The following is a 122,549-nucleotide window of genomic DNA, read 5'->3' as shown; positions in this document are numbered from 1 at the left end:
CAGGAACAAATAGAAAGCAGATCCTCTCCCGTCGCTGGCACTTCCATCATCCCCTCTCTCCCACCCTGCAGACACCCCGCCCCCGGTCTCAGGGCATGGCAGAAAATGAGGGACCCCACTGCTATGCACCCTCCCACCGAGCAGAAGGTGGAAATCAACCGAGGAGGGGGGCAGAACGCCCCGCAAGAGGCAGCCTAACAGGAAATCACCTTTGCTCCCCATCCCTCAAACGTGCCTTTGTTCTCAACCCCTCCTTTACACCCAGCCAAGACAGATGAAAGTGGAAAGGAACCCCCCCTTACTCATCTCTCCGAGGGCTTTCCTGCTCCCTCATTTGGCTTGGAGGAAGAGGTGCAAAGAATTCTAAGTCAGGGTCAGCCCTACCAGTGGGCCCAGTGCTTAATAATAGCTAAGGTGGGTTTCCTCTATGGCTGTGGTACAAAAACTGCAAGCCCCCATCGTTCTCACTCCTCTGAGTTTCCAGGGTCATTTGTATAAGTGTACACTGGGAGAAATTATGCAATCGTTCTCCAAATCGTTTTCGATTCAAATTACTTTATGCCCCACTCATGGTTACAGGTTTGCGGGCAGGTGCCAGGTTTGCACCTCTGCATGCCCCAAAGCACCAGTTTGAATCCAGTCCTAAAAGGTAAATCTCCTGCAAGTTGAGCTTGACTTCTGATGTCTTCATGGACACATCCATGATGTTGTTTTCTTGGTAACAATAACGTGGGTTACCACTGGTTTCATTTGGGGTGTTTTTCAGACTTCACAGTATACAATCCTGAGATTTCCTGGTGTCTCCCATCCAAAAACCAACCAGGCTTGACTCTGCTTGGGTTTTTTCAAGATCAGCCAAGGTTAGCTAAGTACTATCAGCTAGGGGGGATTAATTTGGAGCTGTCATTTAAATTACCCATAATAGTCAATACAGCACTGAGGGAAATTTGGGGGTGGGGGTGGGAAGAGGACAGGATGTCTGTGTCTGGGATGTAGTCTCATTTTATTTTATTTTGGGGTGTGAAATTAGCCTCAGGTGATCTTCATGTTTTCTGCACTGTTTTCTAGCAGATTTGGGCAGTCTGTGGCCCTTCATTATGGGCATAGTCATTGGTGAGGCATTCTGGGAGTTGTCGTTCAGCAAACATTGCAGATGCCAGTGTTTTATATCAAGCAATGGCTAGATGCTACCTGCTGAGATTCAAGTTGCATTAAGCATTTAATGAGCATTTTGCAAAATGCAAAAGAAACAAGGACAGGTTTACAAGTCCATCAGACATTTGCTCAGTTGGAAACAGCCATGGCAAAGCAAATGGTGTTGATCATGGTTTTGTAATACTGGAAAAATTGTCCCTGATAAGGTTACTTAAAGGAGGTGTAGCTTGATTATCATGAACTGCCAATGAAGACATGGGTGCTCCTGTTCTAACACAGCTTGGGATCGCAGGATGGTTTTGATTTTAGTTTATTTTTGGGTCAGTAGCTTTTAAAAGAGCACATCTTATTTGCACTGTAAATATTGTGGGGCAATTTTCACAGATTTCTGATAAGGGGAGGAGCCACCACTTAGAAGCTCCTTTGGGTGCAGCAGAGGATTCTGTGAAGGAGACACACACCTTACAAGAGTAATAAAACCAGACAATATATTGGAAAATATAAAACAATACTGTATACTGATGCAATAAAGCAGTCCAGCATTGATAGCTCCTCAATAAATCCTCGGGGGGGGGGGGAAGAGTCTTTGCAACTTTCTAAAAGTCACTGGGGGTAGAAGGGGAGGGGAACCCCTACAGAGAAGACCCAGCTGGGCTTCTTTTTGTCACTGCTACATGTTGCATCAGCTGAAATTTCTGGAGGATTTTCAAGGGCAGCCCCAATCAGATTCTTAACTCATCATATGCAGGCTCAGCCTAGCATTTCCCTTTGGGCAAATAGCAGTATTCCTCTTTCTATAGCTTACTTGTTAATGCAAGAATGTCTCTACCACACAGTATTTTTGCTCCCACTTATTTGATTCAGTGCCTATGTAAAAAATGTACTCTGCATTTTGGAAATGCAAAATGCATGCCCTCCTCTTTTAAATCCTAATATACAGTATGCTGATAATCTATTATTTGTATTTCTGACTCATAGAAGCTTGAAAAAACTCCTTGCAATATTTATAATATATATTTTAAGAAAGAAAGAAAAATAAGTTTTACCACTCTACATCTAAAATAATGATATTTGGCAATCAGTCCCTAAATATAAATGGCAAACAAGCAGGCACATAATGAAAAATATTCAAAGAGTCAGATATTTGAATATTCTCTCCAATATTCTATATAATCTAGAATATCCTGGAAATTACAATGAGAGTGCAATAAATACAGAGATAAGTCAAGCTATATTAATTTTATTTCCCAGCAAAGATGGCAGGTGGTTATTCCACTTCTAAATAAATCTAAGTTAAAGTGCTGTCTGTCATGTTCACCGTTTCAATGTCTTTGATACATCGTAACGTTTCGCATGTCATTAGCAGGATGCGTGTTTCATCTTTCTCGGGAGGATGGGAGTACTTATCTTTTGGCTTTGCTTTGGAATGTATTTGCATTATCTACTGCGCTCAAGGTTACTTTCCCAGGCTAGCAACTCTGACGATTGCTAGCACCTGTGCCGGGCGGGGCTGTTACGAGGGAGGCGGGATACGTTTGCACCAAGGGTTTAAGTTTGTATTTGGCGCGCTTTTGCTCATTCTCAGCTTTCTCTGTATTTGCCTTTAGTTCCTTAATAAATCAGCTTGCATATAGCAGCCTCTTGTGAGTCTGAGTATTTGGGCTAGGGCAATCATTACATAAAGCTGAGAATCTAAGATCCCAACTCCGCTGGCCCCTGTCCAGGAAAAGACAAGTTGTCTAACCCTGTGAGGGAGAGTGCCAGCGATGACCGAACCCGACATCGTGATGATGGAAGAAGGGGAACCGGACTCGACCGTGAGGCGGCCCGACCAACCGTCCCAGGGGGGGGAGCTGTCAGCCATCCTAGAAGAGGCGAGCTCCGAGTCGGAGGGTGAAGCCGGGGGTCTGAAAACCACCCCGGAGACTACCGTAAATTCTCCGGGCGAGCTGGTCACCTGGGATGAGACCCAAGGGGATGTCACAGTGGCGGGGGGCCCATCCTGGAGGCAGAGATACCCATTATCCCCCACCGTGGTGCAGGTGCAGCCGACGGAGGGCTCCCCCACCCCGGATCGTATCCGAGTACTGGAGTCAAAAATGGACTCGTTAGAAACTATACTGAAGCAGCTGAGCCTAGATGTGACCTCGTGGAGAGAAACCCGGGAAGGATCAAGCCAGCGGCATTCAACCCCTTCGTCCCATGGGCGGTCCCCGGAGCAGCGACGGCCGGCGCGGAGGCGCGAGGGGGACCAGTCGGTCCAGATGGAAACAGCAGCATCGCCGGTGCGGCCGCCCCCGGGCCCCGCGCCGCCGCGAGCCCGGGAGGTACCAACCCCTGCAGCCCCGGTGGCGGGGCGCAGCCCGGCGGGGGGCGGGATGAGAGACTTCCCTGTCAAGTTTGATGGGGACCCAACCAAACTCTCATTTTTCCTGACGAATGCTAAAGCCTACATGGAGGAATGGGGGTCGCTTTTTCAATCGGAAAAGGCAAAGATCATCACCATTGCCACCAAACTGAAAGGGAGGGTGGCAGACTGGTATGTCCAGATGTGCCAGTCGGAAGCGCCTGAACTGGAGAAATTCGATGAGTTCCTCTGGGCATTGAGACAACACTTCGAGGATCCCTTGGCGAAAGAGAGGGCAAAGCGAGCTCTGAAGGAACTTAAGCAGGGGTCAAGATCCGTGGCTGATTATGCACTGGAGTTTAAAGCGCTTGCTGGGAAGGTGAATGACTGGTCCCAAGCCACCATTATCGAGCTATTCAAGGATGGCCTGAATACAGAGGTGCTGCGCTGGTCCTTGGGGAGGGACGACCCATATATGCTGTACGAATGGATCCAGCTGGCGGGGAGGGCTGAACATGCCCATGAGATCTTCGCCCATCGAAAGACCGCCAAATCGGGGCGGGAGGTGAAGCCCAGCCGCCCATCGAGCACCGGGGGGAGACCAGGACAACGACCCTGGGATGAGGAGCGAGAGAAGCGGTATGCAAAAGGCCTGTGCCTGAGATGTGGTAAAGAGGGGCATCGAGTGGCGGCGTGCCCGAAGGCAAAGGGAGAGGAACGGCTCGGCAAGCCGCCGACGAAGTCCCCTGCCCTGCCGAGGAAGCAGAAAGCCGCGGTGGCTGAAACCGAGGGAGACGATGCGATGTTCTACGAGGATGAGGGTGAGCCGGAAATCCTGCAGCCGGCGGGAAACGCCAGCCACCTGCTTTAAAGGGCGCCGCAGGGCAGGTGGTGGAAGAAGGGCGCGAGCCTTCATCGGTGAGTGGCAGTTACCGCATTCTCACGGTGAAGTTGAAGTTGGGCTCTCAATCCAAGACTGTAGAAGTATGGGCCATGATTGATTCGGGGTGTTCCCGGTGTCTAATGCACCCCGATGTGGTAGCGGCTTTGGAGCTACCTACTTTCCCTTTACAGCGACCCATCGCCTTTACACAGCTGGATGGGTCCATGGCAGGGGGCAAACCGGTCACCCATTTCACAGGGCGGGTAGCCTTGCAGCTGGGCAGCCATCGGGAAGGTTTGTCTTTTGTCGTGGCTCCAGTAGGGGGTCCCTTGGTGGTGTTGGGGGTGCCTTGGTTGGTGCAGCAAAATCCCCAAATAAACTGGGTTTACCGGACTATCACGTTTAGGGATGGGTTCTACCAAGCGACTGAGGGGAAGGGTGCCCCAGAGGAGATGGTGGGGGTTGCGGCAGCTGCGACTCCGCATTGCCCGGCCCCTCCTCTGGAAGGCTTGCCGGCAGAGTACAGGATGTTTGCTGATGTGTTTGGCGAAAAGGAAGCCGACCAATTGCCCCCCCATAGAAAGACGGACTGTGCCATTGAACTGGTGCCCAACACCCAATTGCCCAAGCCAAAGATTTATTCCATGACACAAAAGGAACTGACTCTGTTGAGAGACTTTGTGGACAAAAATTTGGCGCGCGGATTCATCGAGCCGGCGAATTCACCGGTGGGGGCGCCGGTTCTCTTTCGCCCAAAAAAGGATGGGACATTGAGACTTTGTACCGATTTCCGCGGATTAAATGCCGTCTCAATTTCCAATAAATATCCCTTGCCATTGATCAAGGACATGTTGTCACATCTGGCTAAGGGAAAGATCTTCTCTAAACTTGATTTAAGAGAAGCCTACTATCGTGTACGAATCAAGGAGGGCGATGAGTGGAAAACTGCCTTCATTTGCCCGTTGGGAGCCTTCCAGTATAAGGTGTTACCTTTTGGTTTGGCTGGGGCCCCTGGGGTATTTATGCAATTGATCAATGAAGTACTGCATGAACATCTGTTTAAAGGGGTATTGGTGTATTTGGATGATGTATTGATTTATACTGAAACCATGGAAGAGCATGTTTCTCTGGTAAAAAGAGTGCTGAGTAAACTCAGATCAGCAGAATTGTATGCCAAACTGTCTAAATGTGCATTTCACCAGACACAAATTGACTATTTGGGGTATAGAATTTCAGATAAAGGCATAGAAATGGACCCTGCCAAGGTGCAGGCTATCATGGACTGGGAAAGCCCCCACACCCTCAGGCAACTTCAAAGTTTCCTGGGGTTCAGCAACTACTACAGATTATTCATAAGGGGATTCGCTGAAATTGCCTTGCCACTAACCGAACTGCTCCGAACCAAGGGTGTGGGAGATACTCGGAGAGTAAAGAATCCAGGGGCGCTGTTGCGCTGGACGCCTGCTTGTCAAACGGCGTTTGAGCGGCTTAAAGCAGCTTTTATCAAAGAGCCCATTTTGCAACATCCTGATCCCTCAAAACCTTTTGTGGTGCAGGCGGATGCCTCCAATTATTCCATTGGGGCATTGTTGATGCAACAAGACGGGACAGGATGCCTCAAGCCATGTGCCTACTTGTCCCGCAAGTTCTCTGAGACTGAGCGACGTTGGCATGTATGGGAAAAAGAGGCATTTGCAGTAAAAGCCGCGTTAGAAGCCTGGCGGCATCTGTTAGAGGGGGCGAATCATCCCTTTGAAGTGTGGACCGATCATAAAAACTTGGAGGCTCTTAGTACCCCTCGAAAACTGAGCCCCAAACAGGTCCGTTGGGCTCAATTTTTTAATCGGTTCAATTTTCAATTGAAGTTTATTCCGGGGAAAAGGAATTTCCTGGCTGATGCGTTGTCAAGGCAACCTCAGGACTCTGGGGCAGCGCCAGAAGTGGTTAGCACCCTGTGGACAGTGCCCCAATTGGGTATGCAGGCTGTGACGCGTAGCCAAACACGCGCGCAGCAGCCGCCCGCTGCGGACGCCGCCCAGCCGAGCGCTTTGTCAATTCCTTCCCAGTTGCAACAAAAGTTTCTAAAAGAACTGAAAACTGATACTTGGTTGCTTGCAAATAAAAACAATGTTACTTTTGACCGAGGCTTCGCTTGGAAATCTAACCGCCTCTACGTCCCTGAAAGCCTCAGAAAAGAGGTGTTACTACGTTCACACGATGACAAACTGGCAGGTCACTTCGGGTTTGTAAAAACCTTGCACCTTGTTAGGAGGCAGTTCTGGTGGCCCACATTACGTAAGGATGTCAAAGACTATATTGCCTCCTGCACTGTTTGTGCGATGTCTAAACGCAAGGTGGGGAAGCCCCAAGGACTGCTGCAGCCAGTGGCTGCCCCTTCTTGCCCCTGGGATGAAATCTCCATGGACTTTATTGTTGAATTACCACCCAGTCAACGCAAAACTGTCATTTGGGTGGTTAAAGACTATTTCTCAAAACAAGCCCACTTCATCCCTTGCGTGTCCATTCCGTTGGCACGTCAATTGGCCCGCCTGTTTCTGGTACACGTGTACAGGCTACACGGATGTCCCTCCCGCTTAATTTCGGACAGGGGCACACAATTTACCTCACAATTTTGGCGGGCGTTCCTCAAATTGTTAGGAACGAAGCAAGCCCTGTCCACGGCTTGGCACCCCCAGACGGACGGGGCCACAGAGGCTTTAAATTCTACTCTGGAGCAGTACCTTCGAGCTTTTGTGAATTACCAGCAGGACAATTGGGTAGACCTCCTCCCTTTTGCCGAAGTGGCTTACAACAATGCAGTGCATCAAAGCACCGGCCAAACCCCATTTCGGGTGGCCCAAGGCAAAGACTTTGTACCTATCCCTGATCTACCGCGGCCTGCAGGCGGATCGGCCACTCTGGGTGATTGGGCGTCGCAACTGGCAGACTCCTGGCCAATGATTCAAAAGGCACTAGCTGAGGCACAATTGGATTACAAACAGTATGCTGATCGGAATTTCAAGTAGGGGACTCGGTTTACCTTTCCACCAAGTTCATAAAGTCCTCACAACCTTCAAAGAAACTGGCCCCTAAATTTGTGGGTCCTTTCCCAATTACCGTTCAAATTAACCCTGTGACTTTTAAACTTGACTTGCCTCATAACCTCAAGCGCTTACACCCTGTTTTTCATTGCAGTTTGCTCAAACCGACTATTCCTTCTGACCGCTGGCATCGCCAACCTCCACCTCCAACCCCCATCATGATTGACGGTCAGCAACACTTTGAAGTTAAAGAAATTTTGGATTCTAGACGCCTTCGCAATATTCTGCAATATTTAGTTCGTTGGAAACATTTCCCTCATCCGGAGTGGGTCGCTGCATCAGATGTGGCTTCTCCTGTCCTGGTTGCCTGTTTCCACTCTGCTTATCCCGCTAAGCCGGGTCCCTAAGGATATTTTTGGGGGGGCAGTATGTCATGTTCGCCGTTTCAATGTCTTTGATGCATCATAACGTTTCGCATGTCATTAATTGGATGCGTGTTTTCATCTCTCTGGGGAGGATGGGAACAGTTATCTTTTGGCTTTGCTTTGGAATGTATTTGTCTTATCTACTGCGCTCAAGGTTACTTTCCCAGGCTAGCAACTCTGACGATTGCTAGCACCTGTGCCGGGCGGGGCTGTTACGAGGGAGGCGGGATACGTTTGCACCAAGGGTTTAAGTTTGTATTTGGCGCGCTTTTGCTCATTCTCAGCTTTCTCTGTATTTGCCTTTAGTTCCTTAATAAATCAGATTTCATATAGCAGCCTCTTGTGAGTCTGAGTATTTGGGCTAGGGCAATCATTACACTGTCCCAGATACTGCAGACTTCAGAGAGAGAATGATGAAATATGCAATGAGATGTTAGAAATAGGACAGAGTAAGTATCTTCAGCAAGTACTACGAGTTCCCCAAGGACTCTAGAGCGGGTTGGCTCTCAGTTAAAGCAAAGATACAAATGTAATTATGGAAATTTCATAAATATATGTAATGATACCCTAGTAGGAAAATTTAAAATGGCATCATGTGTAATTTGTTACAGGTGCAATCTTTGTCTGATGTAACTTGAGACCTACACACACACACACACACAAACTCCCAAGGCCAAGAAGAAGGTCAAGTTGGAGATTATATGCAGCTGTTGTCACCTTCTTATTTCAATGGTACTTTCTCTTTTAAAGGTACAACTAAGATCTGGGTATCACAAAGATCTGACATTTGTTCCCTTGCATACTGCCTTCCTGTAGTTACTGTAGTTACTGTCTACTGTATTGTGATGGTTGGAACAAATGGGATTTTGTTTCCCAATTATATCCTCCATTTGATATTTGAATCAAATGGAGGATATAATTCATTAGACCTTTTATATGACGGGCCAAGAACAACATTTCTGGAAGATTTTTTGTTTCTATTAACAACCTGTTCCAATTAAAAAAAAAAATCTGGACCTGTGCCTCTGTATGTACTGGAAGAAAATTCCAAATGAAATAAATTGGTTATCAAAATCCCACCAGGATAGCCAATGTTATGAATTAACTGCATTGGTAAAATAAATTGTATTTCATTTTTTATTTTTATTTCCCTGGAACTTCTGCAAAAGAAATAGCATCCTGAAGGTCTCCTTGAACATTGTCAAGGGTCAGTGGTTAATCAAATAAAGTTTTTCATAGTGCTACAGCAAGATGGATCCCAACATCTTTATGCTACTTGTTGCCATTGTGTACTCAATTACTTAGGAAGACAATATACTGAATTCAACATGGTGGTCTTTTAAATAGGCTTAAGTTACAGGAAGATCAAACTTCCTGAGCAGATGGACAATGGAACCAATTATCAAGAGCAGCAGTGGCCTGGGACTTTTGTACAGAGGCCACCTGATCAGGATGCCCTCACTCTGAATCTTTTATGTTAAGCAGACTTGTAGATTAGATGACCTATAAGATCCCCATTTAGTCTATAAAGTTCACAGATTGCTCTAAGTTACAATTGGTCAACTTCACATACCATACGATTAGATATTGCTTTATTTACAAGCCAGAATGACTGGGTTTACATAATGTGGTAAGCAAAGCATAATCAAATTATGATGCAAAGTGAGGTGAGACCCTGTAATGGGCAGTAGGAATAACCTTGAGGAACAGGAAGAAGAGCCACAATCAAGACAACGTTTGGATGAAAGAAATTTGAGTCCAAGGCAGAAATGTAATTTGAGAAAGCATCTCAGATTTGACCCTCCCTAGTTCTTATAAAGATAAAGGGAGGGAGGGGGGAGGCGCATCCAGACTTCCAGGATTCTGTTGCTGTAACCCAGTAATAAAAGTAGTATTAGCATTCATGACTTTGGTTTCCTGGTCTGAGCTGACAGACCCCAACCTATGACTTTCTTTGATATTAGTAGCTGTAAAGGGACTCTAGCAGGACAATTTGAGGATACAAATGTGCTAGCCTCTTGCCCTGAGCACAGTTAAAAGTCCTTTAACTGGATCGTCTACAAAGCCCCATCTTTAAATTATTACCAAAATGAAATAATATTCTAGTAAAAATGTCAAAGCATTATGAAAATCTTTTTCTGCCAACCAGATGATCCTGCTGGGCAACCATTCAGGGGAGAAGTAAGTGTGGTTCCTCACAGTTCTATTGGCTATACTTTGGGGTAAGCCCAAGACCGCATTTGATTCTTGACCCATGGATTGCTTTCATCCATAACATAAAATCATACAGTTCAGGACATGTCAAGGGGTTTACATATGAACTTATCAATGTGGGGGCTGCAGGTACAGTGGCTCTAAGTACACTAATGAATGTATGGTCAGGAATTGTAGGGATCACCTGTCTGCAAGTTATAGTAATTGCCTCCAGTTTACAGCTACAGGTAACCCTCACTTAATGACCACTTGTTTAGTGACAGTTCAGACTTATGACAGTGCTGAAAAAACCAACTTACAACTGGTGCTCACACAACCATCGCAGCGTCCCTGGGGTCATGTGATCACAATTTGGGCACTTCGCAACCGGTTTGCATTTATGACCACTGCAGCATCCTGTGGTCACGTGATCACCATTTTTGACCTTTCTGGCCAGTTTATGGCAAGCAAAATCAATGGGGAACCATGTGATTTGCTTAATGACCACACAATTCACTTAATGACCATGGTGATTTGCTTAATGACTGCCGCAAAAAAGGTCATAAAATCGGGTTGGATTCGCTTAATGACTACTTTGCTTAGCAACCGAAATTCTGGTCTCAATTGCGGTTGTTAAGTGAGGGCTACCTGTATCACTTTCCAAAGTCCACCCTTTTATCCTACATCTCACCTTATCAAGCCTCTTCTCCAAGACAACCTTTGCCTAGTAGGGTATGCATTGACCTATCTCTTTATCTCAAAATCCAGTTCTCAGCTGGAAATTGTTTAGCAAGGAGGTTAATTCAGTTCTTACAGCTATCATACTTATCATTCATCCGACAGGGGCATCTATCTTTCTGTAGACTTAAGGGTGTTTATGACTAAATTTAAAATCCCTGGACAATATCTGACTTGTCAGTAGGATGGGTAGAGAAATAGGAAAGAACGTGGAAAAAGTGAAAGGAGAAGGGTATAGATTTGGGGGAAGATTCAGCCTCAGATATTGCCAAGTGAAAGAGTATCAGGCGTACCAAGCAGGAAAATGTTGGCTACATCATCCCTGCCTACCAAACTGTTCCCTTTATGGCGCAGAATAGATGAAGGACTGCATTCTTACTCTGCTGCTTTTATGTACATAAAAGGGTTAAGGCTGGACTAACCAAAGGCCACTCACTCCCTTTGGGACTGTCTATGCTAATGATCCACAGTGCTTGTTTCCAGGGGCTCTGGGAAGTTCTGTGTCCTTGTAATATATAGATAATGTAAATGTTTGCCTGTTGTTCATGTCTCTCTCCCCCTGCTTTTTGCCTGTCTTTTATCCTGTTTTTGCCAGACACATTTTTTTTATGCTTGCTGGTGTTTAATAAAGAAATAGCAAGCTATATTTTTGCTAGCAGAACTGAGTGGCACACGCATTTGCTCCGATGTAGATATACAGTAGTGCTTAAAAGCATGTGAGCCCTTTTGAATTTTCAATATTTCTGCATAAATATGACCTAAAACATAATCTGTTCTCTACACAAGTCCTAAAACTAGATCAAGAGGACCCAGTTAACCAAATGAGTCAAAAACATTATACTTGTTCATATAGTGATTGAGGAAAATGATCCAACAGTGTTCTATAGGGATGGACTGGGAGTGGGCTGGATGCAAACCAAACAAAATTACCCAAAGTAATTTTCCAACAAAAAGGTTATGGGCCAAGCCCTGGGTGCCCAGAACTAAACTCTGAGCACCCAGGGCATCCCAAAGTGTCCCAGTCGAAATCAATCAATCAATCAATCCTAATTTATTTCCAAGGGCTTGGTCAAGCATACAGATGAATCACCACTCAGAACCCACAAACTATAGATAGGCATTAGGCCTTAATTAGGAAGTACTATTTGAAAAATTGGACCTCTCAGACATTTTGGAGAAGTCACTTCCAGAGGAAGTTCAAGCCAGGATACTTTGGATGAAAAAATGGGATAGGTTACTTAAGTTTGAAATAAGTCTAAGGTTGAACTGTAAGTGGTTTCAAAACTGTGCTCCAGGAAAGAAGATCTGAGACAAGCTAAGACAGACATATGCGCACTCAGGAATCAGCAGTATTACTTTAATGTTAGAAAACTCATGAACCTGAAATTATCAATGAATGAATGTTTAATAGGACCTGTGTCCGTATTCAGCAGACAGTAAAACAAAATAGTGTGAACCCAGTGTCGGGTTTCGGCATAAGCTAAACAAGCTGTAGCTTAGGGCCTCACAGAATGTCAGAATATTAGTTTTCTGATTTTCAAAACGTGGTCATTATTACTTACATTAATAAAAATGATCCTGATTACTTATTTTGTCAGCATTTTGTATGTATATCAATGTATCTTACAATTATTAAAAAAATTACATGTAAGTATTGTTTCCAGGGTATACTGTATTATAATCTATGAGAGCGATCAAGCCAGCCAAATGATAAATACATAATCAGTAAATGCATTCATTTGAAAATAATTTGCATTTTCCACTTTAAATACCTTGCTATTAAATAATTAAAAGGTATATATATGTTTTCAATTTTTTTTGTGGCAACCTTTTGGTGTGTACCTTAGTGGGGCCTTTTGGTTTAACTTTTTAACAAGAGGCCTCCAAGCTTTCTATAGTTTAGTAAGAGCCTCACCAAGTCTAAATCCAGCACTGTGTGAACCAGAAAACTGTAACTAGATAATAGAGTTAATCAAACATCATGATGAAATCTCTGTCAAGAATGTAACTGCCAAACTGGAGGCATACCAGCATGATGGTGGTGGTGGTGGTGGTGGTGGTGATGATGATATTACAATGCAACTGAAAGAAGTTCTTTAAAAAGGATAAAAGGGAGAAATGTAGTCTGACATTACTGTAATAAAAGAGGAGATATTAAAAGGGAATGCAGACTTTACAGAGCTCAGAGCCATACAACAGAGAAAGATAATGAGATCAAAGCTCCTAAAAGAAGAGTCAACCATGCACAGGGATTGCAAAAAAAAAAAGTGCATACAAACTGCTTTTATGCTTGCAAATACATGCTTGCTTGAAACTGGACATAATCCTGAATTTGCAAAACATTTTTCTGGATAGTGGTACATTAAGTTGATATATCTGTAACCAAGATGTGTTTATAAGCCTTGATGGATTTTTTTTAATATATATATCTAATTTGTCCCCGCCCATCTCCTCTCGTCAGGGGACTCTGGGCGGTTTACAGTAATCAATTAAAACAACAATCATAAAAGTCCACAATATAAAATTACGATAATAAATAATATAAATAAGAGTAAAAAATAAAAAAGTCCAAGTGGCAAAAGAATCTAAAGCAGTCCAAGTGTGGGAGGAGTGGTCTATAGCAGCCATCCCCATGTAGATCTATTTCCCTCTCCACCCCAAGCGAGGCGGCAGAACCAGGTCTTCAGACTCCTCCGAAAGGCCAGGAGCAATGGGGCCAATCTCACCTCTGGGGGCAGCATGTTCCACAGGGCGGGAACTACTACAGAGAAGGCCCGCTTCCTGGACCCCGCCAAACAAAGTTGTCTTAGAGATGGGGTCCACAGCATGCCCTTTCTGCATGATTGGGTGGGACGGGCTGATGGAACGGGGAAGAAGCGGTCCCTCAGGTAACCTGGCCCCTTGCCATGTAGGGCTTTAAAGGTGATAACCAACACCTTGAATTGGACCCAGAAGCAAACTGGTACCCAGTGCAGCTCGCGCAGCAGCAGTGTTACATGTGCCCTTCTCGGGGCACCAAAAACAGCTCGCACAGCTGCATTCTGGACCAGCTGAAGCTTCCGGATACTCTTCAAGGGTAGCCCCATTTAGAGTGCATTGCAACAGTCTATATGAGAGACAGCAAGGGTATGAGTGACTGTTCGAAGGGCCTCCCGATCCAGGAAAGGGCATAACTGGTGCACAGCACACAGCTGCGCAAAGGCTCACCTGGCCACGACTGCCACCTGCTCTTCGAGCAGGAGCCGTGAGTCCAGGAGGACCCCCAGATTACGCACCGGGTCTGTCTGGGGCAGTGCAACCCCATCCAGAACCAGAGGTGATAATGTCCCAGATACGGAAGAACCATTAACCCACAGCCACTCCATCTTACCAGGGTTCAGTTGAAGCCTGTTGTTCCCCATCCAGACCCCCACAGCCCCCAGGCACTGAGAGAGGGCAGTCACAGCATCACTTACCTCACCTGGGATGGAGATGTATGATTGGGTATCATCACCATATTGATGATACTTCATCCTGTGGTGACAGATGATCTCACCCAGCGGTTTCATGTAGATGTTGAAAAGGAGCAGAGAGAGTACTGAACCCTGCGGCACACCACAAAGAAGGGGCCGAGGGTTGGATCTCTCGCTCCCTATCACCACCGACTGGGACCGGCCCTGGAGGAAGGAGGTGAACCAGCGCAAGACCACGCTGCCCACCCCCAACTCCCTGAGCTGCCCCAAAAGGATACCGTGGTCGATGGTATCAAAAGCTGCTGAGAGATCAAGGAGAGCAAGGATGGATGCACTGCCACCATCCCGCTCCCACCAGAGGTCATCCATAAGTGCAACCAATGCCATTTCTGTCTCATAACCGGGCCTGAAACCTGACTGAAAGGGGTCCAGATAATCCAGATTTTATCAAGGAAAAGATAAATTAGCAAATGGAACGGCAGTATATGTATGTGGAAAATACAGTATTAGACTGAAATTCCTGATGAATCATAGTGGATTCCAGGAATCCTTTAAGAATCATGTAATGTGCCTTAATTAGATGCAATTTAAAACCATAATGAAAACAGGCATCTTTCAAGAACTGTTTAATGTACCTGAATGAGATGCAAATTACATGTCAATATTATGCAATGCGGTTGTAAAATTGACCTTAAAAATTAACTTTGCACTGTTACAAAATACCACAAAGTAATGTTAATGGGAAAGCACAATGAAGCTAATTGGTAGGCACTTATGGAACCCGAGGAGCAAAACGCATTCATAATAATCCTGGAAAATGGTATAGACGATTTGATCACAGCAATGGGACTTTCATTAAGAAAATAAAGGATAAGGACAATTGAATTGCCCTTGCAAGAAACAAAGGGAATCAAAATATGATCGTTGTTTAAAGGGAAAAAAAATACGGTATGAAACAGTTTTCCTAGGCTTGAATTCAAAACAGCCAGCCAGTCACTGGAACTTATTTTTCCAGACGTTTGTGGCCCTATGCCAATCAAGACAAAAGGTGGGAAAACCTACTTTTTAACTTTCATAGCCCATCGCTCAAAGGATACTTAAACTTACAATATCTCTTAACCTTACTGGTTAAGTGAAGACTTTGAGAAATTAAAACTGTACTGGACTTACATAGAAAAGAAGTTCAACAGAAAAATAAAGAGATTAAGGTCTGATAATGAGATAGATTGTATCTGGGAATTTGAACAATAAAGCATAAAACATGAAAAAACATTAACTTATAGGCTTGAACAAAAAAAGGTTGCACTAAGAATCAAACCTGCTAAGTTTGATAAGGATCTTCTGGTTGATGCAAATAGACAGTATCTGAAAAGCAGCACTTAACACAGCTACTTATCTGGAAAACCATCCACCCACAAAAGGTGCAGATAAAACCCCATGTGACTTATGGAATGGGAGCAAACCCTATCTTTCACATCTAAAGTTATTTGGGTGCAAAACCTATGCATATATCCCTAAAGAAAAAAAAAAGGAATAAATTACACTGCAGAACCCAGTTAGGAATAATGCTGAGCTGTCTGATAGGAACAAAAGGCCACAGTGTTTTGCTTATTTTTATGAAGAGAGCCCCAGGTGAACTGCAGTGTTTAAACACTAGCTTAGTTTTACCAGTAGCACCTGGATCTATCTAGGATGTTCACAAAGGGAAGCAGCAAATAAGAAAATTGGACAGTCAGAATGGCTTCCTGAAAATGAGTCTGAGGAATCTGAAGTATCACCAGATTCAGAAGGGGCTGCTGACATACAATCAGACCTGGGCCCAGGATTAGAATTAAGAAGGTCTCAAAGATCTAAGGAATCCCTCCTGAGAGAATGGGCTGCACAACTAGAGCAACAGATGTTCTTGATTCCAGCTGATGGAAAGGACAGGGACTGCCAACAACCAGGGCACAGAAATGGAGGGCAGCTGCATGGGAAAGGGATCCTTGCATAAAAGTAAAACATGGATTCTAACAGAAGTTTCAAAGGGCAAGAAAGCCATAAGGCTGTGGGTTTTCAAAACAAAGCCTGATGTTCATGGAAATGTGCAACACCATAAAGTAGGTTAGCAGCAAAGGGCAGTGTACAAACATATGGTCATGATTATGAAGATGATTTTGTCACTAGTACCTGAGTCAAACTGCATAGTTTCCAAGAACAAGCCAAGTTGTTTTCCCACCTGGGATGAAAACCACAAGTGAAATAACTAAACCATCTGCTCTTTTCATGATCCCAGACTGTCCAGTGCAGAGCCAGTCCTGTTGGAGTGATAAAAACAAGCAGCTGTAATTCAGGAGTCTGATCTTTCCTAATGATGTAGCCCATTGTTGTTTCACTATGATAAAGATTACTTGAGCTGGATGAAGATAACTTGACAGACAGCTCATCTTTCTACGTAGATTACATCTTTAAAATTTACTCTAGAGTTTGCACCTACCTCAACTACGTATCCCCAATCTTTTTTTTTTTAAGTAAGTAAATAACTCTCTAAATTGTTGTTAAACAGTTCTGTTTGCCAGCCTCTGGTGTATACTTAACTCATCTGTTTATCCTAGCCCCACAGTATGTGCTTTCTACTAGCTTTGCAAAGTCAACATGACTTAAGGACAGCGTCAATGTGTGTTCTAACACCTCACATTTTCTAAACAAGCTTCATCTTACCTTAATTATCAGCAGCTAGCACAACAAAGTCATTAATTCAACTTTAGCTTCATGTCCACACCAGCAAAAGCCATTTTGTAAATGGTGAAAATGAATCAAATATGGAACTCAAAATATACCAAAGCAATCATGTGAATTTTATGTGTGTAGAATTTTAGAGAATATTCAAGTGCACAGTATTCCCAGTAATGTAATTCTTTGGAATCTGTTTCTCCCTTTTATTTACACTCATATTGAAGGGCCAAACACTGTTGTTGAAAATGTATGCACTTTGTTAGTGTTTTAAGTGGTGGTTTGGCTCAATGCATACTTCCATCTGTGAATGTATAAATATCCTGAAAAAAAGAACTAAGAAAAAATGGTTTTCTTCATCTGGTAAGATACAAGGTTATTGTTGCTGAGCAGAATCTCCAGAAGACAGCACCTGAAGAGACTTTGTCTGCAAGCTACCACATTTCTATTTTACCTGAGGATTTTTATCAGGATTGTACTATTAGCAATAGCAGATAGAAGATTTCTTCCTGCTTCCTATGAATAATGTTAACATATAGACCATGAAACATGGATTCCAGCTGAACTCAAATTTCAGATTTAATTTTAGGACATCAAAATAGTGATTCAGGACTCTTGTCTATTTCAATGGTTTAATAAATAGTTTGGGGCAACAACCCTACACAAAAGTCAGTGCCTAGTGCAGGAACATGCAACGTGAAGCCCTCCAGATCTTCTTGACTGTAGTCATCACTATCTATGCTGACCAGGGTTGATGGAAATTAAAATCCCACATGTTGCCAATCCCTGCAGAGATGGCAGCCTGACCTCTTCAAAGCCATTATCATTCAGGCGGGTACAGAAGGGAAGTCAGTTGGGTGCTGCTTTGTTCTAGGATGTTGAAATTGACCTTTCAATTTGGACTATAAGAAAGAGAGCTGTTAGCTAATATGAAGTAACATGATTTTTTTGAAATAACAATAAATGATTTTATCACTGTATTCAGTAGGAAACAATGGATATAACAGCTAACCTTTAGTAGGTTTTAGTATGTAAAACTTTATAGGAAGGGTTTTTCAACTTGCAAATGATTTGGAAAATGCCCTTCACTACCTCCTTCTTTCAGTTGGGTTAACAAATAGGATCACTTCACATAATACTGCCCACAGATAAAAAAGTTGTACATATATTTATGCTAGGTTTACAAGTCACACAAAGCCATGGTTTCACTTAAGCACTGTTTTATTAAATTAGCTAAGTTCACATAACACATTAAAATTAAAAAAACCTACATGCTTATGTGTTGGGTGAACCAGGCCTATGTGGAACAGGTATTTACCTGCATCAGTTGTTCCTAAACAGACTGTGCACATGGGTTGGAAAGTCAAAAAGTTATTTAAAATAGTTTTTAAGCTTACACCAGAATATACTGTCTATGGCGGAAAGACAACTGCATCGTAATGCAGTAAAGATAAGACATAGTCCACAGAAAATCTATCAGCACTGGACCTTTTCTGATAGAAATTTAAAACCTCAGCAAAAAGAAAGGACAGAGAGAAAGGAGAAAAAAAGATCATTGCCAACAACAGATCCAGCTGTTGCAGTGACTGTAGCCTTCAGATGTTGCTTCAGATGAAAAGCAACATCTGAAGCCTACAGTCACTGCAACAGCTGGATCTGTGAATCTCAACAGGATTAGAAAGTAGAATATAATGGAACTTAAACCAAATTTTAAAACCTCAGGATAAGTTTAGTAACAGTAATAACTGTCACAGGGACAAGACTCATGTATGAATGGTCCTATGCAGAAGAACTAAAAGTGGTTTTTTTTTTGGTGGCATTCAGAGATACTCCGAAAGAAGTACGGTGAACTAATGACAAAGAGTGGCATAAGCAACTGTTGGACTCTATTATGATTACTATTCCAAGTGTTGGAAAGTAATTGAAAAGTACCTAACCAAAAGTCAGTGAAGCGGGGAATAAGCCTTTTGCTTCCTTTAGTTACAATAAGGAAAATGGGCAACAGCCTGCAAAGTTAGGTGTTTTAATACATTAAAAAATTAGAAATCTAAAGTACTCTTCAATCAACTGGGCTGAGATCATAGCTATTAGAGATGACAGTAGTGTAAAGGAAATGCAACCTGTATTGCTCGCTCTTCTGCAGTTGTTAGATACTAGTATATTCTGTACAAAAAAGAACTACTAGTGAGTCAAACATTAAGCACATTTCTTGATGCAGGTACATTAAAACTGTGCCAGTTAAATCTAGCTTAGCATAAAAGAGGAGTCACCAGCACATCATTCAGTGTAGTGTTTATTGTATGTAATGGAAGATACACTTGAATTTCAAAAATTTAAAACATATAAAAAGTGGTTAAGGGCTAACATTTTATCAACATTTGATAATGCATAAGAATGTTTATTATACAGGAGGGTACAATGTAGTGTTAATGCCAACGGGGCACCATGGACATTAGTCTTAAAAAATTTCACTATGTAGGCTTTATACAAACAAAATCACTTTTTGCCATTTCAGATTTCATGGAGAAGATTAAGGATAAGCAGTCCTGTAACTTTTTTTTCTAAAATATTAGATAGCATCTGTCATTAATCTGAGTGAATGTTTCAAAAAATAAAGTAAAAATGCTGTAGTTCACAGAAATGCACATCCAGATCTTTTTCTGATAAGAACAATAGGTACAAGTTGTAATTCTCCCTATATGAAATAATTTACACACAGATGAAAACTAGGAACACTAAAATAACCACTAAATAGAGTTCTTCATGGAGATAAACAAGCCATTATGATTTCTGCATGATCAAATATGAAAAAACGTAACTTCAGTATTTCTCTTTTGAACAGAATTGAGACTCTAAAAAAGAAAAGAAAAAAAAAAGGAATAATTTCAGCAAATGTGCAACCTAAAATCAGCCAAGCTTATATTGCAATACAACCATATTAAGAAACCACTGGTCAGAAATACAACTGCATTGGGAAAAAGTTTAGAATCCACAAAACTCTGCCAGGCCATAAAATAAAACAGCTCCACAGTTTACAAGTAAAACTGAGGCAACATAGAGGCGTGCTTAATTGGTCTCCAGATAAGTATATATTCAGGCAGAGGATGTGACACTTTGCTTGTAGACAGCATGGTACGCATTCCGTAGCAATACGTAGGGAAAGCAGGACTCCAGAAGATCCATCGTCAGGAAGGGAGACTCCTGCACAATCTAAGGCAACAGAGGAAATCAGTCAGAATCTAGACAAAGTGTAGAATCCACGATGCCGGCAAACTTCATCTTCCTATATTTATGTACCTCCCTAAATGAGTGCACACACCAACACACATTATTGTACGCCGCCCAGAGTCACTTCCTGTGAGATGGGCCGCTATATAAATTTGACTAATAAACACACACACACACACACACACACACACATTCAACCGAGGCTCCAATAAAAATGGCATGTTTGGGGCAATCCCTACAGTGAGGAGATTCAAACTGTTGCAAGGGAGACTGCTGGGCTAGCCCAGTCTGTAAAGTCTGTAAGCCAGATAGTTAATTTGCCTGCTCCACTTGGATGCATTAAAAACTACTCTCATTCATAGGGTTGAATGCCCAAAATATCTATTATGATTCTCTGTACAACTGTGGGACTCTAGAGTGTGGCAATAATAATGTCACATGGCTAGCAGACTGACCAATAGGAGAGAATCCCAATGGCTAAACTACTGCAGTTACTTCAGATGCACACTTGTAATTCTTCCTAAGTCATCTCCTTGTCTTCTCCTTATATTTTCAGAGTGAGCTGAATGAGTATGATATCAGAACTGTAAAGTTGCTTTCATGAATGCCCTTGATAATGACCTATGTACTGCTGAGAAAATTCAAATGGGAAACTGCTGGTAGGAAGTGAGAGACAACAAAGAAGAGAAGGCAAAGAGACTAAAATATTGTGGGCTCCAGCTGTCCTGAACTAACACTCGCAAAATCTGCAGCCAGTGCGTATCCAACGTAATTTGAGAGAACTAGGGTGAAGAAGGCTGGAGTAGATACCGTTTAAAGAAGTTAAGTTTGTTGAGCAATTATTTCTTTGTGATCCACATCAGCATCTCTCTGCTCACCTGCGTTACAGCCTTTAGGAACAATACCTAGGATGAAAGCTTACCATGTCAAGAAGTAAGTAAACAGATTCTCTGTTCCTTGTAGTGGTTTTGTCCGTCTCCTGGCCAATTTTTAGTAGACTGGAGGAGGCAAGCTATAAGGATGCACACATATAAACCGGTTACATTAGTTTATATGTGTGCACATAAACAAATTACATTTTCTATTTCAAAGGCATAGCTACTTCATTTTCATTTCAGGACATGCTCAATGACTCATACAAATACTATGCAAGATTAATGGTAATTTGCAATGTTCCCTGTGCAGCAAACCTAGGGAATATAGAGTAATGCAGAATAATGAAATGAATGGGACAAACGGCACAGAGTTTCATTTGAGTATTCGAGTCCCTGGAATAGATCAATTCTAATGAAAGACAATAAGCAAAACAAAACATGGACATTCATGTGAGTTCACATTCACTATAGCATCATTATTATATAGGAACCCCCCCCCCCACAATAATATTATCTAGGTTGAAAACCAGCATTTAAAGTGTAGATTAATCATAGTATAGCTGAAAACTTTGCAAAAGAAAGATTAATTTCTGGAGCAGGTTAGTTTGGAAAAAATAATTGTACATACAGCCAAAAATTCTTTGAGACGATCTTCAATGCTTCCCTTGTGAATGGTAAATAAGGCTGCAGCGATCTGATTGATTGCTTTCGCCAGGCAATGGATATTGTTGCAGTGACCTAAACAAAAACACATTTGTATTAGTTCATTCATTATTTCATTTACATACACACAATTCAGTACTACTTCCAGACAGTGCTCACTATTGTTTTTTCATTCTATCAATACTTCCACCACAGCTTAATGTTCTCTAATCAGTGACTCTCTAAAAACCGAGTATGATTGAAGCAAGATTTCTTCTTTCAAACCTACCACTGTGAGATAAAATTGACTTGTTATTCCACACCAAAATCGAAGCACCAAAACTATAAATTGAAAGCAATTATTTCAGCTCAACATTTAATAGCAGAATTCCCACAAATATTACCTTCAATGGCAGGACTGTATTGAGACATCACATTGCTAGCCAAAGTTGGTAAGGAGACAGCCACAAAGACCATCAAAAGGCAAGCAATTTTATATTCTTCCTCTGGACTAATATTTTCTGAAAATAAATTCAAATCAAGACAGTAATTATCAGGGGGGTCAAGAAAAGGAGAAAAAAATCCAAGATTAATCACGGAAGATCTCCATGAAAATCTCCATTTAAAAAAAAACCCAGATGGACTCCATGCAATGAGATATATGAGTGGACTTCTGATTTCATTTTCTTCCCCCTGTGAACCTCCTCCTCCAAATCTGCCTTTGGGTACTGTGGAATGCTACAACAGGGAGAGGGAAGCTGCTCCATCCGCAGTTCATTCTCCCCATTGTGGCACCCTACAGTCCCCCAAATCTGCTGATTTTGTCTACTGGCAAATAGATAGAACGAGATAACTATGAAGAAGGTTGTCCTAAAAGATATACAACACACAACTGTGCTCAGTCACTCAAGACTCAACTTAGGAGAAATAAGCACAGCATAGTTAAATTAAAATCTCTGCTCATGTAACAGTTTGACATTTGGCCCACTGAACTTTCACCTAAGTATTGCTGCTACTTGGTTTGACTTAAGGAGTACTGGGCACTTTCAGCTACTAGATGTTGTGCAAGTTGTGGCATAATAAGAGTTTTTCATATCCACTTTCAATTTATTTAAGTAAATAAGCATATTTCCTGGTCATGTACTGCAGTACATTCATAAAGTAATTTAACAATCAAACAAAATGATGGAATTGAGATGGGCAGCTACTGTGTATAAAGCGAATGAATGAATGAATTCTCTAAAACAATATTCAGAACAAGCACTTCATACCTTTATCAAAAGTAGCCTAAAGGTATAGTATTTGGAGAATTCTTTGTCAAACCTTGCAGGGATGGGCTTGTTATTTAAGATAACAGCTTTGAAAGCTTTCAGAATATTTTGGCATCCAAGCAGGATGATACAGAAGCCATTTGATATTATGGATGCTAATAAACATTTGCTGCCCCTACCAAATATAAGATTTCATGTTTCTTTTGACATGTTGGAGAGTCAGTCACATGAAAATATTTATAGGAGCACCTCTAGCTGTTTGAACTTAAGAACTATGAGAAACAGGGTATCAAAAATTTTAGTTAAGGACTAAGAATGTAATCATTGTCAAATACAATCCATGTCATTTTTAGACTGGAGAGCCTCAATTTTATATTACATGAAGTGTCGTCCAAAATTCACACATGCATGCCACTCAGTGTGAATAAATACTATTCTTTCATATAAAAATAGATCCTAAAAAAAACATCAAGAAAAGAAAACATCAAGTAAAAAGAATTGCCATGCCATTCATGATTTTAAAAAAGGATGCTCGAATGGAGAGAAGCGAAGCACATATAGCTTGTTAAAAAAAGAGATGAAACTATTGAGAATTAGAAACCTCTGTTGAATCCCAAGTAAAATGTTTCTAAGGACTCCCATTCATTTCAACTTGGTTCAAATGAAAACACATGAAGGCTTGTGTCTTAGAGGCCAAATTAAATACATTTAATCACAGAACAAGAGTTTAACTAGCATTCAGCCTCCTCCTCCTCCAGCTGCATGCATTTAGGGGAAAATATCATTTATATCAGTTTTTCACTATTTCAATTCTCTGCTCTAAATAAGGCAGGGACAGAAGCAGACAAACAGGTAATAGCAACAATATTGCAATATTTTATCCTGCAAATAGAAGTTGGTTTAAAAAACCCCACCCTTGTGTATTTTAAAATAAAGGGAGATGAAGTCAACAAGGGTTGATTTCACAACAGTAAATGGCTGAATGTGCAAGCATGACACAACATCCACTATCCATGTGATTTATATCTTGCCTGATTTTTGAGAAGAAAGAGCAACAACAAGGGCAGGATCTATCTCACACGGGAGCCCTGCAGCTGATGAGAGCTCATATACGTTCATGGCAACCTGAAAAACAAAACATTATTGTAGAATGAACAATGTCAGCAGGATCTGTGAAATTTGGCAGGAAGGACGTTCTCTTTAAGTAGCTGCATTGTGAAAAAGGTTAAAAACAGAGACAGAGAAAAGTGGAAAGGTTTTTGGTAATATCACAGCTAGGATATACTGACAAATTCAGTCAGCACCACCACACAGGAATTCCAAGCCACTCTCCAATTGCACAGATCTAACTAGGTTCATGCATAATTTGCACTGTTAATGCTGTCTTACCACATCTAGCAAGATTTGATTCTAGACACCCCCTGTAAATCAAATCTGGTTTTATTTCAAAGTAGAAGGCTATCGTTTTAGAGAACGAATGCTTGTTATCTGGAAAACAACATTTCAAAATGTCTTTCAAATTTCTCCCTCTGCAGTGCTGTTGGTCACATATCTAGGGGCTCCAGGATAGGGTCCTGGTCCCAGAAACAATCCTTCTCCAGTGCTGGTCAGAAAAAAACAGCTGCCAGTGACTACTGAGCTGCAGGCTGTTCCCATCATATATTTGCATCCATCCCTCAAAGCCCCTCAGACCAAAATGACTTTAAAATATCCATTTATTTAAGGAATATTTTAACAAGTAAAAATTAGAAGCTCTCGCTAACTGTAAAAGTTATAACGAATGGCTATTCTCTTTCCTCTTTTCTAATCAGTCTAAGCTTCCCTCTAATTCTCTTCCCCAACGATCCAGTCTCACCACTGATGACAATTGTTCCCCAGTCTTTCCCGTTGCAACACTTAACACTTTTGATTAATATAAATAGCTTCTTCACAACATGTGTTGAAGATGACAAATTCTGGAATTGTAAATGATCACAGAAGCATGATAAAATATGATTCTTTTTATCATGTTAATCAAAAACACTTGGAAGTTCCACAGCTGAGCTAAAGCAGGCTGCCATATTAAATATTACTTTTATGGTTCAATACATATTCTTTATTAGAATTAAATCATCCATTACTCTCAGGAGAAAGTTATTACCTTCATATCAGTCTCTCTTGGAATGTGATCCTTAAAGTCTTCAATTGAACTTACAAGGAAAGGAATGTGATAGGATAAGACCTAAGATAAGGGAACATGGAAAAAAAATAATTTCCTTCAATGTATCTTCTCTCCCTTTTGATAGCATTTTATGATCTTGATTTATGCATGTCAGCTACTTTATGGCTATTGAGATGATAATGCCAAAGTTTTACAGAGAACCAGAAAAACATTAACTAAGAGACTACTTCTTACATCCCAAACCAACTACAGGTAGTCCTCATTTAGAAACCACAATTGGGACCAGCAACTCAGTCATTAAGCGATGCAGTTGCTAAGTGAAATGACTGTGCTTACAATCTTATTTCAGCTTTCCTTTGCTTTACAGACCTGCAAAGGTCATAAATGCAAGGATTGGTCGCAAAGTTACTTTTTCATCACCGTTGTAACTGCAAATGGTCACTAAACAAGGCAATAGCTAAACAAGGACTACCTGTACAGTAAATTGCCCATGAACCGTTATGACTGTAAAAATCCAGCAAAAGAGGTGTTTTGAAATATGTTGTAGCAGCTATCTCTGCACATGTTTGCGCAGACAGCTGGGAGCAGTTCCCAAAGCATAATAAATAATAGTCATAATAGTCATAATAAAGCAGCCTCATTAGCCTGGAAAAAGATATGGCTGCATTAACAATTCAAAAGGAAAGACTTTGTATTTGCTCTCATGTTTTCCAAAGATTTGCACAGCTCTATTATACAGTTGTAATCAAAATTATTCAACCCCCATTGCAAATCAGGTTGATTGTCAAAATGTACAGACTTTCAGCTGTTTGCAATGAACAAATCAAACAAAAGCAATTGAAATAGTTCAACACAACGAATGCTTCAAGTGGTGTCCCCAGAGTCAACTGAAAATGCAACTTATAATGACTTCTCCAGTCTCAAAATTATTCAATCCCTTCATGGCAAGCATCTTCAGTACTTAGTAGAGCACCCTTTTGCTGTTATGACCTGGTGCAAATGAGATGCATAGCCAGACACCAGCTTCTGGCAGCATTCCTGAGGAATCTTAGCCCATCCCTCATGAGCAATGGCCTCCAGTTCAGTAATATTCTTGGGTTTGCATGTAGCAACTGCCTTCTTCAAATCCCAGCAGAGATTTTCTATGGGGTTCAAGTCAGGTGGCTGTGATGGCCACCGTAGAATCTTCCAGGACTTCTGCATCCAAGCCTTAGTGGAATTTGAGGTGTGCTTGGGATCATTGTCCTGTTGGAAAGTCCAATGATGCCCAAGCGTCAGCTTCCTTACAGACGGCATGACGTTATCTCCTAGAATTTCCTGATACTTCAATGAATCCATCTTGCCATCCACATGCTGCAGGTTTCCAGTGCCAGAGGATGCAAAGCAGACCCAGAGCATCACTGAGCCATCACCATGCTTAACTGTAGGCAGAGCGTTCTTTTCAGTGTATGCTTCATTCTTCTTCCTTCAGACATACCGCTGATCCATCGGGCCGAAAAGTTCCAGTTTTGTTTCATCGCTCCACAGAACAGAATCCCAAAACTTCTGTGGCTTATCTATATGATTTTGAGCATACTGGAGCCGACTTTTCTTGTGCTTTTGGGTCAGTAGTGGTATACGTCTTGGAGTTCTGGCATGGAAACCTTCTGTGTTTAGTACATGCTTTACTGTGCTCAGTGAAACTTCAGTGCCTGTTGCTGCCAAGTCTTGCTGCAGGTCTTTTGCAGTCACTCGAGGGTTTCTCTCAACCTGCCTTCTCAGAAATCTGGCTGCAGCCATTGACAGCTTCCTTTTTCTGCCCCGTCCAGGTAGTGTAACCACTGTTCCTTGAACTTTGAACTTGCGAACTATGCTTCCAACGGTGTCTCTAGGAACATTCAGTTCCTTTGCTATCTTTCTGTATCCTGTTCCTTGCTTGTGAAGGGTGATGATCTCCTCTCTTACCTTTTTGGACCATTCTTTTGACTCAGCCATACTGTATTTCTAACATGCAGTCAAATGTGACACTCAACAAACCCCTGGCCAGGTCAGGTATTTCATGCGTTCCAGCTCAAGCACACCTGGTGCAACTAATGAAGCCCTCGGTTAGTTGCATCAGGTGTGTTTGAGACAACACCTGTTTTGCATACTGTATGTGTGCTGTTTTAACGGATTCTATTCAGGGGGTTGAATAATTTTGAGACTGGAGAAGTCATTATAAATTGCATTTTCAGTTGACTTTGGGGACACCACTTGAAGCATTCGTTGTGTTGAGCTATTTCAATTGCTTTTGTTTGATTTGTTCATTGCAAACAGCTGAAAGTCTGTACATTTTGACAATCAATCTGATTTGCAATGGGGGTTGAATAATTTCAATTACAACTGTATAACACTGAAAATGTGATTCTTACAGCATTCTCATTTGGCTTCATTTACAATTATTAGCACTTAATCACATTTACTTTTGAAACATATTTCACTCAACTTACATGTACTTGAGTTTACCAGAACAGTTATAGTGCCTAACACAGTACTTACATCTCTAAGCGCTTCTTGTGCAAGTGATCGGAATGATAAAATAACACCAATAATAGTCATCCTCTTCAAAACACTGTCAACAGCTGAAAAAAAAATGTAAATGTAAACAGAAGAGCAATTTTTCACCAACATAGGGTCATAATTAGGGTTTGGGTTTTTTTTGTCCTTGCTAAGTTCTGTAGCAGGTGGACCATGGCACAAACTGATCAGCCAGAAGGAAAACATCTGCATTTTAAAATCTCACGAACAATTCCATCAAAAAAACCCACTCCCGCCACAGTCCAAATTTCTGGATGAAGGCCTTCGCCATAAGCTGTCAGTGGAATTGAACTAGTAAAGACAGACAGATAACCAAGACAAAGTCCCATAAAGAGGGGAATACAACCAAGGTGAACCTCATTCAAGATACAGTTTCCAAATGTTGCTTATAAACTTTGCCCATGAGCAGGATGCCCTCTAAAGTTTTCAAACTCTGGGTTGAATCAACATCAATCTATATCCAGAGTCATTTGGGCCTTATTTAACATTGCTACCTTAAAGCAGGTATGAAAGTAAATAAGGAATAGGTGACTATCAGAGAAAATATGGGAAATATATTTGCATTTGCTGTTCTTCAGTAATTGAGGAGCACCATTTCTCACAGGTGAAACCTCCAAATTGTTTTCAAAGGTGGTCTATCATAGAGCACAAATACAAGGTTATTCATGCATAAGTTGTTGTCACTAGATTATTCTTATAATGGAAGGACCACAGCTAAAGAATCATCTTGAGCTGATAGTCAGTGCAGGCACTTGGGACTTCTGGGGGACAATACTATTTGCAGAAATACCTCCCTATCTCTTCACCATACCTGCTTCTAGAAGCATGTCTGTCTTGTCAGTATTTAGTTCATTTACTGTTGCTCATCAACTAATACTGTATTTATACATTGATCAGGCCCTTGAAGACTGATTCAGAGACAGTTGCATATCACCTGCTTATTGATTATCCCTTGCTTCAAATATTCACATTATTTCACCCAGCCTTTTACATGAACGTTAAAGAACATGGAGGACAATAGGGATCTCTGCAGTACCTCACAGCTAAACCAAACAAACCGTGCTCAATACTACTGTCTCATCATTAGTGACACCAATTCCTATATAACAAGCAGTTCTAGAAAAATAATGTAATCAATGGTATTAAAAAAAAAATCAAGACATCTAAGAGAATCAACAGGGCTGAACTTCTGCCTTCTCTTCTAATAAGGATCATCCACCAGAGCAGACAAAGCAGTTTCAGAGCTGAAACTGGGCCTGTATCAGATACGAATCTAGAAAATATATTTCACCCAAGCATATCAAAGTTGAAGGCCATCTTCCACTCGACCATCTTATCCGACAGGGCAGTATTTTCTACTAGGCAGTAGTAGTCCAAAACCCAGAGATCCAGGCAAGGACTTTTGAGAAGGGGGTATGCCACTTCCTCTTTCAGGACCAAAAGAACAACTTTTTCGGTAAAAAGGAAAAGTCTGCAGGATCCCCAGCTAGCCATCTCCAGCTAGCTTTAATTAGCTAAGATGATCAAGGGTCTAAAGCACAAATAGTGGAACAGACTCCATATTCTGTTTAAAACTCTTGAGTTGCAAAAAATGAAAGCAATCCCATATAATTTAGCAACACAATGGCATAAATACTTTAGCTCATATTGCAGCTTTCTCCAACCTGGTTCTCACCAGATGCTGGCTAGGAATTCTGACTGAAGGGTAATAAACTAGGAAGATTAAATTAAGTCATGTGAAATGCAAATCAGATCTAAGATTGAATGAACGGGAAAGAATGAAAAAAATGAATGCTCTTTTTCTAGAAGCCTGTTTGGAACTCACTTTGATACCCTTTTAGTGTCAAAAACTCTTTAAAATTCTTACAAGCTTTTAACTTTTTTGTCTTTATAGTATTTTGTGAGTTTAATTTATCTAATGGATTAAATAGGTTGTTATATCTGCATTTCAGCCATGTATGAAAATTCATAAGCTCATTAAATTATGAAAATCCTATTATTTCTAATGAGTGTAACTTGTTAATTTTAGTGGTTATTTGAAAGTGCTGATATATTTTAGCCGCTTATTTTTTGTCACTTTTATTATAGAGCTCATAAACATGATGAATATTTATATCTTTTATTGACTAGAATACTTACATGACAATCTTTTGAAGAGAGCTGCCATCTGATCTGGTTTATCAAAACTGGTCCTCATTTGTGTTAGTACTTCAACATTCTCAACCACAAGTTTCTAAGACGAAGCAAGATCTCAGGTCAGGCACAGATCTGAGTACAGTAATAAGTGCATGCTTTAGAAAATTTCAGTGTGGCAAGCAGGAAACAGCTCATGAAATCCAGATCTTCCTACTATCTGACCAGAAGAACTATGTCATTATACTATTTTAGCCTGACTACACAGCAAACAGAGAGCTTATATTTAATAATAAAAAGCTCTGTCTACTTCATAAAGCATTTATTGTTCTAATCATCTCACGAAGCTTGGCCAAAGCTGGTTTGGAATAACTGGAACGCATTCCTCAATCTGGACTATGATGGTCTAAAAAGGAAGTAGAGCAGAGCAAAAAGCAAAGCAGAGCAGAATGCAGGCCAAAGCAAAATAAAGCAAATTATAAATAATATTCTCTGCACAATATGCAAAGAAAACTATATAGGAAGTTAGCAGAACAAAATATCCAATACATTCCATAATTGGTCCACATCAACATCACTTTTACAGATTTTCCTTGTGGAAAATCATTTACCTTCTGAGTTTGGTCTAGATAGATCTTCAAAACATTGCCTTATATCCTTCCATCTTCTATTTTGGCAGGATTTTTACGGTGAATTTTTGAGACTAATTTACAAGATACAGGCAATTTGCATTCAAGGAATTAAAGCTGAAGCTCTAAGGCTTTTAGCGTACCACTCAGCAGTATACCAGACCTCAAGGATCAATTTTCCTGAGACCTTACTGGATTTACTTAAACTAGGGACAGACAACTTCAGAGCAGTCACATGTTTTGGATTTCAACTTCCATCAAGCAGCCAAGGCAGGGAGTTGTGGTTCAGACTATCAAGAGGGCATTCAGAAACTGCAGCTGGTCCAGAATGCAGTGGGGTACAGGGAAATTTGGGCCCTTTATGCTACGCCCATGTGACTCTCGGCATGGGGCCAGGATACTTGCAGTCATTTCTGCTCAGCCCACCAAAACAGGCAGCACTGCATGCTCCAGGTCCCTTCCATTAAGAAATGTCATTTTGTGGGGACTAGGAGTCATGCCTTCTCTGTCATGGCACCTGCCCTATGGAACAGCGCCCCCCGCCCCCCCAGATCAGGATGGCCCTGACCTTTCTGGCCTTTCATAAGCATTAAAGGTCGGGATGCTTCTCCAGGCACTGGGCCAGGATTTGTAGTTTGGTCTGTATGTGTCATGAGTACTGATGGCGAGCAGGAGGGGGCCCCTATCCAGGGGGGAAAACGCATGCGTAGTACTGAGGAGCTGAGCAGCCATTCAAAGAGACACAGATCAGACTCGCCTTGACTTTTGGGATTTATCTGCCTGGGTTTTCTCACACTGCTTCGGTTTGTTAGGATTTTCTGTCTAACGTAGCAGTAATAAAACACTAGAGACCTACTCCTCGTCTCAGCGTGGTTCCTGGCTGTTAGGACAGTATGGCTTAATATTGGGTACTTAGGTCTGAGCATATGTATTATCATCATAAATGTAGGTTTCTATTTGCTGCATTATGTTCTGTTGACTTTATTTCTCCAAGAGCTGCCCAGAGTCACTACCATGAGATATGTGGCTATATAAATTGTGTAAATAGATAAACAGGACATATGGCAGCCACAACACTGACATATGGAATCAGGTATAAAGATCAGTACTGCTGATGATTAAACGAACAGGCTTGTGCACTTGAAGAAAACTGCCAACATTTTCCTAAAGTGGAAAGAGTTTGCCATTCAGATGAAATGCAGGGGAAAATCCTGATGAATGAAGACAAAAGGTTGTGCTAATTTAAATCATTTTAGAGATACCTTATTTTAACACAAATTTGGCTGTTAAATTATAAAAACAGTGACAACGTAAGAATAGTGAAAGCTACCTTGAGTTCAGCAACCTGTGAGGAAATATGCCACATAAGACTTTCACTCAAGAACTTCATGCCGTATGGACCCAGGAGTTCTGACAGGGCTCTCATTTCTAAGGAAGAAAAATCATATCCGTTCGCTTACAGCTAAATCGCACTGCCTTAGCATAATGCACACAAAATACATTATTACTCTATTCTGTTAGCACAAGTTGGCATCTGAGATCCGTGCTGCATCTCAAAGAGCCGCAGTAGAAAATAATTTGCAATCTATTTATTGCAGTGTAAAAACGAAGCAGATAAATAGGAACTCCCCTCACTACAGGACGAGCTTAGCCTCAGCTTCTATGTTTCAGCCCCTCTGCTCCTTGGCTCCCTTTGACCCGCCACATGTTTGAAAGGTACTTTTAACCTTCAGGAGCAGCTTCTGAAGATTTAGGACAGCCCCACCGTGTGAGCAGAATTCTCTTTGTTCCTCTCTGGGTTCAACTCTGTAGTTTTGCTCTCTGACTTCCCACTGTGGTATTTACATTTAAGGATGTTACTTGACAGAATTACTTGGCAGAAAATTTTCAGCTTTTACAAACAAGTTAAATTGTTTCAGAAAACTTACCTGAGATATCTGAATATTCTTCTGCATTAAATGTCAGCTCATTTTCAGTAGGCAAGTTCACAAATGCCTTCATCGCAGGGAAATAGGCTATATGGCCATTACTGACTTGCCTTAGCAAAGTTTCCAGATACCTTAACAAAATGAAATTTATTTTCATAGTAGAATTTATACCATATCAACTTTGGTAAGGTTAATATGAATTTTTGTCCTTGCTAATTCACATAAAACAACCTAATGTATTAAATGCCAGTCTTCAGAGCAGATAATATTCAGTTAAAACCAATCTGCAATTTCCTTCAGAGGAAACTAAAACACTCTACTTCATGAAATCCAGTTTTCAGTTGATATACAAGTTAATGTTGCTGGTACAGCCTCTGAAGCCCCAGAAGCTTTGAGTGTATTGGAGATGACCTTTATTGAGATTAAACTGACAATTTATTATTACCCTTTTTTTTAAAAAATGGACAAGAGCCAGTTTGGTCTAGTGGTTAAGGTGCTGGGCTAGAAACCAGGAGTCTGTGAGTTCTAGTCCCCCCTTAGGCATGAAAGCCGGCTGGGTGACCCTGGGCCAGTTGCTCCCTCTCAGCCCAACTCAGCTCACAGGGTTCCTGTTGTGGGGAAAATAGGAAGGAGGAGGAGTATTAGGTATGTTCGCCACCTTGAGTTATTTATAAAAATAATAAAGGCGGGATAGAAAATAAATAAATATACAAGAGATTTGGAACAGACAATTGGAATAGCCTATGCCTTCAGGCTTTAAGGAATGTTAGATACATTTCTTATCATCTAAAAATTTGTCTACAGCAAAAAAAGCCACACAAAAACCAAAAAAACCCACTTTTTAGGAACTACTGGATCCCTCAGAGATTATTTTAAAAAGATTGGCTTTCATCCTTTCTATGCTGGAGATGTTATGAGTGTTCACTTGTCATTCCTTATTGGTTAGGTATTATTACCATGGTGAACTAAGTTCTTGGAAGGCAGTCGGGGGTTAAAAATGTTGATGTTTTATTATGCTATATCCCAAAAATCTGGAGTCTTTTAATCTATGAAGAATTTAGGATATACTGAACCTGGATTATTGGGGAATAAAAGGTGATCATGTATTCCTGAAGAACGCTTGTGTCCTTTGAGGCATAAAAGTTGGCTTGACAAAATCTGTCAGCTCTACCTTTGAATTTGCTTTGAACCGAATCAGAAGCAAGACCAGACACTATGATTCTATTCGATCTAGGTTTAATTCATTGTTTAAAAATTGAATCTTAATGTTGACATTGAAGGAGATTATATAATTTTAATAGCTTGAAAGTTTTTTCTTCATTTTTTAAGGAATATTCATTTAGGACGATATAATTTGGGTAGGTGGGGTTTTTAGTTACTACTTTGGTTTAATTGTTTTATTTTAAAAGCACCCCCACCCCCACCCCAGTGTGTTGTCTGAGTTTTTCTTTCTTCTTAGGTAGGTTAGGTGCTTTTTCTTCTCCTTTTTGTCTCACTATACAGTTCCTTTTTAGTATACTCTTTCAAAGCATGTAGTTTCTAATTCAACGGTAACGTAGTTCATACAGTTACACTAATACTTAGTTTAAAAACTACGTTTTTAAAGAGAAGTTAATTGTAATGTTTTTAAATTGTGTGTGTGCATATATAGTCTCTGAGATACACAGTTCAGTTTCAAGCCGCATACTGAAACAGGGCACATTGTTCTCTTTCACTTGGGCACTCATTCTCAAACTTTTATTTTTTAAGTCTGAAAGCTTGTCTTACAAAACACACAGGGAAAACAAAGCTGAAGACTGTAAGAGTCATTCAAATTCTTACCAATTTGTGTATAGACTGGTGATGGTTGGCTCCCCATGACTATCTAAATGCTGGGTTTGCTGAAGAAGGACATTATTAAATACTCTTGTGATGTCAATCTGTACATAGTTTTCTATTGACTGGAGCACTGTCATGTAAGCTCTGACACTCGTTAAGAGTTCTGAAGGTTTTGCAATTTCTTGTGTTGCCTGATTATACATTGTCATTCCAACAATTGACCTTTGTGAAAATAAAAGAAGTTATTAGCACAGTAGTATCATGAAGCTATTGGTCTATTTCCTAATAAATGCAGATACTGAATAATCTAAATAAAAAGTTTTCAACAAACAAAAACCTGGCTTTAAACTACTATAACACAGTTATTTCTATCATCTGAACAGTCCGCTGTCTGCCTGGGTTTCTAGTGCCACTGATTACTTAGCGCATGTTTGCATTAAAATGTTCATCAGGCTAGAATCTGAGGCCTCTGCAACTCACAAGCACATTTTAGCCAAGTGTTAGAAACTGGATTAAAGAACAAGTCTTCTCACTGGTCCCAGTTTAGAATGACAACTGGAGGACAATCCCAAAAAAAACCTGGCATCTAATAGCTGCTATCCATCTGACCCAAGGAACAATTAAAAATACTTAAATAAGCATGATTTAAATAAAATAGTTGTGAATGGTTTTTTTAACCCTTTATTTTTCCTTGGATTTTTTTTTTTGGTCTTGAGATACAGGGGTTTATTACTTTCTTTATTAAAGCAGCTGGAACAAGAGATACTATAAACTGCCACCTAACAAATAAACATCTTCCATTCATGGATTTTGCATGTACATGATCTGGAACTCTTTGTAAAATGAGATGGATACTTTAAATCCACTGTTCAAATTGAAGGATTAAAAATAACACATATCAGTGGTTATTAAAACTTGTTGAATATTACTTCCTGATGCATCTTGACATCTTGAGAAGTGGAGATCTATCAAAGTAACACCCATATTTGAAAGGAAATGGCAGAAAAGACCCCTTTTTACCAGTTTTCTGTTACTTGCAAACAAGAATTGTGCTTTAAAGTAAACTTTAGTCTGCTAGACAAAACATTTAGAAGTTCTATGGAGGATGTGTAGTTTGGTTTTGTTTAACAGCTGACTAAATTTTAGTGTGAGATCCAATCCCTAATTAGCATATAATTATAAGCCAGGAATCTGTGAAACTCAATTCTGGTTTACTTTTCTCGTATAAGTGAAACTAAATTCTGGCTTACTTTTTTCCCAGCCACACAGAAGAACAACAAGAGAAAATGGATTACTCACACACAAGGGCATTACTCAACGGCATCCTCCTGCTCTTCCATTAATGCTATACTAGCTGAACTGTCTATGTATCACAGCGACTTATATCAAGCTCCCATACAAAGATGTTGAAGTATGCCTTAATCTATCTGACCTAAGTGGGCTGGCAGGATTAATCAAAAACAACGGACTCTCTCATATGCAAGACCAATAGGGGTGCCTGCTGCAAAATGTCAATTGACTTGGATCTTTCTATGATTCAGTGATTCTACTTGTTTTGATATTAAAAACTGATCTATCCCATTATCTAAACTTAAATATTTGTCATGAATATCTTATTGGTATGATAATTTACCTTGATAATACTTTAATTCCTATCAAGTAACAAAACACAATATAGTTGCATGACTGAAAATAAGCAGCAATAAAGTTGGCCAGTGCCTAAATGGACCATACACACCAATGACTCCAAAGAAGTATTGCTCATCATAGCCAAAGGTAAAGATCTAAAATTGTACATTGGACTTACTTGGTAAAACGAATTTCCAAGTGAGAAGTTAAGTACTCCCTTGGGGTAAAGGTGTGCTCCCATACGATCATGTTTGGAACATAATTGATAGAAAAGCAGAGTTCAGAAAGTGCTGTGTGCAATTTGTCCAGGCTTGAGTAGGTGAAAAAGAAACGAAAAAAGAATATGCAAGTCACATATGAAAGGATAAAACTATATAAAGACCATCCACCCAATTAAAAAAAAAAGATATAAAGATGAGGGAGGACATATATGCTATCTGAATACAATTATATAATTCTTTATGCAAAGAATGGTAGCACAGGGCATAAAAAAGATACAATTCTTTTGTTCTACCTTGTGATGAATGGCAAGCAGCAGAAGGTTACAAAACAGAAATAGGTGTCTGTTGTGCAGACCTGCTATTGATCAGAGTAGCCATCCACTGTACATGAGTTCACCTTAAGCAAATCTGAGTATCCTTGGGAATTTTTTTGTGTACCATTTTGCCTTGCATGGCACCAGTGTCACTGAGGTTGAGAAAGAACAGGGATATGATTGTTCGTCTTAAAAGAGGTGGATGGAGAGCAATCACATGGGCTGATCTTGTCCTTTCTCAGCCCGCCTTTGTTGAAAGGAGATGTCTCCACTACAACCATGGTAAAATGAAATACTGCAGACCAACACACTGTTGCCTGCATTTCATCAACTTAGGAGGACATGAAGCATACTGATATGCACACAGATTGAAGAATGCTATTACTATTACCTTATACAAAGGGAAAAGCAACAAAGGTGAATGCAAAAGCTACAGGGGGATTAGTCTGTTATGTATGCCAAGGAAGATACTTAAGTAGGGTTCTCATTGATAAGGTTCAAGAGGTGAAAAGCAAATTTGGAAAGTACAGTTAGGTTTAGCTGGGTGGGGAGTATGCAGGCCAATTGTTGCTCTTCAGCAGTAATTGAAGAAAAATATGAGAAACAATGATTACTGTATGTTTGTTGATTCAGAGAAAGCATTTGATAAAGTGAATAGGACTGAATTATGGAATGTTTTCTGATAATATGGAATTGAAGGTTGGTTGATGAATGTGATAAGAGTAGTATTTGATGGAGGAAAAACATGACTGGGAATGGAATGCTTAGTAAACGATTCAACACTAAACAGGGAGAAAGACAAAGATGTGAAAGGTTCCCTGATTGTTGAAGTTTTAGGTGTGTTGGTTGGCATCATGAATGTGTACATACTTCTGTAAATATACAATAAAGTCCTTTGGCTGAAAACCTGAATGATGTAGCAAATGGTAGGCAGATTGTATGATGTAGCTAAAAGTATGGATCTGAAAATTAAACTATCAAATTAAGGTACCAAACACCAAGATGTGTGATAAATGAATATGGATTTAATATAAATGTACATGATCAGGACAAAAAAGAGTATACTGTGATGGTTTCGTCATACATGAAGGAAGAGTGACTGGCTCAAGAGGAAATGGGTAGCCTAACCTTGCCTCTACTCCAAGAAAGTTGTGGTTGATGCAGTTGATGATATCCTCAAAAAGGAAGACATGAATAGGGCATGAAATCATATGTGGATGTGGTAGAAATAAGGATGGTTTGCAAGGATAGAAAGATATGGATAGGTATAGTGAATAGTATTGTTGCAAACTATGTTTAGCTATATTTCTTTTCCTTTTTCTTATCTTGTGTCTTTAACTAGTTTCTTTTATTATTTCTCACTCCTTTTTTGCCCTTTGCACCTATCCTGAAAGGAACAGCATGATGTTTATGTATATAAAAGACAGAAGAGAAGTTAAGACAAATATCTGTTAAATATAAATTATTTCAAAATTACTCACTTGGTCACTACCAGCCTATTTTTTCTCATGCTTTCTACTCCTGGTTTTTCTCTTTCTGGTTCTCCTTTCTTACCCGTCTGTTTCTTTGACTTTTTGTTCACTGCTTGGCTAATGGTTTTGGCACAATGTTTTGGCAGTAACTTAAAAAAGGAGGAGGAAAAAAAATTCAAAACAGACTACAATTTACAAACAATAAATTTCACTTGGAATACTATACTTTGTACCTTCAGTACAATTTTGTCTTTGAAAATTTGGGTAACACTGTTCATTTCCAGAATCTTACACACTTGCAAATTATTTAGTAATGACAAAATTTAATTTAAGATCAAAAAGTAATTGCACTCTAATTTCTATTTATTCCAATTATAATATTATGAAAGGTTATGCTGGTCTATGATCGAAATAAAGATTTATTATGAATGGGACTTTATTAGAAATTTAAAGAAAATATGTAATGAGATCTAAATTGCTAAGATTGTCTGTCCATCCATCCATCCACCCCATCCATCCATCCATCCAATTTATATGCCCCCCATTCCAAGTCACTTTGGGCAGCTAACAAGGGTTAAAAGAATACAATATGGAAAAATGATAAAATAAAATATAATATAGTAAAACGTACTACACTGGGGACCAGGCACACACCCTTCATTATTCCAGCAGGTTTATATAACCTCTTGGCCAGCATCAGAACCTGGGCTTCAGGGCCTTCTTAAAAGTTGGCAGGGATGGGGCCAAGTGAGTTTTGGGGGTGGTATTGTTCCATAGGGCAGGTGCTGTGACCAAGAAGACGCACCTCCTGGATCCCAGAAGGTAGCTCTGTTTAATTAATGATTAATGGGACCTAGAGCAGGACAACCCTTTCAGCTCTTGTAGGATGGGCAGAGTTAATTGGAGATAGATGGTCTCACAAACATCCAAGCCTTCTCCCTCTCTCTTTCCTTTTATGTACATGACATTTCATACAGAATGAAAAAAACAGGTTTGTGCCCAAAGGTTTTTCAATATGAATAGGTACAAGGACAACTGTGGAAGACAAGGGATACAGGCAGGAATAAACAAAGGAAGAATGTATAATTATTTCAAAGGACCTAATTTCATTTAGTTACAGCACAAAAAAACAAGGTTTAACTCTCACCTGGTCACTCAGGGTACACTGCTCTGTACAAATATCTGTGATAAGATTCCGGGCCTGTTTAGCCATTTCGTCCAAAAACATGTTACACAAGGAGAGGCTGCGATCACCAATATGGTGTCTCTATCAAGATAAATTCAGTTTTCAATTCATCCCTACTCTTTAAAAATGAGACCATTAATTGCTACTGAAGCTTGCTTGCACTAAGCTAATTTAAACAGAGAACTATGTAAATACCAAAGAACTCATCTATTTTAGCTAGAAAGAACTAGATGCAAGGCTTAGTCATTGAAAATAGCGTTTAAAATTTATTTGGGCTAACACCGCTGCAACTGAGTGTAATCCTTTATAGTTTAGTCACTGAAAGCATTCAGTTCACAGACACTCAGCAACAGGATATAAACCGAGTGAATAAACAAATATCTTGACTATACATTTATTTATTAATTTAATAAATTTATTCACCGCCCATCTCTCCCCCATGGGCTAGACCTCCCTTCAACAGAATCAACATTAAAGAGATTAAACATTAAAGAGATGACATGTATCCTTACTATACCTAACTAGCCCCCCTCCCTCCAGTCTTATCTGACCGAATAATTTTATAGCAAGTTGTGTTTTTAAAAAATCCTTAAATTAGAAGGAATGAAACTAATCAGCTCAGGCCACTGCTAAGAACTATCCGTCTCCTCTGAAATCTTGCTGAGTTGGGGAAGAGGCTGAGCTGGGGTAGAGCCTTACTCTCTGACATATTACCTCTAAACCAAATGTGCCCTTTTCCTTCAATACTGCCACAAGCTAAGCCAGGCTGATCTCACAGGGACCATGCTCTTCTACCAGAACCTGTCTTTGCATCATTCAACAGCTTACGCCCCACGTATTTTAAGTTTCCTCTGCGCAAAGAGTCATTCATGGCAACGGAAGGTATAAATGTTTTAATAAACCACTAAGCACATTTAAACACTGATTTAAATTTTAGTGTGTTTATCTACGTGTGTGCATGAGTGATTTCATAATCAGCCATCTCTAATTTTTATTTCTCGAGAATGGAGGGATTTCTAATACAACAGGCACAATTTTGAGCTGTGTTAAAGCACATGCATTGTAGTTACAAAATAGGCACTCTAATCTAGTGTATAACAATAGTACCATCCTCCAGCTTCTCTTTCTACTTATGCAAGTGTTACTTTAAGTCACAGTATTACCTCTTCTGGGCACAGTTCATGGGTACAGCTCATAAAGTGAGTGCAAAGCAGCGGGAATGCGACTGAGTATCTGGACTGGGAGGGCAATTCCAAGCATTGCTGAAACATCTTCTCAAAAGCACGACTGTAAAAACTGTTCAGAATCATTGGTCACATTTTCATTTTACTTGGAGAAAATGGTTAGAAATCAATAAGCAGCATACAAGATGCAACTGAGTGCACACTGCGTTTAACATGCCAGAAATTGTATATGCTACTTATGTAATACCTGAAGCTTTCTAAGGACTGAAACACAATATAACATATGAGAGCTTCATAACAAATTATTCTAGTAAAAACCAGAGGAATAAATAAAACTAGAGCAATAATAAATTAAAATAGAATCCAGTTCAAAAGTTATCCGAAGTGAACAAGTCACCACTGCCCACTTGAAAGGAAAAATAAAAGAGCAAACCAATCTTTTAAAAATTCAACCCAGACCCAACTGCAGAAAAAAATGTTTATGAGTGGATTCTGAATATACAGTAAAACATAAAAGCAAAATAATGAAATGCATACCAGTGTCACATTGCCTGTTTGGTCAGGAAACATTTCTCATGATAATTGCTGTATCTATCATATATGGTTTTCTAGTTTTCTTTGAAATAGTACATTTTTGGACCAAAGATCATATGAATATACATGATTAAAACCTAAAACATACTTACTGAAGGATTTTTTAAAAAATTCTGAAACATTTTGTTGCTGCGAACTAGAGCGTATTATGGTGTTTGTTCAGTAACAGCTAGCAAAATTGGCACATCCCAACTAAAAAGGCAAAACAGTATGGATAGAGTTTTTCTCATCCATTTCTTCATTTTTTCCCCAATCAGAATCCATTTTCATTAGTTTGCAATTTTGTCTGTATACTGGAGTTTGCACTTTTGAGATATGCAAGAATGTACTAAAGGGAGCCTTCTGATTCCTCAGTCTGAATCAATCAGACAGCCTGGACAGGTGGCCCATCTTTCAGATAAGCTGGCCCCAAACAGTCCATGACTGTGAAGGTCAACAGCAGCACTACATTTAATATCAATAGGGACACCTGGATCATTTTTTTCTGTTGCTAACAGCCAGGGTGGTGTAGTGGTGAGGGCCCCAGTCCAGAAACTGGGAGTCTGCGAGTTCTAATCCTGGCTTAGGCACAAAGCCAGCTGGGTGACCTTAGGCCAGTCACTCTCTCTCAGCCCTAGGAAGGAGGCAAGGGCAAGCTGTCAAAAATGCTGCCAAGAAAACTGCAAAGGTCAAAATTGACTTGAAGGAGCAATCCTTTCCCTCTGCTGCTGTTGTACTGCACCACCAACTACTAAGCAGATGAATGGCATGCTGGCAGGAACGACCCGACTCCATACCCACAACTAGCCCCCTCTTCGTATTTGGCAGCATGCCCCTTATGGCCTCTACCTAAGATAGATTACTGCGGGCCCCGGTATGCCACTGTCAACAGGTACATAAGCAATAGCATGGCAGAGAGGCTAGTTTAATCACCTAGATTAAACTGATGCGATTTAATAAAATCAGTAGCTGGATTCCCACTCTTCTACAGGTATCAAGGGACTAAAATCCAGATTAAGATGGTTTCTTTCCACTCTCTGAATCAAACTGTAGCTCATAATAGGTACTCACAGCACATTTCTATAACATCTGTTCAAAACTGTCCCATGGAATTCAGTGAGCCTCACACAAGAATAAACTGCAGTCTAGCAGCATGGATGCAATCAAACAGTGTTAACAGCAGCCATTTTACAGCATTTCATGATCTGCACCTTCTCTTTAGTGTTGGAGTGGGGTCAACAAATGCTACAAATATTAATAAAAGTTCAAAACTAAATGAAACGACATACCAAAATATAGAAAGATCTGATGTTTCTACCAACATCTCAACCAAAGAGTCTACCATTTTTGTGTGGAAAATGATTGTGTTCATCATCTTTCCAAGTTCTCTGTGGTCTGCAAGACTGAGTGACGCCTTAGACACACTAGTATAAGCCTGTAAATATATAATACAACAGGGAAAATAAACAATAGGGGGATCCCAGAGTCGTGTTTGAAATGGGGGGTGGAAAAATGTGCCAAATAAATAAATAAATAAAACCCCAGTCTAAGACTTAATTCTTCTGAGAGAATCTGTCACCATTTATATGGAAGCATTTATGTAATTAAACTGAATGAAGGATAAAACGAAGTACACGTTCATTATATTTTGCTTAACTTGGGACAAGTCACTATTATCAATCACCATTTGGAAAATTTCAAAATGCTCCTTAATACCTTTCTGTGTGTAACAACATTGGTCTATTTTTGAAAAGGTAATTACAAATAGATAAATAAATCGAAAAGAGTCATTTGAGAACTAAGGAAGACTATTTTTCTAGTTACTTTTATTTAACAGTTCAGTTTGGAGTTATGAAAACTGCTTGTTTTCCTTACCTGTATAAGAGAGTATTTATTGCTTAAAGATTTCCATAATGCTACCTGAATGGGATCAAAGCCAAATCAGGACAGAATAGCAATGTGCTAATTTGCAATTATTGTAAATGTCACTTGAAATGGTATGATAAAAAATTCTTAGTTTATTTATAGCCAAAAACCTCCTGGGTACAAATGCAGAATTAGAATTTTAAGCATATTTTCTTGTAGTATTTGAAAAAAAAATTCCAACATTATATAAAAGAACTAGCATGTTTTTCCAACTCTTGTTCTTTGAACAACTGAGGGAAACCAGACTTTATACATTATCTCAAAAGCAACGTGCAAGAAAAATGATTGGGTTTATGTTTGACAAAGGGATCTTTTTACAGGGATGCTCTTGGAGTAAAGGTAAAGGTTTCCCTTGACGTAAAGTCCAGTCGTGTCCGACTCTAGGGGGCGGTGCTCAACTCCGTTTCTAAGCCTTAGAGCCGGCGTTGTCCCTAGGGACACTTCCGGGTCATGTGGCCAGCATGACGACTCGGAATGCCGTTACCTTCCCGCCGAAGCGGTACCTATTGATCTACTCACATTTGCATGTTTTTGAACTGCTAGGTGAGCAGGAGCTGGGATTAACAACAGGAGCTCACCCTGCCGCGCAGTCTCGAACTGCCGACCCTCCGATCGACAGCTCAGCGGTTTAACCCGCAGCGCCACCGCTCTTGGAGTACATGCAACAAATTCATCAGGACCAGGCCACACAACCTTCTAAACTGATTTGGCTATACTACTGTTATTACAGATCTCTATTCATATCATCTTATTCTGCATTTCTTCAAACAATCTGGCGTTACTCCGCACTCCTGCTTTAAACAAAGGCCATATCTGAATGACTAATTAGGTTTATTTTATGAAAAAGGTGGCCCTCCAGATTAAGCTGGCTAAGTGTTTCAGAGCTTCTAGAATATTCAATGTAAAAAAAAAAAACAAAAGACATATTTAATAATCCAAGACTGTAGCAGTGGTTTGTAGATGGTTAGAGAAGTGACACTAGATTGCCATGTCACATGAACACAGATGCATGGTTTATATGTGGCTTATTTGATCCAAACAGAAGTGTGTTCTCCTCGGGTACAGCCAGCAAGAGCAATCAAAAATTGGAAGCAGTTCTGCCAATGAACCAGTCTCTGCAGCGCCTTGCCAGAACAGCCAGAATGACTTGTATCTTCACTGCAACCCTCTCACGGAGAATCAATGTTTCATTTAATAGCAGCCTCCTTCCTGATACCAAAGCAGTTTTTGAAAAGCTAATTTGAGCATTGCTTCTAAAGCCCATGCAGGGTATTGGACTACCATGGTGCTCCTTTCCAACATGTCCAATAAGAATCAATGAAATCATATAGAGAAGTTACACCAGCTGATTTAACACTGCACAAATCAATGTAATGCCATTAACAGCAATAAATGTGAGGCGACTACAACAGAGGAAGAGAAAAATAACGTTGTCTTGCTTGTCTGCAAACCAATTCGTGTCTAAGATTAATAAAGGGCTTTTTGTTTTTAAAGGTGTGAGTTATTGCAAAATAAAACATATCCTGTGCTTATGAGATAGGAGACAATTAATTAATCATGGATACATTGATTTGTTTCACACATAAAAGAGGTAGAACAAAGAATGCACACGGCCATTAAATTCTGGGCATATCTCACCTTGACAAACCAAGGCATAATTGTTTGAGTCAGTTCAATGTTATGTATTATATTTTTTTTAATTGTAGGTTTTTGAATATACCTAAAAATCAGCAAGTCAAAAGCATTGGAATGTTTCAGATGTTATCCTTCCTATCACCAGGTTAATTTGCAGAGCCCATATAGGCAATCTTAGGTTTCTTATTTTATGCCCTCTAACTATATGAATTGTACAGTATGTTTTATCCTCATATTATGAATATTTGTGATTATCTTAACCAAGATATAAAGTAAGCAGCTTCTAAAAACTTCTCTACTTAGGTACTATTAGTTCTTCTGTCTGAAAAATTCTAGATCAGGACATTTCACACGTTAACTTGGGTATTATTTTGTTCCAAATAACCGAACACAGCTGTTCATATGACAAATTATTCCATTTACTATCCATGCAAGTGAACAGATAGCAAACATATTTTTTGCTAGCACAGCAGGATGGCAGCTTTAATCATTACAGACAGCAGTTCATTTATTATTATTTAAGTTCATTTATGTTCAGGAAACATAGATTTGAAAATGTGAAAACAAAGACTTAAAATGATTGAACTTGACTGAAAACTGTTAGCCTCTACAGTGGAAAAAACAAAACACAGCATTTAAAATACGTGAAGATAATTCTTACCTGTAATCTAAACCAATCAAGCCTCATTCCTCTGAAGTCAAATACCTCTCCATCTTCAACTACAGCATGGAAGGAGATGAAAAAGCAACTCTGTAACACACTGCTAATGTACTGTGAAGACAATCACCCGATTCTTAACATATTGTACCTAATATCAGCATTTTCCTGATTGTTTTTAGTCCCATGCAAAGCTCGGTAAAATTCTCTAAATGAAAAAGCAGTTCATATTACTAACTGGAATTTGAACGGAGAAAATCTGAGCTTAAGCGAAACCTTTCAGAAACTGCAGATGGTGCTTATCAGACGATTGTCCTGAAACACTGTTGCTCAAAATGTTCAGGGAGTCCTTAGTTGTATCAGTAACTTTCTAGAGAGAGTTCCTGCAAGTATTCTGTGAGAGAACTTCTGAAGCAGGACGTCCGTGCCAGTCTTACCTGCACTGGACATCACACCAACAGTCCATAGGAAGTAAGTAGAAGAGACTCAAGCAAAGGTAACGCCACGTTTGCTTTCAGGACTAGTAATCTTGAACAAGATGAGCTTATATTTGAAAATGAGAAATTGAGAGTTCTCTTTCTGTCAGCGGGCAGTTGCTTTGCAAGTAGCAAAAACACGTGCGGAAAAGAAAGCATGAACTGTTCAAAGACACTGCACTCACTTGGTCAAAGACTGCTATAGGGAACATAAACTTGTATGTATATTTTCATATGTACAATGTTGCTCGGAATGACGTAAGGCAGGAATCGGCAGACCTTCAAGCAGGAACACTTTCACCTAGTGTCATATATGCGACTGAATAACTAAGATATACTAAAGGCCCAAACCCCACATTGTAAATATGGGTCATTTGTAAATACTAAGTTCTTGTCAGATGTGGGTATCTATCCTTTTGCCAATCCCTGGTGCAAGAGAGCAGCTTTTAACGGGGAATGAAGATTATGGAGCTCATCTAAACCATACTCCTTCTAAATCCTTTGATTTCTCTCTCTCATTCTCTCTCTCTCTCACACACACGCACTTACCTTGTTTCACACTCAAGGAGGTCATAGTGTTTACAAAAGAAGACATAATGATGGATTCATCTTCAGGGCACACTGAAAGATTCTAAAAATTAAAATGTATAAAGACAACAAGTTACAACATTGGTTAATTCGGTAATCAATCACTAACAGCAAGTAACCATAAAAGGGAATTCTTCATACACACACACACACACACACACACACACACACACACTCTCTGTATATATTAATGATAAAAAAGGTCTTTTGAAACCTATTTAAGTGTGGACATAGAAAGCGTCTGCCATTCTTTAAAGCAACTACTTCTTTTCCTGGGATTATTCAGCTGCCTGTTACTTTAAACGGATGTAGGTAGGTCATGTTTCAGATTCCCACATGCTCTAAAGCACCTTTTTAAAAGAACAAAATCGAAAGCACTGCATCTGAAGCCCCAATACACATACACATAAACACACACACATTTATTAGGAAGCTTTCCTGCCTGGCTACTTGCATTCCTAGACAGGTATTTGTATAGATAAATACGAAGCGGTGTTGACAGCGTATAAAGTCTGATGCATGCAATTTATGTACAAAAGATAAATGAGTGATGAGAAAGAGAGCACATCATTTTATAGACAGCAATAAAAAAATAAAATCCATCCATAAAATTTCAAATGAATTTTTTTTTTAATATTGCTTCATGGCCATCAAGCTAAAATAATTTAATCCACAAAATACAGTAAGAATGAAGTATATTTTTAACACTCTCCACCCTGATGTCTATATAACATGAGCCTAAGAGGTTATTGGTAAAAGCAGGAAAATTAGAGATTTTAATTATTTTATTTTATTTATTCAATTTCTATAGCCGCCCATCTCAGCAAGTGACTCTGGGTGGCTTACAACGATAAAAACCATAAAACAATTAAACAATTACAATTAAAACGGTTACAATACAAAATAAATATACATGTCTGCCAAGTAAACAATATGCGATGTTAATAGAACCAAGAAACGGGACCATTACCACACTCAGGGCCCCAGGCCCTGGCACATAACCAGGTCTTCATGGCCTTACGAAAGGCCAACAGGGTTGGGGACATCCTGATCTCTGAGGGGAGAATATTCCAGAGGGCAGGCGCTACAGCTGAAAAGGCATGCCTTCTAGTCCCCGCCAACCGACATTCTTTGGCTGACGGGATCCGTAGCATGCCCAATCTACCAGATCGAATTGGACAGGTAGAAACAACTGGGAGAAGGTGGTCTCTTAGGTAACCTGGTCCCAAGCCATGAAGGGCTTTAAAGGTAACAACCAGCACCTTGAATTGCACCTGGAAGCAAACCAATGCAGCTCCCGTAGCAGCAGTGTTATGTGTGTCAAATATCCCACTCCACTTACTACCCGTGCAGCTGCATTCTGCACCAGCTGAAGCTTCCAAATGCTCTTCAAGGCAGCCCCATGTAGAGCACATTGCAGTAATCCAGATGAGAGGTCACGAGGGCATGAGTGACAGTGAGTACGGCCTCCCAATCCAGGAATGGGCGCAACTGGCGCACAACTCGAAGGCGTGCAAAGGCCTTCCTAGCCACGGCTGCCACCTGCTCTTCCAGCAGGAGCCGTGAGTCTACAAGGACCCCCAGATTGCGAACTGGGTCCATCTGGGGCAGAGCAACCCCATCCAGGACCAATGATGGAGAAATCTTGTCACCGGAAGGCCCACAAACCCAAAGCCACTCAGTCTTGCTTGGGTTGAGCTGAAGCCTGTTGCACCCCATCCAGACCCTTACAGCCTCTCAGGCTCTGGGTCAGGACATCCACGGCATCACTCAGGCGGCAAGTGTTTATAGATGTTTGAGAACTTTTACAAGTCAAATGCTGACATCCAGGGATAGACAACCTAACAATTATCATCTGTTGTTTTAGACAACCTATCTTAATCATGCTAGATAGAGTTGAAATGCCTGGAAGCTTATTTACAGAAGAGAACTTACTTGTGAGTCTCAATGAGCCATATAAAATGACTGATTTTTATGAACACCTATTTATACATTTATAAATTGTACAATTACAACCTAATTATCTGCAGGATCATCTTGTCCTTTAGGAAGCTATCCAAACATTAATGCAGAAGAAAGGCCTTTTAAAAATGCCATTGCTGACCAAGGTTCACTTATACAGTACATGGGAGATAGATATTTCCTGTTTAGATGGGCAGTCAAGATGAACCTCTTTTGCCAGGTTTTTGTTAATTAACACGAGTGTTCTTTTTAACATACGCTTTTAACTTTTCATCTATAGTTTGTTTTTCATTTCTGTTACCTACCTTGTAAGCCAGCTAATCAGAAGACAGAAGATAAATCAAATAAAGAAATAAATAATCAAAGCTTACTAAGCTATATTAATAAAGGAGGGGAAAGAGAAACTAAACTAGTGGCTTAGTTTCTCTGCTTTTGCTTCTGCTATTGGGTCTTCAAATGCCCTTTCCTTACTACAGGAACCTCCAACTTCATTATATGCACATACGATTTAAAATATAAGCAGCGCTGGTAACTATTTTCTGTTCTGAACATCCTAATGAATCTTTGATGAAGGACAAAAGTTGAGCTCCATCTAGTGGACACTGGAAAAAGGTCATTTATTGTAATAAAGCAATTTTGTCCTTCCAGACAAAATATGTAGACCTTGAAAAGTTTCTTTGTGATTAGGATATTTTTTTACTACGACTAATATGAAACATAAGCTTTTACACTGCTTTTAAACAGGAATCTTCCCACTAGGTTATAAATGAACACAACAGTATTTAATCTAGCTCTTGTAAACGCCGTCAGATTTCATGGCAAAATCCTCACCACTCACCTGTACAAGTTCATTTAAAACAACTGCATCAAAACCTGATAGATACTGAACATAGTATCTTTGCATCACTGGGCCGTATTTTCGTACATGTGCTCTAAGCTCTTCCATATAGAAAATAAGTTCTGCTATGTGCCTGAAGGAACAGAATAAAACAGGTAGTTGGCAAATGGGAAAAAAAAACAGTGAAGTTGTAGTGGGTGGGAAAAGACCAACCATGTGAAAACCTTGTTTGTTTTTTGCTTTCAACTTCTTAATATTGTTTTGACTGAGACAGAATTCTAAAGAGAAAAGCGTTATACAGGGATATCTCACGAAGAGACTACACAAAAGTCTCTCTTCATGCAAACACTTTATTACTGAAAAAGCTGTGTGTTTGTCCCAGTGAAGCCTACATAGTTAAGAAAAAGTATTAAAAAGTACATTTGAAAGAAGTGGAGAGAGGACAAATGGGAAGGGATGAATCACCCAGCATCATCACTTGTCCTCCAGCTGAATGGGAAGGAAGCTGTAAGGAGCCGGGGAGGGGGACAGCAACCAGTGACGCTGTGGTGGCTTGAGATGTAGGCCCTTTTCCTGTGGCCTTTGGAAACCCCCGCTTGTGATTGTTCAAAACATCAATATCCTGCCACTTTCAGATGTAAAACCCGTGAAAATGGTACTATAAGCCTTAAAAAGCAAAGGGCCCCACCCACGAACATTAAAACCGCTATTTGTGGTGCGGCTCCACCCACTTAGAACCATTCAGCCTCTCAGAATGTTAAAAGCTGCTCCTGACCACTAACAGGCTGCCCACAGGGGAAAGATGAGAGGGGAAGGGTTAAAATATTCCTGCTTTAACAGTTTAACAGAAATGGTTGCCTAAAACAAAACCTCTGTAGCAAATGAGACATTTACTGAACTACTGGCAATCGTTTAAAAATGATGGCATACAGCCAACAGTATTGCAGGGAATACTCCACATATAATGAGTCCTCCCTCTGGAAAGATTCAATTCTACTGGGGAAGGCCACTCCGTCAGTGGATGGGTCCATAAGGTACAGCCTAGTGTAAGGAACAGAGGGGTTTTGGTGCCCTGTTCCAATTCTAAACATCCACAGCAGAGCAGGATTAAGATTGGGGGACATTTTCCTGTCAAAGATATTCTGCGGAACCAGGGCCAATTCATTTAAGGCAGGATTTCCCAAACTGGTCAATATTGACCCTCAAGGGTCGATGGGACTATCCATTACTGTTGTTGTTGTTGTTCTTAGTACCATTACAGTAGTATTTATTAAAATATTTTCATATAATGAATGATTGGGGGTCAATGAACAATCTGAAACTCCATGAAAGGGTCGATGAGCTGAAGAGTTTGGGGACCCCTAATTTAGGGTATTAGAAACTTAGCTTCAATATTTGTTTACTGTTATCAGAGCTGCAACATTTTCAGTATAAATGGGTCAGCAGAAATGCATGTTTGTGAAGTACTATGGTTACAATTAGATGACTTGCAAGTATTTAAAACTGTGATACAAATAAAGGAAGTGAAAGATTTACTGTATATACTTGTGGATAAGCCAAGAATTTTAGGTGCCAAAATGTACCCCAAGAATCGGGTTTGGCTTATCTGCAGATGGGCTTATCCACAGATAAGCCAACCCTCAAATTTTTAACCAAAATACCATGAAAAACGTGGGTCAACTTATCTGAGGGTGGCACATTTTCCATGGTATTTTGGTTAAGAATTTGAGGGTTGGCTTACCAGCGGATGGGCTTATCCGCAAGTGTATACAGTATGCTTCACAAAAAGAAAACGATTTGTGAAGACAGAAATTATATTACAAAATGAGTACACGCATGTACACACAAACAAGCTGTTTCCATGGTCACTATTGGAGAAGCATAGCTTTTTTATCCTGTCACAATTAAGAAACATATATAATTAACTTTATGTGCCCAGTGAAGCTTTTGTTTGTTTCTTGCTGACTCTCATCAAATTTCCAAACAGAACAAACTGGTTTTGTGATCTAATGTAGTTTCAAAGATAGGCTTACAATACAATGATGCATGTGTGAGAATTACAGGCAGTCCTCCCTTTACCACAATTGGGACTGTAATTTCCATTGCTAAGCGAAGCGGTCATTAAGCAAATCTGACCCAATTTTGCAATCTTTTTGCAGTGGTCATTAAGCGAATCACCACAGTCGTTAAGTGAACCAAATGGCCATTAAGTGAATCACATGGTTCCCCATTGATTTTGCTTGCCAGAAGCCAGCTGGGAAGTTAAAAAATGGTGATCACATGACCATGGGACACTGCGAAGTTCATAAATGCGAACTGGATGACAAGTGCCCAAATCGTGATCACATGACCACGGGGACGCTGCAACAGTCCCAAGTGTGAGAACCAGTTGTAAGTCGTTTTTTCCAACACCGTTGTAAGTCTGAACTGTCACTAAACAAATAGTTGTTAAGTGAGGACTACCTGTAATTAATAAAGATGTTTTAAATCTCTTTAGGATATTCAGAACATTTTGGTGAGCTTTTAAGTTGAGGAATATTGGAGCATTCTTCACAATGACCCAACCAGTGTGCATTGGTATTTATACAATGTGGTATTAATACGTTATTCTCAAAAAGGAGCTGAATAATAAAACCAAAGTCTTGGCAGCAGCTGTTTCTCCATCAACATCAACACAACCATTAAATGCCTTTATTAATATGACCTTTTCTATTTGGGTCCCATTACTTTCTTGTCTGTTCACTTTCTGTAGACAAATAAAAGCTTGTGGGGAACTAATTAGTGTCCCTGTCCTATTTCATTTAATTAATACAATGTTGTTTTCCATTTGTATTATTTCTCTTATTTTTAACAACTTCCTATAAATTACTAGTAGTAAATGTTTTAAATTAATGAAACCTAATATTCCTGTTGCTTTTATACACTGCAGTAATGCAGTCCCCTATGAAATGTTGGTACAACACATATTCAAATCAACATGTTACATAAACCTTCCTTTGTAAACCTTAACATACAGCTTTCAGTCAATACACACAACTATGTTTTAATGTAATTTCATTTTTACAGGGGCCCTTCAGCAACTATGATATGGAGAACATTTACTTAATCTATCGAGATAAAAGGCATTCTATGGATCACAGTGTGCAAGTAGTGCCCAGCACCAAGGGGCCAATACATCATGAACTTCAAGGAACAGGTCCCCCACAGCTATTCCAGATATTGCCTTACTTATCTATGAAATCATCCGCGCTTTTCTTAGGCATATTATCTGCGTGTCGAAGCAGCCAAATAATTTCATCACGAGCAAAGGATAATGCCATAAATACAAACAGGGCCTGAAAAGAAAGAGACACGTTCATTAATGTGATTCATTTCTAAAGAAGGTATATACACCAAATCTATGAATTGTCCAAAACGACGAGGCAACAGAACTAGTAATTCTGAAGGAGTACACTTTTTCCTGTAGCGTTATTTATTTACCTTGGGACCCAAGAGTCCTGGCTGATCTGACAGGACAGTGGCTAGCTCTTTTAGCGCAGACCGTAAAAACTTGCGCCTTTCTCTGTGCATTGAACCTCTGTTTGAAAATACAAATTTTATGATTAACATTACCAATAGACTATACTTCAGAAATAAGTCTTAAGTTGTTTGCAGGTCTCTGGCTGGTGATGATTAAAAACCAACTGGTATTTTGCCTTGCTCCTTAAACTAGTAATTTATACAATTTCACAGCCTGATTATTTTTATGTGGCTGAGTCTGATGTCCATAAAACTATTTTTTATATTTTTTATACCGCCATAGCATTCTAGAATTGTTTCACAACACCTACTTTGTAACTCTGCTCTTAAGGAGTTTAACACAAATAGAGTTCCAGAACAGTCAAACTATGAAAGGTAGCACAGAGTGAGCTCCATGATAGAAAACAAAGACTTGGATTCAACAACCTAGCTGAGGAAGCCAGAGGACCACTGTGCTCACCCACGAAGGGACATGTTAATATTCCCCTCCCTTGAAACCAGTTCCACAAAAGTAAATGGATCCCCAGAGCATCTCTGAATTGCGTGGGTGTTGCAGCTAGAAGAAGGGGGAAGGACACAAAAGATCAGAACAGCCCTCACTTTGTGAAACGGGATCTAGATCTGTCTCTTAAATTTACAGGTATAGCTATAAAATGTAGATGAGTATGAATATGTAATTAGTAGCATTCTAAAATAGTTACTTTGTAGTACACTTACGCATGTGATACAGCGGCTTCCTTGCACTCTCTTATGTCATTGATACGCTTGTTATAGCTGCAAGGGTAAATAAAATGTATAAATACAGTGGTGATGTAAATTTGCTGGGATTCTAGTTACAGAAGACAAGGAAATCTTCCTTTACTTAACTTGCTCAAAGACCAAAGGCTTCCTTAACATATTTAGATCCAACAAAAACACAAGATTATAGAAATAGGAAAAGAAAGGTCCTGTATCTTTTTCTTTGCAGAACTGGAAGGCATGCAACAGGAAACACATTTTAAATTATGATTTAATTTTAGATGTTAAGCAGCTCCAAGTTGTGGCTACTATTCCTATTGCTTCTTGTTTCCCATAAAGCTTTTTCTTTTTCTTTTATCAGTGTACTTTACCCCAACAGCCAATTCTTTTTTTGGCTCCTCTAAGGACATTAACCTGCAAATCTCTCTAAGATCCAGTTATTACTTCAAGATATATCCAATCCTTCTGGCATTACAGAAACCCTGTCTTTATTTCTTTATTCTTCTCAATTTCAGAAACAGTTTGTAACTGGGAAAGAAAAGGATGCTCTTTAAAAGTATTGTCCAAAAACCTTCTGGAAGGAGAGGACTAGATGAAGAACCTTCTGGATATGATCAATGAAACATTTATGTACTTTAATAACGACCAAATTAAGTATGCATTAGTAATTTAACATGCAAATTTAGGAATGCTATGAACAGCCTAAATTTAAAGTAAAATCAAATCTATTAATGAATATTGCACCAATCACCTAAGATGTCAATAGATGTAATTCTCCTTGGTACTGAGGGATAAGGCCAACAAATTACTCTGATCTTCCCTTCTAATTTCATGAGAGTGTTGAATCTGTTAATACTACTAAGTAAAATTGACTTGGATATTCCCATTATGGACCCAATTAAACTTAGGTTCCAAAATAACTTTAAAGGCAACCTTAGATTCATTTTGACGAGGCTTGATGAGGATCAAACATAATGAAACATCTGGGTACAGTAAAGCTACAAATGAGTGGGGAGAGGTGGGACATAATGCTGCTGTTCCTATCAATCTCTTAATGCTGAATTATCTGGAATTTCTCCTATTTTGTCATATCTCAATCACCATATAATAAGTGTAATTAAAAAGAAACGATACCCTCTTATGTTTACAAACAAATCTTCAGCAGCTTTATGAATATGAAAAACTTCATCCCGAAAGAGAGCCAAGCAAGAGCTGCTTTGAAGAGCAAGTTTCCAAAGGGTCAAAGCTGTTGCATCACTATTCAGGATTCCATGGCACAAAATAAATCCAACTTTGAAATGAGGGGAAAAAAGTCACAAAGATATAAAATGATTATCAAGAATTAAAGCAGAATACTAAGGTACAAACCCATTACATTCTACCCACAAAAAAAATATAAAATAGATGAGACATACTTTTTATTGCATCTAGTTCATCAATTTTCAACCTCCTTGATCTTAATATACAATTATTTTAACACTCCTGTATAGCTTAAAATAATCACTGTGCAGGTAGTCCTCCTTTAATGACCATTTGAAGTTACAATGGAACTGAAAGAGGGGGACTTATGATGGGTCCTCATAGTTGCGGCTGTCACAGCATCCCCATGGTCACTTGATTGTGATTCAGGTGCTGTGCTGGATTCCAGCGAGGGTGCTGGTTCCCAGGGGGAGAGAGCATTCCAGATGAATAAACGACTTCACAGCCCGGACCAGGCAGCTGGGATGGTTAAGAAGTTCAAGGCAGCCCCTCCTCAGAGCCCTTTTAGGTTATTTCCTTTAGCTTAGTGCAGTAGCCTCAGTTTGGCAAGATTCTGTCTTTAGGGTAGGAATAATAAAGAACTAGAGTTTGGAAAACTGTCTCAGTGCGGTTTCTATCCTCAACTCCCTGACAGGTGCTTGACAACCGGCTCGCAATTATGTTGCAGCATCTTGTGATAACAAAATTGCCATTTGTGACCTTTGCGGATGGCTTCTGACAAGCAAAGTCAACGGGGGAGCCAGCAGGTTGTCACAAATGGCGATCACATGACTGCAGGATGCTGCAACTGCATGGGAATCACCTCATGACGGCAACTGGGACTGCCACAACTGCTGTTCTAAGTTGGTGTGGTCACATGACATTGTGCCTTATGACCACGCCACTTAGCGTTAGAGTTCCTGGTCCCAATTATGATCAGTAAGCAGGATTACCTATACAGAACATACAAAATGACTTTTCACTGTCTGTGCTCCCTAGAGCCATTCCCCCCATGATCTGAATCCCAACAGTACCTGACGATACCCATTTTTTAATGAGACGGAAGGGTAAAAATATATGGTTAGCAACCATATTACCTATAGTTAAACCTAAATTAAAATATAATCAAATTAATTTTTTATCATGGCCTTGCCCACTTTTGGGAGTCTGGCCCTAAGGAAATACCAGATGCTTAAAAAAACAAAAACAAAAAACTGCACACCCTTGATTTAAAAGGAGAAAATTTGGTATGCAATTATATGTTGAAATATAATGTGAAAAAAATTTCCATCTTTACATTAACTCAATTATTTTTTTAAAAAAAGGGGGCATTCTAGTTGTCTCCACTAAAGATCAAATCAAAATGCTATAAATGCAAACAATCTGTATAGTATAATACATTAATACGTGTATTAGAAAAGCCAATTCCTAGCTTTTATATGTACTGCATCAGAAAATGAAGTCCTACCAAAATGACAATGGCTCTTCAGTTGTCCATTCCAAAGATGCTCCAAGAAAGGATTAAAAACCTCCATCACCTGGCCAGCCCGGCAGGATCATCTGGCTCAGAAGTCCTCAGACAAAGCTGTACCATCTCCCCTGCTCACCTGGCAAAGCATTCTACCTCTTACAATAGCTGGCTGAGAGGTTCAGGTGACTCCAGGCATTTCAAAGAGAAAATGCAAGGATAATAAGCACCATTGCTCCCTACTTCCTCTTGCATGGATAAACTGATGATGTCAAGTGACAGGTCTTTTGTGACTTTCCCTTTGTAGGTCCCTGCTATTAGTCGTTGGGCTGAACTCTTGTTTCTTACAAAGGTACCCACAAAATCCCCCTTTGGTTCCCCACTTTTGACATAAAAAAGAATCTTGTCATTTTAAACTCCTATTGATTTCCAGGGAAGACATTTAAGCACACTCTTGACTCTCTTCCCACTAGTATCAGCAGAACTCTTTTGGGTCAAGCCTACAAGAAATGTTAGAAGTTGGAAAAGTTAAGAGTTCATGCACTTGTTAACACTGCTTGACCCTAAAAAAGGAAAGGAATGGGAACCAAACCTTCCATGTATATTCATGCTACACACTGTGCCAACCAGTCTAGTTAACAGGATCAAGTGTGCCTCAGGTTTAAGTCCTCATTGGTCTTGGGCACCTCTTTAACAACTGTCTGCAGATTTTCTATAACTAAGTCCATCAACCAAACCTGCCATGACCAAAATTTGAAACCAAGGAACTACTGGTTTATTTTTATTTTCTATCCTGCCTTTATTATTTTTACAAATAACTCAAGGTGGGGAATATACCTAATACTCCTTCCTCCTCCTATTTTTCCCACAGCAACAACCCTGTGAGGTGAGTTGGGCTGAGAAAGAGGGACTGGCCCAAGGTCACCCAGCCGGCTTTCATGCCTAAGGCGGGACTAGAACTCAGTCTCCTGGTTTCTAGCCTGTTGCCTTAAACCACCAGACCAAACTGGTTGGACTGGGGCTTAAGATGGTGACACATATGTTTTGTTTGCCAGCTCGGTCAGCTTAAAATGTTGAGGGAATCAGGACTCCATCTTTCAATTTCCTTCCATTGCTTCATTTCTGTCACGCTTTATCATTAGTCTTATGTCACCATAAAAATTAACTACTAATAATGATCAGCTAAAACTGATTGTAATCTGGGTATAAAAAGGCTAAAACATTGGCTGAAGATGAAATGTTGTTTAGCAGCATTTTATGCTGCTGTGCCCAAAAATTATGGTTAAAACTATAAATATATTGGGGCAGAGGATAGAATGATACTGAGACATCACAGTAAAGAACATTAATTGCAAGCACATCAGTAAAATTTAAACTTACAAATTATCCACTTTTCCATTGTATCCAGAGAGAGATATTCACATGGCATCTGTTTAGGAAAGCAAATTTTAATCACAAATGAAAACAGCAACCTAGTTAATATACGATTCACTTTCATCTAACATCTATTAACATTATAAAGAAAAGCAGTCTTTCAGGGAAAGATAATGTATAGATATTTCAGGGCTATAAAATGGTTTAAAGTGTATTTTCTAAGCTTATCTGTGTTTTGTTTTATATATTTTGGCTGTTAATAGTTCCTCAGTTCTTTACTGTCCTGTCATGTGTCAGGACAGTTTAGCTATAACTTTGCAAGGCAGTAATGCACATGTCATTATGATCTAATGATTACATACAAACACATTGAAAGTTCTCCTGACTTAGAATTGTGAAGACCTTTAATACTGATTTGAGACGGACTTGCTATTCAATTTGAGCTCCAAGACACATTTCCCAACCTGTATTTAAAGATGAGTTAACTCTTCCTTGTGATGATTCTCATGGGAGCCCCTTGGGAGAATGTAATGACTTAATCATCATAATTTTGCCAACTGTAATAGCCACAGACATAATTCTAATGGATTAGTGCTGTCCAATGAAGCTTAACTAAATATAGTATATATGAACACAATATGTAGCAGGTTACATTTGCAGCCTTCAGCAAAGGATCGTTACCTTGTCGTGGTGCTGGAGCTTGAGCACCTCAATGATGCCATGAGCTAAACCGTGAAGGGCCACCCAAGACAGGAAGGTCATGACAGAGAGGTCAGACTAAATGCGATCCCTCGGGAAGATAATGGCAACCCACCCCAGTATTCTTGCTGTGAAAACTAAATGGATCAGTACAACCAGAGATATGTCGGTATACCATCGGAAGATGAGACCCCCAGGTCGGAAGATGGTCAACATGCTACTGGGGAGGAACAGAGGATGAGTTCAACGAGCCCCAGATGTCATGACGCAGCTAGCTCAAAGCCAAAAGGACGGCCAGCGGCCGACGGTGCTGGTGGTGAACGGCGAATCTGATGTTCTAAGGATCAACACACCATTGGAACCTGGAATGTAAGATCTATGAGCCAGGGCAAATTGGATGTGGTTATTGGTGAGATGTCAAGATTAAAGATAGACATTTTGGGCGTCAGTGAACTGAAATGGACTGGAATGGGCCACTTCACATCAAATGACCACCAGATCTACTACTGTGGACAAGAGGACCACAGAAGAAATGGAGTAGCCTTCATAATTAATCGTAAAGTGGCTAAAGCAGTGCTTGGATACAATCCAAAAAACGATAGAATGATCTCAATTCGAATTCAGGGCAAGCCATCTAACATCACAGTGATCCAAATATACGCCCCAACCACAGATGCTGAAGGAGCTGAAGTAGAGCAGTTCTATGAGGATCTGCAGCACCTACTGGACAACACGCCTAAAAGAGATGTTATTTTCATCACGGGAGACTGGAATGCTAAGGTGGGCAGTCAAATGACACCTGGAATTACAGGTAAGCATGGCCTGGGAGAACAAAACGAAGCAGGACATAGGCTGATAGAATTTTGCCAAGACAGCTCACTCTGCATAACAAACACTCTCTTCCAACAACCTAAAAGACAGCTTTATACGTGGACTTCACCAGATGGACAACACTGAAATCAGATTGACTACATCCTTGGCAGCCAAAGGTGGCGGACATCTATACAGTCGGTAAAAACAAGACCTGGAGCTGACTGTAGGTCCGATCACGAACTTATTGCACAATTTAGGATCAGACTAAAGAGGTTAGGGAAGACCCACAGATCAGCTAGATATGAGCTCACTAATATTCCTAAGGAATATGCAGTGGAGGTGAAGAATCGATTTAAGGGACTGGACTTAGTAGATAGGGTCCCGGAAGAACTATGGACAGAAGTTTGCAACATTGTTCAGGAGGCGGCAACAAAATACATCCCAAAGAAAGAGAAAACCAAGAAGGCAAAATGGCTGTCTGCTGAGACACTAGAAGTAGCCCAAGAAAGAAGGAAAGGAAAAGGCAACAGTGATAGGGGGAGATATGCCCAATTAAATGCAAAATTCCAGAGGTTAGCCAGATCAGATAAGGAATTATTTTTAAACAAGCAATGTGCAGAAGTGGAAGAAGACAGTAGAATAGGAAGGAGAAGAGACCTCTTCCAGAAAATTAGAATCATCGGAGGTAAATTCCAGGCAACAATGGGTATGATCAAAAACAAAGTTGGCAAGGACCTAACAGAAGAAGAAGAGATCAAGAAAAGGTGGCAAGAATATACAGAAGACCTGTATAGGAAGGATAACAATATCGGGGATAGCTTTGACGGTGTGGTCAGTGAGCTAGAGCCAGACATCCTGAAGAGTGAGGTTGAATGGGCCTTAAGAAGCATTGCTAATAACAAGGCAGCAGGAGACGACGGCATCCCAGCTGAACTGTTCAAAATCTTGCAAGATGATGCTGTCAAGGTAATGCATGCTATATGCCAGCAAATTTGGAAAACACAAGAATGGCCATCAGACTGGAAAAAATTAACTTATATCCCCATACCAAAAAAGGGGAACACTAAAGAATGTTCAAACTATCGAACAGTGGCACTCATTTCACATGCCAGTAAGGTAATGCTCAAGATCCTGCAAGGTAGACTTCAGCAATTCATGGAGCGAGAATTGCCAGATGTACAAGCTGGGTTTAGAAAAGGCAGAGGAACTAGGGACCAAATTGCCAATATCCGCTGGATCATGGAAAAAGCCAGGGAGTTTCAGAAAAACATCTATTTCTGTTTTATTGACTGTTCTAAAGCCTTTGACTGTGTGGACCATAACAAATTGTGGCAAGTTCGTAGTGGTATGGGGATACCAAGTCATCTTGTCTGCCTCCTGAAGAATCTGTATAACGACCAAGTAGCAACAGTAAAAACAGACCACAGAACAACGGACTGGTTTAAGATTGGGAAAGGAGTACGGCAGGGCTGTATACTCTCACCCTACCTATTCAACTTGTACGCAGAACACATCATGCGACATGCTGGGCTTGAGGAATCCAAGGCTGGAGTTAAAATCGCTGGAAGAAACATTAACAATCTCAGATATGCAGATGATACCACTTTGATGGCTGAAAGCGAAGAGGAACTGAGGAGCCTTATGAAGAAGGTGAGAGAAGAAAGTGCAAAAGCTGGCTTGCAGCTAAACCTCAAAAAAAACCAAGATTATGGCAACCAGCTTGATTGATAACTGGCAAATAGAGGGAGAAAATGTAGAAGCAGTGAAAGACTTTGTATTCCTAGGTGCAAAGATTACTGCAGATGCTGACTGCAGTCAGGAAATCAGAAGACGCTTAATCCTTGGGAGAAGAGCAATGACAAATCTTGATAAAATAGTTAAGAGCAGAGACATCACACTGACAACAAAGTTAAAGCAATGGTGTTCCCCGTAGTAACATATGGCTGCGAGAGCTGGACCATAAGGAAGGCTGAGAGAAGGAAGATAGATGCTTTGGAACTGTGGTGTTGGAGGAAAATTCTGAGAGTGCCTTGGACTGCAAGAAGATCAAACCAGTCCATCCTCCAGGAAATAAAGCCAGGCTGCTCACTTGAGGGAATGATATTAAAGGCAAAACTGAAATACTTTGGCCACATAATGAGAAGACAGGACACCCTGGAGAAGATGCTGATGCTAGGGAGAGTAGAGGGCAAAAGGAAGAGGGGCCGACCAAGGGCAAGGCGGATGGATGATATTCTAGAGGTGACGGACTTATCCCTGGGGGAGCTGGGGGTGTTGATGACCAACAGGAACCTCTGGCATAGGCTGGTCCATGAAGTCACAAAGAGTCGGAAGCGACTAAACAAATAAACAACAAACATTTGCAGTAATGAAAAAATCAAGCAAGCAATATTTATAGCTTGACAATTTTTATTATTTTGATTCTGTAATTTAATAATTTAGCATCCAGGTCAATTAAATTACAATCCTACGTTTAATGGCGCAAATGTAACCTGACTTGCATTAAGATTAATAAAGAGAACTAGAGATAGAAGCATGTATGAGAAAGTCATCTTAATATGCTGCTTGCCATTATGATAAGGTTGTATAAAATTCACTCATGATGTAAAAATATAATAGGAAAAAAAATCCCCCTCTCATAATACTACAACACAGAGATCCTCCATTAAAATTGAACAGGGGAGGTTCAAAATAAAAATACTTCTTTAGACAGTGACTGGTTAAAATATGGAAAATTCACTGCTTTGGTGATATTAACTAATTTAGAAGGTTTTTAAAAGGGACTGGACAAATCCTTTGAGGGCAAGATTATCCATGGTTACTATTGTTGACAACTACATTCCACCTCCTGAACCAAAGGCAGTAGAAGGGAATTCTCTCTCTAACCTTCCACTTGTAAGCTTTCAGAATGCCTCTGGCTGGCTTCTATACTGCCAGAATGTTGGAACCAACAGGCCTTCCAGCCGGTTCAGTAGAGTGCTTTTTAATTTACATACTGAGAAAAATCCAACAATGAAGGTCTACACAACTTGGCATTACACAAGAGTACTAATAATAATTTGTCTGTGCAGATTTAGCCCCCATCCTACCACCTTACAGTGTTTGGGGCAGCTAAATATTTCTAGATAATAACCAGTCCACTCATACATTAACTAGGTTAATATAAGATACCCATCTAGGCTAAAAGGGCATTGTCTAGTTTGTGATTTAGCATGCCACTATCTCAGCCAGCATTTTAAGCTTTTAAGTTCTACAGAGTTATTTGCCGGGACATAAGATATTATGCAAATACATCAATTAATTTACTTTAATCTACATTTAGGTGTAATGATTGCCTATCCCAACAGACTCAGTCTCACCAGCGGTTTCTGAATAAAAACTGATTTATTGAAAGAATAGTATGCATATACGAAGAAAGCTGAGAATAGGCAAAAGCACGCCAAATACAAACTAAAAACCCTCGCCTCTAACCCGATCCCGCCCCTTACCCCAGCATCGCAACCACTCCCTCCCAAGTGTTGGCAAACGTCACACATCGGCCTGGGAAAGCAACCTTGAATACATGTCATAACCCAAACACACATTCCTTCAGAGCAGCACAGAGATAACAGCCTGGCAGGGCTGAAATTCCCCACCCCGCGGATGATAGACACGGATCAGAAACATGACATGCGAAACGTTACGATGTATGCAAACCATTGGAACGATGAACATGACATTAGGCCTTGTGCAACATCCTTCTCCCCAATATTAGATTAGATGCATCCCCTTTGACCTTCTGGAAGTCCCTCAAGATCTGGTTATGTCACCAGGCCTGGGGCTCCCAGGGAACCCGAGACATGCTTAGATGGCTCCATTGTTGAGTTCTCTCTTGCCTGGGGTTTGTATATTTTTTTAAATCATATTTATCTTTTAATATTGATTTTTGTATTTCTTTATACTGATTGTTTATGTATGTTTTGTTTTTACTGAATTGTTGTAAGCCACCCAGAGTCGCTTTTCTGTGAGATAGGCAGCTATTCAAATTAGATAGATAGATAGATAGATAGATAGATAGATAGATAGATAGATAGAATGAATGAATGAATGAATGAATGAATGAATGAATGAATGAACAAACAAACTCAGAAAGCAAGGTGGATTCAGAGGATAACAGGACTGGTGGATGAGTTTTTTCCACTCCTCCCCACCCATCACTAGAGCTGCCCCTTCCCTGCCCTTGTTCCATGATGAGTGATATGGGCTATGGCATGAGGAGGAACTAAAGAGGGAATTGATTTATGGCTTCAAGGCATAACAACAGTTCAATCAAGCAGTGACATACTGTGTCTGACTGAGCAGGATTAAGCATTGTGCTGGGAGCACTGATGAGGCTCAAGAGCTGGGCATTTCTCCACTGATCAGCTGAAAGGTTTCGACGAGGATAGACCATCTGAAGGGAGATTAGGGCATCTGAAAGAGCCTAGAACACAAATTAATAATAAATCAAGATACATGTTTTAAAAATTGATAATTAACAAGTAACATTTGAATCTAGTATCACAGTACTTTCAAGCATTCAATGTCATCCAAATTCATTGCAGAACTTGAACACTGACTCCAACCTGCATGCAACAAAATAGCACCTACACATAAAATACACCCTGCTGTTCCACAGATCTGACAAGCCAAGCCTGTATCACAACAGCTCTGATGGGATGCAGTAAAGTCACATTACATCTATAGCTAAAAGAAAACAGTATTACTTATTACTACTTATTACTAAGGCTTACACACCAGTCCAAATGTATCTGACTCTGAACAGCTTACACTTCCACATTCAGTAACAAGATGGAAATAAATAAAATATATTCAATAACTGTATCATAATCACCTCACGCATAAAGAGCCAAAAACCAATTAAACAGACGTAGCTACTGCAGGAAGGAGAGAAACTCACAACACACCAGCCTCTACAGCCTTCTTGAAAAGCCATACTTTATCAGCTTTCTAAAATACCAACTGGGATGGGGCTAATCAGATTTCAGAGGGAAAGGTGGGGGCAGCAACTGAGACAGCTCACCCCCACAGCTCCTGCAATCAGAGAATGATCTGTCCACAAGCCTTCCCTCCAAATCTTATTGGACAAGCACACACCACAGGGAGGATGTGATTCATTAAACACTCAGCTGCTGAGCCCTGAAGGGTTTTAAAGCACCTTGAATTGCACTGGCAGCCAACCAATGCAGCTCTGAAAGAAGAGTCATTACAAGTGGCATCCATAACTATCTGAGCTGTTGCATTTAGGACTGTCTCTACTATCTAGAACACCCTAGGGCTTGACTTCTTCCACCACCACTGACTGGAACTGCCCCCTTAGGAAGAAAGATTGCTATGCACTCCTAACCCTCAGACACACTGCAGAAGGATACCATAATCTGAGTACTGAAGGCCACTGAGAGATCAAGCAAAACCATGAGGGTCACACTCCCCCATCCCAGTCTTGACACAGGTCATTAACAAGGGTGATCAATGTAGTCTTGAAACCATACCCATGCCTGAAACAGTCTGAAAAGGTCCAAATAATCTGTATCATCCAGGTGTCTCTGCAACTGCAGGCTTACCTTCCCAACAATCTAAACAGGTGTTATGAGTTGTATTGTATTATATTATTTGTGACGAATGTAGTGAGTAGATAAAAAGAATTAACTGGAGGCATGGGAGCAGCTCTCCACTTCTGACATAACTTGGAATATACCAGTAAAACCTACCTGTATACTGGCTTTGTCTGTCTGTCTATATTACCTCCCTGGAGGCTTTCACCAACCAGAAAGGGCAGGAATCCAAGTTGCAGGTGGCAGAGGTGATGTCACAGAAAACCCAATCCACTTCCTCACATCAACCATCTCAGACCCATCCCAGATAACCTCACAAGATGTAATTTTGGTCACCTCTACAGGACTTGTGTAGCTCACTTCCAATTTCAAACTAATCTGAGTGATTTTATTTCTCAATACCTAGTACATTTCTCACATCAGCCCAACAAATGCTCTTCTAGCCCATTCTTTCTGGTCTCTTTGAACAGGACAGCTGGGTGGCAATCCATACAAGAGAGTGGAGACATACTACAATTTTGCCACTTTTATTGCCACAGTGTAGGCTTGAACCTGTGCTCTTACCCATGTTTGATCAGATACACTCTTGGTTTTTTATCAGCATTGCTCTATGCATCTCTCCAGCTACTTCATCTGCTGGAGCTTCCTCAGTAAACCAAGTATTTCCCCTAGATCAACAGACAAGGAGAGGCCACTAAGGTACAATCCTGTCTAAGGCTGCAGTTGTCTCCATAGTAAACAACCAAGGCCTCTGCAGAACTGTCCTCCAGAGCTTCAGTAAATTCTCCAAGAACCCTCTGGAAACCAGGTGGATCCATTAGACATCTGGGGCAGACCAAATGAATAGACCCATCCATCCTGCAGAAACTGGCAGTACTAGTTAATTCCATAGCAATCAGAGAGTAGTCTGTCCATGACAAAGGATAGATGTTAATATTGTCCACCCACAGATCATACCGCATCTGCTCTGAGACACAAACTAAATCTAGCAGAGAGCCCAACTGCTCCCACTGCCTATGATGAGCTATTAAGGTACAACCCTACCTGGAGCAGCCAGAACCAACTGGTTCACCTACGCAATCCTCTGTTCTCTCTGGGCCGCCCTTCTTGCACTCCGCCAACATCTTCGGCCACCTGACCCCCTCCAGTGCTCCAAGCCAGGCCTTAGCATCGAACTCCAAATCTGTTACTTAACACCTCTGCTCCATCACAAACACACTTCTATTTATTTTCACTGACTTTTGCTACTCTTTCTTCCAAAGCTACTGCCTCCTTGATGCCAGCTTGTCTTAAAAAATGCAGTGAGCTTACTAAATTACTGACGATAGGAATACGGTAGATATTAGAAGCTTGAAAAGCCATTTGGTTATCAGCTAACGGGATTATATCATCTTGCTCATAAAGAATGAAACTAGTTACTATAAATTCAATCCAAATGTCCAGCAATCAGAGAATCATTAGCAGAACTTTATAGAATGTGGGAGAAGTGATTTTTATTTCCCTTTTGTCTTACAGTTCCCTCAAGGTTCATTCCATTAACTTTTATTAATTTGAACATTCCTTTCCATATGCTTGTGAATTATTACCATTGATAAAACATACTAACATGCACTAAGGAAGTGAAAATTATCTATCTATCAGATTTGTCACCCCCATCTCCTCCCACCAGAGGGACTTGAATGTCATATTTTTACTAGAACGAATTCTTCTGAAATGGCACTACTGCAAGCACAGTCTAGGGGGTAAACTTGCAATCACCTGTGTTCCCCAATGTATCAAATATAATTATTTATCTATTTTTATATTTTGAGAATGAGAAAATGAGGCAAACATATACAATGCCAACAGGGACAGTGAAGGCTAAAATATTGAATTAGATAATGACTATCAGATGTTGATTATATTCCAGCACTTAAGTGACTGAACATTACTTTGCTGTAAAATATTTACAAATTCAAAGCCAAAGAAGAAGTATAAAGAAATCACAATAATATGGCAATTTACAAACTTTGCCTACAAAAGAAAGAATAAAAAGTTTTATCTGTGTACACAAATAGGCTAATTAATGATCTAATTATTTTAAAATCATAAAAGAATATACTGACAGATATGTTATAAAGTACTTAACTGAATTTTAAAAATACATGCACAGACATTTCAACAAACAGAAAATAAATCACACCTACTTTACTATGTGGTACAAATTCTTCCATCATTTTCTTCAATGGATTCTCATAATCCACGATCATCTGGCCAAGACGTGGGTACTCTCTATCACTAATGAAAACAAAAGAAATATTTCAGTGTAAAGATACTTGTGCAAAATGACTGAGGTCCCCAAAGGCCTCCAATGTATCAGATACCTGGCTCCATGCGTCATTTCATGAGCATAGTTGTACAATCCTATGATGGCTTTCCGTTCTTCAATCCGAGACAGCAATATCATTAATGTTGTATAGGTTATGATTAAGTCTAGATAGTTCTTTGTTAAATCAAAGTTTACCGTCTAAAATTAAAAAATAAAAAGCGATTTTTAAAAAATTATGCCAAATATATCAATCCACTGATTAAACAATGCACACTTTTGCAGCAGATTACTCATATCATGTTCAAGTTCTTACTCTTCAGGCACTTCTCCTGGCCCATTGATCCTGGTGTTTGGGACTGGCCCAGGCCCAACCATTTGGAGCGCTCAGGTTTGGAATGGATGGTCTGACTTGTTAAGACCTCCAGGCCAATCTCTCCCATGTGAACCCACCCATTAAAACAATTTTACCTTGAAAACACATTTCTGGGTTCCAGAAATAAAACTAGTTGATGACAAAAAATAAAGTTCTCTCAGTAGCTGATATCCTAATTCTCCACCTTCTTCCTGAAAAATCAGTGTACTATTGCAAGGAGCAGTCAGAGAAGTAGGATTTTTGAGATGTTGTAGTTTGGGGGATTTGGGGAAGGTTTTAAAGAAAACCTTTAAAGATGTATTAAACCTATTAATTTATTAAACCTATTCAACCAATGGCTTTGTTCTGCCAAAAATCAATAGGAAGCTGTAGCTCCACTGTTCAGCAGTTTTTCATCAGTATTCATTGCCTGAATTTCAAAGAGCTCCTAGAGTAATTACTCCTTGGCAGTAATTATTATTACTTAATTTTAAAACAAAAATAAATAAATAATGTGGGTGTTTAAGGACTGCATGTTGGTCAGCTATTCCTGATCCAAAGCACCATTTAACAGTAATTTAAGCAGATGGTCAACAGTAGTTCGATCTAGGAACCCCATGGCTCATTCTCAATCCTTTAAGAATCTAAGAAACAGGTCCAGCTTGAGATGGCTGCAACAGTACAATCCAGATACTCCCTAGCAATGTTTCTACATTAATTACTTGAAAGAATAATTTTTTCAGACTTACAATATCAAAGAAAACTTGGCAAACATCGATAGTATTCAATAGTTCACAGACATGATCCTGTGAAATAAAAAAGGAAAGAAAGGTATGACTGTTTATTAGAATGTAACATTTTATAGTGCCAAATAATTTATGGTAGGGTATATATAATTCTCAAGGTAACATCACAGTGAATGAGTTATTCTATACTTAATGGGAACTTTTAGCCACAACCTATCAAGCCTTGCAAGAACAGCTAATCTATACTTAGGTCTTTACCTTAAATTCCATAACATCAACAAAAGTGAAGTAATATAAAGCCAGATTCTTCAGAATTTCTGATTTCTCTTTCTGCAGCTGAGCTAGCTGTTGCTGTAAATTAAAGACAAATATATTTATACGTATACACGCACTTTTACACACAAGCACTAGTGTAGTTGTAAGGAAATCAAGAAATCATATTGCAAGAAGCATGTGAATCAGGTTTTCCATAAAATTTTTACTGATGATTTTACTGTATAGCTCTAATATCAAGTTGTATTCTACAGAATCAATAAATAGCAGGACCTAGTCTTTTCTGCTGTAAGCTCAGTGGAGTTCTCCTCCTGTAAATACAAACATCTACCATTCTGCTGGCAGCTAGGGAAGCAAGAATGAACATTTTTCCATGACACATAGATCAACCAGATTAGTCCAGGGAAATGTGTGTACTTTAGCCATTGTGTGTGGCTTTTTTTTTTAAATGACTAAAGCATTACCTGAACCCAGAGAAAGTGCTTCTTCCAAGCTAGCATGAACTGGAATTTGAAACCTTAATTACCGATTTATTTTCTTCCTGTCTACCTAAAAATGATGACCACTCCAGGAGCAAAAGAAGCACCTGAGCATAAAAAAAATGCACAGATCCTGGTTAAAGAGCAATGCAAGTCAGGAGAGGAGATGGTACCATGGACATATCTGTTAATCAGTCTGATTGGCCAACATGTCATGTAAATCAGATCTTTGCTTTTTTTCTAGAAATCTCTCACCAAACCAAAGTGCTGAGTACAAAGCAAGAGCATGTGTGCATTTAAGCAGGCCAGCCTCCCACTTCAAGTAATGGGTAGCACTCTGTGAAACACAGGTGCGTGCACACATTTCATGAGCAAAGGTATAGACAAAGAAAAAAAGAGGACTCCACTGGGCTCCCTGCAATTCTTTCATGAGAGCTGGGAATGATTCTAACCACATTTGACTATTATCTTTAATTAGTCCCGGCTACTAGGTAATTAGTACTCATTAGTACAAAAACTGTGACATAGGCACAGAAGATCTAAATATGAAATTAAAAGTATTATGTATTGGTTATACAGATAATTAGCCAAAGCAAAATCATTTATGAGCACAAATCAGCATGATGAAAACAAGGACAGATTTTTTGATGAGGGAAAAAGAGGTGATAAGAGAGTTTACAGGTTTACTACAGAAAAACAATACACCTTTAAAATTCAGAACTTACCAAAAAGAATATCCAGGCAAAGCCACGTTAAGCATGCAAAATAAAATGTAGATACAAACATAAAATACAGTGACGGTTCTTTAACCAGGCCAATATAACACAATATACATTAAAACACAAGCAACAAAAGAAACAAAGATGAAAAGGGAAGAGGCTAGCATGTTAGACATTGGTGAAGAAATGGAAGAGCAAATTATGAAAACAAGAATATTCAGTGAACGTAGGCTTTCACACGGTATTTTTCAGCAATATTCATGTTACCTTTTGGTATGTTACATACATTATACTCTCGGTGCTATGATAAAGACAGTGATTTCCTTAACACTTCATACTGAATTTCATTAACAGTATCATAAATTTGAAATTGTATCTGTGATATACTATGTCAATCGAGGATGGGAAGCGATAGTATTCTTTCTGAGAGAAATGATACATTCTTTTTAAGAGATGGACTTAAAGTAGGTCAAATATGAGGGCAATACTGCTCTTCAATCCATTCACTTAAAAGTCAAATAGGATTTTATAGTTTTCCATCATCACACCTTTTTATAAATATCCAAGTAATCCCCTAGTTCCATTCTCATAAAATACTTTAATTAAGTACACATAAATTGCATCTGAAAATTTTCAAAAGAATCATTTTGGAAGCATAAATAAGAACTGACGTGGACAGTTGTTACTAGCAATGGATGTAATGAGATAGGCTAAAGATATAAATGGATAACAAATACATATTAATGGAGTCATTTTTAAACAACTGTGGAGAAATACTTCCCCATTACATGAAATCTAGAAGACAGGATAATCGGAAGGAACCACAATAGGGAACTCTGATTTAAAACAGACTACAGAAGAACTATGGAGGCAACATCTGGTTCCATGCTTAGGTTTATGGAATTATCACTTGGACTGCAATCATCTAAGAATCCAATTTCATAGACACTGGATTATAGCTATTCACAGGGTACAACAGGCTTTGGCTAGTTGTGGCTTAGCCACACACCTGTACATACTTAGAGACTGCACTTCCTTAACTGCACAGTGACAAGGCAGTTGGGGTTTGCTTTTAGATTATGTTGTCTGAAGATAGTATGACATATTCTTTCAGCTGGAATAAAGCCAAGAAAGGAAAATTAAAACCATGGGTTCCTTCTTCCACATTCAGACTGACACAGCAATCTAAAAGTAAATCATGCATGGATGGATAATCTGAAACTGCATCATCTGAAAAAGAAGCTACAGAAGGTATTAGATACCTACATGGGTAAGCCATAACCTGTCATATCATCTGAATGTGATCACTCTTAATATTGATATTCTGCATCCCTTTCTAACTGACATTATGAATCAAATTAACACTAAACTCATGATATTCTTTATCCATTTATATCTGATGAGTCCATAAGTACAAGCAGCTAATGTGAGATGATTAACTAAGACTGCACAATCTTATCAATACATCCTTATATCCTAAGACCTTGCAGATTATTTAGTCCAATCCCCTCTGCCCAAGTGCTTAAATGTACAACTTTTAATAAGATTATTGGCAAATGTGGCTAATTGAGGACTGTCCCATAGTTTCTGAAATCAATATTTAGAGAAAGATAGCCTACACAAAAAGATGGTGCATTATCATGATAATTTTCTAAAAACTGAACAGAAAAGGACCAACTATGGAGGAAGTGGGGGAAAGGAAAAGCAGGCAAAAGAAGTATCAAATTAGAAAGTGGGCAAATCAGGCTGGGGGCTGCAGAAAGAATACAATTCCCCAAAATTCCCCAATGCCATTCCACTTGGAATGCTGCTAACCACTCCATTCAAAGCCCCATTCTGGTCAAGTGAGCGAGAGTAGAGCTGTTTTTGGGGGGTTGGACAAAAGTCTGAAAGCCAGGCTCAGCAAGCTTTCCCTACTTGTTGTCTTCAGTTTTTTTCTTTTTCTCCCCAAGGTTTTTCTTGTAAATTGTAATATGAAGCAAACTCTTTTTGGAGGAGGACTCTGGTATGTATTGCTGTTTACACATACGCAATAATAGCACCTGTCTGACACCTCATACTAGATCTTCAGGCTAGTGGTTCTACAGGGTTAAACAGGAACCTTATTCTACTGCATGTGAGCTAGAATACTTGGCTGAAGCTTGTAAAAAGAGTAAGTAAATGGAAATAAAATGCTTTCTGCAAGCAGCTTTGCTTTTCTACAATCTATTATTTTTTATTTACTTTGCATTATCACATAATTTATCTTCAGCTGTAAGAAGTATAGCAAACCCTTTACATGTCTTGAATGAAAAATATGCAAAAGAACCAGAGACTATTTCTAAAAATATGTATTATGCTAAAAATGTTCATTTGTGTTCTAATATCAGGTAAGTAGATTTTTCCAAAGTGAAAAAATATGTATTTTTTCCACTAAGGTCAATGTGTGTTTTTTAGGTGATGTCCAGGGATCCCCATTCTGAAACCCAGGCAGAGCCAAAGCAAAATACAAATGTTGTTTTATTTAAATTAATAAGATAGCTAATAAGTATTTACTAATTTTCCTTTTCTGCCAGTTTCAACAGCATCTCTGGCAACTTTTGCAGGAACTTTGGAAACTGTGCCTATGACTTTGGAGACAGGAACATGCTCCTAACTTATGACAACTTAACTGAGTTATCTCTCAGGAAAAATCTTGGTAAAATGAAAGCACAAAAGATATTTAAGCACATCATTTTTTGGGGTATTAAATGAGTTATTATCTATTCTGCTCAAAGTCTTTATTTAAATTATGTAAAGATTTTGTGAATTTCTGCTTTTATTTCTGCTAATTTTAGTTATAGTATCTAATGTTTTGTGAGGGACGCGGTGGCGCTGCGGGTTAAACCGCTGAGCTGTCGATCGGAAGGTCGGAGGTTCGAAACCGCGCGGCGGGGTGAGCTCCCGTTGTTAATCCCAGCTCCTGCTCACCTAGCAGTTCGAAAACATGCAAATGTGAGTAGATCAATAGGTACCGCTTCGGCGGGAAGGTAACGGCGTTCTGTGTCGTCATGCTGGCCACATGACCCAGAAGTGTCTATGACAACGCCGGCTCCAAGGCTTAGAAACGGAGATGAGCACCGCCCCCTAGAGTCGGATTCGACTGGACTTTACGTCAAGGGAAACCTTTACCTTTACCTATCTAATGTTTAGACTCTAATTTCTAAAATAGCAAGATGTTCATTTTGCAGTTCACTGATGTAGTTGTGCTTATCTAGTGAGTACAACTCAAGGAAAGCAATGAAGGTATTATCTTTCGTATTTCACATTCCATCAATTAAATATTTACTAATAACTTTGAGGGCTGCTGGAAAATCTTCTGCCAGTTCCTTTTTTATACCCCAAAGGATGAGTACTGTTTTGTGTGACCACCCTTCATGAAAGGAATTGGTTAGGTCATGCAAGTAGAATATTCTGTCACGTGATTTTGTATGTGTAGGTCACTACTGCAACTATTGGCAACAGTCTTCCCAACCCTGGAGCTAGTGGAATGGGTGGGTCAGCAATACTCTTGATCTTTGTAGGCTGATCCCTATTTCCCTCCCAGCTTCAAAACTGGGTCAGTGTCCAATGGCTCACTGGGCATTGTGCAGCTGGAGGACTCAGAGTACAGGTGCAAATTTTTTATAGGTCTGAAACAATGGCGGAGAGGGGGGAAACACCCTTGTGCCTGTATTGAAAGAAGGTTCTATGTACTCCTTTATATCGGCTTATTTATTTGGGGTGAGCACTGCCAAACATGGGACACTGTATTTCAGGTGTTACGTATCACGTAAAAAAGAAAACGTTAGTAAATATTTCTTTCCAATTTTTTATTATGTGCCCTGGGGAGGGGGGTCCAATTTTTTCCTTTTCATCCCTGAAGTGATCACACCTCCAACTCAGAACATCTCAAGCATGCCATAGCAAAACTGTTCACTTTGTCAAGTTTTATATTTGAAATGGGAGAGAGGAGACCAAGGGTTGTTCTTAACTATGCATGGAGATACAATACAAAATAGCAACAACAAGAAGGGCAGGTTACTGATGACCATGATTTCTGCCTTGATTACCCAGACCTGTAAAGAAATTGGGTTAGGTTGCACAATGCTGGAGGATACATGAACATCTGAGGGTTCTTCTCTTATCCTACTTCATGCACTTATTCTACTGGTCTGTCCAATGGCTGGACTATACAAAGCAGTCATTATCACAGGTATGTAAGTATGCAGGAGTCTAAATTTAAACTGAGTACATATGAGGTAAGAGGAACTGCTACGAAGCTTCTAAATGAGATTAGAGAAAACTTATTTTTGCAATAACCATAATTTGCATAATCTGTATTAATATAATATATATCAATAATGTAATATATAATAAAATACTGTACAAATACTAATTTGTAGCCAATATATGACGGGTTGTTTAACTGATCAAATGTCAATCCACCTGACATTTCATTTTGATGATTCTAAAATAAGAAACTCATGTTTATATTGCTGACCTATCACATCCTAACTTCCCCATCGTTGCCCATGTTTTTTAGGAACTGTGGGAAAAGTAGTACATCAACAGAACAGCTGAAATGCCATATGCAGCCTCCTCCCATGATAATTCACATCCTTTGAGTTATACAAATAGGTTTTTCAGGATCTTGTATTGTATTCGTATAACATTTAAATAAATAATGTTGGTATTGTGGAGAAATATAGGTTGTATTTTTTTACCTTTATTTTTATTATTCCTTCATAATCCAATTCACTAACTTGAATCACAGTTATAAAAATGAAACTTTATCTTTAATATTATAGCATGTTTTCCAAAAATAGCTTAGCTTAGGGTTTTTGCTAGCTAAATAAACCTATTGTTTATTTTTTGTGTTTAGGTCCCACCTTTTATCCAGGAGCTACACAACATTCCCTCCTCTGGTTTTTCCTAATGACAACAACCTGGTAAGGCCAGGTAGGCTGAGAGGGGAAAAAAAGTGCCCCAAATCACCCAGTGAGCTCTTGTGGTGAAGGGTGGATTTGAACCTGAGTTTCCTGTTAATACTGTAATTGCTACACAATACTATTTAAAATATAATTACTGTACCAGCTAATGACATTATACAAGATGACATTTATAAAGGTCAGAATTTGATACATGCTTTGCTCTAAAGTTCAATATTAGACCCTCTAATAATTTCAAATTAAACGTGTTTCTTTTCACTATGTTTCAGATATTCAGTTGTCTCCGTTTTTATAAAATAGAGCATAGTAGTGCTGAGCAAATTCTTCAAAAAAAGGTGCTTTGTAATGTGTGGTGGCATCTCTCTTTGAATCATTAAAAAAGCAATGCTCCCAACCCCAAAGTCTTGCATGGCTCCTCCACAGAGATATGCTTTTCCCAGTGAAATAGTTATGCATCAAATGTATGCAAAGACAGCAGGGAACTTACCAAGCAGTCACATGAACCTAGAAAAGGAAGTGGCTATTAAAACCACTTTAGAGCTCCTCTTTCAAAGGATTTGAACAGAAAGCCACAGAAAGTATGCACTAATGTATTTCTCCAGTCAGCAAATATGAATGGAAGACAATCCTTTAGACATGGACCAGTCCCATTTAATAATCTAATAGATTTATTGGATGTAACTCAAACAATAATTATGTGCCTTAATTGCAGCAATATCTAACATGAAAAACTTAGATATATCAACCACCCAGCACAGACAGGCTCCCTAACCAATCCTATGCAATTCATTTAAACATTATTTAAATGATTACCTTGGTGAAATAAAATATGTATTTAAAGCTGATGCCATTAAATAACAAGAATGCTTAACAATGCTTTACTCTGGTTAAATGCAAAGTAAGCAAAAATGTTTTAATAATTTTTACATTGTGCAAATCCTCTGAAAGGTGTTTGCAGCATGTGGAACCACATATAGACCTTTTCTATTCAAATCACTAAAGCGACTGCCCCGTTTTCCAATCTTGCACAGTTGCTTAATCTGTTCCTGTTTGTCTCTGTGCACAGCAGCTTGCACAGCAGCTTTGCTAGAAAAAAAGTGATGCGCCTTTTTCGGAAGATGTTTTCCTTAATTCGAACAGCCATCCTTCATATGCACTCTCATGTACTACAAAACACCTCTTCTGAAGGATTTGCACAGCCCTAAAATTTCTTTTAACTGCCACTTTGTAAGTATTATTAAGCATTATAAAGATATCAACAATAATTGTTTTTCTTACTACAGAGTTAATTACTGTAAAGTGCTAGCGGTATATGAAAGAAAAAAAAACTTTCAGTTTTCCCCTTTGCTACAGTAAAATATATCAACTCTCAACATTTCTTCCATTTTTATTGTACTTGCTATTAATCTCAAATCTTTCTCACATCTACCAGCTACAATGGTAGTAATCTGATGTCAACAAGCAGCCAAAAGGCAAGAGATGAGTAACTAAGTGAAACAATACATTCCTGATTATAATCATTGTAGATTGTACCAATTAAAACCATTCTATGATCAAAGTTGCAGGAAATGTTTGTGTGGGAGAATTCACTACTAAGAAATGGAAAGCAGTTCTCCCAATCACTTCTACAAATCGGACTTCTTACTGCTGGAATAGTCTACGGGAGAGTTAAAGGGCAAAAGTAAATTCAGAAGACAAAATTTCTGGTCACCACCGACAAAGGCATTTTGATGCATGGATTTAGAAGCTCTGAGGTGCATTTAAAAGCTGGCTTGGGATCTTGAATTACTTCACACTCCAGATCCAGTTCTGTCCTTGAAAGTTGGTATTTTAGAAGGTATCTAAAACAGTACAGCTCCTCGCTTTCCCAAAACACCCTCGTACTCTGACAATCCCAAACTTCCCCCTTGGTCACATAATGTTGTCCAGCTTACCCCAGCCTAAGACTGAAACACCTTTAAGTTGTCACTATGTGTACTTGTGTACAAGTGGTATATCCCCTTTAAGCCAACACTATCCCACTCTTGCTTCACAGCGTGTAAAATCTAGAATGCTTTGTCATCCATTCCCTTAGAGGCCAGATCAGGTGGCTTGTTATGGGTGTGATCAGAAGTAGTGACCTCCACTACTTTATTTGGCAAAGAAGAGGCATACCTGTACGATCCTGCTTTAACACTATTCTGAAACAACCACATTTCCACTATTGTATTGGGGGTGTACTAGTGCCAATCCACTTAAACAATATTCTGAAATAGTGTCAGAGGTATGGTTTAGATACAGCAGCTTCGATTTTCCTTAAGCACTATCCAGAAAATAAAAAGTGATATTTGAACTGTGGTTTTGTTGTTTATTTGCCAGTCTTCCTAGATTAGTTTCAATTACCTTCCCTCCTCTTGAAATAACAGATTGGCTGGCCAATAGCCAGTCAATTTTTTTTTAGTCAATTTTAGATCTTCCAGTTTCAGTTCCAGATTCAGAACCTATACGCTTTACTAATTTATGTCTACATGTTAGTTCCAAATTTTAAAACTTCTTTGGAATAAGAACTGTACTTACTTAATCACTGTACCAAACTGCTATTCTCAATACACTATGTTAAATGCAAATCCAATTTTGGCAACTTTTGCTGACTCTTGAGATTTTGCTATTGTTGTAACATTTTTGTCTGATGCACAATATTAAACAGGTAGAACCTGTCTAATACAACCCTAAAATTAGCTTCAAAGAATGCTAAAATATAAAATCAAAATATACATTCGCACATACACGGCCTACTTAAAAAATTAGTTTTGATATCCAACTTTTCATCTTTCATTACAAAAAAAGTAATCATATGACAAAAGTCAAGAGGAAAATCCAGACTAAAACTGTGACTAGAAAAGAATATTTTAGCATAAAGGTGAGGGAGAGATTGTGCTTCTGGACTCTCATCTGTGGGGTGCTTCAGGACTCAATGCTCTCTCCCCTCCTGTTTAACATATACATGAAACCACCAGAAGATGTCATCTGTCTGTTTGGGATCCAGTATTATCAATATGTGGATGATACCAGTTGTACATCTCAACCCTGGGCAGGCCAAGTGATACTGTTAATGTCTTCTGTCAATGTTTTGTCCCTGCGTCTGAAGGCTGTGTGGGTCTGGATGGAGATCACAATCAGGCTGAATCCTGTGATGACCAAATGGCTGAGTATTTTTGCCTTCCTCCCCGCAGATCTGGGAATTTTCCCTCTTAAGTCCTGGATGGGGTTACCCTTCTGCACTCAAGACTAGTGCACAATTGTAGGGGGGGGGGGCAGCTTAGACTCACTGCTCCTGCTAAAAGAGGAGTGTTGAACATACCTCAGTATGTCCATATGACACCACTGCTCCATGAGCTGCACTTGTTGTTGGTGAGCTTCCAGGTGCAATTCATGGTACTGGCTATCACCTAGAAAGCCCCTCATGGGATAGTGCCAGGTTATCTGAGGAACCTCTCTCTCATGGTTTCTGCCCATCTGGCAAGATGGAGCAGAGCTGGTGTGTTTCAGATCCCCTTGATTAAGCAATGACATCTATGAGGACCTACAAAACATGCCTTCTCTGTTGTGGCGCCTTCTCTGGAATGATATCCCCTCCTCCCCAGATCCGTTTAGCTTCAATCCTGATGATGTTCTAGAAGAATTTGATTATTTTTCCAGGCCTTGGGAATCCTTCCCAGGATGTTTGTAGAGCCCTGATTGGTTCTGTTTTCTATTATAGGGAGTGCGTTTGTCCAGATGCATGGAATTTCCTTTTTATTGTTTTCTATTTTTACTGTAAGCCACCCAGATCTGTTTTGAACTTTTGGACTTTAGCGTTACATAATTAATAAACCTCACTGATTTCCAATGGGTCTTCTCTAAAAATGATTGTCTGGATACAACTCACAGCAAGTATTAAATACATCTGAAATGAACTATTAGATACATAAATATATTAATATTGCCAGGTAGGACCATAAAAAGGAACATAATTACTGAACTTAATAACTGCATCAGAAATAGGAAATTTCAAGCACTCGTGCAAACTGTTGCATGCAGAAAACATGCAAGCCCATTACCTGCCTCCCCTTTCCACTTCTGAGAAGAAAAACAGACAGGTAAGACCACCTTCCTCCCAATTTCCATTATAAAGAAATAAGGATTAACTTGCAGGGAGCTCTCTACATTTCTATCAGAATTCAGTTAAGATTATAAATAGCTCTGAAGCACCGTATGCTTGTTTTATTGAACAGAATATGATAATGCAGCAATAACACCCCCGAATCAACCAATCCAAATAAATCTAAAGGCAGGGAAGATAACTGTAAAAGCAACCATTTGAGGTTATTTTATTCCACCCTGTTCAGAAGATGCTGAAGCATCCAGTTTTCACAACAATGCCGAAAGAACAGGAAGAGCATCGCTTTGCACAATCATTTAAATTGACAGCTGCACCATTCAGGAGTATTATTGAGGCATATCCTTCTATTTTATTTATTTCTCATGTTTCTAACCTGCCTTTCAGGATTGCAATAAACTGGTTTATAAAACTCTAAAACAACATAAAAATACAATGCATACCCCCTGCCCAACGTTCAGCATCTCTGAAGACGATCTGCTTTCAAAACTCATCGAGAACTTTCAGAAAGTGTCATGGTGTACCTTCTGCCCCACATGTTATGATGGAATGCCAGTTTATAATATGGTATTGCTTCCTTTTTTTTCAGACAGCTGAGACCATTTCCAAGAAAAGCACTGGTGCCTTATATCAGGCATGGCTCAGACACATTCTATAGAGATTAAGAGGGTAAGCAGTAATGGCAGCCTTTTATTCTTGGATAACTGAAAATTATTAATTTTAAAATGAAATAAACAATGGATATCTACAGGACCCTTTGTAATTGCAATGAGAGACAGCCACACGTATCACACTGGCTATCCCTGCCCTAGGAAGTATCTTAGGATAACTTCCAAGGGAAGCAGCATTCTAATGGGGTCTGGGGAAAGAGAGACAGCTCATAACGACTAGTTTAATCAAGAGAGGCAGGAGCCCAAGTGAAACTTTCTTAGAAGTGTATTTATTTCATTAAGCTTTCCTCTACAGTTAATTTAAAGGAGTGATGGTTGTGAGGTAGTTGAAAAGTATCTGCTAATATATCTGGTTGCAATTCTGACAAAACACTTACATTGGACTCGCGATGCAATTAATTTTTAATTCTCCACTGAGTTTGAAACATGTCGAACGTACTCACAATAAAAGGTCCCACTGAAATTCTATCCTCAAAAACTATCGTAACTCTAGCATGATCATACTCTAAATTATACAAGTTCCTGTCCAATTATAAAAATTTTAGGACACAGTAATATTCAACACAGAATGCTTCTCCCATGTTATTAACAAACAAAGCTACAGCTATTTAGTGTCCGTCTTCCTTCTAACATAGTCACTACAGAAATTCAACCTGTGTCATGACTAGTATGGGAACATCAATAGGTCCCCAGCAGTTGTATTAACAGAACTGATTAAAGAAAGAGACATTTATCAAGTTCAATTATTTATGGAATGTTTCATTACTTACATTATTGTTGCGTGTCTCGACAGCTGGAAATTTTCTGACTATGAATTTAACAGCTGATTCCAGATTTTTATCAATAAGATATGAAGGTTTAGCTTTTGGATCTCCACAAGCCTATGGGAGAAAATAAAAACAAGAAACTAAAAATACATTCTTTTCACCAAACATGTTATTGTAAATAATCTGCAATCAAGAAATAGGAATATCTCTTTGGCTTCATAGTGAAGTGAAAAAAAAATGAATGGGGATTGTCACAGCTGGACAATGCAATGAGACACAGTACAGAAATGTTCTTCTACTGGAAAAAAATGTGTGGACATTTCAAAGCAGTTAGTGTAGGACAGCAGTGAAGGGAAAAAGCGATCTTAAAAGAAACAGATATTTTCCTTCTATCCAAGAGTGTGGTAGGTTTATCTTTAATTGCCACTCTAAATTAGTGAAACTAAACAACTGGCAGAAAACAGTGCTGGGCTTGTTACATTTCTAATGTATCATCTGAATCAAAGAAATAAATAGCTTAAAGTTAGCATTGGTTTGTCTGTCATTTCTCTGTGAACAATCAGCATTACCATGCATTTAAAGTTACATGAAAGCGAAAGTCCTAATGAAGTAGAACTATTTAAACTATGTTTATCAAGGTTACCTTTAGGCACAACTTTTGCACCCACAGCCACATTCAGTATGTTCTGACCTACAAACACACCACAAGACCCACAGAATTATTTCTATCATAGAAATCAAGTATTTAACTGGGCTGGGGATCCAGTCACACTACTCTGCAAGGTACTGATGTCAGTGTGGTGGGTGGTAGGAACAGTTCCCAACCTGACTAGTATTGACAACCTGGTTCTAGCCTAAAGAGCTATACATTAATTTGGGTAACCTTAATTTTATCTAAGCTTTCACTCAGCTCAAATTTGTTAACATATTACTGTTTAAATTGTTTTTTATGGGATTTTGTGATGATCCACCCCGGCCAGCTCTTTGCATAATGCAATTGTTATCCTCAACTCCTAAGGTAAAGCTTTTCTTAAAAGTACAATGTTCTAGTTTAAAATGAAGCCAAGTTGGGAAAGAAATTGAGCAGTGGTAGACAGTAAAACTATGTCTGAAATACAATTAGCAAACCCAAATTATCTACTATGAAGAAAATTTGCAGTAATTGTGTTTCAGTGCTAATACCTTTTCTTCAACACAAAATTCTCATGTAATCTGTGGCTCATGCAAACTGTAACATGCTGTGCGTTTCTATACAATATTGTGAAAAGCCAGGATGGCAAATTATTATTATTGTTGTTGTTATTATTTACAGTTGTGAATAATAGAGAGAGAAATCATGAAAATATGAGGCTGATCTGAAAGCGGGCAGAGGGAAGGTGAAAAAGCTTTGCAAACCTTCCATACTTGTCCTTGCTGGGGAAGCATTGTAACAAAAAAACAAAACAAAAAAAAAGAGAAGATTACACATAAACAAAAGTTTCTTGAATTCCCACAAGCATCATGTTCAGGAATGCAAACTAAAACTATTAACAGAGTTAAAGCTTAATATTGCTACTTACAGTCAACATTCTAACTATCTCCACTTACATATATGTTACTTAAAAGGTGCGAATCGTAATTTTCAATGCAAACATGTCTCATGTCACCTCCCAGAGTAATCATTCTGAGGGACAAGGAAAGGAAATTAACAAATTGACAGCACAGGGAACTTTCAGGAAGTAGAACTGTTAGTGAAAATGTTACATACCTGAAATAGAAACGGGAGCCAAGAATGGGGGGGAGGGGGGGAATCCCAGTCATTACCGTAGACCTAATCCTAATTGAATATAATTTGCCATAAGAGCTTCATGATGATATTTATTATCAGACAAGATCTTCTCTAAACAGCTAGGCAGTATGTCTGTTTCATATGCAGAAAAAAAATACTGCCGCTTTTTAAATCAACTAGTCTTAAATAAAAGTGGTTTAAAAAAATGAAAATATTTTTTTAAATTCAACACAGCTTCCAAAATTTCCTGAGCTGGATGGGAATTCTGGTAGGAACAACATATTTGGGGGACACCAAAGGAAGCCTAGTCTAATTCTTTCTTAAACAGTCACTCAAAAATTTCTAGTATCTCTAGGCATCAATGTCTATCACACTCACGCACAAATTAAGTGCCTGTATTTAGACATGGAAAATCTGCAGAATTAGTAGGAGTAGCAAGTTCTATGCTGCACATTACCTGCAAACAACTTCTGTTATTTCACATAATTTAATAACACATTCCAGAGCAAAATGGTTATCTTGAATATCTTTTTGCAGATCTCTAAGTCATTTAAGGCTAATGTATGTCTCTCCTTCTATTTAAATGTTCTGAAACAGCAAAGTAAGTCGACCATTCAACATTAATGTTTCCTTTTGTGTTAGACTTTCAAACAGAACCACTTCAAAACTGAAAATTGTGAATCTGAGCACTAGCAAATAATTACTTTATTATTGAACAAGTTTCTGGAAAGCTGGCAAGGGAGATCTTGAACTGAGCCACCAAATTCTACATTCATGTTTGTTTTATTCCTTGAGTAACAATGTACCTTTGAGTAGCACCGAATAACAATGATGCTCTCTAGCTGTCACTGAGAGCAGCTTAAGTCCCAGATAGTCCAAATATTCACAACGAGTGCATACAGTAGTACAGTTCTGCCGAGATGAAATCAATTGCTAGGAATGCTAGGAAAAAGGTCAAATTCAGAAAGTCCTTATATCAGAAAGGCTGTTTACCAAATCAGGCAACAGGTTCTGAATCTAGCCGTTTATCTGATTAATCACCTTTAATGTGTGATCCCTGTCCATGAAAATCTAAGACAATGTAAAGTTTATTTTGAGCCCAGCCCAGCCCTGATGATTTCATGGCAAAGTCCGTGTAATTTTCTTCCAGCAACCTTTACTAAAGTTGTTAAAGTAGCATCTTATACTTTTTGCTGTTCTTAGCATTCGTCTCGCCTAGCTGCAGGATCCACTTGTTTTCACACTGTGCTTACCTAGTTCACACCACAAAGCTATCAATTTAAAAAGCTATTAATCTGCTAGCTGCCCAGAGTCATGAATTTAAGATGGGCAGCCCAAAAAACACTGAATAAATAAATAAATAAATAAATTTCTGATGTGAAGAGCGGCTTTTATTGCTGGTGTCTTGAAGAGCCTGATGCAGTTAAAGTGGTACTGTAAAGAGCATTTAAAAATGTGAACAGAATATTTTATATTACCATCCCAGACAAAGGCAATGGTAATCCATTTTCATACTGTTGGCAAGGAATTGAAACAGGCTTCTCCTCCCTGAAGTCATGAGGACACAAGTTGGACTCTGAGGATCCTTTATTCTTATCTTTTACTTCTTGAGTCACCTTAAAAAGGTCAAAAGATGAGAATACCACCCCTGAAAGCATATTGGCTCTAATGGATCCTTGACTAAACAGCTCACTATCTCAAAAGATCCCAAATCTTACTTTCCTTCTCATAAACCTTTATTTAAAATTACAATAATGCTGTAAATAATTATGATTTCTGTAAATCTATTGAAGAAAAGGGAATATGAGAAAGCCAAACTGTCACACGTACACTTAAAAAAAAAACTTCAGAAAATGAAATGAAAGTATCTAAGGTGAAAATACTGTACTTTTAGAATATGCATTTCCAATTGACTTGGTTAGACCTTTTGACTCATATATATAACTACAATTTTGAATTGAAATAAATTCTAAGGCAAACATTGCAAAGCATCTTTAATGACATATGCAAAAATACTAAGCTAAGGGAGAAGTCAACTACAGTTCAACATAACATTCATTATACCCAAAAGATATATATCCAGACAAATAACTGGAAAATTGTGTTCCATCACATCAGACCACCAAACCACCAAATCTAAATAATCCAGAGGATCATCTACTCTAACACTAGTTTTGTTTTTTATCTGAAAACATTTTAATGAATATTACCAAAGATAAAACCAAAGACCTTCTTACAGAAGTCATATTCTGCAACACTGAACTCCTTGTTTCTTTTTATGTAAATAAATTATGACAGTGATATGTGATTATAATGAAAGCCCAATAACTACAGCTTCTATTAATCTTATTGTCAAGAAAAAAAATTCAATATGGATCTACACAGAAATTGTAAATTGTAAATGTAAACATTGCTGCACTGATCTTTCATACCTAATCACATCCATAAAAAGCAGATACTCTGAACTAGACTGGACGGACTAGTCCACAACATTTTAATTGTGTTCATTCACAAATCCTACATTAATCTGTGATTTAAAAAAACTGCATTATGATGCATTTAGCCATAATGCATTTTATATACATTTTATTTTAATATATACATGTTCATATCCATCTTGAGCTGAGAACGTTACTGCAAGATTTGAAGTGTGAAAAGTGATACAGTAACTGATTTTCATATTATTATTATTCTAATAAGCATGTATCAAGATGTTCTTAAAAATTATTTCTACTGCCATCAGAAAAAAGAAACAAGCATTTTGATTTTTGAGGAAGGCAAAAGGAAGTTTAGATATGCATATAAAAATTCAGATTAGTCTCTTCCTCAAATCTACAGAAATGTTAATAAACTACTAGAAAACTGGAATAATTCTTCAACACATAATCTGCTATATTAAAAAGGATTTGAAATATTGATGCAAAGAATTTAATTAGTAAAAAATTTAGTATCAGAAATATTTTATTGTTCAGGATTTCCTAAAAATGATTCTGTAACCTGGAATAAACTGACATGCGCAGGCAACTATAACCATTACTTTAAAAATTATAAATGACATCAATTAAGAAATACCTTATGCCAAAAATATGCATAATTATGTTAGGCAATATGTATAATGAACTGAATTTAACAGAAGAATCCCAAAGTTTGAAAACTACACTGAATTAGGGAAGACAGGATAAAAACTAACAACTATACTATAAGCTGTTAAGGAAGTGTACAATTTTTCAGGTTTTGTTCATACTGTAAGAATGGCTTGCAATTATTCCTGTTTAATTTGGATTAATCTATGATTTGGGATTGATTTTTTATTTATAAAATTATTTTTGGATTGAATTTCAGCCCCAGAAGGACTGAGAAGTTTAGGATTTAAATCCAAAATATATGCATGGGTAACCTGTTAGGACCAGCCAAATTTTTACAAAAAAGTATACAACCTTTCAAATTCTCCAAAACTCCAACTTGCCTGATTAACAATTCATGAGGATTCAAAAGCTTGCACTGCCCACTGTGGCATTTCAGATTAACATAATCAAGGCATAACCTAGTTGGGGATTTTGGATTAAAAAAAAATCAATTGGGTTTTTTAAAATTATTTCTAATTGCAGGGTTAAATGACAGAAAAAAATATTCTGAAATAATTCAGCCACACTCCAGAAAATCATGTATCTAGCTACAATACCTCTATTTGAACTGCTGACTTCCTTCTTCCAACCACAGATTATATAACATGTGACAAACCACTTCTGAAGTTTAGGACAGCTTCAAAATACATTTGTGGTAACGCATGAGGTTCTGCTGTGGTTTAAAATAATCAAAATCAAGAAGCTTGACATAGTCAATTCGCATTCATATCTTAAGCAGCTCTTGGCAAGCTGATTTCAGTAACAAAAACTATTTGTAGAAAAAGCAAATTGTTGTTTAGAAGACAACAGCAATGGCCATAATACATCTAAGGTCTCACTTTGTTCCATTAAAACACTGTTTATATATCATGTCATTTTGGGTGCAAAGAAACATTTTAATTAGCAACTCAGGAAATAGCATTTAAAAAGAATCTGTATTACAAAGACAAATTGCCTTTTCTAGTCAAGTTTGAATCCTTAATATTCTGGAGCCAGTGTATTTACTTCTGCTAGGGTTAACAATTACTGTATTTCCTTAGTTCATACAATCAGACAAGAGTGCCAGAACATAAAAACCACAGAAATGCCTTCTAATAAAGATTTCACATCCCAGGCATATAGATTGGTACATATAGCCCTTTTACAAATATCACTGTAACTTTTAAAGTTTCAGTGTTTTGAATCTAAAAGACAATTGACCCTAACATATTTCTGAGGAAATTGCAACATCAGTCCCTAACTAGCTTTTCCAAAACCTTTACTGAATTCAGTAGAAGAAAGCCTTAATCCAGGACAGCAATAATACTGATATTCCAATATTCTAGTACCCACTAAATTACTGCAGCTTTTAGCAAGTGTTTAAACAGCACATATTTTTACATATTAGCCAAGTTTACACACTGCGCTAAGCCATAATGTGCTTTGTCTGCTGTTGTCTTAGCATGTTGTTATAAACTCAGTCATTATGGCTTGCAAACCATGGATTATCAGTGAATATATGCAAAATGATAGCTCATTAAATAAAGCATGAGTTGGCACAATGCACCATGAACAATATTGGATTATATTTTAGACTGCAAACCTAAGGTCCTAAAGCAGGTCCAGCTAAAGTCTCTGAGAGATCTATCAACCAAAAGTCTACTAACTTATAATAGCTCCCTATAACAAAGCTCTCAGAAATAAACCAATTTATACTACAGTAATAGCCTACAGAAAAGGTCCCCTCCAGGCAACACATATGGTATTGCTGGACCCACAAATGAGACTGCACTGAGAATGATAATGCTAAAAAAGCCTACCCCTAGGCTTGTCAAATCATTTAACATATACACGCTTACTCAGATTCTACCTGGGTTCTATATTAGAATTTAAGGGGACCTATGGTACTGCCAATTACATATTTTAATTTACCTATACACAGTGCACTAGTCTAGACAGCATCAGTTGCAAAAAGTCCTATTAGTAATTCTATGCTTCCCATCTATGATTGTTATTACTATTAAACACTTCGCAACTGTTAGCAAAATAGATGAAATAAAAGTACTTAGAATTATGGATTGCATGGGACAAAAAGCAGCATTCATACAATTGATCTCATTTATATATAATCCTAAATCAGACTTTTAAAACATTATTTCTTGAATATAACACAGCAGCCTGGTCTGGGTCATCTATAATGCTAAGCCGTAATGTGTGGGTTGACACATCATGCTAATATAAAAAACAAACCAACCACATTTATAATTTACTATTATGCATGTTATTTAAAACTTAAACCACAATTTATGAATCTATAGAATCATACTTCTCCTGCAGCATACCAGTTGGTATATTAGTCTGAAGCAGGAAATTCAATACCAATTAACAAATCAGGAAAGCCTGAGTGCCCTGGTTCAGATGTTCTTGAGAACTTTGGCTTAATGCAGGTTGAAATCACCATTCTCAAGATATCAGAGGGGAGGATGTAAAGCATATGCCTATAGTTTCATAAACATGTGAGGCCTGAGATAATAATCTAAATGCAACCATAGCATAGCTAATTTTTCTTATAAAGTTAATGCAAAAACACCCTTCCTCTTCTATGGAGGAAGAAAGCACACAGTCATGAATTATTAAAGTTCTTTCACTAATTAACTCCAATAATTTATTCAAATATTCTACAGCAGAAATGGAGAATCCAGATCTACAGGCTGAATCTCAATCACCAACATTTACTGCCCCTCCCCACCCTAAGCATTTTTCTATTTAGCTGGTGTTTCAAGACACTAGTAAACTTTTGCTGACTGGAAACCCCTTACAGACTTTTTGCATGAAACAGAGAGAAAATGAGCTCATGACTTAGGGTTTTGATGATTAGACAAAACAGATTACAGAAAAAAGAGAGCTATGTTGTAACCAAAGAGTAAGAGGTAAATTTATAATTGTACTTATAACTGCAGTAAAGAAGATCAGAAGCTACTACTTCGTATCTTTTCTTTCTTTTCTATCTTTCTTCTACTCCCCCCCCCCTTCTTGCACCTTTAGCTTTCTCTTCGATTACTTTTTTTTCTCTTCCTCACTTTATATTAGTTTGTATTAGTTTTCATCTTTTAAAAAAATCTTTAATAAAACTGTAAGACACTAAGCTTCTAAGAAACATTTGTATGTCTTTGTCCTACCTTTTCTTTTTCCAAATAAGGGGCAACTAAGGTCAGTTTTGCCTGGTTCCTGGGTGCTCAGAAAGAGCTGCTCTCCAAAGCCACACAACAGTTGTGAGTGGAGAGTGCAGGACCTGGCCCTATCCACTGTTGTCATCTGGTCTCAGAAGGGGACTTGGGGAACAGTCTGACTACTGGGCCATGTCTCGCGTCCTACCATTCACCCAAATTTCCTAAATAGTTGTACTTAATTTTTTCTTTAACAAAATGTTTTAAAATATTTTTCTGCATTTAACAGCGCTAACAGAAAAGGTCGCTTCCTCGGGTCGTATACTGCCCCTGAAAATAGGCATGCACAGAGGGGACACTAGATTTAAAAACCGAGGACTTCAGCTACTTTTGAGTTAACTTAGTAACTTGTAGCAAAAAAAGAGGGAAGAAGAGAGGGGGAAATGATGCATATATAGTCCATGGAAATGCTATTCCAGCCACCTTCCAAGTTTAATCAGAAAAGTTACTCTTCCAGGTAAAAATTAATTTGGCTTATCTTCAAAGTGCTTAACTTCAATAGGAACGGGCCAACTATTACCACTGATAGCTTCTACTTCTGCTTTTCTATTTAAAACAGCCAATTCATCTAACCACAATACCACATATTGCCTGGCAAACTTATAATCCTACAAAACAAAAAATCAGCTTGGATATCATGAGAAGCAAGAATTGTGGTTCCCTGGGATCTAACGAGCATACTAGCGCTCTTACTTTGCTCCTCCAGTCTAGCAGAAAGTCTAAACAAGTCTCTTGTTTTACACCAAAACTCAAATCTATGACTTGTTACTGTCATGAGTAAGGACGGCGAGCAGGGGGCTCCCATCCAGCCTGTCAAGCGCATGCATAGCACTGAGGAATTGTTCAGCCATTCAAAGAGACACAGATCGGGACCGCCTTAACCCTTGGGGGTTATATGGCTGGGTTTTCCCCACGCTTCTTCAGTTTGTTAGGATTCTTGTTAAGTACTAGTAATAAATATTAGAGACCAGTTCATTGTCTCAGTGTGTTTCCTGGTTGTTAGGACAGTTACCCTCCTAAAAAGCCAGAGTCTGAAGCCAAGAACAAATCCTGGTTTTAGATTCTGGCTTTATCAGAAAAGTAAATGACAAGGATCCCCATCTGGAATCATCATTAATCAATCCATAGATGGTTTCCTGGTTTTGTTACCTCTCCTACTGCTTATAAGAACAAAGTAAAAATGAACCAGGCAGCATGCACTAGAACACTCGTTTATTCCTGATAAGTGGCACGGACTGAAATGGCAAAAGATGACACTAAGAGAAGAAAACTCAGGTGAGAACAAGATCCCTTGAAAACTGCAAGACTCCTTTCATGTGCAGATATTTTCCTGAATAAAGGATTTGCAACAGAATGAAAAATAGCAGCCTGCCCTATTCAGAATCTCATCCATTCTGCTCTACCAGATCACATCAGCCAAAACCAATGAAAAACAACGGCTTTAATCAGTAGTTCTAGTTACCATAGTGATGAGTACTGTATAAAATCTAGATACAAAATTGCAATTAGCATTCCTGCAAAAGAAAATTGGCAGAAGGTGAATTGTGCCAAGCCCAGCTATTTATGATGTCTATTTTTTTTTAATTCAACAGCTGGTAAACACAACTCTCTCAACTATAGTCTGGTTGGCTAGTTTGTGGCTAACTGAGTAATGAGAACCCTGACACTGTAATTTGTGATTCAGTGTGTTGTGCAAATCCAGAAGATTGGATTGAGTAAACCATGGTTCTGTTTACCCTGGATGCAAATGAATTATGCAAACATTTGTAATGGTGGAGAACTGCCATCTGTAATTTTGGTTGAACTACCACGAAGTTATATGGGTGACTGCAGAGGGGAACAAAGGACAACACATTTGTCACGATATCACCTATGTACTTCCATCAGATGTCATGAAGATGTGATTAAGTATAGGAAATCACATCATTTGCACAGCATCATTGTTATGCATATTTTTGCATCACTATGGTTTGTAACAGATGCCTATGTGAAGTTATTAACCAAATGTAACTGAAGTGGAACTGGAAGATACTCATGTTTGAAGTTCTTGGGAGTGATGTAACTACATAGGATGCCCTTTTTTTCTTTTCTTTTTTCAAGAAAAAAAGATTTTCAAACTTTCAGTTTCAGTTCAAGCAGCATTTAAGAGTGATATGTTACAAAGTTTTATGAACTTGGAGATGCTATAACATTCAGTCAAATCACTGTTTTGATAACTAAGGTACTTATAATATTTGAAAGTAACTTCACAGATAGGTTTACAATAATTACTATCCCCTCTCATATGCTCATTTTTTGTAAGAAACCAGTAGCTTTTTAAAAGGCCTTTCTACAGCTGGACTTTTAGAAGCCATTCTTATGATATATGAGCTATGAAATTACCGTTACAAGTATAAATAGCAGTATTTCCTAGCTAATGAAGACTCATTAGCACATTTTTATGATACCTTCCTAAAATGAAACACATTATGTTCTTTTGATCTGTCTTATATAGACAATCCCTTCTCCCTCTCCATCCGTAAAGAGAATCTCTATGGTCCATGGATAGATTTTAACATACAAAGAAAGAGTGCTTGATCTGTAAAACTTGATAGTTATCTTTACCATGGCTATGGTTAACAATATAGTGAGGTATCAATCTTTGCTTTTTCAGTACTTTCCTAGAAATATATCCTCTGGAATGCAGAGCTGCACTCTTGATATCTGACTAATCTTATCATCCAGCACTGTTAGCAACTATTTTACCTGCCAATAGTATTAAGTGATAATCAGAAATTAGTCAATGACCTACCAGAACACAATTTACCTTTTTTCTACCCTGCTTTTGAAGACTGGAAGTCTTTAAGTTACGGTATAAATCAAGGACTCTGACAATATAAACATTTACAGGAATAACATTATGTAACATCTACAAAGCTAATACTGCATAACTGGGGGAAGGGGGAGACCACCTAATCACGAGCACAATTCTAAGCACTTTCTTATTAAAAGCAAAGGGCTTTCTACTAAGTAAACGCAAGCTTTCTCAGATAAACCACATAACCAAATTTTATAGTCAAGATACTCCAGTAGTTTTATAACACATATTTTAATATTTGTTCACATAATATAGATCTAATAGATCAAATCATAGCAAAACCCACCTGATTATTTTTCCAATTAAATTTCAATACACTGTAGCAGGAAACTCTCAGAACACATCATCAGATTCAGAACAGAATTTTTTGTAATATGTTAATGCTGCAAATTGGTAGTCAAATATCAGTAAATTAACATTTGAAGTACAGTCTGTCAAGAATCTCACTTTAATTCCTTTATGATGAGCCCACCATGCCTCCCTCTTTGGCTAGCAATAAGGGGAGCAATCACAGAAAGCAGCTACTAGTAAATCTTAAAATACAAATGTTTACTCAGCAGCGAACCTACCACCTTTCCAATGAGCATTTTACTTTAAACAATAATGACACGGGGTACCCAGGAATTAAAATAGTTTTATTACCATTTGAGCAACAAGAGTAGGAGACCAACGAGGGAAGTGGCAGGTTTTACACATCCTGTTTATACAGAAACGTACACACACACATATTTATATACACACACAAATATGGAATAGCCTTCACTGAACAGGCTTTCTGAAAACAGGGGCGAAAAGATTCTCTCTCTCCAATATATCTCTGTCTCTCTATTTCCATGGGGCAAATAGGATAAATCCAGATGGTGCATCCGGCCCAATCCCTTCCCTTCCTCTCCACTCGCTCTTTGCGTAAAGGAAATGGGAGTTTAAAAAAAAATTAAACGAGTTGGCTTTCCTTTGCTTTCCGGGCCTCCGCCCCAGAGCAAATCAGTCCCCACACCTTGCAGGCCTTGCTGAGTAAGAAGCAGCCATAGGGTTGGGAAGAAAAGCCGGCGAGGGGGCGGCGGGGAGAGAGAGAGACTTCAGCCCCGGTGCTACGGCCGCCTCTTTTCCTCCCGCACCCCACCGCCGCAAGCAGTCGGAAAATGCTCCTTGCGCGCGGCCTACGGCTCGCATCTTCCCGAGCCTGGCCGGAAATTCCCAGAGCTGAAGGAATCAGCCGCTGGAGCTTGTCGCTCCCCTCCGCCGCTGGCGAGCCCCAGGCCCACTGTCCCCGCACAGCTTCACCCTCCCTCCCCGCAGACGGGCCTGCGCACCTTCTTAATGTTGTAGAGGCGAGTCAGCATGCCAACGCCGCGGTCGTTGAGGATGGTCAGCTTCTCGGCCAGCTTCTGCTGGCTGGGCTGCAGCACCGAGCGCGACATCCTGGGAGAAGCGAGGAGAGGCGGCCGAGGCTGCGGCTGCTGCGGGGAAAGCGGCTCCGCGCTGCCCTGACGGATCCCCCTGCCTCCGCCAACCCCCGCCCGTCAAGCCGCCCGGGCCGCGCTCACAGCGCCTCCATCTCCCGCTCGCTCCGGCCGCCTCCGCCACCCGCGCGGTCTTCCCCCACCGGCGCTCCTCCCAATCTGGGTGCTTGCTAGGCGTGGCGGCGGCGGCGGCAGCAACAGCAGCGGAGGCGCTCGCCCGGCTGCTGCCCACAGGGAGGCCGGGCTCCTCCGCCCCACGTGATGCGCCTCTCTGCTGCCCCTCCAAGGTGGGAACTCGGCAGAGGAGCTTCCATTTCGCCGGCACACGACGAGGAAGAATACTGTAATAATCATCGCTACCATATATCTGAGCTGCCAAAATCCGGAGGACTAAGCGATGGCAGCAGATTTAACTCGAGGTCGGCCGGATTTTGTCAACCCAGATGTGGTGGTGGTGGTGGTCAACGTAATTTTAAGTAGCTGGGCAACCCATTCCGAAGTTGGGAGGCGCAGCTCTCCTTTTTCGATAAATTCTCTCCGTAATCGTTTCGTAACCCTTTATTTCAAACTTCCTCCACCTGGAGTTTTCCAGCAGCGTTGACTAACTGCAAATCCCATAACCCCCACCCGGCAGGGGAGCGTTGTTGGCTAAGGGTTATGGGAATTGTAGCCCAGTGCAGTTGGAAAGGCGGCAAGTTGGGAAAGATGCCTCTTTTGATAGGAAACTTAAATTCTTACTGCACAACCACGTTAAGGTTGGAACATTTGTGAAGGCAAACCTAACCATTATATGAGTCTATATGTTAGATCCAATTATTAGCTGTAATAACCATTTGGAAAATTAAGAATATTGTCTTGTTAAAATAAGAGCCAGCGTAGAATAATGGTTAAATTGGACTGGCATAAAGGAAACCCAGGTTCAAATCATCACTAGGGTGGCACTCACTGATTGGGATTTGATCATCTGAAGCTTTTAGAATAAAATAACGGGACATCCACTGCTGTTGTACCTTGAGATCCTAGAGGATATGTGAGGTGAAAATTCCATAATCAATGGAAGGAAATGGCTTGCTTCGCCCAGATATACTCCAGGTCTGTGCTATCTAGTGGTTAAATCTGACCATGCATTTAGGTTTGTTGGGAATAACATCTAGACTAAAGGGATCCAAAGTAGTATTCATAGCGGCCCATATAAATTAAGTGAAATAAATAAATATCAGCTATGGCTCATACAACCCCCAAATGTGGCACAAACATATCCTCATAACTCTTTTAATGCAATGATGTTGCCTTTACCTCATCTCCAGCTCTCAGCTGAGATCTTAAAACCATCCTTAGCTGTTCCAGTGATCCAGTGGTGTTTTCCCTCTTATTTTGACAATTTTTGCTGTGGACAGGATCTAGCATGCCTTGTCAATCATTTGTGGACATGGTCAGGAGCTGATGGCCACTTCAGGCTGCTGTGATCACAGCCTCTTTTGGAAAGAAAGGCATGTACATGGGGGTAAGCTGGAAAGGGCATGTTTACTAAGGTTTCTGCCTTACTTGTCATGGGAAGGTGGCCAGTATTAAGCTCTCAATCCATGCAGCTCAGTTGCTCATCTTTTCCAAATGATAAGATACCGAAAATTGATGAAATATTCCTTCCATTGTCTTATTCCTTGGTAGTCACAGAGGATGAGTTTGCTCTATGTTCTCCAGATACTCCTAGCCTCATCCGGTGCTTCCTATGAGAAAACCACAGACCCAGTGATCTTTTACCATCAAATAAATCAAGGGCTGTGTTTATACATATAAAAATAAATATCCCTGGTAGCTGTGTCAAGATTTGACATGTTGCAGGCAGGATGGAGGAAATTCTTGCTTCCCCTAATTCTTTATGGCCTCATTTCATAGTCATCTCCCACAGTGAGCAGGTGCCCTGCCTCTCATCTCCAGATCCAGATGGAAAGAGAATTCCCTTTAACCCATCCATCATTTCTGGTTGTAGTTGAAATGAGAAGCCTAAAGTAAGGTAAGTTAAAGGTAAAATATCCTTCAAGTCAAGCTGACTTCATGACCACATCATTTTCTTGGCAGCAATACAGGACTGGTTTGCCATTGCCTTAGGAGATTTTCTTTTTTAATTTTCCAATCTTGCTAATATCCCTGACAGTGTGTGGTGGTCTCCCATCCATGAGCTAACTAGGCCCTGCTTAGCTTCCAGATCTATACAACAACAAACATTGGGTATAAAATATGATTTCAGTGCTTCATCTTAATCACATTTCATCACAAAATCCAGATTCAAATACTATACTAACTGACCAAGTCTAAGCGATTTCCAATACTGGGCTTCTATTTTGTCTGCTTGGCTTCCTTGCAGAGTTTGGCTAGCTTTCAGTGTTCTTGGTGAATAAAATCTAAGGTAGCTTTCTTCATAAATTGCAATGCAGTAATATAATCCCTTTTTGGTATGAGGTTTTCCTATTCACTCAGCTGTTCATACTCAGCAAAGTATTTTTTTAGTCAACCTTGAAGCACTGCCAAGATATTTATGGTTTTATGACTAAATAAGAAATACTCTATTACTTCCAGAAAATCTCTGGGTAAGAATTTCAAGCACCTACATGTCTTTAAGGTATTCTTATTTGTTAGTAAAAAAAAACTCCCAGTGTTTATCCTGTATGTACAAGTACCTAAGAAATTGTGCAATAGTTTCACCAGGCTTCTGAATTTTACAGATGTAGATTTTCTCATAAACCACATTCCCCTTGGGGATGAAATGGATATCAGACTTGGCCAAAACAGTCTTACGGTTGTGTTTACATTCCTGTTTAATAAAGATAAAGGATTTATAAACACTGTTGGCTCTTTTCCCCAGAAAATAAATGAGTGGAGTTGCACTATTCACTCCTCATTGAACATGGGTTTTCTGGCTGTGGATAGTAAGCATCCCCCCCCCCGCCCCCAATTCAGGACACATTGTACATTATTGAAACTGAAAGCTTCTTTTGTAGGGAATGATGCTGGCTAGAAATTCATAGATTTTAAAAATTTTATCCCTATACATTATGTCACAGAAATCTTTCTTGTCTTTCACCCACAAGAACAGATATAGAAAGCTCCTAACTCCATCCAAACATATAACTTACTATATGTTGTACAAAGTAGTACAACACACACACACACACATACACACATACATGTATACATATACATATACAAAAATATGCACACACTTCTCCACTTACTTGAGCTTTGATTTTGTATAACCAGCAATAAGCTTTCTACTTCTGGAACACTTCTTCAAGTTGGAAATTAAGAAAAAAAAAGTGGGGCCACCATATCTGGCATTTGTTACAGATTTTTTTCTTAAAAAGAAATCATATAGCTACCCACTTGCCAAGTGACTCTGGTAGCTAATGAACAGTAAAATCCAGTTCAAAGGAAAATAGTAAAAATAGTAAAACTTCATAAAGTCAAGCATACTGCGCCAGGGACCAGACACCTCCTCCATGTAGTTCCAAAAGGCTCAAAGAACTTTTGGGCCCATTACTTGATGGAAGAAGCAGGTCTTCCAGGACCTTCTAAAGGCTGCCAGGGTGGTGCCAACCAGTTTTTTTCAGGGGGAGGGGGAAGGGTGTCCCATGGGGCAGGTACTATGTTGGAGAAGGCACGCTTCCTGGGTCCCATGCGGTAGCACTGCTTAATCGATGGGACCTGTAGCATACTAGTCTATTGGCTCTTACAGGAACGTCAGACGAAGGGTCCCACAACTACACAGGTCTTGTGGCATGAAGGGCTTTTTGGGTGACTGTCAGCATCTTGAATTGTCCCAGAAGCCTAGCGGTAACCAGTGAAGCTCATGCAGTAGTGGCGTTACATGGATGAATCAAGGTGCACCCATAACCACTCATACTGCAATGCTCTAGACAACTGTAGCTTCCAAGCTATTACATTATTGTTGTTGTTTATTCGTTTAGTCGCTTCTGACTCTTTGTGACTTCATGGACCAGCCCACGCCAGAGCTTCCTGTCAGTCGTCAACATCCCCAGCTCCCCCAGGGATGAGTCTGTCACCTCTAGAATATCATCCATCCGCCTTGCCCTTGGTCGGCCCCTCTTCCTTTTGCCTTCCACTCTCCCTAGCATCAGCACCTTCTCCAGGGTGTCCTGTCTTCTCATTATGTGGCCAAAGTATTTCAGTTTTGCCTTTAATATCGTTCCCTCAAGTGAGCAGTCTGGCTTTATTTCCTGGAGTATGGACTGGTTTGATCTTCTTGCAGTCCAAGGCACTCTCAGAATTTTCCTCCAACACCACAGTTCAAAAGCATCGATCTTCCTTCTCTCAGCCTTCCTTATGGTTCAGCTCTCGCAGCCATATGTTACTACGGGGAACACCATTGCTTTAACTATGCGGACCTTTGTTGTCAGTGTGATGTCTCTGCTCTTAACTATTTTATTGAGATTTGTCATTGCTCTTCTCCCAAGGATTAAGCGTCTTCTGATTTCCTGACTGCAGTCAGCATCTGCAGTAATCTTTGCACCTAGAAATACAAAGTCTTTCACTGCTTCTACATTTTCTCCCTCTATTTGCCAGTTATCAATCAAGCTGGTTGCCATAATCTTGGTTTTTTTTGAGGTTTAGCTGCAAGCCAGCTTTTGCACTTTCTTCTTTCACCTTCATCATAAGGCTCCTCAGTTCCTCTTCACTTTCAGCCATCAAAGTGGTATCATCTGCATATCTGAGATTGTTAATGTTTCTTCCAGCGATTTTAACTCCAGCTTTGGATTCCTCAAGCCTAGCATGTCGCATGATGTGTTCTGCATACAAGTTGAATAGGTAGGGTGAGAGTATACAGCCCTGCCATACTCCTTTCCCAATCTTAAACCAGCCTGTTGTTCCGTGGTCTGTTCTTACTGTTGCTACTTGGTCGTTATACAGATTCTTCAGGAGGCAGACAAGATGACTTGGTATCCCCATACCACTAAGAACTTGCCACAATTTGTTCTGGTCCACACAGTCAAAGGCTTTAGAATAGTCAATAAAACAGAAATAGATGTTTTTCTGAAACTCCCTGGCTTTTTCCATGATCCAGCGGATATTGGCAATTTGGTCCCTAGTTCCTCTGCCTTTTCTAAACCCAGCTTGTACATCTGGCAATTCTCGCTCCATAAATTGCTGAAGTCTACCTTGCAGGATCTTTAGTGTTCCCCTTTTTTGGTATGGGGATATAAGTTGATTTTTTCCAATCTGATGGCCATTCTTGTGTTTTCCAAATTTGCTGGCATATAGCATGCATTACCTTGACAGCATCATCTTGCAAGATTTTGAACAGTTCAGCTGGGATGCCATCGTCTCCTGCTGCCTTGTTATTAGCAATGCTTCTTAAGGCCCATTCAACCTCACTCTTCAGGATGTCTGGCTCTAGCTCACTGACCACACCGTCAAAGCTATCCCCGATATTGTTATCCTTCCTATACAAGTCTTCTGTATATTCTTGCCACCTTTTCTTGATCTCTTCTTCTTCTGTTAGGCCCTTGCCATCTTTGTTTTTGATCATACCCATTTTGGCCTGGAATTTACCTCCAATGATTCTAATTTTCTGAAAGAGGTCTCTTGTCCTTCCTATTCTATTGTCTTCTTTCACTTCTGTGCATTGCTTGTTTAAAAATAATTCCTTATCTCTTCTGGCTAACCTCTGGAATTTTGCATTTAATTGGGCATATCTCCCCCTATCACTGTTGCCTTTTGCTTTCCTTCTTTCTTGGGCTACTTCTAGTGTCTCAGCAGACAGCCATTTTGCCTTCTTGGTTTTCTCTTTCTTTGGGATGTATTTTGTTGCCGCCTCCTGAACAATGTTGCGAACTTCTGTCCATAGGTCTTCCGGGACCCTATCTACTAAGTCCAGTCCCTTAAATCGATTCTTCACCTCCACTGCATATTCCTTAGGAATATTAGTGAGGTCATATCTAGCTGATCTGTGGGTCTTCCCTAACCTCTTTCGTCTGATCCTAAATTGTGCAATAAGAAGTTCGTGATCTGAACTACAGTCAACTCCAGGTCTTGTTTTTACCGACTGTATAGATGTCCGCCACCTTTGGCTGCAAAGGATGTAGTCAATCTGGTTTCGGTGTTGTCCATCTGGTGAAGTCCATGTATAAAGCCGTCTCTTAGGTTGTTGGAAGAGAGAGTTTGTTATGCAGAGTGAATTGTCTTGGCAAAATTCTATCAGCCTATGTCCTGCTTCGTTTTGTTCTCCCAGGCCATGCTTACCTGTAATTCCAGGTGTCATTTGACTGCCCACCTTAGCATTCCAGTCTCCCGTGATGAAAATAACATCTCTTTTAGGTGTGTTGTCCAGTAGGTGCTGCAGATCCTCATAGAACCGCTCTACTTCAGCTCCTTCAGCATCTGTGGTTGGGGTGTATATTTGGATCACTGTGATGTTAGATGGCTTGCCCTGAATTCGAATTGAGATCATTCTATCGTTTTTTGGATTGTATCCAAGCACTGCTTTAGCCACTTTACTATTAATTATGAAGGCTACTCCATTTCTTCTGTGGTCCTCTTGTCCACAGTAGTAGATCTGGTGGTCATTTGATGTGAAGTGGCCCATTCCAGTCCATTTCAGTTCACTGACACCCAAAATGTCTATCTTTAATCTTGACATCTCACCAATAACCACATCCAATTTGCCCTGGCTCATAGATCTTACATTCCAGGTTCCAATGGTGTGTTGATCCTTAGAACATCGGATTCGCCATTCACCATCAGCACCATCAGCTGCTAGCCTTTCGGCTTTGAGCTAGCTGCGTCATCACGTCTGGGGCTCATTGAACTCATCCTCTGTTCCTCCCCAGTAGCAATCTGACCATCTTCCAACCTCGGGGTCTCATCTTCCGATGGTATACCGACATATCTCTGGTTGTACTGATCCATTTAGTTTTCACGGCAAGAATACTGGGGTGGGTTGCTGTAATGATTGCCTATCCTAACAGAGTCAGACTCACAAGCAGGTACTTAATGATATCTGATTTATTGTGAGAATAGTATGCAAATACAGAGAAAGCTGAGAATGAATAAAAGCGCGCCAAATACAAACTAAAAACCCTCGGCTCAAAACGTAATCCCTCCCCTCGCCCAGCCATAGCAAACTCCCCCCCCCCCCAGGTGCTGGTAACCGTTTTCTATTGATCCTGGGAAAGTAACCTTGAACACATGAAATAACCCAAACACATTCCAAACCAACAGCCAACAGATAACAACTCCCCAAGATGGAATCCTCCTCCCTTCCCAGATCAAACACGTATCAGGTAAATGACATGCGAAACGTTACGATGTACCAGGAACATTGGAACGGTGAACATGACATACCGCCCCCCCAAAAATACTAAGGAGCAGGTTTCATAGGATAAGCAATGTGGAAGCGTCTAACTAAAACAGGAGAGTGAACATTGCGGGCAGCCACCCACTCAGGGTGGGGGAAATGCTTCCATCGGATTAGGTACTGCAAAGTACCACAAAGCCGGTGAGAATCCAGGACCTCCTTCACCTCAAAATGTTGTTGCCCGTCAATCATGATTGGCGCAGGAGGTGTAGGTTGGAGATGCCAGCGATCGGAGTGGGTGACAGGCTTGAGCAAGCTGCAATGAAAAACAGGATGTAAACGTCTAAGATTGTGTGGTAAATCCAATTTAAACGTGACAGGGTTCACAACTCCCACAATGGGAAAAGGACCAACAAATTTAGGAGCTAATTTCTTCGAGGGTTGAGGAGACTTAATGAACTTGGTGGAAAGGTAGACCTTATCCCCAACTTTAAAGGCAGGTTGAAGTGCTCATCTCTTATCAGCATGCAGTTTGTAGGCGGATTGGGCATCAGCCAGCGCTTGTTAAATTACCGGCCAGGAATCGGCCAGGTGTGCAGCCCAATCCAAAGCAGAACAAGGTGGTGTAGTGGGCTGAGGCCAATCAGGAATGGGCACAAAATCTCGGCCAAAAACAGCATGGAAAGGGGTGTGCCCTGTGCTCTGATGGACAGCGTTGTTGTAAGCCACTTCAGCAAAAGGCAGGAGATCAACCCAATTGTCCTGCTGATAGTTAACAAATGCGCGCAGAAATTGCTCAAGGGTCAAATTAAGAGCCTCTGTAGATCTGTCAGTCTCAGGATGCGACGCAGTGGACAACGCCTGTTTAGTGCCCACCAGCTTTAAAAATGCCCACCAAAACTGGGAAGTAAACTGTGTCCCGCGATCTGTGACCAAGCGGGAGGGGCTCCCGTGGATCCTGTAGATGTGGATTAGGAAGAGGTGGGCTAATTGTTGAGCAGATGGAATGGAGGCACATGGAATGAAATGGGTTTGTTTAGAGAAGTAGTCTTTCACCACCCAAATCACGGTTTTTCTCTGACTAGGAGGCAAATCGACAATAAAGTCCATGGAGATATCCTCCCAAGGCGGGAGGGACTGGCCACCGGCTGTAGCAAGCCTTGCGGTTTGCCCCCCTTCCGTTTTGATATGGCACAGACAGGACAAGAAGCAACATAGTCTTTGACATCACGTCTTAATGTAGGCCACCAGAATTGCCGGCGCACCAGGTGTAAGGTTTTCACAAAGCCAAAATGACCAGCCACCTTATCATCATGAGATCTACTCAAAATCTCTCTTTGCAAACTGTCAGGGACATAGAAGCGGTTCTGCTTCCATGTGAAGCCTCGGTCAAATGTAACATTGTCTCTATTTGCTTGCAACCAAGTGTCAGATTTCAGTTCAGAGAGAAACTTTTGTTGCAATTGCGAAGGAACCGCTGGCGTTCCCCCAGCGGTGAAACTGAAGCTGAGGGCAGCTGCGCACGAGTCTGACTGTGTGTGACAGCTTGCAACCCCAACTGGGGTTCTGTCCACAGTGTCCCCACCATGTCAGGTACCTGGACCGAATCCTGGGGCAGGCGGGAAAGCGCATCAGCCAGGAAGTTTTTCTTTCCCGGAATGAACTTCAGTTTAAAATCAAAGCGGCTGAAAAATTGAGCCCAATGGATTTGCTTAGGGCTGAGCTTACGGGGCGTGCTAAGCGCTTCCAAATTTTTATGGTCAGTCCAAACCTCAAAAGGACATTTGACCCCCTCTAAGAGGTGGCGCCATGTGTCCAAAGCAGCCTTGACTGCAAAAGCCTCTTTCTCCCAAACATGCCATCGCCTTTCTGTCTCGGAAAATTTGTGGGACAAATAGGCACAGGGCTTCAGGCAGCCTGCAGCATCCACCTGCAACAAGAGTGCTCCAATGGAGAAATTGGACACATCCACTTGAACCACAAAGGGCTTAGTGGGATCAGGGTGTTGCAGAATAGGTTCAGCAGTGAACAGGCTCTTAAGTTTGTCGAATGCCAACTGGCACTCAGGTGTCCAATTGAGCAATGCTCCTGGGTTCTTCACCTTCTGTGTGTCCCCCAGCCCCTTTGTTCGTAATAAATCAGTGAGAGGCAATGCAATTTCTGCAAACCCCTGGATGAACTGGTGATAATAGTTGGAAAAGCCAAGAAAACTCTGGAGCTGCCTGCGAGTACGCGGGCGCTCCCATTCTAAAATAGCTTGAATTTTTGCAGGGTCCATTTCAATACCCTTGTCGGAAATTCTGTACCCCAAATAGTCAAGCTGAGTCTTATGAAATTCACTTAGATAGTTTAGCATAAAGTTCAGCCTTTCTCAGTTTGCTAAGCACCTGTTTCACCAAACGCTCATGTTCCTCCATCGTTTCAGTATAAATTAAAACATCATCCAAATAGACCAGTACTCCTTTGAACAAATGTTCATGTAACACTTCATTGATCAATTGCATAAACACCCCAGGTGCCCCCGCCAAACCAAACGGCAAAACCTTGTACTGGAACAAGCCCAGAGGACAGTTGAAAGCAGTCTTCCACTCATCTCCCTCCCGTATACGTATACGGAAATAGGCTTCTCTCAAATCCAGCTTAGAGAAGATCTTCCCCTTGGCCAGATGTGCTAACATGTCTTTTATTATTGGCAAAGGATATTTGTTCAATATTGATACCGCATTTAATCCGCAGTAATCTGTACAAAGTCTCAATGTCCCATCCTTCTTTGCACGGAACAAAACGGGTGCCTACTGGCGAATTCGCTGGTTCAATAAAAACCCTGGCCAAGTTTTTGTCCACAAACTCCCACAGCGCCGCCAGTTCTTTTTGTGTCATGGCATAGATTTTTGGCTTGGGTAGTTGTGCATCAGGGACCAACTCTATGGCACAATCAGTTTTCCGATGAGGTGGGAGTTGGTCCACCTCTTTCTCACCAAACACATCTGCAAAACTCTGGTATTGCTCTGGTAAGCCCTCCAGTGGGGTGGCAGTGAAATGCGGGGTTGCTGCCGCCGCCCTCCCCACTGCAGCCTGCGGGGCGTCGTCCTCTCCAGGGGCTTGGTAGAAACCATCCCCAAAAGTCAAAGTCCTGTGCACCCAGTTTATATACGGGTTTTGCTGGACCAACCAAGAAATCCCCAGAATGACCAAAGGACCCCGCACAGGTGCCACTACAAACGGCAGCCCCTCATGGTGGCTGCCCATTTGCAACACCACCATGCCCGTGGAATGGGTGACTGGCTTCCCCCCCGCCGTAGAACCATCCAGCTGGGTAAAAATCACGGGACGTTTTAACGGAAACCTGGGTAACTCCAGAGCAGCCACCATGTCAGGGTGCATCAAGCAACGTGAACACCCTGAATCGATCAACGCCCACACTTCAACAGTTCTTGTGCGGGAGCCTAACTTCACTTTCACTGTCAGTGTAGGATAGTTGCCACTCACCGAAATGTGGTTGCGCCCTTCCTCCACCACCTGCCCAGTGGCGCCCTTTAAAGCAGGTGGCTGGTGTTTCCCGCCGGCTGGAGCAGCTCAGGCTCCCCCTTGTCCCCGAAATAAGGGACTTCCTCTGCCTCGGTCTCAGCCAAAGCCGCCTTCATCTTCCTGGGTAAAGAGGGTGACTTCCCCGACGACTTTCCCGGACATTCCTCGGTCTTTCCTCTCGGGCACGCCGCCACTTGGTGACCTTCCTTCCCACATCGGAGGCATTGTCCCTTCGCATAGCGGCGCTCTCCTCTTCCCACGCACGTTGCCCAGGCTTCCCAGTGGGTGCAGCGGTGCGGGAACCCTTGCTGAGCTTAGCATATTTCATCACCCTTCGGTGGGCAAAAGTTTCTTGGGCATGCTCAGCCTTCCCTGCCAGCTGTATCCACTCATACAAGGAGTCTGGGTCATCTCGCCCCAGTGACCACCTTAGGACTTCCGTATTTAGACCGTCCTTAAAAAGTTCTATTAAGGTGGATTGGGACCAATCCTCAACTTTCCCAGCCAAAGCCTTAAATTCCAGAGCGTAGTCTGCCACCGATCGTGGCCCTTGGCACAGCTCCTTCAATGCCTGTTTTGCTCTTTCTTTAGCTAACGGATCTTCAAAGTGTAATTTTAATGCCCACAAGAATTCCTCAAACTCCTCCAGCTCAGGGGCCTCTGATTGACACAACTGCACATACCAATCGGCCGCCCGCCCCTTGAGCTTAGTGGCAATGGCATTAATCTTGGCTCTTTCTGAACGGAAGCACTGTTCCCATTCGTCCATATAACTTCTTGCATTGGTAAGGAAAAATGACAGCTTGGTTGGGTCTCCATCGAATTTAACAGTAAAGTCCTTTATCCCCACTCTGGGTGGTCCCTTCATCACAGCTGGACGATCGGCCTTCATCATAGCCCTCAAAGATCTCCGCTCTCGAGGAGGGGACCTTGAAATTCTCACCCTCGGCGCTCTCACTTCCTCTCGGTGCTGGGCCCTACTCCTTTCTTCTGGGGAAGGTGGGGGCGAGGAAGGAGTCGAGTACCTATGGCTGGACTCCTCTCTCCTCCTCTCTCGGGGACCCCAGTCCATGGACATTTTTCGGAACATAAATTCTAAGGACTCCAATTTAGCCTCCAGCAGTTTTATACGTTCAGAGGTTTGGGATCCCTCCTTTCTCTCTTGCCTCACCACAGTTGGGGACAACGGGTACCGCTGCTTCCAAGATGTTCTTGACATCCCGGTAGGGCTCCCTGTGTCTCATCCCAGGTGATCAACTCGCCTGGCGACTCGCCAGTTGGTTCAGGGGCTCTCTTGCCTCCAACCTCCTCATCCCCGATGCTGAAGCTCGACCCCTCCCGAACTTCTGAAGTCTCTCTAGGGGGGACTTTTTCCATTCTTACCACCGTAGAATCGGGTTCCCCCTTGCTCGATTCCTCGCTTTCCATGGCTTGTGGGTTTGGTTTCCTCATCGCTAGCACGTCCCCTCACAAATAAATCTGGAAAGGGGCTAACAGAAAATTTTTTTAGATTCTCAGCTTTATGTAATGATTGCCTATCCTAACAGAGTCAGACTCACAAGCAGGTACTTAATGATATCTGATTTATTGTGAGAATAGTATGCAAATACAGAGAAAGCTGAGAATGAATAAAAGCGCGCCAAATACAAACTAAAAACCCTCGGCTCAAAACGTAATCCCTCCCCTTGCCCAGCCGTAGCAAACTCCCCCCCCCACCCCAGGTGCTGGCAACCATTTTCTGCTGTTCCTGGGAAAGCAACCTTGAACACATGAGATAACCCAAACACATTCCAAACCAACAGCCAACAGATAACAACTCCCCGAGATGGAATCCTCCTCCCTTCCCAGATCAAACACGTATCAGGTAAATGACATGCGAAACGTTACGATGTACCAGGAACATTGGAACGGTGAACATGACAGTTGCCATTACCTTCCCCAGGGATCGCATTTAGTCTGACCTCTCTGTCATGACCTTCCCGTCTTGGGTGGCCCTTCACGGTTTAGCTCATGGCATCACTGAGGTGCTCAAGCTCCAGCACCACGACAAGGTAACGATCCTTTGCTGAAGATTACATTATTATGTAGATGCAATTACGTTACAGCTCTGAAATTCAAAACAGATCTAAGGCTACAGGAAGGAAGGGAGAATATCATGTTCTGTTTAAAATATAAATTGTGATTGAATCTATATCTGGTGTAAACTCAGAATATAAATTTCCATTGTAAGGAACAGATTAGACAAGAAGTCCTTGGACTACCAATTCTTGAAAATTTCTCTTAGAAAATGGGATCTTGGGGAATATCATACTCAGCAACATTTTCTCTCCCCCTTCATTCCTCCCCCCTTTCATTTCTATTTTGGGAGAAGACTGGGGAACTCAAATGTTTGTTCAGTATTGCAATGGCATGTCTGAGCCCCTGTAGAGTAAAAGGCTGGAGATCTCAAATTTCTTCACCCAGAAGATATCTGGGCCTATACATCCTGGCCCTACCTCCTGCTTCTTAGACTAGTACCTTGGTAGTTATTGCCGCAAGTACCTATCCCCTAGGAGGATACTCATCTGGCATCTTCTCCCTAATCCCAGGGAGTGAGAGAAATAGGGATCCCATATTCTATTGTTTTGCTGGCAAGTAAAAGGTTAAAAAATGACATAAAGGAAATAAATTCTATAGTGCAATCTCCTGGCTCTATACTGTTCAACCAGTAGTATGATTAGCAGAATCAAATGTTTTTAAAAGGAAAAGATAAAATGTAAAAATCCCTTTTACTCTATGTAGTCGTATACAAAACATTCAAAGGAAATTTTAAAAAACATAAAACACATGGCAAAGAAGATAAAAATATAAAGCTGGTAATACAATTTGTGACCTAAAATAGGAAAAAATAGAAAGGAAAGTAAAACCTGATGCTGGCCTGCTCCTAATCTAGATGTAACTCTGTTACAAACAGGTTCCAAATTGTATAAAATGCAGTTACGAAGCTTGTACAGTGAAAATAAATATAAGGAGAAAAAACTATTAGCTTTAAGCATACAGAATCAAAATAAAAATCTTATGCAATATTTCTAGCTAAACGATTTTTTACCTATCCTTTCAAAGATAGTTGTTTTCCTGACACAGATTTCCCTCTGTCTCAATTAATCATGAACTTCCCCTCCAGACCCCTGGAGATTCCCGTCAGTTAATTCTGAGGCTGCTGGGGGGAACGGAAGAAACATCATTTTGTTCCTCAGCCTGTTCCCAATTGCATCCTTTGTCTTTTGAAAAGACCGGCACTTTTTCTCTCTCTAGGAGGAGCGGGGCTGAGGAATCTCCTGAGATGTTGTGCTACAAAGAGCATTACTTCCTTTGAAGATGTGAATTGAGCATCTGTAAATGTCTACGATGAACGGGCAAGAAAGGCTAGCAAGTACTGTGAAAGCAGACAGTCTGCTTAGGATACCTACTTTATGATATAAGTACTCTAGTTGGTCTTAATCATAACGTTACCCTATTGTAGCATTGGGATCACTGGAATTTGGAATCAACTAAGTTGTTGTAGTAACGGACTACTGTACACATATTGCTGAGGCAGTCTAGGATGAAGGCTGCTGTATCTCAGGGGCTAATTTTAGAGAACATACATCCTCCCACCCTGGATAACTTGATGTTTGTGTCACAGTAGGACAGACATTTTTAAAATTTATTTTTCTCATTAGATTTTTATCTCACATTTATAATTGGTCAGCTCAAGATGACATGATGATGGGGGCAGCTGTTCTGGACTGGGGAATGAGATCTGTGGAGAAGTGAGCCATAGGTTGATCCCCATCTCCATTGGGTCCATATCCTTCACATTAAAGCCTATCTTTGTTGCTCTTTGTGCATTCAGTGATACACATGCTGTGCTACACACTCTACTTTTTCATGCTACAGTATGTTTTCTCTGGCCTCCAGATCCAACTGCTCCACATTCCACACTTGTCATTTTCTTTTTAGGGCTCTGCTGGTCAGCCCTAAGCAATTCAACCTTGTTTCTGTTCTGCTTCTTGCCCACTTGCCCAGTTCTTGCACTCTTTGGATACCACTGGCTTGAGTTGCACTTCTTCTGAGTTGTCTGTGCTCTTTCTCTTGTTTTAATCCAGACCCCAAAGACCTCCCAGGAATGTATACAATCCTGTGGACTGAGCTGGTGTATGTGAATCTGGGCTACAGTCATTGGGGTTCATGATGTGTGCTGTACTTAATTAGTGGTCTGTCTCCACACAGTGATTGTGATTGATACTGGCTTGTCCTGTGAGCAGCAGCTTCCTAGTCTTTGCATGTTTGTTCATGTTGCATGCTGGTTTGCATGCTTGACACAAAGTGCTGATTGAAATCATGAATGAGTCTTAGCCTAGGACTGGCACGAAATATTTCCCTGGATGATGTTCCCTTGTGAGCCCACTGTTTGGCCAGTAGACACCTACTGTTGACAGCTGGTACTTACCACCTGAGCTGTTGTTCCACAACTAAGGAGAATGCAGTGTACAACTTCCACCCTTTACATACCCAGAATTCTTGGCTGCCTGGCACATCTCAGAGATCTAGAGGGCTTGCAGATATTCCTGTGTGGTCATTTCTCATTTCTCTGATGAACACTGCAGTGTGCTTAGGCTTGCAGTAAGCTCATGCAGAAGGTCCTGCTGATTCCTCTCTAATAAAAATCTTGGAGTATGAATAACTACCTCACACAGAGGTAGAGAGTACTAACCACACATTCTGTGTGAGGTGATTATTCATACTCCAAGATTTGTGTTAGGAAAAGATAGAAAATACCATTTTAACACCAGAAAAGCAATGTTAGGTTTCCTCTGCAGCAGACCGGGGAATAGATGGAGGTGACATCACGAGGACATGTCCCTTAAAAATTGTTATTGAGGTGTCTTTATGTAAGCAGGATTGAGGAAAAGCCCATAGTTATGTTTTCTCCCAATGATAATCATGTTATATAATTGATATGCCTATGTTCCAATGTATGAAAGGTGAAAGGTCCCCTGTGCAAGCACGGAGTCATGTCTGACCCTTTGGGGGGATGCCGCTTTCGCAATGTTTTCTTGGCAGACTATAGTGGGGTGGTTTGCCATTGCCTTCCCCAGTCGTCACCTTCCCCACCTTCCTTTCACCGACTTCAGAAGGATGGAAGGCTGAGTCGACCTGAGCCGGTTACCCAAGAATCCAGCTTCCGCTGGGATCAAACTTGGGTCGTGGGGAGTTTTCGTTGCAATACTGCTGCCTACCACTCTGCACCACACAAGGCTAATCTTCCAATGTATACATTTTAAAAATGCATATGTGTTCTTTCCCAGTGGAAGGTGTGAATAAATATTTCTGGGATCAGCAAGACCTAAAGAACAAACCAAACCAATTTTTAAGGTCCTGTATTGTATCTGATTTTGTCTGGAATTCTCTGTGGTATTTGCCTCCCCTTATTTTCCCTGTATTTCCCTTTTCCCAGTAATCTCCTTTTTATACCTCTAAATTTTGCATCATTGATTTTGTATGGAAATTTCTCATTAAAATCTTCCCAACACACAAGATGCCTGGATACATAGCTATTCCTGGATTGGCACATGGTTTGATAACTTCTGTAATTTGGAACTATCGGTGGGAAAATCCAAAGCACCTTCTTTTCTGTTTTCCTAGAGAAGCTGGGGAGAAGTCCTGGCTGGAAGGGCTAAGAACACCTCGGCCGGACAGACTCCAGAGAGGGTGGTTTGGCTGAGAATAAATTAAAATAGATGCAAACACTGTCAGGATATTCTGTCATCTCCACCACTTCCTCCTTTCTTCTCCACCTCCCACAGAAGCAGAGGAATGAACTGGGTAGTCTAGTCAAGCAGCAAGATACAAACAATGGAAATTCAGGATCAGGCAGTACCAAAATAACTTCTTTAGGAGAGGTGAAATTAAAACACAAACCACAATATCGAAGCAGCTGGAGGATGAACAATTATTTCCTGGCTTGTGTGGAAAAGTCTGGGTCTGGCTTTTTTTATTCAAAGCTCCCAAGCAAAACCTTAATTGTGGAAATATTTAAAAAACACACATACAAATATAAATAGTAGCAATAAACTAAAAAAAGCGCACCATGGATCATTTATTAAAAAGTTTGGAGAATTAACAGGTCTTAAGAGACAGGTTTTATTTGCCTTAAAAGGGGTGCATTCACCCAAATGTAAATGATCTGGCACCATATATTGAGCAAGAAACGATGGGTTGCTAATGAAGTTACATGTATTTTATTACCTGTTTTATTACAACTTGCATTTTTATCTTACAATTTTATCTCCATTTTACCCTACTGTATTTTATCGTATTTTATCGCACCATAGTAGATTTTAGCTAATTTTATTGTATTTTAGTTGTTTGATGGCATCATATTTTATATTTTATATCTTATAGTGGCTGATGCCCAACTTTCTGATATGGTCATTTGACTGATCAATAAAGTTACTTACTTCCTAATGAAGTTACATGACAGAGAAGAGTGAGATGAGGGTGATGAACGTCCATCATAGTCACCCACTTCTTCAAGTGTGCGGGCATGTGCATGCATCTTTGCATCCACCTCTTCTCACGCACACACCCAGTCAATCCATTCCAATCCAGCTCTTCCTGTTCCTTCACTCCTTCCTGCTTTATCCTCCAGCTTTTCAGATTTGTCCCTCCTACTCAGTGCTAAACTTCCATCTGCTTTTCCTCCACACCCAGGCCAAGGACTCATGAACTCATTGAGTGTCATGCCTCCAGTTGCCATGATTGCTGCAAGAAAAATGTGAGAGAAGTGGGGAAGAGGCAGGGGGACTTGTGAGCTACATTTCTATAGCAGTTCTTGCTACTGTGCTCCATAGTTTTACTCTGGAGCTTTTGTGTGCATCTGTCTACTGGCATTTTTCCTGATGTTGTTATGGCAGCAGCAAAAGCTGATAAGCAACCAACAGGCACTGCAAGGAGAACAAGAGATCGACTAGTGAGTGACGTACATATGAACTCGGAGATCAAAGGAGTGTGCCAAATACAGCATCTCTCTGAAAGCAGTTAAGCTGCTTTAGCAGCTGTTCCCTGTTTGGGGCTACAAATTCATATGTGCACCTGCCTGTTGATCTCTCTTCTATTTTCATAGCAACTGTGCCTGCTATGGAAGAAATGAGATGTTGGAGCTGAGGGGACAAATGCTTTAAACAATAAAGGGGCTAGAGCATGTTGAACTTTCCAGGAAAATAAATTCTATACTGTAAAGATCTTGAGTTGCCATCCTGTATTTATATTTTATATTTATATTTATATTTAGTATTTTACATTTATATTTATATATATATGTCTATATTTAAATGTATACTGTATTATTTTAGTGGCACGTTATTTTTATTACTTGTAAACCGCCCAGAGTCATTGTATATGAGTTGGCACTGAAAAGCTCTAATTCTGGACATAGAATGCAGGTCCTATCTTGTTTTTGTCTGGTTTAAATATTTAACGGTTTGAATGGTGAATGTTCCCTGAGATGAATGTTCCTTAACAAGGGTGTTATCACTGAAAAGCTCCTAAAGATGGACTGGAATGAACTGTTGTTGAAAGAAGCAAAAATGGCTGTGTCTCAGACTGTGTTTCTGCCCACTTTGTTACATGGAAGTGAGGGTTAGGTAAGTAAGAAGAAACATAAATAATTTGAATGCAGTGGGAATGGGGCATTTAAGAAATAAGGTTGCTAAACATGAGTCAGGATAAAGAATGAATGGGGTCCAAAAGTAGATAATACATGTAGTCTGGGGTTGAAATGTTGGGTTCTTAGTGTCCTTTGAGCTTGATTGTTTTCCTGCAACCAATTAATGGATCCTGCATGAATGTGCGTTGAATACAAAAAACAAGGACCAGTGAAGCTGAAGTGGTTTCTTTGGTCTTTTGGAGAAACTGAATGAGGATGCGCAAAGGAAGATGAAAGGAAGATGAAGACTGAGAAGGTCATGACTGAATCAGGTTGCTAAGACCTTCAGAAGGGAGAGAAGGGAAGGTTAAAGAACAAGTTTTTAAATCTTGCCCCCCCCATATAAAACTATTCAGACTGTTTACATATGGCAAAAGCATACTACTACTAAATAAAAAAGAGCCAGTCTGGTGTAGTGGCTAAGGCACCAGGCTAGAAACCAGGAGACTGTGAGTTCTAGTCCTGCCTGAGGCACACAGAGAGCTGGGTGACCTTGGGCTCGTCACTCTCTCTCAGCCCTAGAAGCGGGCAAGGGGAAACCACTTCCGAAATGTTGCCAAGAAAACTGCAGGGACTTGTCCAGGCAGTCACCAGGAGTCAAAAACTGACTCAAAGGCATGTGCACGCGAGCGCGCACACACACACACACACACACACAAATCCAGTGCAGGATCCAGCATAAAGAAGTGGTGACCACACTTCCCACTCTCACTCCTACTCTGCTTCTGCAACAAATCAATGGTGCAGTCATTAATAAGGTATCATAACTGGATTGCGAAATGCCAGATGGCCACTGGAGTCACATATAAGTGAGACGAAAAGGGACGAAAAGGGACGAGGGACAGAACTATAAATGCGCAGAAGAAAAAAATATTTACAGTGAGTAGTCTTTTTTATGGATAGGGAAAAATGCTGTGTACTATTTTTGTGTACTATTTTATGAAGCTGAGTAGGAGAGCAGCATACTGTGCTTGTGCTTCTCTGTAGTGGGCATGAAATAGTGTGGCTCCCTTGGTTACAGTTGCTATGGAAAAGAGACTATAAGCTGATAATATTTCAAGTATGACAAGTAGTCTTCATTGAGTCAAGCTTGACTCCTGGTGACTTCTTGGACATGGACATACAGTATTTTTGGTCAGTCACTGTCTTCGTCGGATGATTTTTTGACTTCCACATCTAGTCTACAGTCCTAGAGTTCTCCCATGCTTAGCTTCTCAGATAAAGGTGCCACTTCAACATGAATAAAACCTAGTCATGCTGGACTAGACTGTAGTAAAGTACAATCCTGATTAGTAGTGGTCTTAGCAAATGTGGACTGTTAATTAAAAGGGTCCATGAAGAACACAGTTGGTCAGAGGTTCTGGCCAGGATTTTAAAAGATCAGTTGGGTCTTTTAGAGAAGGTCAGTTGATAGATGACAATAATGAGTTTGATTCTGAATGGAGCTGATCAGGAAGAGGGACTAAATGTTCACTCTTAGAGGAAACTGCTGGAACAAGGCCTAGAGATCGGGGGGCTGAAGTGGCAAAATATGGTGGTGTGGAGGTGAATCCTTAAGCGGGCAGCAGGGCCATAACAGAATGTCTCAGGAAGAAGCCTAAGAAATAGACTTGTCACCCAAATCATCATAAATCAGTGAAAGCAGAGAGGGCTTGAAACAGCGGTCAAAGGTTTTGCCCATGTGGATCAGTGAGATTGAGACAATTAGGCATGTTCTTTTATGTTGCATTTATTCTGACTCTTGGAAAAAGCTAAGTTAGCCTTTATTTTAAAAAAAAATTCCTGGCCACCCATAGGAATTTTACTTTCTATATTTATTAGCTGACAGAGACTCTAAGATTGCACATTTTGATCAAAAACTTTGTTTTACAGTTACAGAGACTCAACTTACCCTTGTAAACCCCTTAATTGTGTGAATTTAGAGTAGAGTTTTTAAAACCTTATGTTTACTGATTACTGAATACTATCATTTTCTCTATTAACCTGTGTTTACAAATTGTATTTCTAGCTTGTATTCTGGGGTGAGACTGCAATAAAGTATTTATTCAATAAAGCAGTAGAATCTTGGGGAAGAGATCTTTGGAATTTGTGAAGAAAGTGAATCTGGGACAATGATGGGCAATAGATCAGCTTGTTGTAGGGATCCTTTGGACAACAGCACTAAAAGGCTACTATCCCGTGCAGGAAAAGAGAGCAAGTTTGGGATAGTGGTAAGGTAGCAGGCTAGAAACCAGGAGACCATGAGTTCTAGTCCCATCTGAGTCACAAAGCCAGCTGGGTGACCTTGGGCCATTCACTCCCTCACAGTCCTAGGAAGCAGGCAAGGGCAAAACACTTCTGAAAACATTGCCAAGAAAACTGCAGGGACTTGTCCAGGCAGTCTCCAGGAATCAAAAACTGACTCAAAGGCGTGTGTGTGTGTGTGTGCGTGCGTGTGCACGTGCATGCACATGCACACACAAATCCAGTGCAGGATCCAGCATAAAGAAGTGATGACCATACTTCCCACTCTCACTCCTACTCTGCCTCTGTAACAAAGCAATGGCGCAGTCATTAATAAGGCTACCATAACTGGACTGCAAAATGCCAGGTGACCACTAGAGTCACATATAAGTGAGATGGGCAGCTATATAAAATGAATGAATGAATGAATAGATGGTATCAAAATATGTAAAAAACTTTATCTCTGCTCTGATCATTCTGAGTTTGACAGCCCAGATTTAGTAGCCCTCATCATTAATGAATGTGGCTTGATACTTGTTTTCCTTTTTTAAATAAGAATAAAATGAGCTAACTTGTCATTAGCATTCTTGCATAACATTCTCAAGTTAAGGGGTTAAATTTCTGTATGGAAGAAAACCATGGTAATCTTATAAGGTAAGATTATAGGTTTTAAATTCAACCAAAAAGGACAGAAAACACATACATGCAAACTATTTTACACATTACCTGAAATAATATTGGAGAAAGGCAATGGAGAAATATATCACGAATCCAACTATAAAGTATACAAATGATCTGTCTATAAATTTACAAGCAGAGACAAAGTATCTGAAGTATCTGAAGCTTTGTTGCACAACACACATTCCTATTTTACAATGTCCACAGGCCACCTCCTATATGGTAAAATCTAAATGCCTCCATACATTTTGTTCTAACTATCACACTTGACTACTGGTGTTTAATCATTAAAACTTTACAGATGAATGAGAAGAATATGCAACTGTAATGGAAGCCTAACATGAATCACAAAAGAGGTCCAATGGTGGTAGGGTGAAGGCTTGCAGACCTTCCTTGTTCTCTGTAATTACCACCTCTGTATTACTCAACTGAGTAGAGGGGAAATTATGGCTAAGGATGGAAAGTTGTAGCCAACTTTGGCCCCTTTCAGGGCTCTTTTCTTTTCTTTTTATAGTAATTTTATTAAAAATTACAATTGCAACAATAAAAATTAATACAAACTAAAGAAAAAAGAAAAACATGGAAGTGCAGAGAAGACAAGAATAGAAAAATAGAAAAAGAAAAAATAATATAGTAAAGAAAAAAAGAAATATATAAAGAAATGACTCCCCCCTTCATCACAAGTATAAATAATTTTAGTAACCTATCACCTTCTCTTAAAATACAACAAATGATCTCTTCTTCCCATATCCCATCTTTTATCTATAACCAAGTCCTTAACGCCTTGTCATTTCAGTCCTGATGTCAGCAAAAGTCCATTAAGGGTTACCAGAGATAATAATATATCTATTTTAACCTTGATCAAATAAACCAAACTTTATATTCCTTCCTTTTACTTCTAACAATCTTGATCTTTAGTCCCTTCAAATAATGTCTTAGAACTTGATTTCTTTTCCTTTTTTCTTTGTCCCTTCTCACAAAATTCTTCAAAGCTTTAACAAGCCTCTTTTGTAAATCCAAAATAGGAAAATTATCCAGGTCACTCTCTTGGTTTGTTATTTGTATATCCCTTTTACTAATTAAGACATCAGTCAGTTCCATTTGTAAATCCAGTGTAGCATATTTTCCCATGTCATTCTTGTAGCCTGTCATTTTGAAATCCACTTTCAGATCCGTCTCAGTCTTGTCTGTTAAAACTTGTTCCTCTTCCATAACATCTTTTAAACACAGTCTATCTATAATGGCAGACATCCTTAAAATTTACTTCTGAGTCCATTGTTCACAAATATCCTTCAATACATCCAATATTAAAGTGTTTTTCTCCATTCTGTATTAGTCAAATTTAAGTGTTCTTCTCCTTTAATTGTAATCTTTAGTTCCTTCTGGTTCCCTCTAGTGTCCAACCTTCAAAGAGCCATCCTATCATTTTTTTTTTTAGAATTCAAAACAACAGCATTTTCCCATGGGAAGGATTCTTATAATTAATTCCAAAAGTTTATTTCAAATTTATTTGGACCCTTAGTCTATTTGTAAGTTTCTAAAATCAAAGTTTTAATCACCCTTTTGCCATTTATTCCCCCCAGCCCATTTTTTTTAAGTTCTTAAACTTGTAGTTAAAACTTTCTTTCGCTAAGGGTTGAAGGAAACTCACCGGGTGCTGTCAAACTTGTCGATCCGAAGGTTCCTAGTAGCTGAAAAGCAGCTGACAAGCCATTTCTGAAAGTGATTAGAAGAGGAAGTATGAGAACCCAGTGTCCTTTTAAAGGCTCCAGCCGCAATTTGAGCGCGATGGCTCTTCCCTCGTCTCCCAGAGCTCTAACCCCACCGGAGACTGCTGTCTTCTGGTCTCCTCATGAAGAACAACTGTCTGGAGCACTTGTGGGAGATTTCCAGTCCTCTCCTTGTCTGGAGAGGAAGTATTGAAGAGCCAGTCTACTCACTGGCTCTTCATTCCAGCATGGTTGCTGGCTCGGCTTTTAGTGGAGTTGTCTTCGGTTCACCATTTCTTCTGCGGAAGTCCCAGGGCTCTTTTCTAGAAATTAGTTGGCTAACCAGGTTGGGTGGAGGCAGAGCACCCAGAAGATTAAATTTAAGCCTCACTTCCCCTGAAATCTCTTCCAAGCATGTTATCTAAATCAAGCAACACTCAGCAAGTCTCCTGGTTGATCGCTTCAAAGTGGCTGAGTTAAGGAAGATGAAGGTTGTGGTAGCAATGGTGGTCTCCTGAGTGGAGGTGGTTGGAGGGGAGTGGCAATAGCCTTTCTGCTTCCTGTGGCCACCTGGCTAGGCTGTCAGGAGGCAAAAGACGGCTGCAGATTCAGGAGGTGGTGGCAGATGAAGCTTGGGAGGGGGCAGGATGAGAAGAAGGCTTTGAGAGAAAAATGGAGGAGCAGCAGTAGCAGTGTGTGAGGGAGAGGTCATCCCACCTAGTTTTGGCTTAGACCCTGAGAGCGTGTTCCTAGTGGGATGATGCACTCCAGTCCAGCATGCTTGCCCATAATTTTATTTCACCATAATTTTATTCCACTACTGATTTCCATTGTTCACAGATCTTCCAAATCCACTGATTTACTCTGTTTTCATAATTATGTATCAACTAATAGAGAATCCCTATTGTTGTGTCATAATGTATTCTTCATATCATCATAGTAAATATAAAATAAATTTACACTGTTGAATGTTGCCAGGTACCAGTTTGTATCAAGGTAGATATTATTACAGTTCAGTGTCATTACAGTGGCAGTCCTGTATTTGACAGATTTTTTTGTGGTTTTTTTTATGTTAGAAAAGCTTGACACATTTTGTTTTAGCTTACTTTGTACATAGAATAAAAAATGGATGAATGTTTTTTGGGTAGTTAAAATGGCTGCAGGTGATATAGCAGATGGTATTTATAATAATTTGGCTTTTAATTAAGCAAATATAAGATCCTGTAAAATATTGAGTCTAAAAAAGCAACAAGTAATGCAGAACAGATTGTCCCCATTACATAGATTATTCACACATAGAATTTGATACCCCACAAAGTAGATTGTGCTAAAACATGATTTAATAAAATACCAATAATGAATTATGTTAGTAGTATTCTTTATTACAGTAAAAATGAATTACTTCTGTGTTTAAAGTTAACTATTTATGGGGTTATCCAAATCAGTCTGCATTAAGCTCACAGTAGAATTTGTCCTGATTTTCCAATTTTACAATCATGTCTTAATTCTTTCATTATAGATCACTGAAAACCAGGACTCCATGCAATTTATGCCCCAGTAAAAATATGTGTACAGTTGCATGGATCTCCTAGCACATGCACATGCACACACACACACATCTTCCTTGCTCCCTCCCTTCTTCTAATGTAGTCATGGAGGAGCATGATATGTTTTAAAACTGAGATGGGAGGGAGATTCTTTCCCATGCAGATTCTCATGTTCAAACTGCTGGAATTATCAGGGGTCAACTCAGCATTGTCTCATAAGCATAAAGGGGTCTTTCTAGTAAATGCATCTCTATTGTGCTTGTGGGGTGTCACAGGGGTCACCTGATTTCCACTTCCTCTTCCTCCTTGGATTTGGGGATTAACAATCTCTGTTACCTCTTGGGCATACCTGCAAGCAGGAGATGCTGCAGAATGCAGCTCTCATCCTCTCATCTCGCTGGCACACAGACATTTCTATTTCCATAAGAATGTCCACAAAGAACTAGTGATGATTATGTACCTTCTGCTATGAATCTACTTGTATCCAGATCTACTGAATAAATGTAAGCTATCTCTATTTTTTTTTCTTCATCTAACTACTGTGTGAAGACTGAATTATTTTCTGAATGTAATTAAGCTTAATGTGCAAGTTTGGGTTCAGGCTTCTACTTTGCAAGATTGTTGTTAGCTGCTTGGAGTTCTTTTATTAACCTTTAAAAACTCCATCACAAACTGCTATGCTCCTTCAGGTCTACAATGGAGAAGATACACTTCGTTAAAATCAGCATGGGCCCTTTTCTTCCTGTATCTATTAATAGTATCATACAGTGGGTTGGTTACCTTAAACATTAAGTAAGATGAAGCCTAGTTGATGCTTGCAAGGAAGACCTCTCAGAAATTTCAGAGCTGTATGCTAGACTGGGAACTCATACAAAATCTCAGAAAAAGGCAGTAGCAAAACACTGCCATATTTTGCCAAAGTAAACTATAATGTCCATGTAGGAACCTGACGATGAGCTCAGTAAAAAGGAGTGTTTATCTTTTATAATAATAGTAATAATCATTTTATCATTGTATACAGTAATTGTGATACTATTGTTCATGAAAGCAAATCGGGATGGATCTTAACTGCGGATGGAGTAGAAGCCCTTCCTTGTTTTTGGTAAGAAAGATGAGAAGATTAGATGTAGCGGAGTCTGGCTGAATGGAGTCATAAGCAGGTACCCAGGATTCTACTCCCATGAGGCATTGTAACAGTGCACTTCAGCCAAACACTATTTCAGCCTACCTTAGACCTAAATAAACATGAGAGGATCAGCTGGAGAACATCTTCTTTGCTGCAGAGTATTTAAAGAGTGCTTTACTAGTAAACAGATCTCACTGAGGGCACAGGAAGGTTTAGTCGTATGGGTAACTGCACACAAGGTGCAACAGGACATGAACACAAACGCGCATGTGTCTGGACTCTACCGATACCCATGAGGTGTCTCCATACCTTCCTCCTCACTGTACCTTCCCTGCAACTCCTAGAAAGACGTAACTAATTATGCTGCCACTAGCTCTTTACTCCAGAGGGAGAATGGGCATCTGTGTTTGTGTGTGCGCTCAAACTAGACCCCATTTGCAGAATGGCAACTACTGGCTCACTAAATCATTTAAATCTTTATTATACATAGCAAGGCCAGAGGCCTGGAAGAAAAGGGAAAAGGAAAAGGAGCATGAGTAGAAATAGAAACAAAAATCCTGAAGCAGTTGATCTCAGCTGCTCCAGCCAGGCCAAGGTAGCACACAAATGCCCAAATATGCACAGCCAGTCTTATACCTCAATCCCTAAAAATAAACCATAAACCACGCCACAACAAACTTTTCTCTTCTAAAATGCACCCGAGAAGTCACTTCTTCTCAGCATCTCATTTTTGATTTTCTCTGCCTATGGATTGATAGGTCAGACATTTTTGTTAATTCTTCCAGTGCCTGAACCTCTTGATAAAAATGCCCCCCTATTCACTACACAAGGGCTTTCTAGCAGTTCCAGACCAGCTTCTGTCCTCTATGACTGCACAGCATTGCATGCCCCAAAGGGGCGGAGTTTGTGCTGCACTCCCCCCCCCACCCTGAGGCTCTTTTGTCATTCTGATGAAGCAGTGAGATCCTGCAGATTTTGCTGCCCTCACCCCCACACAGTTCCACTGGAGTTTACCCAAAACTGGAGCAAAGCTGGTGTTTACTTTTCAAACGCAAGCTGGTTCTGTGGAATTTGTGGGTGTTACCCACAAATCAGTATAGGTTTATACTGATTTTCCTTTGCATAGTTTTCCATAAATCTAATGTGTGTGTGTGTCTTTGCGGATTGAGATGAGGGGATTTTAGTTGTTCCAATATCCCAGCTGGTGGGACACTAATTGGACGAATTTTTTCCACTCTCCAAATGATGAGTTGCAGGTAAGCAGTGATTGGTTCATGATGTTTGTTTATTCATTTATTCCTCACATTTCTCCACCTCGCCAAAGTGACTCTGGGCAGGTTACATGTTCCCTGCATGATCTCAGTGTTTCAAGACTGGCAGAATTGAAAATGTCTGCAGCTGAATTTCACACTGCTTTAAAGGGATTCTGTCAACCTTTCAAGGTAGTCCGGACAGGAAACCAAAACGGTGAGTACTAATTACTAACCTATTTGTTTGTAAACCGCCCAGAGTCGCTGCTGCATGAGATGGGTGGTGCAGAAATACGATAGGTAAACAAACAAACAAACAAATAAAACCACCACCTTTGTAATGTTACAGTAACAGAATCTTGCAAGTTTGCAAGCATTTCCTCCCTCCCTTGCCTTTACTTTCCAGAGAACCACAGAGGGTCCCTTCTGAGATACTTTGTCCACCCTCGTCCCTTCTGTGGGCTGAGATATCTCTTGTCTGACCATTGCCCCGGCTGCAGCTCTTCCTCCTGTCACCCAACGTTGTTCTCACAGCCCATTACAGATTCAGCCTGTAATCTTGTGAGGAACCAAAATATAGTTATTTGTTCCCTGACACCTTAAGGAAGCCCTATGAAATTCTGAAGGATGCACACTTTCATATGGGCTAAGGCTGGACTTGGGTTTTGGTTGTTGTGTTACGGACTGCAGTCCAAAAAGCCAGGAGTTAGCCAGGACAAAAATTAGATTTGATTTCATTTACATGTACACTTAAATTGAATAAAAATTAAATGTGATAAAATCTGATTATTCTCTAGGTCTGTACTTAATTATTTCCTCGATTCATTAAACATTGTCATTTGGTAACAACTTTCAGGAGTCTTTTGTATCATGCAGCTCCAGGGCCTCAGGTTGTATTCCTCTAGAAGAATGAAAAAAAAAAAACATTTCCAAAGGGCCAAATTATATATTTTGCAGTAAAAACAATGAAGAACTTTGCAACACATTAAAGACTGCCATAATGCATTTATTATCTTCAGAAGTGGACTGAATTCCTACTAAGTGACTAAGCATATGTGATAATAACTTTTGTTTCTGGAAGCAAGCAATATAGGCATCTATGGGGTAGGGGTGGAGACAAGGGAGGGTGAGTCATTTTTTCATCATCATGGTTAGTCATGGATGGGCTACTAGAAAACTTAATAGTTTTCCTTTTCAATCCAATAACCCAAAGCTTTTATTTTAATTTGATGGGTTAAAATGAATCGTTTGTTTAGGATGAGGCAAGGCTGAGAGCCCTATGCAGACATATCTTCAGGATAGAAGGGCCTCCAGTGCTGAAACCTAAATAATTCTAGTGTTTTTCTGGCTTTTAAAAATAAATTAATAATAATAGCTATTACTATTATTATTTTCCCAACATTTAGATGATTAACAAATGCCATGTTTTTAATTTCCTTGGTGTCCCAGACATAGGCAAATTTATGACCATACAAAAATAAATATATAAATTATTTTTATACAAAAATCCTACAAATACTCAGTTTATGTATTTTGTCAATAATAATATTATTAATATAAAGTATATTTAATTTCTGAGCAGCTGAGGACTCCAAGATTATCCTAGCTTTTACCCTGAATACTGGTGACATTTCTGTAATCTAAGATTTGTCCACATACGATATAAAAGCTTGAGCACAAAATGAGAGTTTGAAACATCATGCTCAAAATTCCCATCAAGTAAGTAGGAGAACCAATAGTGTCATAGTCTTTACTATTGTGAGCAAAATTACCTCTCCTTTTTCGGATTCAGTTCCATTACATACTGAGGTTCCACCAGAAACTTCATTAATCACAGCCTTTCATGCCATCTACCTAGTATAGCCTCCAATCCACAGCTATCCAGTGATTAGTCTTTTGCAGGGAGCCCCTGCTGCTTATCTGCTTTTCAGCTAACCTACAAATGTATTCCCTACCCTCTTTGGGGGAATGTAGCTCTTGGAACAGAGAAAATATTAGAGATGGGCTTTTTGAAAGGGATGCCAATTCAAGGGCTCAGGCTTCGAATGATTGAATTATCTTCTTGCAGATGTGTTTCCCACTGTTAGTAGTCATGTTGCTGTCTTTGCTTTGTCATTTAAAATTCAAAAGAAATATTCAAGTTCATAATCATAGTCCTGGCTTTATTTTGGTTTAATCTCCTTGCATCCAATACTCTTTTTATTATTTTATTTTATTGTTATATTATTTTACTGAATTTTATGCTATGTTACCTTGTTATGACAATAAATTTACTTACTTACTAATCATTTGGATTTTTTCTGCACTTGAAAAAATACGTTTTTTTACCCAGTAAAGCATTCATCTGAAGGATAATTTAAACCTTCAGACATCCCTGAATGTTTCTCCCTTGAGTGTGATCTTTCTGTGTGCTGAGGTCCAATTAGCTAATTTTTACAAAGTTCTCTAAAATGAATTTACTACCCCCACCCTCAAAGAGTAGAGCCATAAACTATCAACCCAGATCCCACAGACTATGCATCTTTTTCCCCTCCTGCCCAGCCTGTGTGTTCTGATTACAAAGCAGCTGTGTTTTGTCTACAGCTGTATATAGTTCTGGTTGCCCCATTTGCAGAAAAAAATTGTAACAGAGTAGGAAAAATTATAGAAGAAGATACCCAAGTGATTCTGAAACCTTGCTTATGAGAAAATGTTATTTATTTATATTTCAAATTTAGTTACCGCTCATCTCACTCAAAGAGTAACTCTGGGTGGTTTACAATAAAACCAGAATAGTCATTAAAATACCATAAAAACAATGTTCTTAAATAAAAAAAAAAAATCCAAGATACAGATGTTTAAAAAGTTCATAATTTAATTTATGGGAGCATCTTCAGGGTGCTAACATTTAAGCCTCTTAGCTTAAAAAATTAGGTACATGATTGAATTCTGCACATAGAAATTGGGCAGGGAGTTTTTCTCTCTCTCCCTCAACAATATGACCATGGATTGCTTAATGAAAGTGATTGGAAGTTCATTTAGAAGAAACAAAAGGAAGTATTTTTTTGATCCACTGGACAATTAATCTACAAAACCTGTCACGACAAGCTGTGGTGATGGCCACAAGCTTGGAATGACTTTAAAAGGGGATGGGATCAATTCATGGAGGGCAGATGTGTCAAGGCTTTTCAACCTTAAAGCCTCAGTGTTAATTCTGGGCTGGGAGGAGCATATCTTCAAGTATCAGTTGCCGAGGACCAACAGCAGGAAAAACATATGTCTCCATCTTCTACTTGTAAGTACTCCAGTGACATTGGGTTGACTAGGCCACTGGGAGAAAAAAACCTCACTGGC

At 39.9% G+C, this 122,549-nt stretch overlaps 1 protein-coding gene across 4 annotated transcripts; it reads right to left on the bottom strand.

The window, feature by feature from the left end:
- Positions 1-19,223: 19,223 nt before the first annotated feature.
- On the bottom strand, positions 19,224-92,303 carry NCKAP1 (NCK associated protein 1). 4 transcript variants are annotated; one of them, XM_063318101.1, is made up of 32 exons: positions 91,965-92,292; positions 81,091-81,108; positions 79,699-79,809; positions 67,958-68,050; positions 67,703-67,759; positions 66,657-66,799; positions 66,480-66,570; positions 63,024-63,161; positions 57,194-57,242; positions 54,241-54,397; positions 53,086-53,142; positions 52,330-52,426; positions 52,078-52,184; positions 48,850-48,982; positions 46,011-46,092; positions 44,989-45,047; positions 42,056-42,201; positions 40,173-40,305; positions 38,971-39,090; positions 37,833-37,972; positions 35,995-36,126; positions 34,191-34,409; positions 32,370-32,500; positions 31,772-31,869; positions 29,819-29,912; positions 27,641-27,723; positions 25,103-25,183; positions 23,994-24,087; positions 22,096-22,212; positions 21,678-21,787; positions 21,097-21,186; positions 19,224-20,156 (listed from the first exon to the last, which is right to left on the bottom strand). In XM_063318101.1, exons 1-32 carry the CDS (start codon positions 92,070-92,072, stop codon positions 20,040-20,042), a joined length of 3,405 nt encoding a protein of 1,134 aa, XP_063174171.1. In that variant the 5' UTR covers positions 92,073-92,292; the 3' UTR covers positions 19,224-20,039. The 4 variants fall into 4 exon arrangements, with proteins under 4 accessions (XP_063174171.1, XP_063174173.1, XP_063174172.1 ...); XM_063318103.1 differs by lacking the exon at positions 81,091-81,108 and having other exon boundaries at positions 22,096-22,202; positions 23,990-24,087; positions 67,958-68,044; positions 91,965-92,294; XM_063318102.1 differs by lacking the exon at positions 81,091-81,108.
- Positions 92,304-122,549: the final 30,246 nt, after the last annotated feature.

This window comes from Candoia aspera, chromosome 1 (genome assembly GCF_035149785.1).
Source record: "Candoia aspera isolate rCanAsp1 chromosome 1, rCanAsp1.hap2, whole genome shotgun sequence".
Taxonomy (NCBI): Eukaryota; Metazoa; Chordata; class Lepidosauria; order Squamata; family Boidae; genus Candoia; species Candoia aspera.
This window is presented reverse-complemented; position numbering and strand designations above follow the sequence as displayed.

What these genes read in the sequence shown, in the direction of transcription:
- NCKAP1 (XM_063318101.1), bottom strand. Translation starts at nt 92,072, where the DNA reads ATGTCGCGCTCGGTGCTGCAGCCCAGCCAGCAGAAGCTGGCCGAGAAG. An exon ending in TTGTTTGTAAACATAAGAGG is followed by an intron (nt 53,143 to 54,240) that starts GTATCGTTTCTT and finishes TTACCCTTGCAG; the next exon opens with CTATAACAAGCGTATCAATG. An exon ending in ATACAGTCCTGCCATTGAAG is followed by an intron (nt 21,788 to 22,095) that starts GTAATATTTGTG and finishes GTTTTTGTTTAG; the next exon opens with GTCACTGCAACAATATCCAT.